Source organism: Melanotaenia boesemani, chromosome 17 (genome assembly GCF_017639745.1).
Source record: "Melanotaenia boesemani isolate fMelBoe1 chromosome 17, fMelBoe1.pri, whole genome shotgun sequence".
NCBI lineage: Eukaryota > Metazoa > Chordata > Actinopteri > Atheriniformes > Melanotaeniidae > Melanotaenia > Melanotaenia boesemani.
Genome location: NC_055698.1, coordinates 699380 through 842014, shown reverse-complemented (window position 1 = coordinate 842014; position 142635 = coordinate 699380). Strand labels below are relative to the sequence as shown.

Sequence of the window (142635 nt, the reverse complement as noted above, 5' to 3'; positions counted from 1 at the left end):
TTTAAGAAGCATAACAGAAGAAAATTATTTTCATTTACACCATGGTCTGGGTGAATACTCGATTCTGATTGGCTGGAACGTGTCCATTAAAAAGTGATAATGGACACCTATGAAAGAAGTTCCGGTCAAATAGACTTATTGTTGTAAATTAATGCGCTGACTAAACTCTAGTTGGTAACCGTGGCAACAGAAACTCAGACACCGGGCTGCGAACGCACCAGATAACGTCTGTGACGCATCGCTAGGTGAAGGCTTATTGGACTCCGTCAGTCCAGGAGAGACGAGATCGGAGCAACATTTTGTCGTCCTGCAACGTCCCAACCACCAACGGTCAGAATCCACAAACGTTAAACCAGCAGCGGTCAGAGTCCACAAACGTTAAACCAGCAACGGTCAGAGTCCACAGACGTTAAACCAGCAACGGTCAGAGTCCACAAACGTTAAACCAGCAACGGTCAGAGTCCACAAACGTTAAACCAGCAACGGTCAGAGTCCACAAACGTTAAACCAGCAGCGGTCAGAGTCCACAAACGTTAAACCAGCAGCGGTCAGAGTCCACAAACTTTAAACCAGCAGCTGTCAGAGTCCACAAACGTTAAACCAGCAGCGGTCAGGGTCCACAGACGTTAAACCAGCAGCGGTCAGAGTCCACAAACATTAAACCAGCAGCTGTCAGAGTCCACAAACTTTAAACCAGCAGCTGTCAGTCCACAAACGTTAAACCAGCAGCGGTCGGAGTCCACAAACATTAAACCAGCAGCGGTCAGAGTCCACAGACGTTAAACCAGCAGCTGTCAGAGTCCACAAATGTTAAACCAGCAGCGGTCAGGGTCCACATACGTTAAGCCAGCAGCGGTCAGAGTCCACAAACGTTAAACCAGCAGCGGTCAGAGTCCACAGACGTTAAACCAGCAGCGGTCAGAGTCCACAAACGTTAAACCAGCAGCGGTCAGGGTCCACAGACGTTAAACCAGCAACGGTAAGAGTCCACAAACGTTAAACCAGCAACGGTCAGAGTCCACAGACGTTAAACCAGCAACGGTCAGAGTCCACAGACGTTAAACCAGCAACGGTAAGAGTCCACAGACGTTAAACCAGCAGCGGTCAGAGTCCACAGACGTTAAACCAGCAGCGGTCAGAGTCCACAAACGTTAAACCAGCAACGGTCAGAGTCCACAAACGTTAAACCAGCAACGATCAGAGTCCACAGACGTTAAACCAGCAGCGGTCAGAGTCCACAGACGTTAAACCAGCAACGGTCAGAGTCCACAAACATTAAACCAGCAGCGGTCAGAGTCCACAGACGTTAAACCAGCAACGGTCAGAGTCCACAAACGTTAAACCAGCAGCGGTCAGAGTCCACAAACGTTAAACCAGCAGCGGTCAGAGTCCACATACGTTAAACCAGCAGCGGTCAGAGTCCACATACGCTAAACCAGCAGCTGTCAGAGTCCACATACGTTAAACCAGCAGCGGTCAGAGTCCACAAACGTTAAACCAGCAGCGGTCAGAGTCCACAAATGTTAAACCAGCAGCGGTCAGAGTCCACAGACGTTAAACCAGCAGCTGTCAGAGTCCACAAACGTTAAACCAGCAGCGGTCAGGGTCCACAAACATTAAACCAGCAACGGTCAGAGTCCACAAACGTTAAACCAGCAGCGGTCAGAGTCCACAGACGTTAAACCAGCAGCGGTCAGAGTCCACAAACGTTAAACCAGCAGCGGTCAGAGTCCACATACGTTAAGCCAGCAGCGGTCAGAGTCCACATACGTTAAACCAGCAGCGGTCAGAGTCCACAAACGTTAAACCAGCAGCGGTCAGAGTCCACAGACGTTAAACCAGCAGCGGTCAGAGTCCACAGATGTTAAACCAGCAACGGTCAAAGTCCACAAACGTTAAACCAGCAGCGGTCAGAGTCCACAGACGTTAAACCAGCAGCGGTCAGAGTCCACAAACGTTAAACTAGCAGCGGTCAGAGTCCACAGATGTTAAACCAGCAACGGTCACAGTCCACAAACGTTAAACCAGCAGCGGTCAGAGTCCACATACGTTAAGCCAGCAGCGGTCAGAGTCCACATACGTTAAACCAGCAGCGGTCAGAGTCCACAAACGTTAAACCAGCAGCGGTCAGAGTCCACAGACGTTAAACCAGCAGCGGTCAGAGTCCACAGATGTTAAACCAGCAACGGTCAAAGTCCACAAACGTTAAACCAGCAGCGGTCAGAGTCCACAGACGTTAAACCAGCAGCGGTCAGAGTCCACAAACGTTAAACTAGCAGCGGTCAGAGTCCACAGATGTTAAACCAGCAACGGTCACAGTCCACAAACGTTAAACCAGCAGCGGTCAGAGTCCACATACGTTAAACCAGCAGCAGCCAGAGTCCACAGACGTTAAACTAGCAGCGGTCAGAGACCACAGATGTTAAACCAGCAGCGGTCAGAGTCCACATACGTTAAACCAGCAGCGGTCAGAGTCCACATACGTTAAACCAGCAGCGGTCAGAGTCCACATACGTTAAACCAGCAGCGGTCAGAGTCCACAAACGTTAAACCAGCAGCGGTCAGAGTCCACAGACGTTAAACCAGCAGCGGTCAGAGTCCACAGATGTTAAACCAGCAACGGTCAAAGTCCACAAACGTTAAACCAGCAGCGGTCAGAGTCCACAGACGTTAAACCAGCAGCGGTCAGAGTCCACAAACGTTAAACTAGCAGCGGTCAGAGTCCACAGATGTTAAACCAGCAACGGTCACAGTCCACAAACGTTAAACCAGCAGCGGTCAGAGTCCACATACGTTAAACCAGCAGCAGTCAGAGTCCACATACGTTAAACCAGCAGCTGTCAGAGTCCACAAACGTTAAACCAGCAGCGGTCAGAGTCCACAGATGTTAAACCAGCAGCGGTCAGAGTCCACAAATGTTAAACCAGCAGCAGTCAGAGTCCACAGACGTTAAACCAGCAGCGGTCAGAGTCCACAGATGTTAAACCAGGAGCGGTCAGAGTCCACAGACGTTAAACCAGCAGCGGTCAGAGTCCACATACGTTAAGCCAGCAGCGGTCAGAGTCCACAAACGTAAAACCAGCAGCGGTCAGAGTCCACATACGTTAAACCAGCAGCGGTCAGAGTCCACAGACGTTAAACCAGCAGCGGTCAGAGTCCACATACGTTAAGCCAGCAGCGGTCAGAGTCCACAGACGTTAAACCAGCAGCGGTCAGAGTCCACATACGTTAAGCCAGCAGCGGTCAGAGTCCACAGACGTTAAACCAGCAGCGGTCAGGGTCCACAAACGTTAAACCAGCAGCGGTCAGAGTCCACAGATGTTAAACCAGCAGCGGTCAGAGTCCACATACGTTAAGCCAGCAGCGGTCAGAGTCCACAGACGTTAAACCAGCAGCGGTCAGAGTCCACATACGTTAAACCAGCAGCGGTCAGAGTCCACATACGTTAAGCCAGCAGCGGTCAGAGTCCACAGACGTTAAATCTCCGTCTTTCAAACGCCACTATGGACATGCCAGTATCTTTATGAAATGTCATGATCAACGGCAATGTTACATTTAATTTTAAAAAGGTTGTCGCCTGTTTTTCTGTCTTGATTACTTACATACTTGATACAGAGTGAATGGTGGAAAACATTATAAAAACGATTTAGGATAGACTTACTTGCTTGATACACCTTTAATGATCAGAGTGAATGGTGGATACTATTTCTATAATAAAAACGATGTAGGAAACAATCTGTGGACTTTGACTGAAACAAAATGTTGCATCATCCTCTGGACACACACCAGCTGTAAGAGCTGCACCCGCCCTCTGAAATGTGTGTGTCAAGTAACATAACGTTAATCAATCATCTCCCTTCCCTCTACTGATCAGGTCTAATACAACAGCTGACCAACAGGTTCTGTGTTGGAGCCGGTTACCGTGGCAACGCTTCACAACGAAATAGTCCACTCAGCCACTTCTTGTGAAAAACTTACGATTTTAACTGTAAAAAACAACATTAACGTAATAATAATTTATTTAATATTTATTTCTTTGGTAAGTGACCATGGTATAAGCGGGATAATGTCTTTCGAGGTGTCCATTATCATAAATTAATGGACTTCGCGGAACCAACCGTCCGTCCATTCATTTATGATAATGGACACCTCGCCAGGCATTATCCCTTACTTAAAAGATGTCAGATGAAAACAGTAGGTTACTGAGTTAAAAATAATTAGATGTAAAGATTATCCACAATAACAGCACTTATAAAACTGATTTCTAGGACCATTTTTTTTTACATAATATTCCAAAAACAAGAACATCCTGTCTTAGAGTGATGCAGGAAAACTAGTCCATAGATTTGTTGCTTCTAGACTGGATGACTGTAATTCCTGATTATTGTTCTGTCCCAGAAATGTTCTGAAAAGTCTCCGTTTGATCCAAAATGCTGCAGCAACGGTTCTAATCAGAATTATCATCAGAGATCATATTCATCCAGTTTTATCTTCTTTTCATCGGCTCCCTGTTAAATCCAGAGTAGAATTCTTCTCCTCACTTAAAAAACTCTCAGAGTTTCAGATTTTCTCTTCAGAGCTTCACTCTCAGACTGCAGGTGTGCTGGTGGTTCCAGAGGTTCTAAAAGTAGAACTGAAGGTTATCAGAACCCTCTCAGTGGAACCAGCTTCCAGTTTGGCTTCAAGAAGCAGACGACTTCTCAACCTTCAGATCATCTTCAAACTTTCCTGTCTGATAAATCTTATAACAGGTCTGGTTTGGTGACCCTGATCCATCCCTTCAGTCCTGCTGCTAGAGGCCGAGGCTGCTGGGGGATGTCCCATGATGCACTGGGCTCCTCTCTGCTCTTTTTACTCTCCATGGAGAAATATCTGACATTGTAGTTGTCATTAATTTGTGTTTCTCCTCTTCTTTCTCAGCAAGTATCCCTGGCTTAGAGTTATGCTGCTAGATGACCCCCTTTTTCTGTCCTCTCCACCAACCGGAACCATCCAACGGGATTAGCCGTCCTACCAGGTTCTGATGGAGGCTTTCCTTATTGGTTTTGGTGGAGGTTCCACTGTCTCCTTATGCCGCTCAGAATTGAGGACTGAGAGAGGGCTTGATCCAATCCGTTGGTTTTCGTCATTATTTTTAGTAATTGGTTTATATGAACACACTTATTATAAATTGGACTGACGTGGACCATAGAATGGAATTGTTTTAACTGGATTATAATAGGGCTACAATGAATGGAACTGTGTATGAAAAATAAACCTGAGCAGTGCTGATCACTGCCACAGGATAATTGAAGCAGATCCATTAAATTTTAAATTGTCAGGTTTTAACAGACTTTACGCTGTATGGATGCTCAATTTAAAATCTATATAAATAATTAAATATGGTTATTCTTACATTACATTACTGTTTATAACTGCTCCTTAGAGCAGCAATGTCATCTTCCATCTTTCAGTTTGATGAAATATAAACATCTGTACAGGTGAACTCTTGAATAAAAGACGTGTAAATGATGCTGGGTGGTCTGGAAGATCATCCTGGACCACCATGTTCAGGTTTCTCACATCCAGCTGCAGCTCCAGCTTGTTGATCTCATCACTGGCCTGGTTCAGATGCTCCAGTTCCTCCTGCAAACACACCACAGACATGCATGACTTTAATACTTATCTTCTCATGTTGTCCACTTTCACATGCAGACTGGTACCGGTACCGGTACCGGTACCAGTCTGCGAGGGAGCGGACTGTGTTTACTGCAGCCTGTCAGTAAATAACGGAACATCTGATCAAAGTGACACGATCCGTTACTTGTTTTCTAACATGCCTGAATTCTCGGGTCTAATTCCTCTTCGTAACCGCCTTCCTCTTCCACCTGTCCGGGTCTCTTCTCCCCCTCAGCCCCTCCATCGTCCCCCCGCGGCTCCGCCATCTCCCCCGCGGTGTCCTCGCCCACGCTGTCCCTCTTCAGCATCCCGCTGCTCCCCTCTCCGCCTCTCGCCTCCTCTCCCGGGGTCTCCTCCCGGCGGCAGGCCGACTGAGAGCATCCCGGACGGGCCTGGATTTCACGCGATGTTCTGGGCTCCATATGCGGCCTGTCCCTCCGTGGACCGCGTCCTAAACTGTCAACGGATAACAGGAAAAACCCACAAACCACCTCCTGAGACCACCAACATGGTGGTTTTGACTGCTGATCGGACCGAACCTGAAACCGACACTGCGCTCAGATCCGGTTCATCCACACACCAGAACCAGCACCACTGTGCTCTGGTTTAGATCTAGTTGGTGTCCGAGTCCCGCTGGGTGGGGGTGTTTTTACCCAGGGTCTCTGAAAATGAACAAATAAAGTCTGACATAAAAACAGAAAGTATCTGCAGTTACATCTCTGTTAAATCCAACAGAAATGTCTTCTAATCTTTATTTAGACAACAATTTACAATAGAATGTAATCCAGTTAAAACAAATCAGTTACATGATCCACAGCTATGGTTCATATAAACCAATTCAGGAAAATAATTGCCTAGCTAATAAAACCAACGGATTGGATCAAATCTCGTAGATTCAATCCTCTACCCTGAGCTGCACGAGGAGATAGTGGAGAGGAAAACCTCCACCAGAACCATAGCTGTCTGGACCAGTTCCTGAAGCAAACTGGGAGCTGGTTCCATGGAGAAGGGTCTGATAGGTGAGAGCCCTGCTTCCCATTCTACTTTAAGAACCTCTAGAAGCCAAGAGTAAACCTGCAGTCTGAGAGTGAAGCTCTGATGGGAAAATCTGGAACTCTGAGACACAAAATCCACTGAAGCTTGGACACACAGGGTTGTGTATGTGAGAAGATTTTTAAATTCTGTTCTGGATCTGGGACCATTTAACAGAGAGCCAATGAAGAGAAGATAAAACTGGAGAAATTATGATCTCAAATGATAATTCCCAATCAGAATCCTCACTGCAGCATTTGGAACAACTCAAATAGTCCTGAAAGTGTAAACACACCTTTAATCTGCTTCAGTAAGAAGATTAGTATAAGAATTTATCTTGCAGCCAATCCCAGCTGTTAGTTACATCCTGGACACACAGTCAGTTATGGATCACCAATTTACTCTTTATAGTAAATATTTAATGCTATATTTAGGTTTTCGTCATCATAAGTCATTGACACCTCAAGTGACATGCAAAGAACACCTTAAGAAAATAAATCACATCTTTTAAAAAAGTAAAGATTACTAAAAAATAAAACAAATTTCTTTCATTTTCTATTATTTATTAGAGCTTTATTCAGTTTATGAATGGATTCCTTCAGAGTTGTCACAACCCAGCTCAGCTATTAACATGGAACACAACATAAAATAATGATGCCCAGATGTAAAATGGAGTAACAGGGAATTTATTGTTCCAGGTGGCAGCTGGACACAACAAAACAAATACACAGGAAGGATGAGCAGGTGGTGCTGCTCAAATCAAAGAGCAACAAAATAGAACTGACTAAATACAGGAAAAAGAGCCAGTCTGAGGTTCAAACAAAAACCTCACTGCCTGCAAAACTCAACACAAGAAGCAGCACCGATAAAAAAAAACTACTTTGAAAGGATACCCTTATATCAAATAATTAACAATTAGGGGCAAACAAACACCCCAAAAAACAAATAGCTTTAAAGCCACAACTCTAGATCTATTAATGCAATATGTATCTCACAAATCACCAACCTAACTAGCAAGTCTCTACAAAGCAAACAAGCTGTCAGACCAAGAAAGCAGTTTCCGCTGAATGAAGGGATAGCAGCTCTTTTATCTGTGGGGTGAGGAAGCAGCAGCAGGTCCTCAGGGCAGCAAACCAGGGAGGAGGGTGTGGCGGAGCACAGCCAATCCCAGCCAGGTGATGAGACATGGTGGGTTGTATAGCAGGTGGAGCAGTAGGGTCGCACGGTGACAAGAGTGAACCTTGATGTGAACCAACTATAAAAAGTGAACGCAGTAGTTTTCTCCTCATTAGTGTTTCTGAAGGTGGTGCAGTTTCACTACTCCATTACCACGTACAGTCAAACTCACGTTCGTTTATTAAAACATAATAACTCTGTTATTGAGTAAAACATAAAAGATACGGACTAACAAGCCTGACTGCCTCATATCTGCTTCAGACCAAAAAGGTGATATTCAGCATGGTGTAAAAAGTAGTTCCAGGGTGATGTTCGGCATGGTGTAAAAAGTAGTTCCAGGGTGATGTTCAGCACTGTGGAAAAAGTAGTTCCAGGGTGACGTTCGGCATGGTGTAAAAAGTAGTTCCAGGGTGATGTTCGGTATATTGGAAAAAGAAGTTCCAGGGTGTCATTCGGTATATTGGAAAAAGTAGTTCCAGGGTGACGTTCGGCACGGTGTAAAAAGTAGTTCCAGGGTGACGTTCGGCACGGTGTAAAAAGTAGTTCCAGGGTGATGTTCAGCATTGTGTAAAAAGTAGTTCCAGGGTGATGTTCGACACGGTGTAAAAAGTAGTTCCAGGGTGATGTTCGGCAAGGTGTAAAAAGTAGTTCCAGGATGATGTTCGGCACGGTGTAAAAAGTAGTTCCAGGTTGATGTTCGGCACGGTGTAAAAAGTAGTTCCAGGGTGATGTTCGGCACGGTGTAAAAAGCAGTTCCAGGGTGATGATCAGCATGGTGGAAAAAGTAGTTCCAGGGTGATGTTCGGCATGGTGTAAAAAGTAGTTCCAGTGTGATGTTCAGCATGGTGTAAAAAGTAGTTCCAGGGTGATGTTCGGTATATTGGAAAAAGAAGTTCCAGGATGACGTTCGGTATATTGGAAAAAGTAGTTCCAGGGTAACGTTCGGCACGGTATAAGAAGTAGTTCCAGGGTGACGTTCGGCACGGTGTAAAAAGTAGTTCCAGGGTGATGTTCAGCAAGGTGTAAAAAGTAGTTCCAGGATGATGTTCGGCACGGTGTAAAAAGTAGTTCCAGGATGATGTTCGGCACGGTGTAAAAAGTAGTTCCAGGGTGACATTCAGCATTGTGTAAAAAGTAGTTCCAGGGTGATGTTCAGGAAGGTGTAAAAAGTAGTTCCAGGATGATGTTAGGCACGGTGTAAAAAGTAGTTCCAGGGTGATGTTCGGCACGGTGTAAAAAGTAGTTCCAGGGTGATGTTCGGCACGGTGTAAAAAGTAGTTCCAGGGTGATGTTCGGCACGGTGTAAAAAGTAGTTCCAGGGTGATGTTCAGCATGGTGGAAAAAGTAGTTCCAGGGTGATGTTCAGCATGGTGGAAAAAGTAGTTCCAGGGTGATGTTCGGTATATTGGAAAAAGAAGTTCCAGGGTGACGTTCGGTATATTGGAAAAAGTAGTTCCAGGGTGACGTTCGGCACGGTGTAAAAAGTAGTTCCAGGGTGACGTTCAGCACGGTGGAAAAAGTAGTTCCAGGGTGATGTTCAGCATTGTGTAAAAAGTAGTTCCAGGGTGATGTTCAGCAAGGTGTAAAAAGTAGTTCCAGGGTGATGTTCGGTATATTGAAAAAAGAAGTTCCAGGGTGACGTTTGGTATATTGGAAAAAGTAGTTCCAGGGTGACGTTCGGCACGGTGTAAAAAGTAGTTCCAGGGTGACGTTCGGCACGGTGTAAAAAGTAGTTCCAGGGTGATGTTCAGCATTGTGTAAAAAGTAGTTCCAGCGTGATGTTCGACACGGTGTAAAAAGTAGTTCCAGGGTGACGTTCGGCACGGTGTAAAAAGTAGTTCCAGGGTGATGTTCGGCACGGTGTAAAAAGTAGTTCCAGGGTGATGTTCAGCATGGTGGAAAAAGTAGTTCCAGGGTGATGTTCAGCATGGTGTAAAAAGTAGTTCAAGGGGGATGTTCGGTATATTGGAAAAAGAAGTTCCAGGGTGACGTTCGGTATATTGGAAAAAGTAGTTCCAGGGTGACGTTCGGCACGGTGTAAAAAGTAGTTCCAGGGTGACGTTCGGCACGGTGTAAAAAGTAGTTCCAGGATGATGTTCGGCACAGTGTAAAAAGTAATTCCAGGGTGAAGTTCGGCACGGTGTAAAAAGTAGTTCCAGGGTGATGTTCAGCACGGTGTAAAAAGTAGTTCCAGGGTGATGTTCAGCATGGTGGAAAAAGTAGTTCCAGGGTGATGTTCAGCATGGTGGAAAAAGTAGTTCCAGGGTGATGTTCAGCATGGTGTAAAAAGTAGTTCCAGGGGGATGTTCGGTAGATTGGAAAAAGAAGTTCCAGGGTGACGTTCGGTATATTGGAAAAAGTAGTTCCAGGGTGACGTTCGGCACGGTGTAAAAAGTAGTTCCAGGGTGATGTTCAGCATGGTGGAAAAAGTAGTTCCAGGGTGATGTTCAGCATGGTGGAAAAAGTAGTTCCAGGGTGATGTTCAGCATGGTGTAAAAAGTAGTTCCAGGGGGATGTTCGGTATATTGGAAAAAGAAGTTCCAGGGTGACGTTCGGTATATTGGAAAAAGTAGTTCCAGGGTGACGTTCGGCACGGTGTAAAAAGTAATTCCGGGGTGAAGTTCGGCACGGTGTAAAAAGTAGTTCCAGGGTGATGTTCGGCACGGTGTAAAAAGTAGTTCCAGGGTGATGTTCGGCACGGTGTAAAAAGTAGTTCCAGGGTGATGTTCAGCACGGTGGAAAAAGTAGTTCCAGGGGGATGTTCGGCATGGTGTAAAAAGTAGTTCCAGGGTGATGTTCGGTAGATTGGAAAAAGAAGTTCCAGGGTGACGTTCGGTATATTGGAAAAAGTAGTTCCAGGGTTACGTTCGGCACGGTGTAAAAAGTAGTTCCAGGGTGACGTTCGGCACGGTGTAAAAAGTAGTTCCAGGGTGATGTTCAGCATTGTGTAAAAAGTAGTTCCAGGGTGATGTTAAGCAAGGTGTAAAAAGTAGTTCCAGGATGATGTTCGGCACGGTGTAAAAAGTAGTTCCAGGGTGATGTTCAACACGGTGTAAAAAGTAGTTCCAGGGTGGTGTTCAGCACGGTGTAAAAAGTAGTTCCAGGGTGGTGTTCAGCATGGTGTAAAAAGTAGTTCCAGGGTGGTGTTCAGCATGGTGTAAAAAGTAGTTCCAGGGTGATGTTCAACACGGTGTAAAAAGTAGTTCCAGGGTGGTGTTCAGCACGGTGTAAAAAGTAGTTCCAGGGTGACGTTCGGCACGGTGTAAAAAGTAGTTCCAGGGTGATGTTCGGTATATTGGAAAAAGAAGTTCCACGGTGATGTTCAGGTGTAAAAAGTAGTTCCAGGGTGATGTTCGGTATATTGGAAAAAGAAGTTCCAGGGTGATGTTCGGTATATTGGAAAAAGTAGTTCCAGGGTGACGTTCGGCACGGTGTAAAAAGTAGTTCCAGGGTGATGTTCGGTATGTTGGAAAAAGTAGTTCCAGCGTGACGTTCGGCACGGTCTAAAAAGTAGTTCCAGGGTGATGTTCGGCACGGTGTAAAAAGTAGTTCCAGGGTGATGTTCGGCACGGTGTAAAAAGTAGTTCCAGGGTGGTGTTCGGCACGGTGTAAAAAGTAGTTCCAGGGTGATGTTCGGCACGGTGTAAAAAGTAGTTCCAGGGTGGTGTTCAGCACGGTGTAAAAAGTAGTTCCACGGTGGTGTTCAGCACGGTGTAAAAAGTAGTTCCAGGGTGACGTTCAGCACGTTGGAAAAAGTAGTTCCAGGGTGATGTTCAGCATTGTGTAAAAAGTAGTTCCAGGGTGATGTTCAGCAAGGTGTAAAAAGTAGTTCCAGGGTGATGTTCGGTATATTGGAAAAAGAAGTTCCAGGGTGACGTTCGGTGTATTGGAAAAAATAGTTCCAGGGTGAAGTTCGGCACGGTCTAAAAAAAAGTTCCAGGGTGATGTTCAGCATGGTGTAAAAAATAGTTCCAGGGTGGTGTTCAGCAGGGTGTAAAAAGTAGTTCCAGGGTGATGTTCGGCACGGTGTAAAAAATAGTTCCAGGGTGATGTTCAGCATGGTGTAAAAAGTAGTTCCAGGGTGATGTACGGCATGGTGTAAAAAGTAGTTCCAGGGTGGTGTTCAGCATGGCGTAAAAAGTAGTTCCAGGGTGATGTTCAGCACGGTGGAAAAAGTAGTTCCAGGGTGACGTTCGGCACGGTGTGAAAAGTAGTTCCAGGGTGATGTTCGGTATATTGGAAAAAGAAGTTCCAGGGTGACGTTCGGTATATTGGAAAAAGTAGTTCCAGGGTGACGTTCGGCACGGTGTAAAAAGTAGTTCCAGGGTGATGTTCGGCACGGTGTAAAAAGTAGTTCCAGGGTGGTGTTCGGCACGGTGTAAAAAGTAGTTCCAGGGTGATGTTCGGCACGGTATAAAAAGTAGTTCCAGGGTGATGTTCGGCATGGTGTAAAAAGAAGTTCCAGGGTGATGTTCAGCATAGTGTAAAAAGTAGTTCCAGGGTGATGTTCAGCACGGTGTAAAAAGTAGTTCCAGGGTGATGTTCAGCACGGTGGAAAAAGTAGTTCCAGGGTGACGTTCGGCACGGTGTAAAAAGTAGTTCCAGGGTGATGTTCGGCACGGTGTAAAAAGTAGTTCCAGGGTGATGTTCGGCACGGTGTAAAAAGTAGTTCCAGGGTGATGTTCGGCACGGTATAAAAAGTAGTTCCAGGGTGATGTTCGGCATGGTGTAAAAAGAAGTTCCAGGGTGATGTTCAGCATAGTGTAAAAAGTAGTTCCAGGGTGATGTTCAGCACGGTGTAAAAAGTAGTTCCAGGGTGGTGTTCGGCACGGTGTAAAAAGTAGTTCCAGGGTGATGTTCGGCACGGTGTAAAAAGTAGTTCCAGGGTGATGTTCGGCACGGTGTAAAAAGTAGTTCCAGGGTGATGTTTGGCACGGTGTAAAAAGTAGTTCCAGGGTGATGTTCGGCATGGTGTAAAAAGTAGTTCCAGGGTGGTGTTCAGCATAGTGCAAAAAGTACTTCCTGGGTGGTGTTCAGCACGGTGTAAAAAGTAGTTCCAGGGTGGTGTTCAGCATGGTGTAAAAAGTAGTTCCAGGGTGGTGTTCAGCATGGTGTAAAAAGTAGTTCTAGGGTGAAGTTCGGCACGGTGTAAAAAGTAGTTCCAGGGTGAAGTTCGGCATGGTGTAAAAAGTAGTTCCAGGGTGGTGTTCAGCATAGTGTAAAAAGTAGTTCCAGGGTGATGTTCCGCACGGTGCAAAAAGCAGTTCCTGGGTGGTGTTCAGCATGGTGTAAAAAGTAGTTCCAGGGTGGTGTTCAGCATGGTGTAAAAAGTAGTTCCAGGGTGGTGTTCAGCATCGTGTAAAAAGTAGTTCCAGGGTGATGTTCGGGACGGTGTAAAAAATAATTCCAGGGTGATGTTCAGCATGGTGTAAAAAGTAGTTCCAGGGTGATGTACAGCATGGTGTAAAAAGTAGTTCCAGGGTGGTGTTCAGCATGGTGTAAAAAGTAGTTCCAGGGTGATGTTCAGCACGGTGTAAAAAGTAGTTCCAGGGTGATGTTCAGCATGGTGGAAAAAGTAGTTCCAGGGTGATGTTCAGCACGGAGTAAAAAGTAGTTCCAGGGTGATGTTCAGCATGGTGGAAAAAGTAGTTCCAGGGTGATGTTCAGCATGGTGGAAAAAGTAGTTCCAGGGTGATGTTCAGCACGGTGTAAAAAGTAGTTCCAGGGTGGTGTTCAGCATGGTGTAAAAAGTAGTTCCAGGGTGATGTTCAGCATGGTGTAAAAAGTAGTTCCAGGGTGATGTTCAGCACGGTGTATCATCTCTTCTTCTAACATGTCTGGAAACGTCTGGGAAGTGAGGAGACCAGTTGCTGGAGTTTTAGGAGAGGAATGTTGTCCCGTTCTGGTCTGATGCAGGATTCTAGCTGCTCTACAGTCCTGGACCTTTGTTGCTGGATTTCTGCTTCCATGAAGCTCCAGATGTTGTGTAGTGGTGAAAGGTCTGGACTGCAGGCAGGCCAGTTCAGCATCCGGACTCTTCTCCTGTGAAGCCATGCTGCTGTGATGGATGCAGGATGTGGTTCAGCATCGTCTTGCTGAAATCTGCAAGGTCTTCCCTGAAAGAGACGTTGTCTGGATGGGAGCAGATGTTGCTCTAAAACCTCCATGTACTTTTCAGCATTGATGGAGCTTCACAGATGTGGAAGCTGCCCACACCATAGACACTAATGCAGCCCCATCCCATCAGAGATGCAGCTTTTCACCTGTCCACTGATAACAAGCTGGATGCTCCCTCTCCTCTTTAGTCTGCAGGACACGCCGTCCATGCTTTCCACAAACTAGTTCATATCTTCATCCAGGTTTCCACTTTGCCTCAGACCATTTTAAATGAGCTTTGGTCCAGAGAAGACGGAAGAAGCTGGTTCTGGATCCTGTTCACATCTGGCTTCTTCTCTGCATGATGGAGCTTTAACCTGCATTTGTGGGTTTCAGGGTAAACTGTGTTCACAGACAGTGGTTTCTGGAAGCTTCCTGAGTCCATGCAGTGGTTTCCACTGAATCATGTCTGCTTTTAATACAGTGCTGTCTGAGTGCTCACAATGTGTTCCTTGGACGGAGTGTATTAGGATTATCATAAGAACTGTGTCCTGGACCACCTCTGAATGTGTCCTCAGTCTGTCCTGTGTTCAGAAGTTGACACCAGGTGTGAAGACTTACATCAGAGCATAATAATAATAATAAAATGAGCATGAAAAAGTGTTGATTTCCTCTGAACTTCCATTTTCTGACAGACTTGATGTGGAGTGCATCACAGCAGCAGAGATCTGATAGGTCTGGCTTGGAGACCTTAAGTGCTGCTACAGGCCAGGACTGCTGGAGGACGTCCCATGATGCACTGGGCTTCTCTCTGCTCTTTTTACTTTCTATATTTCTGACACTGTTGTTATTCGTGTTCCTCTTCTTCTTTCCCAGCAGGAATTCCTGGCTTAGAGTTTTGCTGCTTGTTGACCAACTTTCAAACATGAATCTCAAACATTTGAATGAAAAGCAACAGAAAGAATCAATGCCATTTATTTTGTGTCTTTATTTTCCAGATTGTTCCATAACTGACTCCAGACACACACAACGCTCCAACACATTAATTCTGAATGTTTTTTTTAAATATCTCACTTCCGTTTCTGTCTTTATTTTTTTTATCTATTCCTTCCTATGAGCTTCATACATTACCTGCAGAACACTGTAATCAACCAGATCAAAACATTTGAATAATTAACTGGATGGATCTCTGTAACTAGCTGCTTCTACTCATGATTCTTAGAGCTGAATTAATCAATATTTTACATTTAGTTTCCAATATTTCAACACAATAAGTTAGATATGGAAAGATGAAATAATTATAGTAGTTTTATTGCCTAGTGAAATCTTTTCTTTATGTCCATTTTTGTTTTTTATATCACTAATATGCAGCTTCCATGATGTGATTTTGTCAATAATAAAAGCCTAAGACATTCTTATGGGTTCCAGTGCTGAAAATATTGAGGCACACATGTTCATATTGCTTCATATTGACTTTTTTAAGTTGGCTTCAAATGAACCTCAGCTCCGAACGAGCTGGGACGTACAGATTTTAAGCTACAGAGCTCCAAGCATCACAGAGTACTTTTTGTCCCAACCTGGAATTCATTACCATCATTTAGCAGATGCTTTCATCCAAAGCAGCGTCCAGCGGCGCTAAGGGTCTTACTTCAGGAACCAACTGGAAGGTGTTAATATTCGTCCTCTGGGGGAATCAAACCCAGGTCTCCTGCATAGGCGACAGATCCCTGCCAACCGAGCTATCCAGCCACTGGACTTAAATGCAATGTGTACGTGTGTGTCTACATATGAGTGTGTCTGCAGCACCTCCATCACATTCATTAGGCCTGGCTGTCATTCCACCAACCAGGTACACAGCAGCTACTTCGTTGTGACACGGCTGCCTTATAATGCTTGTATGTATACGTGAGCGAGCAGTAGCTGCAATGGCACCCGTCAAAATTTCTTCAGAAATTTTCTAGTTTCTCTCATTTTGTTAAACACCAATATTTTCCATCCAATGAAGTTTCAATGTTTGCACCCCAGTTACTAAATACTATTAAAAATATTTTATCTTCATTTAGATCAGGAAGATTTTTATTCATTTTTTTGGACCACCTCTTTTACATGCTCTATATTCTCACCAACATAAAAAAGCAAAGTTGTGTACAAGGTCGCAAACAAAGCACATTTCATAGCTTAGATGCTTTAACAATATCATTAATATAAAAAATTAAGAGTTTAGGTCCGAGGATTGACCCTCGAGGTAGCCCAAGTTTCATTGTATATATATGATTTTATATTATTCCATTGAACATACCGGGTTTCTTTTTATTAAATAATTTGTAATCCCATGAAATGCCACCTTATCATACCATATTTACAAGGTTTTAAAGAGGAATGTTATGCTCTAGCAGGGCTGTCCAGTTCCGGTTCTAGAGGGCTGCAGTCTGGGAGGTGTTAGATGTTGCCCTGCTCCAACACACATGGCTGAGCTTAAATGACTCCCCTCAACAGCTTGAGGAATTAATCTGATTCCAGTGTGATGCAGGAGAACACATCCTGTCCTGCAGGACAGCCGCTCGCAAATTAAATGTATAATTGTTGCACTGCTAGCAAAACATGGACAAATTTGTCAAAGTACCAATGGGCAAACGATAAATCAGCAGCTGAGATCTCAACTACCAAAAGAACAAAAAAACACAAGAAAATATAATGAGGCGTATCTTGCTCCAGGTATGACCAGGTAACGGTCAAGTAGCAGCTTGGATAGGCTCCGCCCCCCTGTACAGTAAACAAACGAATAATCTCTACTGGATTTCCAGGACACTCAACAAGAAAGGATGATCAGGATTCATACACTTAATCCAAAACTAATTTAATATTTTCTATAAAAAGCAGAAAATGTTCTGAGAGCACTGGACATGGAAAACTCAGCAGGAAGTTCCGTCTTCGTCTGTCTTCCTCTGGTTACGTGTGCGACCTCTGTCGTTTCCAGAACCTCTTGACCTCGCTGTGTCCTTGTGGCGTCACCACCATCACCCTGTGAGCCACATCCTGCCACACCAGGCAGCCCAAACCCTGCAGCAAAACCACAGCATTAAAAAACAAAACATCTTATCCAGGGAACAACTTCATTAATCCACCAGAAAGACAGAGGAGTTGGGACATTCCTCAACAGTTTTACCAGAACTGGTGATGAATGAGAACAGTGAAGAACCAGAGAAGGAACAAAACACTACAAACTCATCTACATGTCTTCAGTAAAACCAGTTCCAGCGTGTTTAACTTGGATCTTCCCACACAAACACATACTCAGGACTGGATGAGACCACGGTCTGGATTCACCTTTTGATCTGCAGCCAATGTGGTCGATGGATTCCTGAAGTTACCAGCCAATCAGGATTCATATTAGCCACATTTTTAAATATTTTATAAAAATATTCATTTATAATATTATATATTTTATATAAATAGAATCCAAGCTGTCCCTGCAACTGATTTAGCTATAAATGTTTCTTTAAATAGTTTAAATTAAGAAGAAAGTACCTTACTAACCAGTTACAAACCAGTCCTGGTTAGTACCTTACTAACCAGTTACAAACCAGTCCTGGTTAGTACCTTACTAACCAGTTACTAACCAGTTACAAACCAGTCCTGGTTAGTACCTTACTAACCAGTTACTAACCAGTCCTGGTTATTTACATCATCCAACCGCCACATTTTTTTTTTCTGTCTAGACACCCCTTCTTTTATAGTTCGGTCCTCATTCAGCTACACTTCATTCATCCACCAGGAAGCCGATGGATGAGACAGCAGTGAAAATGGGGAAAAGTAGTGACTTGCTTCATCCGTCATGCTGATTGAAATCTGGCTCTTCAAACATTCAGCTGCCTTATGCTGTAGTTATGCTGTAGTTATGCTGTAGTTATGCTGGAGTTATGCTGGAGTTATGCTGGAGTTATGCTGTAGTTATGCTGTAGTTATGCTGTAGTTATGCTGGAGTTATGCTGTAGTTATGCTGTAGTTATGCTGGAGTTATGCTGGAGTTATGCTGGAGTTATGCTGGAGTTATGCTGGAGTTACCTTGAGTTGCTATTTTTATGTATGAAAGGAGCTATATAAATAAAGTTTGATTTATGCTGGAGCAGCGTCTGCGTTAGGTCGGGTCCGCGCAGCTAATGCAGATGAAATGTGCATATATCCTCGAGCGTAGGGTAACGGCATGACATTGCAACTTCTTTTCTGGACCTGCAGGTGGAAGTAAGGCTGGTATTGGCTGGTAAACCCACAGGGCTGAGTTTCTTCAATGGTTCAGTTTTGGCTAGTATTTCATGTTTTAGAACAACCACTGCAGCAACATGGTGCAGTGTTTGAGAGATTGTGGAAGCAAATGACAAAACTGTCCATCTGTCCATTTTACAGCGCAAACTAATGAGAAGGATATGTGTATATAATATATATATATATATATATATATATATATATATATATATATATATATATATATATATATATATATATATATATATGTGTGTATATATATATATATATATATATGTGTGTATATACATATATGTATATATATATTATTTCATTTATTTATTTATTTTTTTACTGCTACTTGATTCTCCATCTACAGGACGAATAAAGAAAAGTACTATCTAATCTCATGAAATAAAACCCATAGCTTCCAGCAGAACTGTTGTTCACCATTTATATGATCAGGAAACAGAATCCCACCTGAGCTCGGTCTCGCAGAACCTCAAAGTCTGCCTGGGACAGGAACTGGTTGTAGAGGACTCCTGAAAGTGACAAGAGCATCAGAACACCCACAGAGACACACCGACTAACACATTATGAGGAACTTATCTGGACATAAACATGGAGGACGTGTTGTGGTTCTATTGACTCACCCTCCGTGAATTGCAGTCTGTCTCGTTCCAGCTCCCACAGTCTGATCTGATCTGTGATGGTTGGAGGTAAAACTGGATTCTGAAGAAGAGAAACAAGAAAGATGGATGAATCGGTGGCTGCTCACCATCACAGTACCATATATGGGTTAGTAGTACCTGTGTGAGCATGACAGGGTGAGCTCTGGTCCTCAGAAAGTGGATGATCTGAAGGACACAAGACAGAGAAACATGATATCTGCAGGGTCACATGACTGAAAACTGATAATCTGACTTACAGTAAACAATACAACATCTGGAGTTCTAGATAATGACGGGTTCCCTCCAACGGGAAGTCAAATAAGCACTGGTTCCTGCCAAGGTATGCAGAATAATGTCGGAACACACAACACGTCCAGCCTTCAAGCAGATGGGCTGCAGCAGCAGAAGACACACAGCTAAGAACAGGAAACTGAGGCTACAATTCACACACACTCACCAACACTGGACAATAGAAGATGGAGAAACGTTGCTGGTCTGATGAGTCTCCATTTCAGCTCCACATTCAGATGCTAGACTCAGAATCTGCTGGAAACATGAAAACATGGATCCATCCTGCCTTGGACCAACGCTTCAGGCTGCTGCTGGTGTAATGGTGGGGGGAGATTTTCTTGGCCCACTTTGGGCCCCTTAGTACCACCCTTAGTAAAGCTCAGATCATCTCCACCTGCTTTCTAGAACATGACGATGAGTTCACTGGACTCCAACGGCCTCCACAGCCACCAGATCTCAGTCCAGTAGAGCAGCTTTGGGATGTGGTGGAACGGGAGATTCTCATCATGGATGCAGCCGACAAACCTGCAGCAACTGTGTGATGCTGTCATGTCAATATGGAGAAAACCTCTGAGGAAGGTTTCCAACGCCTTGTTGAATCTATGACACCAAAAACTGGGGCAACTGTGGAGGAAAAAGAGGCTGCCAAAGCCATTGGGCTCCTTTGTTTGGGCTTTTTTCTGACTTTATTTTCTGCCTTTTGCTTATAACTCTGCTCAAACATAGCACACATTCAATCATTTTAAGGATTTGAACTCTAAATGCCAATTATTCTCATTTTTGTATTATTTATGAACAAAAAACCTAAACTATTTTATTTCTATATAATTAATGGCAGAGCAGTGGCCTCAATTGGCGCCTGCAGTCCGCATCCATTTGACAAATTAGTTGCAGAATGAAAGGTGGACAGTGAAAATGGACAATTCAGTCACTTGTTGCAGTGTATGCAACAAACAAAGGTGACCTACAGGTAGGCCGTTTAATATTTTCTACCACACATTATCTGGATTTTACTTGTTCATTAAACTGAACTTCTAATTTGTTTCTGATGTTTATCGACTCTTTCACTTCTCCAAACTTTTGAACAGACCAAAGGGAAAGAAGGTCGTCAGCAACACGGTGAATTCATGCAGGACCTGACCAAAAATGTCCAAACTCGCTTCGATGACGTCATTTTGGGCAAACGAGTCCTTCTGTGCATCGACCGTTCATTTCTTTTTAAGTTCTCTTCTCATGGCCACTGCTGCTTGGCTGCAGTTACCTGACCTGCAAGAAAGCGCCACTCTGAAAGAGCCTCGGTGTGCTGCCCTCAGCTTCTGGACACAGCAGTGAAATTCCCTCTTCTGACGACGTTTGGCTCGACCTGCTGCTTTCTCAACAAGTACCGCAGCAGACTCACAGATGAACACCGACATCAGCGTCTGGCTGAGCCAAAGTTCAAAGCCTTGGATTTTTCTCATTATGCTGGTTTTTTTGACAGAATGTAAAATTGTACTTTCATTCCTAAGATCCTGATTTCTTCGCTTATCAAAGAGATCTGTGGCACGGTTCATTCTCTTTGTTAAACCGAAAACCTTTTTATTTTATTTTAACGCGCACGTTTTTTAAGACCCGGGATGCTCATGATGAGTAGCCTGATGTTAGAACAGCAATGTTTTTTTCATTGCAGGGATCTTGTTTTGTTGTGTGTGTTGGAGCAGGCAGACATCTAACACCTGCAGAATAGCGGGCCATGAGGACCAGGGTTGGGAACCACTGCTCTGAACTAATGTCTTGGCGGAGGTCTGCGCTCTCTAGTGCTTCTAGTTTGTTTCTGCTACAGTCTGTCAGTCACACTGTCAGACTGCACCACTTGTTCTTGTTTTGTTTCTCTTCATTTTTTGCCATGATTTCCTTTGTTCAGCAGCTTCTTCATATACAACAACATTCATGTCCTGGGTTTGTCCATGGGTTTGGGTGCGTTCGGGGCAGGATATGAGGCAGATTCAGGTGCGCACATTTTCAAGTAGTCTGTGATTTATAAAGAAAAACTGCTTGCTGGCGTGCGCACGGTTTTAGAAGTGTCTTTTTTTTTTTGCATACGCCATTTTCAGCTTTTGGGCGTATTCTATGCAATGTTTCATAAATGAGACCCCAGGTTACAGAGAGTTAGAGGATTTCCTGGAGAACATAACAACCCTTCTGTTTCTGCTGGAGTTTTACAGATCTCTCTCTCATGCATCAGTTGGGAGTGTGTGCAGTGTGTGTGAATACCTGCTGTGCAGTGATGCCGTTGGCAATGGCCTGTTGAACAGACTCTCGTGTCAGCTGAGCCACCACCACGTTGGGGAATCGATACAACATTTCACTGAAGAGCGCCACCAGAGCGATCTGAAGCTCTGAATCTGAAACAGACAACAGCAGCACTGATGGAGAAACTGGAAGAGCTGCAGGTGATGATGGAGGATGACAAGGTGTTGAATGAGGAAGATTAACAGGAAGCTAACTGTAACGTTCTACATCTTAATGGTGGGACAGACAATGATTTGCATACTTGTGTAGGCGTAGATTCGATAATTGGTTTCTACAACAATGAATCCTGCATCTGCAGATCCAGGTGTGGAGGTCAGGTTGGAGGAGGAGGAGCAGGTGGTGACACCAGCAGCCAGGGTGATGGCCAGTCTGGTCGGGTAGTACCGCCGTGACTTCCTCTGATGACACAAAAATGAGGATCTCAGTTTCAAACATAAACTCTTCATCATTTCCATCCCATCAGCTCTCTGCTAAGTAACCAGAAATCATTTTAGTACCAAGTTTTACTACTTCTCCCCAGAACCAGACCACACCGACATCCATGTCACGCCATGGTGATATCCTTCCATACAGCTCATCCACTGACATAAAAATACAGAAATGAGTCATCGTCCTCCAAGATGCACTAAAAAGTGGTTTTGGTAGAAATATTAACATATACAGCGTCCCTGATGTTTATGGGAGGATGAGGGTTGTTCCACATCAAACCTTCTTTACTCTTCTGATACTGACGTATAAAACCTTTTTACTGTATACACACGTAAAAACCAGAAACAATAGAATATTGTGCAAAACTTCATTTTTTCAGTAATTCAACTTAAAGGAGAATCTAAAATATAAAGACTCATTCCATGAGATTCATTTTAATGATGCTGGTAGCGACTGATGAAAACCCAAAAATCTAAATCTCAGAAAATCAGAAGATCACATGAAATCAAAAAAAAAAAAAGATTCTGAATACGGAACTGAATACCATCTCAAGAGTCTAGACCTGCATATGAACCCAGGTCTCGGTCTAGACCTGCACATGAACCCAGGTCTCGGTCTAGTCCTGCACATGAACCCAGGTCTCGGTCTAGACCTGCACATGAACCCAGGTCTCGGTCCAGACCTGCACATGAACCCAGGTCTCGGTCCAGTCCTGAATATGAACCCAGGTCTCGGTCCAGTCCTGCATATGAACCCAGGTCTCGGTCCAGTCCTGCATATGAACCCAGGTCTCGGTCTAGACCTGCACATGAACCCAGGTCTCGGTCTAGACCTGCACATGAACCCAGGTCTCGGTCTAGACCTGCACATGAACCCAGGTCTCGGTCTAGTCCTGCACATGAACCCAGGTCTCGGTCCAGACCTGCACATGAACCCAGGTCTCGGTCCAGACCTGCACATGAACCCAGGTCTCGGTCCAGTCCTGAATATGAACCCAGGTCTCGGTCCAGTCCTGCATATGAACCCAGGTCTCGGTCCAGTCCTGCATATGAACCCAGGTCTCGGTCCAGACCTGCATATGAACCCAGGTCTCGGTCTAGTCCTGCATATGAACCCAGGTCTCGGTCCAGACCTGAATATGAACCCAGGTCTCGGTCTAGACCTGCATATGAACCCAGGTCTCGGTCCAGTCCTGCATATGAACCCAGGTCTCGGTCCAGACCTGCATATGAACCCAGGTCTCGGTCCAGTCCTGCATATGAACCCAGGTCTCGGTCCAGACCTGCATATGAACCCAGGTCTCGGTCCAGACCTGCATATGAACCCAGGTCTCGGTCCAGTCCTGCATATGAACCCAGGTCTCGGTCCAGACCTGCATATGAACCCAGGTCTCGGTCCAGTCCTGCATATGAACCCAGGTCTCGGTCCAGACCTGCATATGAACCCAGGTCTCGGTCCAGTCCTGCATATGAACCCAGGTCTCGGTCCAGACCTGCATATGAACCCAGGTCTCGGTCCAGTCATGCATATGAACCCAGGTCTCGGTCCAGACCTGCATATGAACCCAGGTCTCGGTCCAGTCCTGCATATGAACCCAGGTCTCGGTCCAGACCTGCATATGAACCCAGGTCTCGGTCCAGACCTGCATATGAACCCAGGTCTCGGTCCAGACCTGCATATGAACCCAGGTCTCGGTCCAGACCTGCATATGAACCCAGGTCTCGGTCCAGTCCTGCACATGAACCCAGGTCTCGGTCTAGACCTGCACATGAACCCAGGTCTCGGTCTAGTCCTGCACATGAACCCAGGTCTCGGTCTAGACCTGCACATGAACCCAGGTCTCGGTCTAGACCTGCACATGAACCCAGGTCTCGGTCCAGACCTGCACATGAACCCAGGTCTCGGTCCAGACCTGCACATGAACCCAGGTCTCGGTCCAGTCCTGAATATGAACCCAGGTCTCGGTCTAGTCCTGCATATGAACCCAGGTCTCGGTCTAGTCCTGCATATGAACCCAGGTCTCGGTCCAGACCTGAATATGAACCCAGGTCTCGGTCCAGACCTGCATATGAACCCAGGTCTCGGTCTAGTCCTGCATATGAACCCAGGTCTCGGTCCAGACCTGAATATGAACCCAGGTCTCGGTCTAGACCTGCATATGAACCCAGGTCTCGGTCCAGTCCTGCATATGAACCCAGGTCTCGGTCCAGATCTGCATATGAACCCAGGTCTCGGTCCAGACCTGCATATGAACCCAGGTCTCGGTCCAGTCCTGCATATGAACCCAGGTCTCGGTCCAGACCTGCATATGAACCCAGGTCTCGGTCCAGACCTGCATATGAACCCAGGTCTCGGTCCAGACCTGCATATGAACCCAGGTCTCGGTCCAGACCTGCATATGAACCCAGGTCTCGGCCCAGTCCTGCATATGAACCCAGGTCTCGGTCCAGACCTGCATATGAACCAGGTCTCGGTCTAGTCCTTCTGCATGGACTCCTGCCTCCATGCAGGGTGGATGTTACCAGCCTGTGGTCCTGCTGGGTGGAATGAAGACCAGGATGCTTCAGTCCTTCAGCTCTTCTGCATCGCTCCGTCTCATGTGTCTCATCTTCCTCTTGGCAACGCTTCTTAAGATTTTCTACGGCAGGGGTGTCCAAAGTCGGTCCTTGAGGGACACTGTCCTGCAGGTTTTCAATGTTTCCTGCTTCAACACACCTGACTCAAATGAAATGAATCCAACAGCCTGTTAAGTTTTGCACAATGACTGAGTAATTTGAGTCAGGTGGTTTTGGAGCAGGGACAAATCAAAAACCTGCAGGATTGTGGCCCTCGAGGACTGGAGCAGGACACCCCTGGTCTATGGGGTCCAGGTCTGGAGAGTCTGCTGGCCAGTGCAGCCCAGTAATCCTTGGTCCTTGAACCAGGTTCTGGTTCTTGTGGCAGTGTGGGCAGGGGCCGAGTCCTGCTGGAAGATAAAGTCCACATCTCCACAAAGGAAGCATGAAGAGCTCTAAGACCTCCTGGTAGACGCTGTGGCTGGACTGAGGACTACGACATGAAGTCCAGGTCCAGGACTTCATGATTGTGGCTCTGGAAGCTCTAACTCCAGCCTCAGTCCAGTCCTGGTGAAGCTTTTCCTGACCGTCCTCTCCAGCTGCTTCATCCTGCTGCTTGTTCCAGCTTCTCCTTCCTCTCAGCTTCTTCTTGATGAGCCTTGATGCAGCACTTTGATCATCCAGCTTCTTCTGCAGCCGCCTGCTGAGGCTTTTCCTCCTGGTGGAGGGAGGTGATGGTTTCTGTCCAGCTGTCAGGTCAGCAGCCTTCCCCATGATGCTGGACTCTACTGGAACAGACTGAGACCATCTAGATGCTCAGGAGGCCTCTGCAGGTGTTTGGATGGATCAGCTGGTTAGAGTGTGGCACTTAGAGGTCATTGCATGTAATGAGTATAAATTAGTTTACCTTTTTAAGTTGAATTATCAAAATAAATTAAGTTTTGCTCAATATTCAATTTTTTTAATTCACCTGTACACCACATGACTCACCTCCATTTTCACCTTTACCTGAAGCAGGTCAGGCACAACTTTTTCAGAATGACCAATATACAGCAGGTACATCTGGGATAAGTATTTTTCATTTCATATTTTTATAATATATTTCATTTACGAGGCTGTTGACAAAGTTTTCACCAGATGTTGGTAACAAGCAAAGATCACCCAACCCTAGAAAGAAACCAGAACAACGAGGATCAGACATGAAGTTCTGTTTAATGAGAAGCAACAACAGGGTGGAACACAAAGAAAGACAGCAGCTGAAAACTGTCATTAGAAATCATTCAAATTAATCAGCTGGTCCAACTGAAGGCTGGTAGACGGGAGTCTAATCACCAAGGTGTCACAGCAGAAACATCTCATGGTGAAAGTGAAGAGCTCTAAAGACCTTCACTGAACACGAACCCAGCAGCGACGAACACGGGGGGAAGGACAGAAAAAAAATACAGACACATAGTGGATAAAAGCCAGCTGCCATCTACCAGGACGGTGAAGATGAGGATGATCCCAAACACAGAAAAGTCTGCAGCTGCTGGAGCTGTCCAGCCAGTCAGCTGACTGGAATCCAGCTGAACATCAACGGGAAAGAAAAACCACCAGTTGAGTGAAGAGAACCAGCGGTAGCTGTGGGTGGCCGTCCGAGGCACGACAGCACAAAATCAAAAAATCAAAAGGTTGATTGTTCGAGGCTTCAAAGATGCAGTTGTTTCTTAAATGAAAAAATATCAATTTGCAGTGTTGTGTCTCATTAATTACGTTAAATTTTCCCAAAGATGCAGGTGATGTATTTATTTCAGCACCATGGACAGCAGCATGGTTCGTTCTGATGTGCTGTGAGCCTCCGAGCGACCACTGATTGGATCAGCTGCATACAGTAACAGAACGTTTTTAACTGCACTGCTGTGGACTAACATGAACGTGCACGTGACTTGTGATGGTGCAGGCCCAGAAATCAGGCTCGCTCAAACAACCCTGCAGAATTAAAATCCCTTCCCGTTGTTCCATTTTATTAAACAGAAGTTCATGTCTGAACCTCTTTGTTTGGTTTCTCCAGCATCTGGTGAAAACCTCATGTCAAAAAGGCCCATTAGAAAAATATTTAACGAGAGAAACTGGACTGGACTTAAGGACCCTGACGTGACTCCTGGCATGATCAATATAAAAAGTCTAAATGATTGAAATGGTGCTGTGTTATAGTGACTCAGGTATACTGGTCTGATGATGACTGAGTCCTTCCTTTGGTCAGTTCCTCACCTTTCTCTGAAACACCAGTCCAAACTCCCTCAGGTGCTGCAGGAAGGTCAGCAGTGACTCGCTCATGCCTTCCACTGAGTAATCCTGAAGATCAGACAGAAAAACATCCTTCTGCTTCTTCTCAGCACAGGAAGCAGTCAGAGGATCAGTCAGAGGGGGTTAGTCGTACTCACCCTGCCGAGTGTAGAGAAACTGAGCTGGAACAAGAAGGACAAGATCTCCACCAGGTCCATCCCTCTGGACTGCAGACACAAAGCAGAAGATTCAGCACAGAGTTCAGTTTCTAAACACATCTTTCTTCAGGATGAGACTCCTTCAGTCCCAGGACGGATGAGACATCCCCGTCTTTCCTACACGTCCCGTTTGAAAGTACAGAGATGGAAGTTTGGGACAACATTCCTGGTCCAGCAGCTGGTGTCCTCGGGTCCGGGAGTTTAAAAGAAGACTGAAACATGGACCTGGAACTACTCCCCTTGAGTTAAATGTCTCATTTTGTAAATTAATGATATTGTTAATATTTCCAAACTATTACGAGGTTTACGGTTTGCAGACTGAACTACTCTGCTCTCCTGGGAGAACGCTGTCCACGGGGTAGATGAAAAAAATGAAAAGATGGTTTAATAAAAAAATAAGCTGAGACTGAATTGGAAAAAAAAAACATTTCATGATGTTTAGTAATAAAGACATAAGTACAGACTACTGACCTGGAAGATGTCAGAGTTGTAAGAGTAACAGGAACTAAGTTCACACAGAAATAATTAATATCTTACACAATGTTGAAGATTTCTTCAGTAAAGCACCAAGCATGTCTATCTAATCCATTATTGACTTTAAGATATTAAAGTTTCCCAAGTTAGGATTAAACAAGGATTTTACATATAAAACACATTAACATTAAATATCCAGAAAATGTGACAAACAGAGTACATACAAGCTAAAGGGAACAGACATGCATTTCTGAGGTTAAAGTTCATTTGTTAACACGTGTTTGCTGTGATGGATTAAACTGAAGAGCGACTTGGCAGGTAGCGATGAGGACATATTAGCCTCATTTTATTTCACTTCTTTTCTTTACTTGAACTTAACCTTGTTTCTGGATGTGTGCTTTGGAGAAATTGCCATTTAAAAAACTGTTTCTATAGTTTTCTTCTTTCTGCTCCTTTTCTTTGATGTGTCTGGGTTATCTGGAGGTGTTTTCCTGGTTGCTGTTGTCTGGTTCTCCTCTTCATGATGCTCCAGGATTGTTGGAAGTCACTCAGAATGAACTCCGACGCCATCCTGCTGGAATAACCATGGACCTCCTCAACAAGACCTCACCTTGAATAAAGACAACTGGACTTGTATTTTAAATGAGAGGTGCAACATCTTCAAGAACCCAGGATGACCTCGATGGCAGCACGTGTCTCTCCAGAACTCCAACATCCCCCTCTGCATCAATGGTACCGTCACACCATGTAGTCCTCGCCGGACGCTGATGGAGTCCTCCTCGTTTTAATCCCGTTCCAGGTTGTGTGTCCGGATGCAGTGGTGGACTGTGCTGACTTCATGATTCAGCCAAAGTGATTATCATGAATATTGTAATCAGATTACAGCAGTTTCTAGATTGGTCGATTTGAGAAAGAGATATTTTGTGTTCACATCAGCGCAGATCAAACTTTAACTATGAGGACACTCATAGTTAAACAGAAAGCTTTACCTGAGCGGTTTTCAGGTACTGCAGGGTGAAGTACCAGAGCTGGGAGGCTGTGTCCAGTAGGAGGAACTGGAAACCAGCTGAGGTGATGTACGGAGCCTCTCCTGCCTCACTGACAACCACAGGAAATGACAGAACATTAAGGAACAACATCAGTTAATCAGTAACACGGACTGGATCCATCTGGTTCTGTTCAGGTCTTTCCCGGTCTGGCTTCAACATGTAGGTAGTCAAACTTACAGCTGAAGCTCCGACTGCAGCTAGAATCTCATCTGATGATCCTGAGATGTTTTGATCAGATACCCGACAGTCTGTAGACATTTATCTCTTAGACAGTTACAGACAATCTGCTGCCTGGAGTCCTGACATGTTCACTCTACCACCAGACCATAAAACCATGTTTTCTTAGAGAATAACTCATTCATGACAGATGTTATCATGGCACAGTCAGACAAGATATGCAGCAGCGGCTTGGTCTTTAAAACTCCCTGAACACAGATCCATCCGTAGAACTGATGCGTACCTTTTCATCAGGCCGGCCTGAACCAACAACTGAGCCAGGTCCTGACTGACTGCACTGGGAGAGCCCACCATGAACTGGAGGATGACCTCCCAGCGCTCCATGGCGTAGCGGTCCAGACTCTCTATGTCCCGAGCATGACGGTCAGGACCCAGAGTGCTGCCCTCGTCAGCCCACGCTGTCCCCCTGTGGACAGAGATGGAGGAGGAAAGTTTAAACACTCAGCTCCTGGACCAACAACATCCTGGCTGCTCGTACAGAGAAGAGGACATTTCTACAAACATTTTTATGGATTCGTTTTTCCACAAATACTGAAAGTAAATTTTTAAAAAGCTAAATCTGCACGATGATGAAAAATCTGATGGTTTAATTAGCCGATAAAGAAAATGAGAAATTATTTAAGTTCATAAGATTAGCTAGACTGAGAATAACAGGTTTGATTTCAGAAATTAAATAAATCCTTAATATTTGTCGCCTTCTTTAAATAAAACCAAAGACATGTTAGAACAGTTTTAGACTTCCAGGTGGTCCTAAAGAAGAGACTGAAGCTGTTTCATGTTCAGAAAATCTAAAACATGCTGAGTCATCTGTGGAAGGTTTCAATGTTATCCAGAACATGTTCTAAACATGTCAATAACCTGAACTTCGCCGCTCATTCTACAGAGGATGATGAGTGTGATGAAGAGTGTGTTGACCACCCACCCTCCCAGCAGAGCCGTCCTCAGATTGTCTTTGAACACGGGGTTTAAGCTGTATCCCTGCAGACCCCCCTGCAGCTGCTGGCTGTGCCACAGACGGAGACCCACCAACACCGACACACACTCATCATGATTCCTGCAGGACCACAACACACACACATATACACACACATATACAGCTGAGGTAGAGACAGAAGCTCTAAACCCTGACGGAACATCTTCATAGTTGAGTCGTTTTACTTCCAGATTCTCAGCTGTGGTGGAGACACTGTCCTGTCTACTGATGGAAGACACCCACCTCAGACAGAGTCAGGGCCGACACACTTACACACTGACTGATCCTGACTCAGACTTCCATGAATACTTTCAGGATTCTGTATGTTAAAGGGAGCGTGTGGAGGAATGTGAGAAATCCACCAACATGTGAAGATATAACTTGACCTTAACAGCCTGTTAACATTTCTCCTAAATGGAATTTTATTAGATCCCATATCAGTATGAAAACAGCTGTAGAACATGGAACAAAAGAAACAAAGGGTGTATACACACACTGAGGAAGTTACTGTAACTACAAAGAGTAGGTGAGACCATTAGGTGTGACAGGGGAGCAGAAAATGAAAGCCAATCAGAACACAGACAGACTGAAGAAACATTCATTCATTTTCTATACAGCTTATTCCAATTCAGGGTTGGGGAGAAGCTGGAGCCTAACCCAGCAATTAACTGGCCAGAGGCAGGGTACACTTGGACAGGTCGCCGGTCCATTGCAGGGCCACCACAGCGAGACACACAACTGCTCACGCTCACTCCTTGGGAAAATTTAGTGACCAGTTAACCTAACATGCATGTCTTTGGATGGTGGGAGGAAACCGGAGTACCCAGAGAAAAACCACACATACACGGGGAGAACATGCAAACTCCACACAGAAAGGTAACTGCTCCAACCTCCCCCCCAGCCGAGGCTCGAACCAGTGACCTTCCTGCTGTGAGGCGCGATGCTAACCACCACACCACTGTACTAAAAAATAAATAAGACTAAAAGTAAAAACATAAACTTAATAAGAACTAAACCAAAACCAGGACAACGTCCCAAAGATCAGAATAGATCAAATCCAGTTTTTCCATCCCCTCACTGCTCCACCTGCTCTCAGACTCTCACATCTGGAGTTTGAAGCTTTCAAAGAATTAACATGAAGCAAAAGTCAAAGAGCAGAAATCCAGAACTCACCTCTGGCTGTCTTTTCTGACCCACAGAGCCACAGCTGCCTGAGGAAGAGGCTGATCCAGGAACAGCATGCGCATCACGTAGTTCTTGGCCAGTGAGGGGAGTTCCCTAGTAGAGATCACACACCTGTCTGAGGACTCGCCTGTTAGTATCACATACACAGAGTGTGTTCAGACTCATACCTGTAGACAGCCAGACATGTCGCCGGGTGGTTGTAAAGTCTGTCCAGGATCTCAGGACTCAGCTCCCTCAGGTACTCGTGCAGGTTTTTACACTGAAGCTGGACGCGCAGCTTCATGATCTGACACAGAAAATACCAGAAAAACCTCCTGGAATCTGGAAAAATTCCAAAATTCCTAAATACACATAGAGAAGTGGAACTTCAATCATTCTACACTGATTTCTGGGGATAATTTGCTGTAACTGTAGTAAAAATTCTGATCTGAGGAGAATATTACAAGAAAACAAGATGGAGTGTGACCGGGTGATTTACCGTAGAGGCAGATGTGAATCCAGATAACTTAATCCGTTTCAAAGTTACTCCTAAACGAACACTTACATCTTTTTAGTCCGCAGTAATATGCCGTCGTTTAAGTCGCCATGTTGGAGATCACGTGACATAAAAATAAGCGTTCTTATTGGCCATTTTGTCGTTGTTCTGCTGTTTTCGTGTCTCGTATTTCGTGAGTGCAGCACCGCCACCTGCTGGACGGAGTCTGATACTGCAGGCTGCAGCTGTTTACCATGATCACTGTACCTGGGTATTTGGTCACCTATTCATTTCAGTGATTGTCCACTCTGATATGATTGTAACACACTCTTTTTTTCTACATATAATGGACCTGAGGACCTCAGTAAGACACTGCCTAGCTATAGAAATGCTCTTAGTTTCCATTCATATTCCAGTCATTTAGCAGACGTTTTTAGGAATACAAATAGGAAACTAATATAGGACTAATAAAATTAGGAAACTTAGAGTTGGTCCGGACCAGGATCTGTCATTTGACTCGCATATAAATTAGGTTTCTAGGACAACCTTCTTTCACCTACGTAACATTTGTGTAAAGATTTTCAGCCAAATTCCACATCACATAAATTTATTCAATTTATTCAAATGTAGTTTTTCTTATTACATTTTAGTTTACAGTGATTATGTTAAATACAACACATATTATTATTACCAATACAGTGACTAATGAAATCCATACATCACTGAATATATCTGGAGATACTATCATTCAATCAATAATTAAAAAAAAAAAAAAGAGGCGTCAGATCTCCAGGAGTCAGGTTCCAGCTTGTACATGAAATAAAAAACACTTTGTTAACCCTAGAGGGAAATAGCAATGTCAATAATAATAATAATGTGTGTGTGTGTATATATATATGGTAAATGGTCAGTATTTATATAGAGCTTTTCTGTATCTGGAATGATACCCAAAGTGCTTTACATTGTACATCACATTCACCCATTCACACACACATTCACACACTGAAGGCAGAAGCTGCCATGCAAGGCGCTCAACCACGACCCATCAGGGGCAATTTGGGGTTCGGTGTCTTGTTCAGGGACACCTGGACACGAGCTCAACAGGCCACGGATTGAACTGGCAACCCTCGGACTCCTAGGTGACCACTCTACCCACTGAACGACACACACACATATATATATATATATATATATATATATATATTCAATAGCATAACTGAACACTGAATTATTCTCCAGTTTTTATTAGAAACACCATTGCACAAACATAACATCTTAAATAAAGTTCATTCTGTTTTGAATTTTTCTCTTGCTTTCAGCCATCTCTCATGATGCAGCACAACTTTCCAGGAAGATGGAGAGAACACTGTCCACCGAAGGCTGCTGGGCACAGCTGAAAGCTCCAGAGGAAATCAAGAGTGTGGACCCTGAATGACAGAGATCCTGCCATCTAACCATCAACAGCAGGAGGCGAGGGGCGTGTGCATCAGCTGAGTCAGCAGATGTTTGGAGAGGGTCAGTCTCAGGAGTCCTCCTTCTCCTGATACCTACAACACCAAGACCAGAACGGTGAGCTAAACAACCACAAGGCAGCACAAACATGTCGTGTTCACATCAGCTACCTGCAGTGTATGCAGGTGAAGAAGACAGTCTGTCCCTCATCTGCAGATCTCATCTGCCTGGTGTGGTAGATCATCCCCTCTTTGTTGCAACGTGAGCAGCGCCTGTCAATCTACAGAAAGCACACGACTGTATAAGCAGAGTCAGCTGTTAGCAGGCACCGGTAGAAGCTTCAAGCTGCCGTTAATAATGATCATAATAATCAGTTTTACTTTATTAATCTTGATTGGGAAATTCTGCTCTGGATTTTAAACATCTCTAGATTTGCTAGAGAGCAGTGGGCTGCCATGTTTTGGCTCTTGAGGAGCAGTTGAAAGGTTGGGGACCTTGCTCAGGGGACCAGGGTGGTTTTACCTCTGTTGGCACACTGGGAACTTGAACCTGGGTCCTCCAGAACCAATCCCACCTCTCTTACTACTGGGTCACTCCCCCCCATGTCTAGATTTACTAAAGAGCAGTGGGGTGCCATGAGCAGCTGTTAGCATCGCATGTGCAGGACAGTCTTACCAAAGCCCCCTTCAGCTCAGATCCCTCCTCATCCTTCAGAGCCACTGACGACAGCTCCATGGGATTGAAGACAACTTCTGACTTTATCTCCTGGCCGGAAAACTCTGGACAATAATGAGATGAGTGTAAAGATTACTAAAATCTGTTCTGTTATTATTTAGTAATGGGTGTTATGGCGAAATATTTTAACAGTGAGTATTATTAACAATGACACCACCTCATTTTCATCAGAGTCACAGTTTAGCATGACAGGAAATTGTTTCTGGTGTCTGGGAATAACGTGTGTCAAATCCCAGCAGACTAAACATGGCACACAGACTTTGTTCCAGACTCTTAGCTTTGTTTCTATGACAACCCAGGTCAGCTGACCTGTATGATGTTCTGTTCGTTTTAATCTCTAATGAGAAACCATTCCCACACCGATCCAAGGCTCGTTGGAGTGTGGTTCCTGTGCTGGCGCTCAGGCCACGTGCACTGTACCTGTCACAGGGATGGAGAAGGAGCAGCGGGGGCAGCGGACTGTGTCGGAGTTTCCTGGCAGCGGAAGAACGTTTCCACATTCGGAACAGAAGTTGGGATCCCCACGAAAACAAGACATGTCCGACCTGACCAGAATAATTACAGCGTTTCAGTTTGTTCAGAGCTATAATCAAAGTTATCATGTCAGCAGTGTTCCTTTAAAAACTCAAAATGTCAGTTGTGATAAAAATTATACACACACACATATATATATATATATATATATATATATATATATATATATATATATATATATATATATATATATGACCAAATATATCTTACCTCTGAATGTCAGAACATGAACCTCTCTAAACCAGTTAGCGAATGTTTTATTATAATGCAGTAATATGAGTTATATTAGCATGTCACAGACGTTCCTGTTGATAAATGAATAAATGTAATTACCTTTTCAGTCAGTATAAAGCGTTGTAATCAACTCACAGCAGTGAACACTCTTATTTAAATGTGACTTTAAGTTTGGCAGCCACACAGAAGCACGTTGGAGGGTCTTACGACAACGACATGCTGTCGCACGTTAATGACGTAAGCGTGATTAGTTTTTTTTTTTTTTTACTAAACAATTGAACAAAACATACAGCACATAAACTGTACAGCCAGGGGACCAAGTACTAACAAACATACACGAAAAGCTTAGGTGTGCACACACACACCTAAACATCAGTCAAAGTAATAACGAGGAAAGAGCCATCTCAACGAAACAAGAACCTTTCCAAAATACATCCCGTTAAGCGTGATTAGTTTTGTTAGACCTTTACAACCGACGTTGTAACTCGGTTGTAACCGATATTCTAATTAGGGTTGCCAACTGTCCCGTATTAGCCGGTGTTCTGGCAGTTTAGCATACACATCAGAGTAGCATACATTACGTTAATGCGCATGCGGGTTAGGGTTAGGTGCAGTCGTCAGTTTGCTCTCTATGCGTATGCTGATCTGACAATGTAAGCTAAACTGACAGAACACCGGGACATCCCGTATATTTATCCATCGTACGGGATGTCTCTTGTCCCTTATTTTAAGAGCTGCTTGTCGTGTTTGTCCTCTGGCAGGACGTCACGCTGCTGTTGCACTTCTACCACTAGATGGCAGTCACACTCCACAAATTACAGATTTCATGCGTCACGTGACGGACAGGTCGCCTCAAACCAAAACTTTGAGTGAAGTTGGTTTGTAGGGTGGATTTGCGTAAAGGTTTTTGGAAATGGGAATATAGATAAACCAGTGAAAAAGCGAAGGGCCCAGGGCCTCAAGGGTCCAGAGGCAGGGTTAGGGTTAACCCTCACCCCACATACAAACCTATATCCTACCCCTTCAAACCCCTGCAGCCATGAAAGGAGTCACCCACTAGTTGGATGTTGATGCTTGCCTCCTCAGGTGAGGGGGCAAGCATCCATAATAAAAATCACTTGACAGGACCCCATACCGTCTCTCCTACCTGTTGTTCTTCACAAAGGTGATCCTAAAAAAACGGATTCTGGATCAGGGTCATCCAATCCTCTGCTTGAACATCCGGGGTAAAGGTAAGTCAGATTACGTGATCCACTGTCCTGAAAAATGGGATCCCAAAACCCAGATAGCTTTTATCCAGATTAAATCTTTTGAACAACCAGCCCCAGAAGTTGATATGAACACTGACGCAGGATATAAAAATAGTATTATGGGTTTCTAAATAAAAAAGAAGAAGAAGAAGAGTCAGTGAGTGAGTGAGTGGAACATATTAAGATTTCCACAACCTGTGAATGACTTCACATTTAAACAACTGTTGATTCTACATTTATATAAATAACTGTTGGTGACTTCTAGTGACTTCATCACTGGGACAGAGCTCATCATATTTCTGATGAACCTCTTTTAAGAGGCACTGGAATCCTAGAAATGTCCTTATCATAGTCCCAATTTCAAGTTTGTTATAATTTTGAAGATAAAATTATCTCCTTTTCAGGAACAGGAAACTGAACATACATCATCTTTTAAAAAAAGATGGAGAAACGGTGCTGGTCTGATGAGTCTCCATTTCAGCTCCACATTCAGATGCTCGGCTCAGAATCTGCTGGAAACATCATGAAAACATGGATCCATCCTGTCTTGGATCAACGCTTCAGGCTGCTGCTGGTGTAATGGTGGGGGGAGATTTTCTTGGTCCACTTTGGGCCCCTTAGTACCAACGTGGCCTGGTTTAACCAGCACAGCCTACCTGAGTATTGTTGCTGACCATGTCCATCCCTTTATGACCACAGTGGAGCATCTTCTGATGCTACTTCCAGCAGGATAATGCACCATGTCACAAAGCTCAGATCATCTCCACCTGCTTTCTAGAACATGACGATGAGTTCACAATCATCTTTTCCTTTAAAAAAAAAAATCTTTTGTTTATTTTTGATTACAATGCAAAAAATGACAAAGATCCACAGTATAATCCAAGAAATAGTAAGTAACATTACACCCCCTCCCCACCCAACACACACATTTTATCTCTCTCTAATACCTGTAGAATAGTTTTATAAGCCGTATCGTCTCTTCATACACTCCTAGTTTGTTTGTTTTGTTTTTGTTTTTTTTAATCTAGGCTATGTAATTATTTCCATTGACAAATACAGCAGCTGGGAGCGGTTGGCTCATATGTCTGTTTTTGTTTTGTTTTTATTACTCCAATTTCTCCTGATAAGGGATAATTTACCTCTTTAAACAAACTTTGTTTTCTCAAAATAACATTATTCAAATGCAGGGTTGTGAGGGGGCTAGAACTGTTCCTAGTCCATCACAGAGACAAACATTTGGTCAGACTCGCACTCACTCCTACTGAGAATTTAGAGACTCAAATCGGCCCAACATGCACATTTTTGGATAGTAATAATAATAATAATGGCTTATATAGGCTTTTATTGAGTGTGTTTGTGGTCTACTGGGAGCAGTGCTGGGTTCAGCTGAAGGAGATCTGCAGGGCGCGAGTGTTCAGGAGGGCTGTGGGCGATGGGGAGGAGGACTGTCCTTCAACATAAGCTTTAGCCATCATCATCAATTGATGGGTCCAAATGGCAATGCACAGTCAAGTAAGCGATGGATGCAAGCTGACGTGAGATGAAGGAATGTTCATCACCATTCAATGCATCTGATTTTATTTCTATTAAGTCTGACGAAGGCTGAAATTGTGACACGTCTGATGATTAAGTTTTACCATAAATAGTTCACAGGATCACACATCTACACCAAGACTTCGCTCCCCTGATGTCATAAGGGCTACTTTGATCCATGAAATCAGGTGTAACACAGTAACAGTAACTTATGAGAAAATGATTAAAAAAAAATAATAATAATACTCGAGCCCAGCCACATACGCTGTGCCATTGTCATTCCATCTGGGTAAAGCACCATGCTATAGTTCTTGTTCACTGATGAATTTATTTATTTACACCTTACCAGGCATAAAGAAATCCACCATCCAACTGTCAGCATACAAAGATACAAATAACATATAACTTAGAACACCAAATTGTTCTATAAATGTACACTATCCAGCCATTCAGTAACACTCAGCCACTCCTTATTGGTGCAGATAACACTCACCAGGTCATTGCAAAGGAACCAGTGCGGCAAGGGAGAAGGACCAGTAGCAGTTTGCACAGAGCTTGACTGGGCTCTGCAGAGGCCAGATAAGGCCTTACCACATACAGCAACAACCAACTGCTACTTCACCAGTTGCAAACCATCTCCTGATGACCTTCTCCATCATGTGGCCCAATTATGGCAGCTTGGTGTTCTACCATTCAGAAGTGAAAAGGTAGTGACACGTTGAGAGCCATCCAACTCTTAGAGGAGCGTACTGTATGGATAGGGAGCCACCTGAAATAGAGACCATGCTCCTGCCATGAAGGTATACACCACCAGAACTTCCCACAGAGGTCGCAAAGTATAACCTACATGTGTTTTGTGATGCGTCTGAACAGGCATACGGTGCAGTAGCTTATTTACTGACAGAAAGTACAAACCACATTCACTTAACCTTTGGGATGGCTCTCTCATGAGTTGCACCTAAGCGCCAGCTGTCAATGCCACGGCTTGAGCTTTGCGCAGCATTATCAGGTGCCCAGCTAGCTTCACTTCTGCAGAAAGAGCTCATCTTGCCCCTCAAGACCACCAGTTTGTGGTCAGACTCAACTACAGTTCTGTCTTGGCTGACATCTGACTCTTGTTGGTTTAAAGTCTTGTTGGTACACTGCTAACAACCCAGCGGATGACATCACACGGAGTCTGACCCAAGCTGAAGTCCCCAACCACTGGTTACAAGGACCATCATTCCCTTCCGGCTTAAAACATCAATGTCCACCAAGCTCCCAAGTACCACAAGCTGCAGATGAGCTCAAGAAGAACACCTTCTGTGGTTTAACACAGCAGACTCCATCCAGTCAATTACTGGATGTTACTCAGTTTACGGACTGGTGAAAGCCATGCATCAGGCTTTAAATGGTAAGGCAGCCTCTGATGAAAATGCCCCAATGTACGAGCTAAGAGATGCTGAGATACATTTCCTGCAAACCTGTCAAGCCGACAGTTTACCAGAAGAAGTGAAGGCCCTCAAGGCAGGCAAACCAGTATCACCTCACAGCAGACTTAAGATGTTGGTCCCAGAAATGGACACAAATACAGGTCTCATGAGGGTTGGAGGGCATTTACGTCACATCAGTCATCTGACAGAGGAGCACGTTTATCCCATCATCTTTGACAACAAGCATCATGTGACACACCTTCCCATCAAAGCATTTGAAGCAAGGCTGTTACACATGGTCCAGAGAGGGTGTTTGCTGAGTTGGGAAGGCAGTGCTGGGTCCTGCGTGGGGGTCAAGCAATCAAGCAACACCAGAGGATGTGCTGACTGTCAACGATGGAGAGGTAAACCATCAGTGCCACTTATGGCGGACCTGCCACCGGCGCACCTGCGTCTTTTTGAACCCCCCTTCTCCACAGGAGTAGATTGCTTTGGCCCCTATGTAGCGAAGGTCATTTAGGAGTTCTATGGTTGGTGTCAAAGGAAACGTCAGTTTTCCCACCAGGTGAAGCTCTGCAAATGTTCCTAATACAGTGTACATGTAACCTGGTGTGGTCTTTTGAGGTTGGACTTGACAAAAATAAGTTTCTTGTTGTGTTGTTGTCCAAGTTCCCAGCAATGTGTTGCTCTGCTTCTGTTCCAGCACTCCCCTCTGCTCTGTCTACTGCAGGTAACACACATACCTCACACAACCCCACTTCAAAAAACCCAAACTATGCCTTTAAGCTCACTATTTGATTGGGAAAGAAGAAAGCAACCACTTTAAAAGCAGATTAAAAGACACAACGGGCTACATGGTTAAGACAACAAAACCATCCAGTCTATGAAGGAGCTGTCGCATCGTTCATGTGATTGTTAGCTACACCACATCCACCACCCACATTGAGCTTGTGAGAATGCTGGTGAGAATTTGGATAGCTGTGGTAACCAATGGACAGCTTTAGCACACATTCACATGTGTGGGAAATCTGTGGTTTCTATGAACTCAGTTATTATGGCCTTATCCAAGAGACTGGATCCTGTACAGAACCGCTGGAAAAGCTGAAGGTTATTGACATCAATTTAACCAATGTACATTTTCAGGTAACAAGAAACTGTTGCCTGGGCTGATGTCATCTCCTCTGGAAAGTTTAGAAGCTCCTTCGCTGTTTTTGCAGTTGGTTTTTTTGTGCAGTGAAATGATGCAGACCATCTGGTGGTAGTAAAGCAGCTACAGAACCCACGACAGGACGTCAGCAAAAAGGAATCCTTGAAACTACAGGTTGTTGAGCCATACAATTCCTCCTCCAGAAATGGTATTGCAAGCTACACAGGAAAGTAAGCAGCTTGTTTCCACCCTTCTACAAAAAGTCTGGCTACAGCCTGCCATTCTTCACACTGGGACTCTGTAAACCACGGCAACAGTAGTAGGAACCAAACAGTTGTAATGACATTATCCAGGCCCCCTTGAACTCTGTCACAACTGTCCCACAATAAATAAATGAGAGAAATGGCCTGTACAGTTCTAAAACCACCATTTTCTTTGATTTGACCCACACTGATAGATCTAAGATCCACTTAGATATGCGTCAAATCTGACTGAAGCAGCCTCAGTCTGCAAACATTTCTAGTACCTATACAAAAGTATAGAATTTGAAAATATTTTCATTTTTGTGTCATCAAAATTCAGACAAAAAGAATCGTGTTCAGGGTCATTCACTCCTGTCAAATGTGGAAAAATGCTGTGAACCACTGTAATGTTTTTGTACCCACAATGCATTGCAAAATACAGTTAAACTCAGTAAAATGTCAGAAAAAGTAATTATTGTAAGAATTTAGAAACTACAGCAGTTTCTTACAGTGAAGTCTTCGGATCCATGAAAACCAGAAAAAGGATCAGCGACCCGGCAGAGTCCAACCTGCATCATGTGCTTGTTCCATGACAAAGTTCTTTGTCTTCATCCAAAAAAACAAGCTGTCCAACTTTTATTATAAAGGAACTAAACATTTATACGTTTTAGAAGATCTGTAACGTGGGCTCTTTGTTCTGAGTTTGACTTCATGTTTTTATGTGATGAACTTTGTGAATCTGAAACGGGACGAGGAATAAACACCCTACTGCTGGAACGTTGTGAATTCCCTCTTAGCTGTGAAACAAGGAAAAGTCAGGAATACAGAAACATCTTACTCTGAATGTGGGAATCAAACTTTTCCTGTGGACACTGACAAGTGTGATAGAAAGGGGGCTCAGGTGGCTTAGTTCTGGGCAGGAGACTGGACCCAGTCAGAACTCTGGTGGAGACCCACTGAACAGACTCAACAAGTCAACCTGCCAGTAGTGATGTTACATGATGACACAAAAGCCCCAAAGTGAGTAAAGGGGGCGTGTCCAAACGAAGCTGTATTATTTTCCTGAACATCACGTGACCAAAGACAAATGCGGTCCCGTTTTCCCTGATCCACGCGAGTGTCTCTGCTGAAAACGCCACGGAAAATGCAGGAAATGCTCTGCTTGATTCCAGGTGACACAACACATGCAGCACTGACGGAAGCAGTTAGATAAGATTCAACTTTAATCTGCTGAAATGATGGATGGACGGATGGATGGATGGATGGGTGGGTGGATGGGTGGATGGATGAATGGGTGGGTGGGTGGATGGATGGATGGGTGGGTGGGTGGATGGATGGATGGATGGATGGATGAATGGGTGGGTGGGTGGGTGGATGGATGGATGGATGAATGGGTGGGTGGGTGGATGGATGGATGGGTGGATGGATGAATGGGTGGATGGATGGATGGGTGGGTGGATGGATGGATGGGTGGGTGGATGGATGGATGAATGGATGGGTGGGTGGGTGGATGGATGGATGGATGGATGGATGGGTGGGTGGGTGGATGGATGGGTGGATGGATGGGTGGGTCGGTGGATGGATGGATGGGTGGGTGGATGGATGGATGGATGGGTGGGTGGATGAATGGATGGGTGGGTGGGTGGATGGATGGATGGGTGGATGGGTGGGTCGGTGGATGGATGGATGGGTGGGTGGGTGGATGGATGGATGGATGGGTGGGTGGGTGGATGGATGGGTGGATGGGTGGGTGGGTGGGTGGATGGATGGGTGGGTGGGTGGATGGGTGGGTTGGTGGATGGATGGATGGGTGGGTGGGTGGATGGATGGATGGGTGGATGGATGGATGGATGGATGGGTGGGTGGGTGGATGGATGGGTGGGTGGGTGGATGGATGGATGGATGGGTGGGTGGGTGGATGGATGGATGGGTGGGTGGGTGGATGGATGGATGGATGGGTGGATGGATGGGTGGGTGGATGGATGGATGGAGTTTACATTGGCAGGTGAACTGCTGGAGATGTCAACTCAACACATTCACGGGGCTTCATTATGCCATCACTACCTGCCAGTGAACAGGTAGAGACGGTTACCATGGTAACAGACTCAGTTTGACTTACCTCTCTTTCTGGTCCTGCTGGAGGTTTTCCTTCCTGCTTCTAGTCCTAAAGGTTTTCCTTTCCACTGTCTCCTCGTGTAGCTGAGGGTGGAGGATTGAATCAGACATTTGATCCATCCATTGGTTTCCTCAGCTGGGTAATTATATTTAGGAACTGATTTATACTAACAGTTATAAACTGGACTAATGTGGATCATACATAATGGATTTGTTTGAACTGGATTATAATTGGACAACAATGACGTGGACTGGATTGAGATGACTGTTAAACTGGTGTATGAATAAAATGAGTGACTGAATGGAACCTGCCATGTTTGTTTACTTGTTGTTATTTTTATTGTTTTATTAATCAGCTGATGGTGTGTTACCGGGCAGGAGCATCCTCCAGATGATTCAGTTGGTGAATTTAAAAATGAAGCAAAGTTTTCAGGTTTTCTGGTGTTTCTTGGTGTTCAAAAAGTGTGTTCAGAGTTTTGTCTTAGTGATATTTCCTTTATGTACTAATAGTTTTCGGTAAAGAATCATGTTTTCGCTGCCGTGTGGCTATGAGAAGTCCTTCACCGTGTTCCTGTTTTCACTGAGTTCTGACCAATGAACCTAAAGAAACGTTGACATCTTGGCCCTGAAACCCACGTCTTTTTAAGGTTATCATTCTCTCATAGACTCAGGAAGCTCCTGCAGCTGAAACGAACCCTGCATCAGGCTGGGACTACTTTCAGCAGTGGACTGATAAACTTTTCAGAAGGTATCAGACACCAGCAGCTTCATCCTGAGGAAGTATTATTGTGACAGAAAATGCTGAGCAGGACTCAGACTGGGTTTGGGCCAATGGAAACGCAGTGTGTCTGAACCAACATGGTCAAAAGTCAGAACATGGACGGTTTCCTTTCACATGTTTGAGAAACAGGAAGCAGGGCAGGAAACCACCAGAGACACACAGGAAGCAATCAGCTGATCTCAGCTCGGTCTGCAGGACAAACACGGATCTGAGGACATAACGGAGGTGGACAGATGAGGAGATGCTGGATCTGACCAGCGTTTTCTTCACTGTGAACAGGACGATCAATGAGGAGAGACGTGTTTGCCAAATGGACAAATATCAAAATAGTTGATTTTATTCATAGTGTATTAAAGTTAGAAACAGTTCAGGCAGTGGCTCATCACATCACCATACAGAGGAGGGATCAGCTGTTCAGCTCCCGTCATTATTACAGTACAGTGATAATCATTTCATCCATCTTCTTCATGGGGCCTAAACTGACCAAACCACAGCTCTACAAAAACCAGAACATCAGGGTGTCCATCAGGAACATTTCAGGCTCCATCATCTTAGTCTCAGACACACCAGAAAGTCCTAAAATATCTTTTAAATGCATCATTCTTCATATTAACAGTTTTCTTCAATTTACTTCATTCAGACACAGAGGATCATGGGAATTTCTTCATAACGTTTCTCTGATTAACTGCACGGAAAGAAACTTCAGGTGTGATGCATCTGGCTCCGTGTGAGACCTCTTCTTCTTCCTGTAAGTCGTGTTAGGAGGCATTTAGAGCTCCGCTCTGATCTGAACAACTCTGTGCTGACTACAAGAGAAGCTCTCACTCGTTGACACTGCCGACTGTCAGACGCCACCTGCAGCTGCTGCAAACATCAGATGTTAAAACTTCATTTCAGACAGAAAGGCACGTGTCCAGCAGCTCTTTTAAAATGGGTTTGTGGGTTTTATAAGAGTTTTATAAGAGCAAAGGGATATCCTCGATGTTCAGGGATAAGAAGCTGGAAACAGGCCTTCCATCTCTAGTGACATCCCATCTCTAGGTTTGTTATTCTTTGGTCTAGGAGGGTATTCCTGCATGGAGTCCGGATCAGCTCCAGCTGGTGTCGTACTGCGTCCAGCCCTCTGGTGGGGCCAAGAACACCCTTCGGCCCCTGTGCAGGAAGCTGACAATGCCCCTGTAACCTGTACGAGGAACTCCAGATTTTAAGTCATCCATCACCCCAAGATTTCGAGCGAAGACTTTAAAACTATCCCTGCTGGAGTACTGCACCCTGTATGGTCCAGGTCCTCTTAAACCGCCCCCTTGCTGCAGGTCCTCAATCTTAACCAGCGTGGCACTATAAACCTCTTTAACAAACGTCTCATCATACTTCTCCTTCAGCAAATAAGACAAATCATGTTTAGTAAAAGGCACGAACTCAATGTTTAGCTTAATGTAGCGAAGGTACTGGTCAAAGAACTGACCTAAACTCACACCTTTACGACCAAAGGTGATAGTCCGAGAGATTTCAGGCCGTATGCAGGAGCGGTCCTTTCGCTGCTCAGGTTGGCGCATCCAGTCGTCCCAGAAGGCCGAGGGCCATTTGGGTTCAAGTTCATCCCACATCTCCTTCAGCAGCATCCAGCCCAGACCAGGGAAGAAGTCCGTTCTGTAGAGGAGGTCGGCCTTGGATGGATCCACCAAGGCATCTCTGCCGTTATCATTCCAGGCAGAAACACACCACAACGTGGGGTCAGAGCGCAGGATGGGATACAGGGCTCGGAAGTACTCAAAGAAGTCTGGTGCCACCTAAAGTACAGGGAAAATATGCATCAGTGAGGTGTCACAGCTTCATTTAAAAAGGTCAGTTCCCAGAAACACAACCTGTTCTAGATGCCACCATCTAAAACATCTACGTTCAGTTTCCTGCAAGTAACACGGAAAAACTGAACATTACTGGCAGAAAAATCCAGATTTTTTTAAATACAGGGAAAAATTCACATATATATATATATATATATATATATATATATATATATGAATTTTTTTTTCTTAACAGCTGTGAAAACTGACTTAATGCTACTTCAGGCAGACTAGAAGAAAAACCAGCTGAGCTTCAGTTTGTAAGGTTGTACAGCACGAGTATGAACATGCACACATCATGACGTCAGTACTAAAACGATGTCGTCAGATCTTCCTGACCACACGGACCGGTCTGGTCTTCAGATATCTGACAGCCCTCACCTCCAGGTCGTCCTCTACGATGACCACTGTGGACTGGGAGAAGGTGTTGAACACCTGGTTCAGGGCCCATCGATAATGTCTGGCGATCTTGTAGTAGCCCTGAAACTTCCTGTGCTCTGGCCGGACTCTGATGTCCGACAGGTTCGGTTGTCTTATGTGCGTCACCTGATCTCCGTATGAACCAATCACACGAGCCGTGTCTGCGTGGCCACAGTCCTGACTGACGATGATTGGATAGAGATCTGGAGAGGGGCGGTACTGGATGAGTCTGTCCAGGCTGCGTTTGACGGTGACTCTGTCGCAGGCGATGACCAGGATGGGAATGATGACTTCTGGGCTTCCAGCTGAAGGGGTCAGTTTGGTGCTGATGATGTTGTCCTGAAATTCTGGTAAATCTGATCCTGGAGCTGCTGTCTGAGCAGGTTTCTGAGTGTGTTTCACATCACTTTGGTCCCTGACACCCCCACCGTTCTTCAGAGGACCAGGAGTTTCTGGTGGCGGGTGGATGACCACCTCTTTGTCTTCTTTCACATAATCGGTTTCTCTTTTCCCAACGTCCTTCTGCCGAGCCCACACGGCCCGGTGACTCTCAATCTCCTTCAGTAGTTTTTTCTGGGTTTCAAGCTGAACTTCAACCTCCTCTGCCAGCCGAATCACCTCCCCAGCGAGGTTAACTCGATCCACTTTACTCCTTCCAACCCCCCACTCCTCCTTTCCTCCTGGTTCGGCTCCGCCACCCTCTCCAAGGCGGCCGATGGGAGGTCGACCCCAAAGATAAAGCAGAAGCAAAGCATTCCAGGCAACAAACAGGAAAGCTCCACATAATATCAGAGAACCTTTCTTACGAACCATGGCCCAATGAAACCAGGAAATGGACGGAGCTGGGAGGGAAGCGGTGATGGGTAATCCTACAGACTGAGGGAGCAATCTCAGATGTTCAGTGAGTTCATGTCCAGTCACACTGTCATCGCTTCATCCTGTCTGTTGGTCTGGAAGCTCACCTGGAGGACAGACAGCCAGTTTATAACAAGCTAACATGGCGTTGGTGTGGAGAACATGCATTTCGTGAAGAACTCAGTCTGCAGAGGACGGGGGGGAAAGTGAGGTCGCTTTGGATTGAGGGAATGTGACTCTGTAGACGTTATCCTTCAGTCATCATCCTGAAAACAGCAGGAAGATAAAGAATCAGCACATGACTGACATTCACATTAACTAGTGCAGGTCCAACATTAGAGTTCAAACCCCTGAGATACATCACAAACGTCCCAACTTTTTAAATGTAACTGCTCTGATCTTTTACTTGACGTGAGGACGTCTCCATCACTGCCGTCTGGCAGGAGAAGCTGCACTTTATCACAACATGTTTTACCAGGAAAACAAGAGCAAACAGCAACGAACAGCTCTGTGATGAGGGTGAAGCAGCTGAAACGTTGATGTTTAATCAGACAGGAAAGCTGCAGTTCAAACAATGTTAATCTGGATTCTCTGATTTTTTGGTTTCAAACTGCAAAAAAAAGAACATGGAGCTGCAGCGGATTACCCTAAACAACCATGTGGGAACAGAAGGGAGTCAAAGTAAAGAAAAAAGTCCAAGGAGATGCTAAAACTACTAAAACTGGGTTAAGAATTCACAGTAAAACTATAGAGTAGTTTCATGGCAGAAAATTTCTCCTCTTTATCTGGAAAACAGCTGAAAGTTTTATTCCCATCTGTTCTCCGTTAGTTTGTTTATTCAGCATGTTACGTGCTCTTTATATAAGTTTTTTTTAGCTATAAATAAACCAAAATCAAACATCTGGATTTTCTGTGACTGCTGATGACAACTAAAAACCAAAATACGTTGAAAAATACAAGCTGCGTTCAATGTACCTCATAAATGGGAAGTTCAAACTTTTCTACATTTGCTTTTTGCTTATTTTTTAACAGTAAATTCAGCTCCTGCAGCAGTTTCATTTTCATATCCCGACCAGGACGTCCAGCTTCTAATTAGCAGCCTTTTCTTTTCCTGGTCAAACGCTGGGAAGTCTGATTTCCAATTTGTCATGAATGCACCATCCTCCTGCATTAGAAATCTTTAGTTAAAGTTGAAGACAACAGCTCTGGGCCGGCCTTCCTAAAGAGCCGGAGAGCTATCTGTAGTGTAAAGAGACAGTACGGGGACAAAGTAGAGTCTTATTATAAGGGCTCCAACACCAGGAGCATGTGGGCCGGATTAAAAACTCTTACTGACTACAAAAAGAAGACCATCAGTACTGAGGTGATGTCTGTATTTCTGCCTGAAGATCTGAACACCTTTTCTGCCGCTGTGAGAGCACCTCTACAGATACAGAGGTACACAAGACTCAGGAGGACCACTGCCCACCTGTGATCACCAGGACAGACGTGTGCAGAACTTTAAAAAGGATAAACACACATAAGGCTACTGGACCTGACGGCGTCCCCGGCAGACCAGCTGGCAGACGTCTTTTCAGACATTTTCAATATGTCATTGCTTCAGTCTGTAGTCCCCACATGCTTCAAGAAGACATCATTGTCCCTGTCCCCAAGAAAACCAAAACCCTTTCCTGAATGACTACCGCCCAGAAGCCCTCACTTCCACCATCATGAAGTGCTTTGAGCAGTTAGTCAAGTCATTCATCACTTCCTCCATCCTGGACTCATTAGACCCACTTCAGTTTGCCTACAGGCCCAACAGGTCAATGAAGATGCCATCGCCTTCCCCCTCCACACTGCCCTTTCCCATCTGGACCAGATGGACACACATGTGAGATGCTGTTTATTGTCTACAGCTCAGTGTTTAACACCACTGTGTCCTTCAAACCAAGCTCAGAGACCTCGGGCTCAGCAGCGCCCTCTGTGACTGGATCCTGAACTTCTTGACAGGCAGACCACAGGCGGTGTGGATGGGCGGCACCACCTCCTCCACCCTGACTCTGAACACCGGCGCCCCCCAGGGCTGTGTGCTCAGTCCTCTGCTGTACTCCTTGTTCATGCATGATTGTGTAGCCACCCACATCTCCAATACCATAATAACCATAAAAACAAGCACACACTGGGATTTTGCAGGAATCTAACCACTGGCCCTGTGACTGGTGGGCAACCCATGCCCCCACCTGACCACAGGTTGTTAAAGCTCAGAGTTATCTGTACAGGCAAAGTCTAAAACAACAAACAGGATCCAGTACACACACTGAAATGATAACAGAGCTGTGAGTACACAGGGCATGGCAGAGTCCTCCACCTGAAGGTCACAACAACCTCATCACCCCCACAGGAGTAGAAACACCTAAACCAATTAGTGCTGATAAATACAGGCTCACAATAATCCTCTCCACACCCATGTTGGACATGTTTCCTGATCCAGTCCAACATCCCATTCCCAGCTTCCTTAAATTCCCTAAAAGCAGGACTGATTTCACTGAGTTTACATCGGATCTCCATGAACATGAACAAATGATTCAACTCTTCTTCTAAGCTGGTTAATATTCCCATAGATTTTTTAGACATTTAATTAGAAGTGTGCCCTGTATCCTGATAGAAGTCCTGACAACAAGCTTACTGACTGCGGTTCATTTTCACTTTGACCAACTATTCCAGCTGTTCCTACACTTGGATTAGCTGCTTCTCCTTCTGGAGCTCCTCGGATCTTTTCTCCACCGCAAACATACCTGAACATGACATGATGACGACTTCCAACTAATCCACCATCAGCTGCCAGACCCCGAGCCGTCACAACCATAAAAACCGAATCAAACGGTCCGTGAATGCAGCAGGTAAATGCAAAAACTACATACAGCCATTAATGCTGGAACTGAAGGACCAATGAAGGCAGAAATCCTACAGAAAGCGGATCCAAGAAAAGCTCCAGAACCCCGTCAGATCGAACTGGTCCTCGCACAAAAAGCTAACCTACCTCTGGTCCGTCCGGACGTCTGAAACTGGTGCTAATGAATGTTTTCCACACAGAAACTGGCTGAACTGGGCGGGCTTGTTGCTCCTCTCTGACTGTACCAGCTGAATCTCCACCTCCTCCGTCAGGCAACGTGGAGCTGGCTGGTAGGATCCCACGGAGGAGCCTCAGACACCGTGGATCTCCACAAAGCGCTCACATGACAACACGGTGGCTCGCGATGCCTCCAAGTCAACTCTATACAACGCTTTACTTTACGTTCAGTTGATCACACACACACGCGCGCGCGCTCTCAGGTCACGAGCGTCCTCTTGACTCACTCACACAGCTTCTACCCACCACATGCTAATCTGGAAGCTAATTGAAGCCACCAGGAAGTAGCCGGTGTTTTTATTCCCACAGAGACGTGTAGAGGCTTGAACTGCCAGGTAACCCCGCTGTTAGCTTCATGGCTAACATCGAACAGAAGCAGTAAGGCTTCACTGATAGCTGCAGAGCACATCCCTCACCTCTGCCATGTTAGCTCCTCTGAATGAAACGAGACTTTCCGAGCTGCAGAAGTCAGCGGGTAGCTGCTTAGCTAGTCGACATTGAGTATCCTGGTCAACCCGATGTTTCCCTCAGTCTCCCCGTCGCAGCACATCTTTGTGGTGGATCACTGAGGCTCCTGGACCGCCTCCACCTCAACCTCCTGACACCATTACTGTCCGAGTTCTGTGGTTCCTCCAACGCCAGTAGTTGCCGATGTCAGCGAGCTACATGCTCTGCTCGGTGATGGAGACTCGGATCTCCAGCAGAAACAAGTCTTCTCACTTTCTCCTCCTCCAGCTTCTCCGCCACAGCGGCTGACTCTCACCTGCACCGACGCCGTTTTCATTCGGCTCAACGAAACTACACTTCCGGGTTGGTGACACTAAAGTGCCGAGTTTACCCGAGTAGAGCCGAGTTCTTTCTTTCTTTCTTTCTTTCTTTCTGTAATACACAAGTAATACAGTAATACACAAAACATCCAATTTTATTTATTTAAAGAGTGTGAAACCCAATTTGAGTGTCTTTCAGTCAGACCTGTTCTTTGGGGTTTATAACTAGACCTTTGTATATTTTAAGTGTAGATTTCATGTTATTCATATGGATCACTGTATTTATTTTCCAGACTCTTGCTTTTACATGTGAATTCCACTGCGAGGATAATAATGAAGCTTTATGTTAATATATCCTGATAAGTATTTAAAGCACTTTTTTCACATCTGTAGTTTCACTCCTGCACATCCATGACACAACTTATTGGAAGTGTTTTCTTTTTCTGAGTCAGTACAAATCTTTCCCTGACCTAACTGCAAAACATCTTCCAATGAAGGAAAAGTTCTTAGAAAAGTGGTTTTTCTGACTGTCCAGAGGAATTTGGTGGGTGCTCCTTTTATAACCAATCCTGACACCTTCACCTGTCACCAGGTATCAGCTCACTGGAATGACATAGAAGTTTGATTATGGGATCTTCCAGAACAGTTACTGATATACTCTATAAAATCTTCTGACACTCTTTAACTCTCATACTCTTATATTTTAGTTGTAACTGATACTTTTTGCTGCCTCTTGCCCAGGACTCCCTTGCAAAAGAGGTTTTTAATCTCAACGGGACTTCCTTCCATCTTATTTATTTTTGCTTCCACAAAGCCAAAAACAGGCAGGTGTTTAACTCTGGGCTGAAAATCACTGGTAACAGGTTTGATGAAGAGCCTGGACCTCAACATCCCTGAAGCAGTGTGGGATTACCTGGACAGAGGGTGGAACAAAAGGCAGAAACATCCAAAGAAGAGCAAAATCCTTCAAGGATCCTGGAGAATTATTTCTGAAGAATACTTAAAAAAATGACAGAAAACTTCTCTAAAAAGGTTCAGACTGGGATGACAAATACAAATATTCCCTTTAAGATTCTTCGCATTGGACTGACTCTGGTTCTGACTCAGATATTAAATTTAGATATCATATCATGACTGCATAGCGAATGTATAATGACCCAATCTATGTTAGAATTTATTGGGATATGGAGAACATTTGGCATTCTTCCCAGATTTTTTTAAACAAGGATATTTTGTTAAATTGCATTTTTTTTGTTTTATTTTTATTTGCTTTTATATTCAAATAAATTCTCCAATCAAATCAATCAAGACTAAACTTATCTTTTATTCATCGTACACACACACTATATACACATGTTCACACAAACTGATTTTAGTTAAAAATAAAAGTCCAACAATTGCTTCTGTATGTCATCAGTTTTAATTATATTTGAATTAAACGCATTTCTCCTGTTTTTTTTTGTCAAACAACGTTGTAGCATGTTTATTATTTTACAGTTTCAGTCCACATCTCAACACGGACTCCTGGTCAGACAGGTCTACATCCTCTCTTCAAACATTCAGGGAGGACTGGAGGAGATTTTTCATAATGTGTGATTGTTGTGATAAAAAGTCTTCCGGGGATCAGCAGTAACAGATAATCGGGGCGTCATGTGGACATCTTTCCTCACCAGGAGGTGAGCTCCAGTCACGGTCTCAGCGCAGACGTCTCTGACTAGAGCAACGTGATAAATGATGAAACGCTTGATGAGTTGTGACATCTGTAGTTATCCTGTTGTCTCCGTCTCCTGCAGCAACTTCATCTGGTCTTCAGTTGTCTTCAGTTCCTGCTTTAAAGCTGAAACCTGAACACAGAAGATCTACATTATTAAATATAATGACAACATGAGCAGGCATACGCTACAGACTCAATCAGCTGATCTCCACCCAGCAGGGCTTCAATAGTCTGTTTTTTGACTGTCCAGTCTGTCTCAGATGCTGACAGCAGGTCCAGCGCTCACCTTGCTGTCCATCTGCTGCCTGACATGTGCAGGAGCCTTCATCAGGAAGTCAGGAGAATGGAGTCTTTGAAGGATTTCATCCAGCTTCCGGAGAAGTTTGTCTCGGCGCTGAGACAGCTGCAGGATCTGTCTGTCAACGTCCACTCCACCCTGAAAGAGGCCATCAGCACAAATGTTTGGCATTGCCAGCAATCATCTCATTTTGATCCAAATCATCTGCAGATTCATTCATCCTTCCATTTTCTATACCCACTGAATCCAGTCCAGGGTCAGAGGGGAGCTGCAGCTGTTCAGGTAGGGACTGGTCTCCTCCAGCCAATCGGTACCCAGAGGGGCCCATTCAAGGACAGAAGAGCCACAGGTCTGGGCTGTGGCTCTATCAGCTTGTTCGGGTTTATTCTCTGTTAATCGTTTAGTTTTCCAGATTGTTTACCATGTTTTTATTGTGGACTATTTTCTCCTGAGGTTGAGGGTGGGGAGTTCAGCTGTAGGTTCGTACCTTCTGTGTTTGGGTTCATTTTTCTACCTAGTTTGGGATGTTTGAAAGTTATGTTGGCCTTGGTTCTCCAAGAAGCTTTGGTGTGTTTTTACTCGATCATGTTAACATGTCATGAGTCGTGACCTGCTGAGATCAGAGCCCACTGCTGCATGATCAGGATAAAACATGTGGCAAGTGGAATTTATTTGGAATTACTTCACAAATGAAAGAAAATACAGGAATGTTAAAGTTGGAAAGTGTGTGTGTTTGTTTCAAGCATGAAGCTTTATCAGAAGTAATGTCACAGACCACCACACCAACCTCTGACCCAAATCAGTCCAGCTGGTACACACCTGAACATGAAGATGGAGCTGACATGTGTGGTCCACCACACCAACAAGGCTTCCTTCAGGTGGAGGACTGGAGCAGCTGGACAGGATAGTGGCCCCTCCATCAGGACAATAGACCTGGAGGCTGGAGATCCGGCTTAAAGTCCAGACAGCTGAGCCGAAGTGGAGGAGGACCTGGGCCTGGCTGGGTGAACACACTGCCCACACTGAAAGCAACATCCAGGAAGGAGGGAAATGTCCATGTTTCTGTCGGGTTTCTTTCATGGAAGCAGCTGTGAGGTGGATTCTCAGATTCTGCTTTTGATTACTTACTGACAGGTTTCTCTTTGGTTAGACCACGCTGGGCTCTGAGTGAACGGGCCACCCGGATCACCTCCTGGACCAGAAGGAAATCCTTTTCCTCCTCTGGGAAATGCCAGTGTTCCTGTCAGGATGGAGAGGTCAAACATAAACAGAAAATATTTAGAGGAACATCAGCAGACCAGGGGCCTCATTTATAAAACTGAGTGTAGCAAAGCACACTACAGGTGGTGTATGTGGGGATAAAAAAGAAATATGGTGCACGAAAACTTAAAGAGTGTGTACGCACGTCTAACACCTGTTTCCGTTTAGAAGTCAGAATCAGCTCTAAAGTGGGTCGACACCGCAAACCAAGTCCCAGAATCTAATATTCATCCACATTTCTTGTGATCTTGTTTTCAAAGTGATAAACTCGAGCGTGGAAGATTATTAAAGGTGTCTTTTTTCATACTTTGTTAAATTCTAAAACTGGTGATGTTACACTCATATTAAGTTAAATCATCTCACTAAGACTCTGCTTGTATCTTTCACACCCAGTTCTAGATGGAAACTTGTTTCAGGACCGATTCACACACACCGCAATCTATGGCATAGATGAGTATACCTATGGCAACACAGTTAACATGAGAAGCTTCAGACGATGATCCAGCGAAACAATCTGCCAGTGCAGAAAGATCATTACACTTGGTAAGATTTCCTGAAACAAGAAAACATTTCTAGACTTTACACAAGTGAGAAAGATTGTAAAACAAATGCTGAAGCTCCCATTCATCCATGTCCTTTATTAAATAAAATCCATCCAAACTATCCGGTCCATGCTTCCTTCAGTGTTTGTCTCACTCTGAAGCACTTTATGTGCCTTGAAAAGTGCTACATAAATCTTAATATTATTGATTTCATTTATGGTAAATGCTTTGTCAACAAACAAACAAACAAACAAACAAAACCCAATTAATAGAAGTTCATGAATCCAGAAGATTTGTCTTACTTAGTTTCTCTTGTTTTAAGATCTTTTCTATCAAAGTGGCAGATTATGTTACTGGATTATAGTCTGAATCTTGTCAAATGTTTTTTTCCTGATATCAACACAGTGTACAGGGCAGCAGACATCTGCAAACAAAGGCAAAACCATCTGCAGGGTAAGAACATATATTCTGGACAGCGGAGGTCAAACTACTGAATAGACTGAGTACAAGCAACCAGGCAGCAGAGCATCAGTCCGGATGAGGAGGACAGGAAGTCCACCACCATCCCTTCTCGGGTTCTTGTATGAGGACGTCATAAGAAGGTCACCTGATCCTCAGCAGGCGTTAAAATTCACTAAATCCAGCCTCAGATCAACAGCATGACTTATCACACTGACTAAAAATGAAGTAACACAATCTGCATGACAAACTGGGACCATCAGCTGCTGGTGATGATTCTTCATGTCCTGGTATGTAAACCTGTTAGATCGGGTCTACTCTCACCAGTTTGGAGGACTGGGGATATGGCTGTAGACACAGGCTGGTCTGAGCCATAGGTCCGGCTCTGAAGGGTTCAAGTCGCTGCCAAAGCTCCTCGGTGATGAAGGGCATGAAGGGGGACAGCAGCGCCAGGGACAGAGACACACAGTGGTAGAGGACGGTTGTGACCACCTGCTGCCTGGAGCCGCTGAGCTCCGAGTTAGACTGGACCACCAGCTCTTCATCCTGCTTTGCCATGACAGGCTTCACACACTCCTACAGAAACACACACACACACACACACACACACACACACACACACACACACACACACACACACACACACACACACACACACACATATGGGTATCATTTCATTCTAGTCCAGGTTCCAAATTTAATCTGATGTGCAGGTAAATAACAGCATAATAACCTTTAAATAATGAAAACTTCACATTTTTCCCTTTGTTGAAGTACAAAGAAGTACATTACGTTAGTACTGTCGCTTATAAACTTTTTTATCTGTGTGTATTCATTTCTTTCCTCAGGGAGGGAGTATTTTTTGGACCCTCTGGTGGGCCAGTTTTGGGCTCTGGGCTCCATGTTTGACAACCCTGATCTAATAAAAACTGAAGGTGACTCAGATATGATCAGTTCTGACTGCAAACAGAGACCCGTTTCCATGGCAACATCATACAAACGCATAATTTCTGACAGGTGAAGGTTCTAGGTCTTACCAGGTAGATGTCACAGAGGCTGTGGACCCAGAAGGAGTAAAGGGCAGATGTGACATTGTGTAGATCGTAAGCTTCAAAGGCGTGTTCACACTGAACCACGGTGCTGTAGAGTCGGGAGCAGATCCACCGCTCCATGCTGCTCAGTGGGCTCGTCTGAAACACCAGGAAACACAAATCTACCAGCAGATCTACAGCTCCATCCCCCTCATTGCTTCACTATTCAGGTCTGATACGTTATAAACCTCCAGCTACAATTCTAATGTTCTGATCTGAGCTTTCTATCACAGTGTCACCCAGTAAGTCCTGTTTTACCCATTTATAATCCCAGCTAATGAAAAGGAGCCCAGCAGAGGAAAAAAAGCTAAACTGCCAGTCGGGTCGTTTTCCAGATAGATCTGCAGCTGCATCAAATGGTCATCAACCATGGACACAGAAACAACACTCTGCTCTGCCCCAAATATTTAATTCACAACAGCAGTACAACCACACACCTCTTCCAGGGTTCCCAGTGGGGCTGTGTTTTCACCCAGAACTCCCAGAGTGAACCTCAGCGTCTGCCACATCTTATTACAGAAGTGTCTGCAGCTCAGGACCTGAGAAATGGACAGACTGATGTCTTCTCCTGAGGAAGAGACAGAAACAGAGTTCATCACACAGCAAGAGAGCAGAGTTCAGAGAGGAAATGTGGACCAGGACCACCCGGATCCCTCAGCCCACCGCTGTCACCACCACCCGGATCCCTCAGCCCACCGCTGCAAGTATAAGCTACAGTAAAATAAACAATTTCCAGACTTTCCCTTCCTTTAATGGGGTATAGAACCTGGAAAACAACCTGATCTGATAAGGGAAGAAATCTAAAAAGATAACAAAAAAGTTTCAACATCTTGTTGCATAATTTTGGACAACCTTAAACTTAATCTTCCTGGTCAGAGTCTGTCAGCATGGAAAGTGGTTTTCTTTTGAAAAAAGCTCAACCTTGGTCTCATCGGACCAGAACATGTTTTAACAACATGGTTTTGGGTTAACTCTGGACCTGTCCAGGTGTACTCTACCTGTACCCTGATGAAAGCTGGGATCTGCAGCCCCCTGGACGGACTGACAGACAGACTTTAACGTGTTCCATAGTAGATCCAACGATGTGGAGATGTTTCTGGACCTTGTCCTGACAGATACAAGCTATCTGTGAGTAGTTCTCTCACCCCTAACAGATCAGTTGGTTTTCCAGGTTAAAGGTGACATTAACTGTGGTGAAAGTTTGGAAATGATGTATTTTAACAGGAGTGTGAAGACTTTCATAGCCACTGGATTTGAAACTGCACATTGCCATGTTTCCTGTAGAACTGCTTCACATTCAGTCACTGTGACATGATTCTTTCACCTCAGAAAACATGATCTGGACTGATAAGACAGAGCGAGCCACTCACCCTGCATCCTGTGGGAGCACAGGGCGAATCTCAGGGCATCGGTCCCACACTGAGGGATTCCTTTGGGGAAGTCTTTTCTCTGTGGGGAAGCAGACAGGGCAGACAGATAAGAAATCATGAAAGCTCTCAGCCAGTGGAGCTGAAGTGAAAAGGACAGGACCTGCGCTTCCATGGAAACCAGCTGCTCCCTAGGGTCCAGGTTTCCCCCCTTCACTTTCTCCTGAAGCCTCTGTAGACAGAAACACACATTCAGGATCTCAGACAATTCTTTTACAGATGAAAATGACTTGGTGTGTCCTTGTTTAAATATAATGCCTTCAGGTACCACAGTAACTGACATGTCTGTATCCACAACATCCAGATCAGTCTCACTCATGTCAAACTTCAGTGCTAAGCATAAATCTGAACATTAAACTGATGAGTCACCGAATGCTAACTGCTTCAATTATAATTCAACCCTAACTCCACAAAAGTCGGGACGCTGTGTAAAATGTTAATAAAAACAGAATCCAATGATTCATAAATCTCATCAACATTGTCTGGATGGGAGCAGATGTTGCTCTAAAGCCTCCATGTACTTTTCAGCATTGATGGAGCTTCACAGATGTGGAAGCTGCCCACGCCATAGGCACTAATGCAGCCCCATCCCATCAGAGATGCAGCTTTTCACCTGTCCACTGATAACAAGCTGGATGCTCCCTCTCCTCTTTAGTCTGCAGGACACGCCGTCCATGCTTTCCACAAACTAGTTCATATCTTCATCCAGGTTTCCACTTTGCCTCAGACCATTTTAAATGAGCTTTGGTCCAGAGAAGACGGAAGAAGCTGGTTCTGGATCCTGTTCACATCTGGCTTCTTCTCTGCATGATGGAGCTTTAACCTGCATTTGTGGGTTTCAGGGTGAACTGTGTTCACAGACAGTGGTTTCTGGAAGTCTTCCTGAGTCCATGCAGTGGTTTCCAGTAGAGAATCATGTCTGCTTTTAATGCAGACGATCACCAGCATCCAGCCTTGTCCCATGCATACAGAGATTCCTCCTGATTCTCTGAATCATTTGATCATATTGTGCACTGTAGATGGTGGGATCTTCAAAGTCTTTACAATTTAATATTGAGGAACATTTTTCTGAAATTGTTCCACAATTTTTTGACCCAGTTTGTCTCAGATTGGTGAACCTCTGTCCATCTTTCCATCTAAGAGACTCTGCCTCTCTGAAATGCTCTTTATACCGTCATGTTACTGACCTGCTGCCAATGAACCTAATTAGGTGTCAAATGCTGCAGTTGTTTTTATGTGTACCACTTACTTTTCCATCCTGTCCTTTTTCCCACAGACAGATGTTAGAAGAAGAGGGGATGCTACACCATACCGAACGTCACCCTGGAACTACTTTTTACACCGTGCCGAACGTCACCCTGGAACTACTTTTTACACCGTGCAGAACGTCACCCTGGAACTACTTTTTACACCGTGCCGAACGTCACCCTGGAACTACTTTTTACACCGTGCAGAACATCACCCTGGAACTACTTTTTACACCGTGCCGAACGTCACCCTGGAACTACTTTTTACACCGTGCAGAACATCACCCTGGAACTACTTTTTACACCCTGCCGAACATCACCCTGGAACTACTTTTTCCAATATACCGAACGTCACCCTGGAACTACTTTTTACACCATACCGAACATCACCCTGGAACTACTTTTTACACCGTGCCGAACGTCACCCTGAAACTACTTTTTACACCGTGCCGAACCTCACCCTGGAACTACTTTTTACACCGTGCCGAACACCAACCTGGAACTACTTTTTACACCATGCTGAACACCACCCTGGAACTACTTTTTACACCATGCTGAACATCACCCTGGAACTACTTTTTACACCATGCCGAACATCACCCTGGAACTACTTTTTACACCGTGCCGAACCTCACCCTGGAACTACTTTTTACACCGTGCTGAACATCACCCTGGAACTACCTTTTACACCGTGCCGAACATCACCCTGGAACTACTTTTTACACCATGCTGAACATCACCCTGGAACTACTTTTTACACCGTGCCGAACATCACCCTGGAACTACTTTTTACACCTTGCAGAACGTCACCCGGGAACTACTTTTTACACCGTGCTGAACGTCACCCTGGAACTACTTTTTACACCGTGCTGAACCCCACCCTGGAACTACTTTTTACACCATGCTAAACATCACCCTGGAACTACTTTTTACACCATGCTAAACATCACCCTGGAACTACTTTTTACACCGTGCTGAACATCACCCTGTAACTACTTTTTACACCTTGCAGAACGTCACCCGGGAACTACTTTTTACACCGTGCTGAACATCACCCTGGAACTACTTTTTACACCGTGCTGAACATCACCCTGGAACTACTTTTTACACCGTGCTGAACATCACCCTGGAACTACTTTTTACACCTTGCAGAACGTCACCCGGGAACTACTTTTTACACCGTGCCGAACCTCACCCTGGAACTACTTTTTACACCGTGCTGAACATCACCCTGGAACTACCTTTTACACCGTGCCGAACATCACCCTGGAACTACTTTTTACACCATGCTGAACATCACCCTGGAACTACTTTTTACACCGTGCCGAACATCACCCTGGAACTACTTTTTACACCTTGCAGAACGTCACCCGGGAACTACTTTTTACACCGTGCTGAACGTCACCCTGGAACTACTTTTTACACCGTGCTGAACCCCACCCTGGAACTACTTTTTACACCATGCTAAACATCACCCTGGAACTACTTTTTACACCATGCTAAACATCACCCTGGAACTACTTTTTACACCGTGCTGAACATCACCCTGTAACTACTTTTTACACCTTGCAGAACGTCACCCGGGAACTACTTTTTACACCGTGCTGAACATCACCCTGGAACTACTTTTTACACCGTGCTGAACATCACCCTGGAACTACTTTTTACACCGTGCTGAACATCACCCTGGAACTACTTTTTACACCTTGCAGAACGTCACCCTGGAACTACTTTTTACACCGTGCTGAACATCACCCTGGAACTACTTTTTACACCATGCTAAACATCACCCTGGAACTACTTTTTACACCGTGCTGAACATCACCCTGGAACTACTTTTTACACCTTGCAGAACGTCACCCGGGAACTACTTTTTACACCGTGCTGAACGTCACCCTGGAACTACTTTTTACACCATGCTAAACATCACCCTGGAACTACTTTTTACACCGTGCTGAACATCACCCTGGAACTACTTTTTACACCTTGCAGAACGTCACCCTGGAACTACTTTTTACACCGTGCTGAACGTCACCCTGGAACTACTTTTTACACCGTGCTGAACGTCACCCTGGAACTACTTTTTACACCATGCTGAACATCATCCTGGAACTACTTTTTACACCGTGCCGAACATCATCCTGGAACTACTTTTTCCAGACGTGTTGCTGCATCAGATTCACCATCAGCTCATATTTTCCATTAAATGGTAAAATGTCTCAGTTTCATCATCTGATATGTTGTTTATGTTCTACTGGGAATAAAATGTGGGTTGATGAGACTTAGAAATCATTGACTTGGGTTTTTATTTACATTTTACATAGAGGCTAATCTTTTTTCACTCAATATATTGCAGTTTATAAACAGATGTCCTGAATGAAGGAGAGTTTAGCTTGTCTGATTAATGACGTCATGAGACTGAATTAATTCAACTTTAGTAGCAGCCATGTTTCTGCTGGTCTGTTTTACTCACCTGGGGAGACACTCCGTGGATAACATCTAACGGATCAATGACGTTTCCCAGAGATTTACTCATTTTTCTGCCATATTTATCTCTCACTAAAGAGTGAAACAGAACCTATGAATAAGGACAAAAAGAAGTCATCAGGCTGACACTGAGATTCATCATCACATTGTGGATTAATTTTGGTTTGGATAGTTTGTTATTGTAGAAACAAACAACCTGTTTAAAGGGCAGCTGTCCAGTAAGCTCGGTCCCCAACATCACCATCCTAGCAACCCAGAAGAAGATAAGGTCGCTGCCCGTCTCCAGGATGGAGTTTGGGTAGAAACGCTTCAGGTCAGAGGTCTAGAGGAAGTGTGAGAGAGGTATGTGACAGGCGAGACAAATATTTTTTATAAATTCTGTTTATTTCCTATCCAGGATGAGCACTACCTGTTCTGGCCAGCCGAGCATGGCAAAAGGAAACAGCCCCGACGAGAACCACGTGTCCAACACGTCAGGGTCTGATGCAGGAAAACACAAAGAGCTGAGGGTGAGATCAGACCTCAGCTCCATTAGTTTATGTTTCTACTGCTGTCACAGAGAAAACCAGGAGGAAGACAGTGGTTGGGGTCTGCTGAGGGGTCATGGATCTGCTGGTCTGAGCAGAGGAAACCAGGAGAAGTCACCTGGTCCAGACATACCAGGTGATCTCCAGCAACAGTTTCTAGGCTGTTCTAGGCTAGACTAGCTAAGCCTTGACTACGATAGGATAGAATACAGACCAGAATAGAATATATATTCATCCATTCATCCATTCCTGGAACCGTTAATTCCAAATATATACATATCCTCCTGAGACCCAACAATTCATTTTTGTCCTCTGTGAAGGACATGAGTCTCAGACCTCTAAGTCAAGCATTGTTTATAGTATGTATGTGATTAATACTTTTCCTTTAAGAAAACATCTTGAACTCTCTTCTGATGCCCCTGTTGTGGGGGTGTGGCCAACACAGCACATGCAGTGTCTTTTCAAAATGAAGGGAATTTCAATTTTCATGTTTTTCATGTTTCTTCGTTTACTGTCTTAATCTTGTTAAGTGGTCATTAAATGAAAGGATGTTTTTAAAAATCCATACAAATAATAATACACTATTATAACTGCCCCATAACAATGTGTATTAAGCAAAACATAATAAACATTGTTTTTGAAAAAAAATGTTGCAACATGTTTCTTGTGACCACAATACTGGAATTGTCATAAAAAGATTAAAAAAGAAAAACTTTTTTTCTCCCGGGTCTCAGGAGGAGGAGGTTGCTGTCCTGCAGCTGATGGTACTGGATGACAGTCACGAGTCTGGAGCCAGAATAGAGAACATCAGTGAATCTGAGGCTAAATCAAACCAAGTCCAGCCTGTAGCAGGCATAACTGTGGGACAGCAGTAATAGTGATGACCCAGCTGACAGTAGAAGAATTACCCTGTGTCAACCTGATGTCCTCCAGATTCACGTCATACTTAACAGCAGCTCTCTGACGGGCCTCGTCCTCACTGTGTCCCCACACCCACTGCTCCTGATACACAAACAGAAACTTTAACCCGGGTCTGGAACACACTGATCAGGCATACAATATGGGCATGTATGAACGAGTTAACCCATTAATCCATCAATAAACTGGCTTTAGATGGGTGGAGGGCTGTGAATAAGCCTGGCCAATCAAACCCAGAGTTTACACACACACACACACACACACAGTGTAACAATGACCTCTGGTTTGTCTGCAGAGTGACGCAGCTGTACTTGGTAAGCAGGGATCTGATGACCCCACCAGAGCTGCCTGGATATACACCAATCACTGTGAAGCAGAGAGCAAACAGACGCTCTGTTCAAACAACAGCTCATTTATCATCACATCCCATCAGGGATGACACCTCCCCCACCTCCCAATCGCTCCTCCTGACACCACATCATAAACAGCAGCTGTTTCTTCTACCTGATGTTGGACAGCCAGTTTTTCCATGTCTTGGTGAAGTGGTGAGGGATGATCTCTAGCTGTCCTTCCTCCACAGCCTGATGAGGAACAGCAAGTCAGATGTATGTTAAACAGATGTTTTATGAAAGATGAAGGCTCTTATGCATCGAGGGTTTCTTCTCCGTGACCATGTACGTCACAAAGTTAAAACTCAGCCAGACGTACCTGTATGGCTCTTTTAGCCATCCCATCACAGCGGACAAACCACTGCTTCTTCAGAAGAGGTTCGATTACATCCCCTGAGCGACTGAGAACAAGACAGGGAACAAAGACATTACACATAAGAACATATCACATATACGAGGTCATGTTTGAGAGACAGAGGCTGATGGTGAAGCGGCTTTTAATGCATCCTGACCAGAATCCGCATTAAAGACCACCGGACCAGACCCTCAGAGCTGAGGATCAACAGGACTGCCTGGACCAGTGACTCATGACCAGCAGCCTCATTTATCAACCTGAGCATAGCAAAGAAACTTCAGGCGGCATCTGCTGCGCACCTCTACTTTCAGATTTATCAAAGCGTGCACACGCACGTCCTCCACCTGTTTACGTTTATAAATCAGAATCAACTCTAAAGCAGCACAGGTGAGGGAAGCCTTGCCCCGCCCACATGGTGGCTATAAAAGGTCAGGTGGACGCCTGGAATAAATATTCATCACATCATTTCCATGATGACTCGGGAGGGAAAAAGAGGGAAAAAGAGGAATTTTTCAGGGTGTGAGAGACAGAGATCCTGATGGGCAACGTTGGAAAAGTTAAAAATGTGTAACTGGTGGACACGGCGTGGACGTTACTGGTGTCAGAAAGACAGAATAGTGGCAGCAGGTGGAGACGCTGTCATCACAGCGTCAGAAGAGAAGAAACGCCAGAGGCATCGGAACGTACGGATGGATATCTCAGTCGGTAGAACATCCGTCATGCGGGAAACTCCACTTCAGTTCCCAGAGCGGTGAATCGAGACGCTGTCATCACAGGGAAGAAACACCAGAGGCATTGGAACATCTGTCTGCCATGCAGGAGATCAAAGTTCAAATCCCACAGGGGTGAATCGTTTTGGAGAAAAGCTGCTAGATTACAGTAATGATGGCGGTAATGTAGTCATTTCTTTTAATTTATAAAATAAATATGTACTGATAATCTGAGATTGGTAGCAGTTTATTTAGTGTTAAATAATATTTCTTTCTAGTTGCTGGGTGCTCCAACTGGGTGGGCGGTGCTCCAGCTGGGTGGGCGGTGCATTTCTAAAGATGGCGTAGGAACAAAAACCGGTGTACGCCAAATACAGTCAACTTCTAGGATTTATTAAAACCAAACTTGGCGGGAAAATGTTCCCACCTGCAAACTCTGACCCAGGTGTATGCACAAAATCTGGAAAAACGGGAAACGGTCCAGAATAAAATCAAGGAAATGATGTGAAATGTTAGACATTTGTACACAATCCACTATTACCTTTCACACCACATGTTAGATATTAAAGCTGTTTGTAGACATGAATAAACACACATTCCATATTAATCCTCCTAAGAGCCACGCTCAGGAAAACCAGGTTTTCCAGGAAAAAGGGAGATGATATTAATAAGAAACTCAACCACTAAAACATCTTCTGTCATTGTGAAACAGAACTTCATGTTATAAAATCCATCCAGATAAATAAGGAGCCAGTCTGCTGCCAGCATGTAGCAGCCAGTGTGGAAAGTAGCTTTGGTCCTTCATTCCAGCAGAGCGGGACCAGACTGGAGGCTGGAGGTCTAGAAGTGATAAAAGGGATAATGCCCAAGGAGGTGTACATTATCATAAATTTATGGACGATGCAGAGGCGTCGTGGAGTACGGTTGCTTCCGCGAAGTCCATTAATTTATGATAATGGACACCTCGAAAGACATTATCCCGCTTATACCATGGTCACTTACCAAAGAAATAAATATTAAATTATTATTACGTTAATATTGTTTTTTACAGTTAAAATCATAAGTTTTTCACAAGAAGTGGCTGAGTGGACTATTTCGTTGTGAAGCGTTGCCACGGTAACCGGCTCTGACACAGAAACTGCAGCTCATCGGTCAGATGTTGTATTAGACCTGATCAGTCGAGGGAAGGGAGATGATTGAATAATATCAACAAGAAAGTCTATCCTAAATCGTTGTTATAATGTTATCCACCATTCACTCTGATCTTTAAATGTGATACTGGCATGTCCATAGTGGCGGAGTGGCGGGTGAAGGACGGAGATTTAACGTCTGTGGACCCTGACCGCTGCTGGCTTAACGTATGTGGACCCTGACCGTTGCTGGTTTAACGTTTGTGGACCCTGACCACTGCTGGTTTAACGTTTGTGGACTCTGACCGCTGCTGGTTTAACGTATGTGGTCTCTGACCGCTGCTGGTTTAACATTTGTGGACCCTGACCACTGCTGGTTTAACGTTTGTGGACTCTTACCTTTGCTGGTTTAACGCTTGTGGACCCTGACCACTGCTGGTTTAACGTTTGTGGACTCTGACCGCTGCTGGTTTAACGTATGTGGACTCTGACCGCTGCTGGTTTAATGTTTGTGGACCCTGACCGCTGCTGGTTTAACGTTAGTGGACTCTGACCGCTGCTGGTTTAACGTTTGTGGACTCTGACCGCTGCTGGTTTAACGTTTGTGGACCCTGACCGTTGCTGGTTTAACGTTTGTGGACCCTGACCGTTGCTAGTTTAACGTTTGTGGACTCTGACCGTTGCTGGTTTAATGTTTGTGGACCCTGATCGTTGCTGGTTTAATGTTTGTGGACCCTGACCGCTGCTGGTTTAACGTTTGTGGACTCTGACCGCTGCTGGTTTAACGTTTGTGGACCCTGACCGTTGCTGGTTTAACGTTTGTGGACCCTGACCATTGCTGGTTTAACGTTTGTGGACTCTGACCGTTGCTGGTTTAATGTTTGTGGACCCTGACCGTTGCTGGTTTAATGTTTGTGGACCCTGACCGCTGCTGGTTTAACGTCTGTGGACTCTGACCGCTGCTGGTTTAACGTTTGTGGACTCTGACCGCTGCTGGTTTAACGTTTATGGACTCTGACCGCTGCTGGTTTAACGTTTGTGGACTCTGACCGCTGCTGGTTTAACGTTTGTGGACTCTGACCGCTGCTGGTTTAACGTTTGTGGACCCTGACCGCTGCTGGTTTAACGTTTGTGGACTCTGACAGTTGCTGGTTTAACGTTTGTGGACTCTGACAGCTGCTGGTTTAACGTCTGTGGACTCTGACTGCTGCTGGTTTAACGTTTGTGGACCCTGACCGCTGCTGGTTTAACGTTTGTGGACTCTGACTGCTGCTGGTTTAACGTTTGTGGACCCTGACCGCTGCTGGTTTAATGTTTGTGGACCCTGACCGTTGCTGGTTTAACGTTTGTGGACTCTGACCGCTGCTGGTTTAACGTTTGTGGACTCTGACCGCTGCTGGTTTAACGTCTGTGGACTCTGACCGCTGCTGGTTTAACGTTTGTGGACTCTGACCGTTGCTGGTTTAAAGTTTGTGGACTCTGACCGCTGCTGGTTTAACGTTTGTGGACTCTGACCGTTGCTGGTTTAACGTTTGTAGACTCTGACCGCTGCTGGTTTAACGTTTGTGGACTCTGACCGCTGCTGGTTGGGACGTTGCAGGACGACAAAATGTTGCTCCGATCTCGTCTCTCCTGGACTGACGGAGTCCAATAAGCCTTCACCTGCTTTCACAGCGATGCGTCACAGACATGATCTGGTGCGTTTGCAGCCCGGTGTCTGAGTTTCTGTTGTCACGGTTACCAACTGGCGTTTAGTCAGCGCATCAATTTACAACAATATGTCTATTTCACCGGAACTTCTTTCGTAGGTGTCCATTATCACTTTGTAATGGACAGCCTCCAGCCAATCGGAATCGAGTATTTACCCACACCATGGTGTAATCAACGCTAATGAAACACACAAGAGGAGGATTTCCTTTTATTTATTTATTCTTACACAATGCTTTTAAGTGTTGTCCCAATTTCTGTCTAGATGGTCTTTATTTCCCACAGCCCCTCGTCCGCCTGGTTAATCGGTCTGTCAGCTGACGTCGCATTCTGGATAGCTGCAGTGCATTGTGGGTACCTTTGCAGTGAGACTGTGTTGTGCAGTCCTGCGGTGGAAATGTGAACAGATCCTGCACCCAGACATTCCTGAACTGTTCGTGAGCTTTCAGAGATTTGTAGTTTCTGAACTGTTCATACGTGTAAGTTAGGTCATGTGTCTGACACAGACCGATAGCGGCGATTGTGTCCCTCTGCACTGCCCACCTATCTGGAGCCCCGCCCACCCAACTGGAGCCCCCGCCCACCCAGCAGGAGCACCGCCCACCCAGTTGGAGCACCCAGCAACTAGAAAGAAATACTAGAAATATTATTTAACACTAAATAAACTGCTACCAGTCTCAGATTATCGGTACATATTTATTTTATAAATTAAAACAAATGACTACATTACCGCCATCATTGCTGTAATCTAGCAGCTTTTCTCCAAAACGATTCACCCCTGTGGGATTTGAACTTTGATCTCCTGCATGGCAGACGGATGTTCCGATGCCTCTGGTGTTTCTTCCCTGTGATGACAGCGTCTCCACCTGCTGCCACTATTCTGTCTTTCTGACACCAGTAACGTCCACACCGTGTCCACCAGCTACACATTTTTAACTTTTCCAACGTTGCCCATCAGGATCTCTGTCTCTCACACCCTGAAAAATTCCACTTCTTCCCTCTTTTTCCCTCCCGAGTCATCATGGAAATGATGTGATGAATATTTACTCCAGGCGTCCACCTGACCTTTTATAGCCACCATGTGGGCGGGGCAAGGCGTCCCTCACCTGTGCTGCTTTAGAGTTGATTCTGGTTTATAAACGTAAACAGGTGGAGGACGTGCGTGTGCACGCTTTGATAAATCTGGAAGTAGAAGTGCAGCATTTCCTTTTTGAACCGCAGACGCCGCCTGAAGTCTGCTTTGCTACGCTCAGTTTGATAAATGAGGCTCCTGAACTTTGCCACATGATCGTATCATGCCAGGGTGATCACATACCCCTGAAGGAAAACATCTCTTTCCTCTCACACATGAACAGTATAACAAGCTAGAACATCATGTAAACTATTTTATTAACCCTAATACCTGGTAATTAAATTTCCAGTACGTAGAATTACTAACATCTACTGCTAAAGTTGGGTATAGCATGGTTGTGAATGGACGGTGTCCGTCAGTGGCCAAAATTCTTCCAGACAAACATGTTTATTTTTGAGTGGAACTTGTGGTCTGAGGTGCAGCGATGACTGAACTACATGTAACAACGTCAGTATTGTGTACATGTGGACTGTCATCTCGTACGGTCCTTTTAGGGCATTGCTTATTCCAAACGGTGCCCTAGCTCCTATTAAACAAAGCAAAACTTTTACAACTTCAGTGTTGTTTGTCCATTCAGAGACACCGTAGTAAAAATGGTGGCACAAATATGGCAGCTGCCATGTATGTGGACCCACAGCAAGAAGTTATAAATGGGTCATTCTAAGAGAATTAAAACATGACACTGTTTTTAGTACAGTGATTCGATACCAATAGAAACAATGATGATATATTTTTTTTGTCATTGACCTTTGATTTTGTTACAAACTTCACCATTAAATACACTAAATTGTTACTGCTGATCTTGATCCAAAGGATGCTGTGATCAACAGAGCTTCAGTCTTAGACTAAACTCTTCATCCATCTGTCTTTAATTTCTAATACAACAAGGAAACATGGGTCTTTTTCTAAGAGTCCTGCAATTTACAAAATATGTGATGAGATAAGAGTCAGTCAAAGAGACATTATCCTTCGAGAGGTGGTTCTGGAGACATGATCAGATCACGTGACATGTTCACATCACTGTAAAATGAAACCAGGTGACCAGGGACTGCTGTCTGCTTCAATGAAAAGTTCAGATCATGTTCAGAAAGAAACCTGTCATTGCATCCACACATACAGAAGTTAGATGTGTCATTTCATTACCTGCAGATGGGTAAAGTCATAGCGTGACTGTTCTTTCCTCTGAACAGCTTCTTCTCAACCAGAGCGTCCACAACGAGCCGTCTAGCATCAAAACGCTTCACACCCTGTCAGGAGAAACAAAACGTTTCACTTCCTGTCAGGAAAAACAAAACATTTCACATCCTGTCAGGAGAAACAAAACGTTTCACTTCCTGTCAGGAGAAACAAAACGTTTCACATCCTGTCAGGAGAAAGAAAACGTTTCACTTCCTGTCAGGAGAAACAAAACGTTTCACTTCCTGTCAGGAAAAACAAAACGTTTCACATCCTGTCAGGAGAAACAAAACGTTTCACTTCCTGTCAGGAGACACAAAACGTTTCACTTCCTGTCAGGAAAAACAAAACGTTTCACATCCTGTCAGGAGAAACAAAATGTTTCACTTCCTGTCAGGAAAAACAAAACGTTTCACTTCCTGTCAGGAGAAACAAAACGCTTCACATCTTGTCAGGAGAAACAAAACGTTTCACATCCTGTCAGGAGAAACAAAACGTTTCACTTCCTGTCAGGAAAAACAAAACGTTTCACATCCTGTCAGGAGAAACAAAACGTTTCACTTCCTGTCAGGAAAAACAAAACGTTTCACATCCTGTCAGGAGAAACAAAACGTTTCACTTCCTGTCAGGAGAAACAAAACGTTTCACTTCCTGTCAGGAAAAACAAAACGTTTCACATCCTGTCAGGAGAAAGAAAACGTTTCACTTCCTGTCAGGAGAAACAAAACGTTTCACTTCCTGTCAGGAAAAACAAAACGTTTCACTTCCTGTCAGGAGAAACAAAACGTTTCACTTCCTGTCAGGAAAAACAAAACGTTTCACTTCCTGTCAGGACAAACAAAACGTTTCACTTCCTGTCAGGAAAAACAAAACGTTTCACATCCTGTCAGGAGAAACAAAATGTTTCACTTCCTGTCAGGAAAAACAAAACGTTTCACTTCCTGTCAGGAGAAACAAAACGCTTCACATCCTGTCAGGAGAAACAAAACGTTTCACATCCTGTCAGGAGAAACAAAACGTTTCACATCCTGCCAGGAGAAACAAAACGTTTCACTTCCTGTCAGGAAAAACAAAACGTTTCACTTCCTGTCAGGAGAAACAAAACGTTTCACTTCCTGTCAGGAGAAACAAAACGTTTCACTTCCTGTCAGGAGAAACAAAACGTTTCACATCCTGTCAGGAGAAACAAAACGTTTCACTTCCTGTCAGGAGAAACAAAACGTTTCACTTCCTGTCAGGAAAAACAAAACGTTTCACTTCCTGTCAGGAGAAACAAAACGTTTCACTTCCTGTCAGGAGAAACAAAACGTTTCACATCCTGTCAGGAGAAACAAAACGTTTCACTTCCTGTCAGGAGAAACAAAACGTTTCACATCCTGTCAGGAGAAACAAAACGTTTCACATCCTGTCAGGAGAAACAAAACGTTTCACTTCCTGTCAGGAGAAACAAAACGTTTCACTTCCTGTCAGGAGAAACAAAACGTTTCACATCCTGTCAGGAGAAACAAAACGTTTCACATCCTGTCAGGAAAAACAAAACGTTTCACATCCTGTCAGGAGAAACAAAACGTTTCACTTCCTGTCAGGAGAAACAAAACGCTTCACATCCTGTCAGGAGAAACAAAACGTTTCACTTCCTGTCAGGAGAAACAAAACGTTTCACTTCCTGTCAGGAGAAACAAAACGTTTCACTTCCTGTCAGGACAAACAAAACGTTTCACATCCTGGCAGGAAAAACAAAATGTTTCACTTCCTGTCAGGAGAAACAAAACGTTTCACTTCCTGTCAGGAGAAACAAAACGTTTCACTTCCTGTCAGGAGAAACAAAACGTTTCACTTCCTGTCAGGAAAAACAAAACGTTTCACTTCCTGTCAGGAGAAACAAAACGTTTCACTTCCTGTCAGGAGAAACAAAACGTTTCACTTCCTGTCAGGAGAAACAAAACGTTTCACTTCCTGTCAGGAGAAACAAAACGTTTCACATCCTGTCAGGAGAAACAAAACGTTTCACTTCCTGTCAGGAGAAACAAAACGTTTCACATCCTGTCAGGAGAAACAAAACGTTTCACTTCCTGTCAGGAGAAACAAAACGTTTCACTTCCTGTCAGGAGAAACAAAACGTTTCACTTCCTGTCAGGAGAAACAAAACGTTTCACATCCTGTCAGGAGAAACAAAACGTTTCACATCCTGTCAGGAAAAACAAAACGTTTCACTTCCTGTCAGGAGAAACAAAACGTTTCACATCCTGTCAGGAGAAACAAAACGTTTCACATCCTGTCAGGAAAAACAAAACGTTTCACTTCCTGTCAGGAGAAACAAAACGTTTCACTTCCTGTCAGGAGAAACAAAACGCTTCACATCCTGTCAGGAGAAACAAAACGTTTCACTTCCTGTCAGGAGAAACAAAACGTTTCACTTCCTGTCAGGAGAAACAAAACGTTTCACTTCCTGTCAGGAGAAACAAAACGTTTCACATCCTGGCAGGAAAAACAAAATGTTTCACTTCCTGTCAGGAGAAACAAAACGTTTCACATCCTGTCAGGAGAAACAAAACGTTTCACTTCCTGTCAGGAAAAACAAAACGTTTCACTTCCTGTCAGGAGAAACAAAACGTTTCACTTCCTGTCAGGAAAAACAAAACGTTTCACTTCCTGTCAGGAGAAACAAAACGTTTCACTTCCTGTCAGGAGAAACAAAACGTTTCACATCCTGGCAGGAAAAACAAAATGTTTCACTTCCTGTCAGGAGAAACAAAACGTTTCACATCCTGTCAGGAGAAACAAAACGTTTCACTTCCTGTCAGGAAAAACAAAACGTTTCACTTCCTGTCAGGAGAAACAAAACGTTTCACTTCCTGTCAGGAAAAACAAAACGTTTCACATCCTGTCAGGAGAAACAAAACGTTTCACTTCCTGTCAGGAAAAACAAAACGTTTCACTTCCTGTCAGGAGAAACAAAACGTTTCACTTCCTGTCAGGAGAAACAAAACGTTTCACTTCCTGTCAGGAAAAACAAAACGTTTCACTTCCTGTCAGGAGACACAAAACGTTTCACTTCCTGTCAGGAAAAACAAAACGTTTCACTTCCTGTCAGGAGAAACAAACTGGAACTGAAGTTCAGGCTGGACTTTAATCCTTGATGTACATGTGGTGTATTTGGTGAGGTAACTTTGGCTGTGATTGTTACCTAGCCATGAAATTTGGGAAAGAATTGTTTAGACATTAAAAAAATCTGAAGTTTCATCATGTTTTGCTTTTATTTTGAAGTTAAAATATTTTTCCTCAAATTTAGCTGCTTTATTCCTTTCATCTGGTTTCCCTCTGGACAACAACCAGCTTTATGATACAAACCACAAAAAATGAAGGATTTTCTAAAGTTCTGTCAAATATCAGGATTTCATGCCACTGGAAAAGAAAAGCTAATAAAGATGGAAACTTGTTGTGATAAGTAGTGCTGCCGGCATCGAACTGGCTGTTTGGGGGAGCATCACTGACAACATGATTGGCACCAGCTTCCCTTACAGAGCAGAAATGCCTCTTCAAAGTGTGTGTTTTCACACACGGGTATTATTTTACATGCTCGGTATTTACCGTACGTGTGCTCCATGCTCAGGTCTGTTTTCACCTGCGCACATTCTGGAACTAAATAAAAGCCTAATTTGTCAAACACTAATATAACATTCAGTCTAACATTACACCAGGTTCTGTATCACTAACACTGACAATGAACCAGCTTTTGGCTTTATCAGCTCACAGCAGGGGGATCTAGAAAACCTGATGAGATGGTGGGGGGTGTGCAGGGCCACAGACTGGAAGAAGGTAGTTCGTAAATTAGCTCATAATATAAAGAAGGCCTATATTTAGAAAATATTTAATAATTACAACTAAAGTGGGAAAAAAGCAAAGAGTGAGTGATCCACAATATGATGGTCCTGTGTTTTCTGGCTTTAGTCACTACTGCCACCCCCCACACACACACCGCAAATCCCAGTTTAACCCCGTTCATGAATAAATGTGTGTGTGCATGTTTGATCCGTTTTACTGATTCATGTCTCTGCAGTTGACAGATCATGTTCAATAAAGGATACACCCAGAAGCAGGAAAAAAGGCATTTTGCACACACACAAAAAGCCATGAAACGGTTGCGTTGCAGGGGGACGTAAGGCTACAGGACTCCTGTACTGGCTGCATCCTGTCGGCTCAGCCTTGCTTGACTGGTTGCATGGTTTAACAGCAGGGCCGACTCAGTTTCATGCCCTCGTCTACTTAAATAAATCCTGTCTCCCTTTTTTAAGAGCTCTGTTTACAGTTTGATCCAAGTCCTCATTTTCCCACCTTTCCCAGAACTGAAGTAAGTTAATCCATCAGTCTCATTATTCAGCATCCATTTGGTCCTGAGACGGACAACTGGGACGTTCTGTGATGATCTTTTCACCATTTCTTTTTCCAGGGTCCGCTTTTAAAGTTAAAAGTTTATGTTCTGACATGTATGACTGCTGACATCTGAAGTTACCTCCACATTGTTTTATGCACTCCAGTGCTTTATAATCTTTCATAAATACAAATAAAAAGGGGTTAAATCAAAGTTTTCTGTATTTCATAAAGAATTTCTACTCTTTTTAAGGCCCTTGCACGTCTTTTCAGCACCACAGAGGACTTTACACTTCAAGTCTCAGCCTCTTGTTTTCTTGTTTTCGTCTTCTATATTTTAGTCTACATCCTTTTCTTCGTTTATGTTTCTGATTCTGCAGAAGGCATGCTGTGTTTCTATGGTAACAGTGTCCATGTACCTCCAACCACTGTCCACAGGATGGCGTCATGATCCCATCTCCTCCAATCACAGTGAGGCGTGGCAGAGTGTGTCTCTGGGACAGCAGGAAGTCGGTGTGGTCATGAGCAGGAGTCACCTTCACTGCTCCTAGAGAAGACCGGGAGGACAGCACTGAAGACCAGGAGGCTCAGAGATGAAGAACATCCACACTGATGACGTACCGGTTCCCAGCTGCATGTCCACCAGAGTGTCGGTGATGATGGGGAGGAGTCTGTTGCTGAAAGGATGCCGACAACTCTTCCCATGAAAGGCCTGGAACGAAGAGCACGGTGAAAACATCATTTCTGCTCATCTCAGAAGGTTTTCCTCAGACTGGGTGGATCATAACATGACACACAAACTTTTTTCAAATCCATAAATAGACATTTTACAACACTTTCAATTGTTTCTAAACTTTTTCAGCCCATTAAAACTTTAGCTTTTTATCATGTTTTAGATTTAATTTCTCAATCTGCAGCTAATAAAGCCTAAATAAACTTTTTATTAAAAATCAAACCCTGAAATTCAGCTTCGAGGCTGTAAGATGAACATGTTGACTTATGGATCCAGTCTGCTCCGGTGGTGTTTCCTTCACCATCATTAATCCTGCCGCCATGAAAGTACAGAAACCAAGAAGCAGCCTCGCCTCTGCTCAAGCCTCGAACAAGGTGTAAATAAAGACAAGTAAAAATAAAAATATATCTTTCTCCAAAAATCTCAGGTTGCTCCTAATGCTTCATTCACTTTAAACAGCTTGATAATGTACTTTTACTTTTTGTCCCAAAACAAGGGGAATTTTTCATCATTCAGAGGTCATCATGCTGTTATTTTCCTGGTCCAACCTGCTGGAGGTCAGAATGTGGAAACTTTAATACTCCTGGTTTAACATCTCTGTCTGTGGGAATCTGAAGCTGCATTTGATGGTTTAGAAACAAAAGAAGGACGTTTACATGCATCTGAAGTCACCAGAGGGATTTCAGTCAGCGAAGCTGGATGGAGACGGAAGTCGATGTATAAAGTCTGATCTGGACGTTTCTTCTCACTGATCCTTAAATTACCATTAGTATCTGATTTCCTACATCCATGTTAATTCAGCGTTTTCCAAACTGACCCTCTTCCAAGAGCTCACCTGATATCGAGGATCGTCAGGATGGACAGCTACAGCCACGTCTCCCAGCATGGTCTCAGGACGGGTGGTGGACACCGCCACCTCACCGTCTACGACATACCGAGAAGGAAAATCAGGAAATAACCTTAAACAGAACAATTCCAAAATGAGAAATGTTTCTGAACAGGAATGTACCTTGGCCTTCCACAGGGTATGCAAAGGTGAGCATCGTTCCAAACTCCACCTTCTGCTCATAACCTGGAACAGACAGCATGGTCTGCCCACTCAGCTCCTTCGAATCCACCTAATCACACATCCACAACTTTAAAATCAGGATTTATATTTCTATAGAATGGCTCTGCATTCACTTGGAAAAACAAAAGACAGCTCTCAGTCGTTCTCTCACACACAGGAAGCAAAACAAAAGAATAATCCACAGGTCAGTGATACAGCTCCTCCTCTTCCTCCTCTCCAAGGAGACGCTGAGGACATGCAGAGAACTTTAGCTAGAAAAAATGGGCTTCTTATGTCATTAATTCTGATTTTTTTTTAAATTTACCAAGTGAATGCAGAACATTTCTGTATATTTCTGTCATTTCATAAAAGACAACATTTTTGTCCAGAACTGTAGAAATGATATGATATGTGGCTTCATCTGATGAATCATAACACTTCCTGTCAGACATCAGACTTCACAGTAAGAGGCTGTCTCTGGATTTCATAAGCTTTTTCTAAAAACCCCTCGTCTGAACCACGGTCAAAGACGAACCAGCCTCAGGTGTCACGGTGAGGCAGACGTGAGGACCCAACAGCAGGAGGTAGACAAGTTTATTAGAAATGAACCAAAAAAAAACCTCAGGGCGCACATGACCGGGGAACACAACAAGGGCCGGACCGGGACAGCTGAAACCAAGGGTAGAAATACACTGAGGTGAACTAACAAGCAAACAAGCTAATTAAACCAGGTGTACAAGCGAAGTGGAAGCATAAAGCACAGAGTCCACAAGGGGAAAAGTCAACAAAATAAAACAGGACAACAGAACTAAACATGGCAGGAGTACAAAACCTGACATGAAAAACCCACATATGTGCCATCAGGCTTAACACGCTGGAAGCAGATCGCTGGTCAGGGATCAAATTTAGGCTTTTTTATTTAATTAGGATTTTTTCCCAAGATAAAGGAAACTTCAGGGTCAACAACTCACAGTTGACTCTGTCCAAACATCTCAGATGTCATCGGTTATTCACCTACTGAATAACCGATGACATAACTGAATAACCGAAGTTTTTCCCCATAAGTGTGTTTGAGAAGAAGTGTCGGCTGTATCTCACCTCGATGTCGGAGATGGCCGACTGAAGAGCACAGCTCCAGTTGACCAAACGCTCTGAACGATAAATCAAACCAGAGTCACACAGCCTGACAAAAGCTGCCGTCACGGCTCTGCTGAAACCCTGAAACCAGAAAGCAAGAGGAGAAGGGCTGAGCCGTATTTAGTTGGGTTGTAGTTTCCTCCCATGTGTTTCTTTTATCAGGGCTTCTAGGCGTTTGGCTGAATTTCCCGGTTATGACGTCCATTCTTTGGTCAACTAATTCTACAAGTGGGAGCATCTCCTCTGTTTTCCAGTTCGGTTTTCTTTTTGATTCCATGCTGGTGGACTGTGGTAGAAACAGAGCAGGTAGATTAGCTGCACACCAGTTTCAAGTTAGCCGCCTGATTAATGAATTGGAAAAGAAAAGAAAGGCAAATTTAATTGAGCACATTTAAGCAACTGGGCAGTTCAAAGTGCTTCAAACGAAACCTAAAAGCAGCAAACGCAACACAGAACGACTACATACAGTCAGAAAAGTTACACTGGGAATAAAATTGTACAATTTTAATTGTAAATTTACAAATTGTAAAATTTTTTCAAATTTTTTAAAGTGAGAGGGAGACACTTTGTCACATCTGTGGATTCATGCAGTGCAGGAATTTTTAATCAGAACAGTGTTGTTAGGAGGCCGTATTTATCAAACTACTTAGCAACTCTACGTAGTTTGATTGTCTGATCTCAACACAGTGAAGATCTTTAGGAAGAATTAGCCAGACCTTCTTGTCCGACATCAGTGCCTGACCTCACTTCTCTAAACACATTTCTAACCTTCCCGGAAAAGTTTGAGCTGTTACAGCTGCGAGTTGACTTCATACTCAACCCCAGAAAAAAGTTCATTTAAAGGCAGACGTACCAATAGTTTTGTTAATAAAGCGTGTTTTATTCTATTCCCCAGCACAGATGTTTATTAACGTGTGGTGGAGGAATTAAACCCAGAGATTCGTTTTCTAGTTGCTAAGTCACTTCAAAGGCAATAAAAAGAAAAGTCATTGAAAGTTTCCTGGTCAGTTTACAGATTTCTCCAGTTTCCAAAACCTGAAGATGGTCTGCACACATGGAGCCTTCTGGACCAGGTCATACAGCTGTGGTTATTATGCAATCACATCATTAAATTTGCAGATGACACAACCGTCACAGGGCTCATGTCTGGAGGAGACGAGACAGCATACAGGATTGTGAGACTATCAAAGTGGTGTGTGGTAAACAATCAGACCCTCAACACCACCAAAACACAGGAAATGATGTTGGACTTCAGGAAGAAGTGCGACGAACCACCTCTGCATCAACGGTGAGGTTGTGGAAAGAGTGCAGTCCTACAAACGCCTTGGAGTCCATATATGTGAGGATCTCTCCTGGTCACTAAACATCGCTGCCATCACCAAAAGAGCACAGCAAGGCTCTATTTTCTCCGGCTGCTCAGAAGGAACAGTGTGTAGGTGGTGAGAGCACCCTGACATCTCAGTGTGGTATGCAGGCTGTTCAGCTGCAGACAAAAAGGTGCTTCTGAGAGTCACCAAGGGGCTGCCCCCCCTCCCGGAAAACCTTCACGCTACCTCAGCAGAGCGTTGAACACCATGAAACACCCTCCCACCCCCGAACTGTTGCCCTCTGGCGACGCTGCAGAGCTGCCAGAGCACGGACGTCTCTGTTCAGAGACAGTTTGCATCCACCTGCCATCAGCCTACTGAACAAAAACCACAGATTCATCACCCCTCGCACTTATTACAACATGCTGCCCACTTAAACACTAGTCACTTTTACGCTGTTTTTATCTTCTTTTTAGAGATTTTAATGTAAAATTTATTATATGTCTTGTGTCTTTGCCTCGGTGTGTTTTGATGTATTCGGAGTGCCGAGCGTTACACTACTATGTGTAATCACAATAAAGGCTTTGAATCAAATGTTTCTAAAATGGTAAATGACAATAATCCATAAATAAATTCATATCAAACCTTTTCTCGTTAGTAAAATTTAGACTGTTTAGATGGAAAAATGTGTTAACAACATTAAAGACATCCTCCCGTTATTTCCCCTTCAAACTTTCCCAGAAAGGACGCCCAGAAAGGACGCGTCGTCTTGATTTGACATGAAACAAAAGCAACACGTTGTGGATTTCTGTCACATCTGTGGATCCATCCAGCTTCAGGAGGTCATCAAGGTTTTTTAAGCTACCAGCAGAGACACCACAGAAGAAGACTCCATGGTGGAGGATTTTAGCATGGAGTCTGTGAGGAGCTGAATTCAGTAAATTTCCAGGTGTCTTACCAACATGACAGGTGATGTTTGTGGTAAGATGGAGATGTTCTGGTTTCATGCTGCTGTTAGCTACTTTCTGAAACATCACGTCTCGGGTCAGGCTGCAGTTCATGGACGGATTTTACCGGCTCTACTTTCTCCTTCTGTGTCTGGACTCTGTTTTCAGCATCGATGCTTCAATTCAACTTTCTGATCAGTGATTGACAGGTGATGCTATCTGGTATGAGCCAGAACGTCTCAAACATGGAGGTGATCTGGGTTTGTTAGACTAAGACTAGACATTTAAGTTTATAACATTACATTTACATTAAATTAAGATGACATGATCATTACAACTTTTACATGAACGGCGGCTGTAGCTCAGCAGGAAGAGCAGTCGTCTTTCGACCGGAAGGTAGGCGGATCGATTCCAGGCTTCCACTGACTAGCAACCCCTGGAGTATCTCCAAGCCCCTCAAAGGGAGAATGTACCCCCATTTTAAAAACACTGCTTTAGATGATCTGCAGAGACATTTGAGTAAAAGGACCTTTGGATGGTCCCACTAGTGACTTCACCCATCTCCTTTCCTGTCATCTGGACCTCCAGATGTTAATCATAGTGATTTTATTACATGTTTGTAATAGATGTGTAATCTATAAAACTAGGCTTCAACATAAATGTGAAGTGGGGAAAGCATCATCTCAGTGTTCCCCTCGTTTTCCTGCTAGTTCACCACTATTAATAATACAGATATAATCAATACATTGTATAATTACCCTTCGGGGATTAAACTAAGTACTTTTCTTTTCATAAATGTGTCTGGAGGCTTACTGGATCCATGGTGAAACATGCTCTGCTCCAGTCCAGAGAAGCTCCCAGTCTCTTCAGCTGCTGGTAGATCTCCTCTCCTTTCCTGGAACAGAAGAAGCAGCAGCTCACACAAGCAAACAACGGCAGATCAATCAATAACACATGACTCAATGTGCTACGAAAAACTTACTCATTCTTCCATTTCCAGACTTCCTGTAAAAAATCCTCTCTGGAGAAGTCCTGTCTGAGTTTCCCAGTTTCCCTCAGCAGTCTTCTCTCCACCACAGTCTGAGACACAGGACACGATGGACATGAGACACACTGAGACTTATATCAATAACACAAAAAGGACAATTAATACTAAAAGTCTGCAGACGGCTGAAACTGAAGCTGCAGCTGGAGGAACATTTACAGAAAGAAGTTTTAAATGACATCAGATAAACAAGAAAGCTGATCTTTTAAATTCCAAGAGAAAGAAATGAAGTGGTGAGACAGAGACCATGATAATGACGACATACCTGTGTTGCTATGCCTGCATGGTCACATCCAGGAACCCAGAGAACTCTGCAGCCCTGCATCCTTCTCCTGGAGGATGAAAACGGATGTGAATAAAGCAGTTTTGTACAGCGCTCAGCGTGCCGCAGACGTTGGGGGTTACCATCGAACCAGCGCATCCTCCACAGCGACAGTCAGAGCGTGGCCCAGATGCAGAGTACCCGTCACGTTTGGTGGAGGGATGCACAAAGAGAAGGTCCGGTCCACACGGTGGGACAGCTGCTCCTGAAGAAGATGAGAAATATTACCTGCTTATCCTTACTCTCTTTTTTCTCCTGAAATCCACTCAGACATCCATCAGGCTGCAGAACGTTGCTCTTTTCTTATTTTATGATGACAATAACCTTTTAATTATGAAAATAACAAAATGATTTGATGAATGAAGGAGATAAACACCTCACAGACATCAGACAAGATGAGAAGAGGAGAAAATGAAGGAAGAAGCAGATTTTTTCGGAATGTGAGACTGAGATCCTGATGGACTGTGTTGAAAAACGTAAAAAGGTCGAGACAGTGTGGGCATTACTGGTGTCAGAAAGGCAGAATAGTGGCAGCAGGTGGAGATGCTGTCAATGTCGTGTCAAAAGGGAAGACACGCTAGAGGCATCGAGACATGCAGCTGGGTATCTCAGTCGGTAGAGCATCCGTCTGCCATGCGGGAGATCGAAGTTCGATTCCCACAGGGGTGAACAGTAACACCTTCCAGTTGAGGCCTTAGGCAAGACGCTGCAGCCCACAGTAGATCGTTCTGGAGAAAAGCTGCTAGATTGCAGCAGTGATGCCAGTAATGTAGTCTTTTGTTTTATTTATAAAATAAATATGTACAGATACACCTGAGACTGGTAGCAGTTTATTTAGTGCTGAATAATATTTCTTTATAGTTCCTGGATGTTCCAGCTGGGTGGGCGGTGCTGCAGTTGTGGTTGGAGGCCAGAGACTCCACCCAGCACCACAGCAACCGTGTCCACAGAGGAAGTCCTGCAGGTGCAGAGGGACACCATCACCGCTATTAACCAGGTGGACTTGCAGGAGTTGCAGGAAACTAAGATGTGTGGACAGAAATTAGGACAAGAATAAAAACTTTGTATAAGAATAAATAAAGGAAATCCTCCTCTTGTGTGTTTCATTAGCGTAGCATCACTTCTAGACCTCCAGCCTCCAGTCTGGTCCCGCTCTGCTGGACTGAAGGACCAAAGCTACTTTCCACACTGGCTGCTACATGCTGGCAGCAGACTGGCTCCTTATTTATCTGGATGGATTTTATAACATGAAGTTTTGTTTCACAATGACAGAACATGTTTTACTGGTTGAGCTTCTTATTAATATCATAATATCATCTCCCTTTTTCCTGGAAATCCTGGTTTTCCTGAGCGTGGCTCTTAGGAGGATTAATATGGAATGTGTGTTTATTCATGTCTACAAACAGCTTTAACATCTAACATGTGGTGTGAAAGGTAAGAGTGGATTGTGTACAAATGTCTCACATTTCACATCATTTCCTTGATTTTATTCTGGACCGTTGGTGTCGCCGTTTCCCGTTTTTCCAGATTTTGTGCATACACCTGGGTCAGAGTTTGCAGGTGGGAACATTTTCCTGCCAAGTTTGGTTTTTATAAATCCTAGAAGTTAACTGTATTTGGCGTACACCGGTTTTTGTTCCTACGCCATCTTTAGAAATGAGGCTCCTGGTCTGGACTGGAGCAAAAAGTTATTATGTAATTGTATTTTGTTTTTTATCAAAGGTATTTAATGTGTGAAGGTTTTTAAGGTGTGTGTGAGCAGTCAGTGCCAACACTTTCTCTGGGATTGATAAAGTTTATCTTATTATTATGTTATTGGCTGATACGGAGCCCTCTCTGTGGAACCAGCTCTGAGGGCCCATTTATCCTCTTTTATCATTCGGTGCAATTTGGTCCATGTTCTTTTCTTTTTTTCTTTAATATCTTTACTGAAATTTCAATGAAGACAGAAACACATAAAAGAAACTGAGCAACAGGATCAAACCAGTAGGAAATTCACTGAATTTCAATAGTGAAGAGAAAAATATGCAACAAGGTAAAACATGACAGTAGATTATATGTCTAAAGTACTTATTATTACATTTTTGTCCTTAATGTTAGTTCCATTTAATCTGATCACACAATTAAAATTTTCTAGTTGATTAAAGCCACTATTTCCTTGTATTATGTTCAGGTAAGCACCTGGTATAGCATCAAATACTACACAGTACTCTCACACTGGAATTCTGCATAGATACAAAGGTCACCATTTTCATTAAGTAACTCAGAAATGAAAACCCAGTTAACACCAAAACGAATTGTTGTTGTACTTAATGTATTAATTGTTCCAGATAAGTTCTGTTTGGGGGAGAAATGATGTTTCTACATACGAAGCAGCTTAAAAGTACCTGTGTGCAGGGAAGACGGTTTATTCACGTCAAAGTCACATTTCAGGAGGAATTCTAGCCCCCCAACCCCTTAAAAAATTAGGTTTGGGAACCACATTTTTTTGTTTATTGTTTTTTTTATAAAGTTTTGAATTCAACGTATTTTCAAGACATTGTTTTATATTTAAGCTGTTGCTTTAGAGAATACTTTACGACCTCCCAGGACCTTCTGAATCTCAGTTTGGTCTTTAAAAAATGGCAGTATCATCTGCCAGCGGACAGCATTTTATTTCTGTGTTTTGCACACCTTTAAAACATTCTTAATCTAACTGTGAAGCCATCAGCGGCATGACTAACAGAAATAAGAAGGAGCTGCCGGAGCACCTGATTCATCTTGATTACTTTGCTTTTTAAAGTAGCTGCCAAAACCAAAGTAATCAAGAGCCACAAACATAGCCTTGTGTTTAACAGTGTTAAAAAGCTTTATATATATCTATGAATAAAATGAAGCCGTTATCTGTTGTAAGATCACTGGAATCTACCAGCTCTAGTATCAAGGAGTTACAAGGATGAAGTAGATAAAGTAGCATAGCCTATTAATCCTGTCAGCATCGTACAGCAACAATAAAACATAACACTAACCCGCCCCATGAAATAACCCTGAAGCAAATGTCAACAACAAAAACAATTAAAGTCTCGAGCTACATCCATCGGGTCCGAGCCTCTTGACCCCGGCACCCGTCTCATACACCTTTTCCCTAGCATGTTAGGTTACCTGCTGACATGGTATGTAACATGGTAAAACGTCCAGCTGAGAATCTGAAATGTTGATATACCTCGTTAGCATTTTTTGCTAACATGCTAATATGCTAGCATGCTAGCTAACGTGCTAACATGCTAGGCCATCTGGGAAAATGGCTAGCTGAGAACCTGAAATGTTTATTTACCTAGTTAGCATTTTTCGCTAGCATGCTAATATGCTAGCACGCTAACACGCTAGCATGCTATGTTGCCATGGCAACAGGTGTTCGATTGACTTTTTTGCTTGACTCGGGGTGTTACACGTGTGTGCCGAGTTTCGTCTTCCTTCGTGGAAGTAGACTTCCGGGACCCCATTCATTTGGGGATTTTTGGGGTATCTAGGTGTTGCTGTTGAGACAATTTTCCATTGAAGTGTATGCGGACCTTAGAATATCGAAATTTTCGCCAGACTTGACGTGTGTGCCAAGTTTCACAACTTTTCATGGGTGTTTATGGGGTCATATTTGGCCTCAAAGTTCTTAGAAGGAGAATAAACATTTGAACAACAATAGGGTCCTTCCATACTTCGTATGGCTCGGACCCTAAATAAAATAATCCATGTTCCTGTCACTCATCGTGTTCAGAGAAGAACCTGTCCGGAATAACGTCAAACAGACGCATCCCTCACTACACGTCCAGAAAGCCGAGGTTGGTCCGGCTCCTCCTCAACACGGGGCTCAGGTGCATCATTATTATTGTCACATTGTGCTTTTTTTTAAGCCATTCCCAAAATATCCACAACGTAGTTGTTAATGGACTAGTTTTACATTTGCTGTGGCTCCGGTGAGAAGTCGTACACTTATATATAGAAGTGGATGTTCATGAGGTCCTATGTGTTGTCGCCAAGTGAAAATCACATAGTGACCCCGTCCCTGCTCGCTGTTCTTCACCTGGCCGGAAGCCCGCATTGGTTTACATGCTGGAAAAACGGGATTCTGGATCAGGGTGATCCAGTCCTATGTTGCTTTGAACAACCGGGATAAAAGCAAGCTGGATTACGTGATCCTCCATCTCGAAAAATGGGATTCCCAAATCCAGATTAAATTTTTAACAGCCGGCCCTCAGACATGAAAACAGTTTAAGTTCAGAGTTGTTGAATTCTACATAAATCCCTGTCTGCGGTCTGCGGTGGACAAGTCTTTTATAGGGTCTGAAACGGAGTTCCAATCACCACCTAAAATTAATAAAACCGATATTTCCACTTCAAGTTTCTCAAACAGAAGCTTGTTTTTGCCCTGGTATAATATCCATAAATATTTCCCAGAATAATATATTACTACAATATTCTATCACTAAAACCAACCATCTTCCTGAAGAATGTGCATTGCTTTTAAGCACTTTTCCTTCAAAAGTACCTTTTAATTAATGCAGGTCCTGCAGAATTGTTACTTCCATATGCCAACCAATCATATTTCCACCCCGCTGGTTTTTCCAGAAGCTAAAGTCAGATTTTAGGGCATGTGTCTCTTGTAAAAGTTAAAGTCAGCTCTTTGGTCTTTACAAAATAAAAAAATAGCTTTCCTCTTAATAAGCTCTCGAATACCCCGAATGTTAAGTGAACAAAAAGATAATGACATGAAAATAGAGCAGTAGGTTCAGAGTCCTGAGAAGTGAAGCTTTTCTTTACCTTTGAACAACTTTTCCGTACCAAAAACTGACAGTTACCTGAAGATCCCAAACGTGAAACATATAAAGCCCTTTTTCCACTTTTCAAGCTTTAATCTCTTTTCCTTCAATAATGGCTCCGGCTCCAATGAGGAACGCGTCTTCCTCTGGTAGTAAGATCTTCCTCGCTGAAGGAGTTGTTGGGATTCAGAACCCTTTGCAGCTTTCCACGCCGTATCTTTTGTTGATCTGGAGATGAATCTTGTAATCACCGGCCGGATTTGACCAGTTCTGTGACTCGGGTCGATGTGCGAGAGTAGGTTTCCTCCTGAGCGGCAGGATAGCTTTGCAGACATCTCTGTTTAACGTTCTCTCCTTCCTGTTCTGGCAGACCACACAGTCCTAGATTCCATCTTCTGGGATATTTTTCCATGTCATTCATTTTGTCTTCCAGCATTTCGCCTGTTGGCTGCTTGAGGTTTGTTTCACGGACGTCACTTCCACCTTCATGTCTTGGATTTCTTTAGATAAGAATTCTGACTCTTGCAGGGATTTTATTGTGTCTGCATTTTTTATCATCAGCACCGCCAGGCTCTCTGTCTTCTTTCATTTTGTCTGCTAGGATGCTCCAACAAAGATGGCTCAGGCTTACTTTTCTTTGTAACGGGTGTGTGTGGCCCAGAATGAAGTAAAGAACAGATATTTTCTGAACTGGATGTGGAGTAAGAATGCATTTCTCCAGCTTTTACCATTTCCACCTCCCCTTCAGTGAAACAGTCCTCGTTGAGAGAGGGTACGGAGGACTTGATCTTTTTTCCTTGAATCCTTCTTCTCTTATCAAACATGTGATGTGATGGCCGTACCTACAGCCACACAGTATGAGGGGATAACCCGCTACACCAACACATTTCACTTATGTTAGTTTATGGGTTGACACCATTTTATTTACTTATTTGGTTTAACTTTAGCTGAAATGCTTTAGTTCTCTTTTGTTAGCGCGCATTAGAGCACCATTGTTTTTCAACTCCGTTTAAGTTTAGGTTCCCGTGTCTTCTTCTTTCTTACTGGTGCTGGGGCCTTGTGAACGCTTGGGGGCAGAAATGAGCACAACCAGTAAAGCCAAAGGAGCAGAGGAGCCCTGGACCTGTACCAAGCCAGCTCCTTCCAGGGGCAGATCATTGGGTCATGGCTTTAAACATTTAGATTTGTTGTTTGGAGTTTGAGTTGTTTCATTTTTAGTAATTCTTTTGTTTAAGTAAACAGTAAACTAACTGTTTAGGATTTGTCTCTTGTTAGTATTTGTTAACCCCTCGTCTGATCAGCCAGTATTTAGTCCCCTTTGTTTCATGTTTGTGAGGTCAGTTTGGTTCTTTGCTTGGTTCATTTGGTTTCTTTGTGTTAACAGATTAACGTTACTCTGCGTTACCGTTATACCTTTTGTTTAGCTTTATTTATTTGACCTCTTTTAAGGGCGCTGATGTGTTTTGTGAGTATTAAACCACCTGTGTTCTTGTCCTTCGTCAGCTCAGTCCCTCACACCGCGTTTTTGTTTCAAGCTAGCTTGAGAGTTTGGATTAGCTTAAAGTGTCCAGACTTCTGTTCATTCATGTTCTATGGCGTTACATCGCTGCCAAATACCTTGATGAGCGTACCAAATACCCTGGTGAGCGTAATTATTAATTCAGCAGCGCATCTCTTAATCGAGCGAGCGCATTGCACTGATCGCTGGAGTTCTTAATTACTCGCGGGGCCGTGAACGCAGCACAGCGAGCGTAAAACACGCCCCCCCCCCCACACACACACACTCACCAGTACGCTCTCGTCGGAAAACTCTGCTTGCTCTCTCTGTTCAGTGGGCGTATTTGTCAGTCGGGGGCGGTAACCTTCTGATTAATCTGATTGGCCTGGATTTTCAGTTCCAATTCGGTGACAGCGCGGGACTTGGCTGTTTTCATTTTTTTTTTTTTTTTTTTTTTTTTTTTTTTTTTAATAGCTTGGTGCAACTTTATTGCCCCAAAGGTACGGAAACATTCACAAACACGACAGTTTAACCTGAAAGTAAGCGGAAAATCCTATTGGAGCACCAGGAAGATTCTAAATGACAGTTTAGAAAACAAATATAATACAGAGAGGTAAAAGTGAGCGGATTACTGAGGGTTAAAACTAAATAAACATATTAATACTGCACATATGTTTGTCAAAGAATGCATTATTATGTTCATGTTAATGTAAGTGATGATCAAGTCATGTTTGACAACAGATTAAATAAGTGTAAACACAATAATTTCATACATTTCTGGAGGGAAATATTCATCTCAACCAACAAGCTAACATTTATTAAAGATCAGACATGATGGTCCTCATTAGCCTCCATATTTCTTACTGATAACCACTTTTGTAAGGTTAAATGATTATTTTGTTACGGCTTACTTTCATCTAATTATTAAAGCCGTGTGGTAGTATATATTGTCCCAGCAGTATGGACGGCTCTGCCTCGATATACTAAGAGTGGTGACACTTTCACTCCTGTGTACAAAAAATATTACTGTAGACATTCAATAGTTCCAAACACCAGATCAGACTGCGATCATCACCAATACATTCCTTTAGTTTCCAGAGGTAAATCAATGCAATATCAGTCTTATAAGTCACGAAAATGCCTGTACAGTCTGTCAACGTCCTTGGGCGGCAGTGGCTCAGGCGGTAGAGCAGGTCGTCCAATGATCGGAAGGTCGGCGGTTCGATTCCCGCTCCCGCAGTCATCTGTCGTTGTGTCCTTGGGCAAGACACTTAACCCTCCTTGCCTCCAGTGTTGGCATCGCTGGTGTATGAATGTGTGGATGAATGTTCGGTGATGGTCGGAGAGGCCGTAGGCGCAGACTGGCAGCCACGTTTCCGTCAGCTTGCCCCAGGGCAGCTGTGGCTACACGCGTAGCTTACCATCACCAGGTATGAGTGAGGAGTGGATGAATAATGGATTCACACAATGTAAAGCGCTTTGGGTGCCTTGAAAAGCGCTATATAAATCTAATCCATTATTATTATTATTATTAATAACATATTTGCGTCTGTTAAATGTGATAGAATTTAGTTTAAATGTATTTTGCCTTTGTTTGTTATAGCTACTGTGCTTTTACACCATGTCCTCACAGCCTTTTTGTTTTAGGTAATAAAAAAAAGTGTGGTCACGGTCTTATATTATTTTTTTCAGTGTACTGATCAAGTGCATTGTTATTCTTTTATTCATTGATTCATGGAATTTGATGTGTAATATGACTTTGGTTAGTGGAAACGTATTATCACCTTGTTCTCATATCGCTGGTTATGTTTAGCCCGGAGATGACATTTCGGGGTCCTGTGTTGTATTTTAAGGGGAACAGTTTTTTCATGTACTGGGGATTTTAATGTGTAGTAGCAGAGAAAGCTCTGGACTTTGTAATGCTTTTCATGAATTCTCTAATACATATAACAGAAAATAACAGAGCAGATGACTTGTTAGGTAATTATCCAGAGCTTACTGGCTTTTCTCCGTTAAATTTTATTTAAACTGTTTAAATATTTATGAAAACTGCTTTGTCCCTTTTGCTTTCCATGTTCCACCAATAACTGAGTAATAATCACCTAAATTTGATTCCTAATTAACTTATATTTCACAGATTCCCTGTGCATCTCTATTCACTATCACTCTTTTATCTTCCCTCTTTATTCTTGTATTACTCTTTCACACACACTTGTTGACTTATTTGGTAACACTCATTGATATTAGCTCATGTTACAGCTGTTCTACATTTACGTTCTGTAGCTAGTTTAGCCATTACTCATTACTAGTCATTTAAAAAAAATATCTTTATTCAGGAGCAGCAGGAAGGAACACTGACGTCCCGCGCTGTCACCGAATTGGAACTGAAAATCCAGGCCAATCAGATTAATCAGAAGGTTACCACCCCCGACTGACAAATACGCCCACTGAACAGAGAGAGCGAGCAGAGTTTTCCCACGAGAGCGTACTGGTGAGTGTGTGTGTGTGGGGGGGGCGTGTTCTACGCTCGCTGTGCTGCGTTCATGGCCCCGCGAGTAATTAAAAACTCCAGTGATCAGTGCAATGCGCTCTCTCGATTAAGAAATGCGCTGCTGAATTGATAAATACGCTTACCAGGGTATTTGGTACGCTCATCAAGGTATTTGGCAGCGATGTAACGCCATAATGTTCCCTTAAAAACAGAAGCAGTGTGGGTCCTTGTCTTTTTCACATGCTAAATACGAGACACGAATGAGAAGTTTCACCACCAGGACCATATGTGAGTGTCAAGCGGTGTCTGAACCTGACGTCGGCTCGCGGGAGGGAACAGGACTGCCCCCTAGTGGAGGAACTGACTTAGCAACCATGGCAACACAAAACACACACGGAAGTAGGAGGACGGCCACGTATGACTACGTTTGAAACAGATGTCGCTGTTTACGTACGTACGGGAGCAGAAATGGGCCTTCAGTTTGGCTTCAAGAAACATACACACTCCCTACCTTTCAGATGATCTTCAAACTTTCCTTTCTGGTGAATCTTAGAGTAAGTCTGGTTTGGTGACTCTTATCCATTCCTTTAGTCCTAGGCTGAGGCTGCTGGGGGACGTCCCATGATGCACTAGGCTCTTCTCTGCCCTCTTTACTGTCTATGTAAAAATATTTGACATGTTGCTGTTGTCATTAATTTGTGTTTTTCTTCTTTGTCAGCAGGTATACCTGCCTCAGAGTTATGCTGCTTGTTGACCCCGCTTTCCTGTCCTCTCCACCCCCAACCGGCTGAGGCACATGGTGTCCTTCCTGGTTCTGAAGGAGTTTTTACCTGAATTGAAAAATATTTATCTTTAGATGACTTTTTGTGGATCGGTAGCACCACAGTCTCACAGCAAAAAGGTCGCTGGTTCGAGCCTCAGCTGGGGAGGTTCAAACCTTGGGGGCGCAGCCTTTCTGTGTGGAGTTTCCATGTTCTCCATGTGTATGCGTGGGTTCTCCCCGGCTTCCCCCCACCATCCAAAGACATGCATGTTAGGGTTGATTGTTCACTCTAAATTCTCCTTAGGAGTGAGTGTGAATGGTTGTTTGTCTCTGTTTGTGTTGGCCTGCCTCTCACCTGGTAAATGCTGGGATAGGCTCCAGCTCACCCGCGACCCGAAATGCACTAAGCGGTCAAGATAATGGATGGATGGATAGTCTCATTTATAATATTTCATGTATAACATAATTTAATGTGATGTCAGAAGTTCTCCTCACATGTTGATCAGGACTGAAGAATCCCTCTTTTTCCCACCACTGATACCAGCTGGACTCCACATACTCTGGACTGTAAGAAGAAGGAAAATCTGTTCTTGTATCTGCAGATAATGAAAAAAAAAATCAGTATGAGTGTGTGGAAAGACAGGGCTGGAAAGTAGAAACAGAATTTCAGTCACCTTTCTTTGCTCCAGGAAGCGTTGGAGAGCTGTAAACGATCTTCTCCTTGTCGCTCCATTTCACTACGCTATCTTCAGAACTCTGAAAACACAAATATCAGAGTTTAAATAAAGCTGGATCAGCTGTCCAGAGGCTTTAAGACGAGTCATGGCTGAGGTTTCTTTATTTAATTCCTCTGTTGGGCTGCAGGCGTTCTGTGAGGAACAGGAAGAGATCCAGATTTGGACTCTTCTACAGGAAAATGGGGGTCAGGAGGACGTTGACAGAGTAAAGTCCTTTATGGACGACTGCTGTCATCCTCTGATCCAGAGCAGAAAAAACACTATCACAGGTCCTTCATCCAAATCAGCATTTTCTGTTTTATTATCCTGTTAAAAACATTCAATCTGACACATTATACCCCCCAAAAAACCCAAAGTCAACACCTGGATTTATCTAAGCAAACAGGTAAGACCCTTCCACTGGATAATTCCTGAATGGATGACGGTGTGTCAGCTGGCAACAAGTTATTTAACCCTAAATGATGCAGAGGGCAGCTTCTCAACCAGTACAGCTCAGAGCTATGTTTAATAGTGAAAGTAAGAACATTTCCACACAAACAATGTGGATGGACATTAAGGGATTGAGACTAAACAGCTGTGTAGTCTTAAGAAAACCACTTATCAGAGAGGATAATCTGAAAAAGTTTGGACTGGAGCAACGGAAGAAGGTCATGTGGTGTGATGAGTCCATATTTACCCTGTTCCAGAGTGATGGACGACAACTACTACTGCCAACTATACAAGCCTGTGGGGGCAGTCTATGATCTGGGGTTGATGCGGTTGGACAGGTCTAGGGTCAGCAACATTATGTGTTCAAAGAAGGAGGTTAGCTGGCTACCTGGATATACTGAATGAGCAGGTTATACCATACAACAGTTGTTTGTGAGTTTTAAACATTCAAAGGTTTTGTTTTGATGGATTTTGGGGGGAAATTTTGGCTCCTAAAAGATGAACTCTTACCTCCTAAACATTTTCATCTCACCTCCAATAATTTCCTATTTCTTGCAGACTTTTATCTGTTTAAAGATTGTTTAAACCTGTTTCAAGGTTTCCACTCACAGGTGGTTGACCTGACAGAATGGTCTTCTCCCGCTGACGCCTGCGCTGCAGCTTCTCAGCTTTGGGCCGTGATGGGGACTTCAGCTGAGATGAGACAGAGGGAGGAGATTTAGGTGGGTTGGTGGACCAGAACCGAGAAAGACTTGTTCCTGCCAGCCACCAACTCGGAGGATGGCCTGCCCTCCACATCCTGAGTTACGTTATCACACTGAAACAAACACATAGAAATACAGTCAGGTCACTTCCCATGACTTCTTTTTTTAAACAGAATTAACTAATAAACTAAATAAAAAGTAAGTAAATTAGTGTTTGGTGGATTATATCTTAGTTGTAAGTTTGCTTCTTGGTAATAAACTCGACAAATCAAAAAATTTTTATATCACGCTTTTCATGCACACAGCAACACAAAGTGCTTTACATAATAAAAACACATTCTAGATATTAAAACAAAATTACAAAGCCTTGACACACCAGAGTATTTAGCAGGAAATTAAAAGACACCTCATAGTGGTCTCTTTTACACACATGCACTCACACACATACAAACACAGCGCACGCACACCCCCCCACACCCGCCCATATGAACTCCCAGCCCTACTGTCTCTTGACTGAATGTAAGTACAAAAATATCAATAGAATGAAAACATCTGGCTGACGCTGCTGAGAGGAAACAGGGTCCAGTCACACCGGAAGCCAGCCCACCCATGACAACAGAGGCCGCCACACAGGGACCACCCGGGTCAGGGCAGGCCGGGTCCACGCCACAGGACCCCCAGCCACCCAGACGGGGCAGTCACCATGGCAACAACCCTGCAGACAGAGCAGGTAGAGCTCCGGGTGTGGAGGATCCCCAGGAGGAAAACATTGGAGTTAAAAAGTAAAAACAAGATTAAATAAACTTAGAAACAATAAGAACTGATAAGAGTGACAAGAGTAAAAATACAGATAAGAGAGTTCAGAAAATTTATTAAATAAAGTAAAATAACATTAAGGATTTCATAAAAACTGTGTACTTGTGTAAAACTAAACAATAAGAACGAAAAATCTAAACAAAAGCAAATAAAACTCAGCTATAAGCTAAGCTAAAGATAAAGGTATTAAGTCTGTTTTAAGAGTCTCTGCAGCCCTGACGTTCTCTGACTGGTTGTTCCACAGTCCAGACCCGTAGCTCACCTTTTAAATGTAGCCATATTTATAATGAGCATGTATTAGTGCAATGAGCAGCAGAGTTGCAGATGTGGATTGTGCTCTGGAAAAACCTTCCAAATCTTCTCTGCCAAACAGCTGACTGCTAAAAGTATTTTCCTTACAACTGTGGCTCCATTCAAATAGGAAATTAACAGACTTTCCAACACTATCGTGTTAAATGCGAAGAAGAAATGTTACAACAAATAAATAATCCACCAAACACTCATAACTGACCATTTCTGCGAGGTTTATTTAATTATTTAAGTCTACTCACTGTGCTTTGAACACATGGAGCTCAGACATGTCAGCCACGACCTTTAAATAGATGAGCTCTGTAGCTGTAATTCTCCCAAAACCTTTTACAACTAAGTCTTTGTTTGCATTATAAGACTTTATACTTATGTTAAAAAACAAATACAAACGCGTAATTTCATGTTTTTCTGTGTTTAATATCAGCACAAGACCGTTTGTTGACGGCTGTTAAAACGTCACGGACTAGAGGAAATAAATCTGGTCCGACTGGAAATATCTTCCCCCCATTTCTACCGTTGTAAAGTTACATTGAAGCGGAACAAAAACATCCTTCGCTCTTTAACAATAAAATTAATTATGGAACATATTTTTCACAAACAGACACTACTACCGATCCAAATACACATTTGATTACATATCTGAAACAATATAAACTAGCGGTTCCGCGTGATTATTTACCCTATTTTGTTGAAGCTAGCTGATAATATTACTGTTGTGAAAACAGGACACTTCCGGTTTGAGTCGAGCCGACTTGTTTTCAACTTGACTTGTGTTTTCTACATCTCAACCAGTGCACCACCTCAATATCATCGGGTCAATAATAGTCGGTTTTTATATAGTTTGTGAGTTAAAGAATCGGGACGAGTCACCGTAGCGTTCATACCTGATATTAAATACCACGACGTTCGACTCCTGTTCTTCTAAATCCTAAAGCAAGCTAGCGTTAGCGTTAGCAGAGACGCTCCAGGGATGGCGGAGGTTCCCGGGACATCAAGTGAGACGATAACGGAGACTGTTCAGACAAACACACCGCCACCTCCCCAGCAGGTAAACGTTTAGGAGCTCCTTGGAATACGTTTTAACTGTTGTGTTGAAAAATATCTCACAACGAGAAGAATTTATTTCGTTATGAAGCCGTACTGCTGTGGACGTAAAGCTTCACGAGGCCCAATGTTTCATCTACATTGGGCTCATTTCAGTGCGAGGCCGATAGCTGAGGGGTGTGTCGGTGGTGAAAGTGAAGGACATGTTAACATGTGATGTATAGCTGTTTTCTCACGGTTCCGCTGCGGGGTTCAGGTGTGCGTCAGGACCTGAGCTGGTCTCACACTCAAATCTTTCCGCTGTGCTGGAAAAGCAGATTATCTGATCATGTCAGATAATCCACATAGAAGCAAAAATGAGCACATCGATTATAATTAGAGCCCACCGATTCAGCAGCTTTATGACGCTGGCCTGTCAACACCAACGTTTCAGACTGAATCGTGAAATCTGATTGGCTGCTGCCTTTTTATAATGTCTCGTTCATGTGACTGTCCGGTGTGGTTGCTGCAGGAGCAGCAGACGTATGCAGGAACACTTCCTTCATGTGGATGAAAGCTGGTGATGAAAACACTGGATGAACCAAAGGCCTCCCCAGGAGGAAGCTGCAGCTTTCAAATAAACCACACCTCGTTGGGCCTACTAACAAGGAACATGTGAGGCCTGTACTGTACACATCCAGGGGGTCTGGAAATCGTTGTATTATTATTATTATTATTATTTTTAATTCAAATTCTGTTTTTTGATTTATCAGATTTCATGTTTTAAGAAACAGAAAAAGGGACATGGATGGCATGTAGCAAAGGGCCCTAGGCCGGGATTAGATCCTGACCAGCAGCATCAACGATGCACCCTGTGGATATAAACCAGCTGCTCAACCAGTTGTTAACTTTTTAGGACATATTTAGTGTTTCTGTTGGCCCCTTCTCCCGAATTTCTGGTGTTACCTGTTCAGGTAACATCACAGACTGGGGGTGGGCTACAGAGCACTAAATTAATTTTATTCGTCTCCAGATTTTCTTCATGTGGTTCAGGAACCATGAAAATCTCTTACACAGGTGGAGGTAATGGATCATACCTATATAAAAGCTAATTCCACCATATTCCATGTTTTACAGCTGATTCCAGCATCATGGTCATAGTCTGAAATTTTGTTCATGTTTTCCTCATCACGGGGTCCGACTAATTCCTGGATCGTCTTCTCAGAGTCATGACACCTGTCAGCTGTTCCAGCTGGGGCTGTGATGGAGGAGTCGGTATCTAGGTGTTTCAGTGGTAGCTAACACGGTGTTCACATGCTGAGACTTGTCGTGTCCTCATTCTGCTGATCACCTGTGCATTCTCCAGGTAACATGTAATCACACCTGACGGTTACGGATGACTCTGTCACCGCACCTACAGCGTCATCTGCCAGGTTCTTTAGTCTGATGGTTTTTCCTGTGAACTCAGGATCAACTGATCCCATTAAACTCCAGAAACCTTCAGCCAAACTGAGGAAGCATGTCTTCAGCTGTTGTCACGGAGATGAGATCCACGATTCGCATCTAACATGGTCGGCTAAATGACCCACACAGAGGAGTGTGTGGGCTGGTATTATGGACTGGACTTAGTAAGGCGTTAAAGTAAAGCACAAATATAAATATTTATACTAAAAAATACTAATACTAAAAAATACGGGTGGAGGACTGGTTGTTGTGATGGCTGATTGGTTTAAAATTTAAAAGTAGCAGCTGGGTATTAACCTGGTCCTCCAGGAGGTGAGGGGCCATGGACTGTGTTGGTAGCATTGGATATGATCAGAAATGTGAACAAACATGTTTTACAGGATCTGTAATCTAGGGCCCCTGCATGCTTCATATGGGGATTTATACACTGTAGGGGGCTGAGCTGTGAGCTTTCATGCACATTAATATTATTAATAATACCTCAGATTAATATGCAGCTTCCGTTTGTCGTCTCATCTGAGGTAGCTCTCATCTCTTCATGCTCTTAACCTGCTCATATATCAGTCTTTGCTGACGTGGTATAAAAACTATATTCATTACCGTTATTTGTTGACTCTTTCAGCGACATCAGTGCAGTAAGTCCGTCCCTTCGCGTATCCTCTGTCTCTTCTACTGAATCTCTTTCCATTTGATATGAATACCACTAAAATCAAACTGGTCTTGGTCCAGCTCTGAAATGAGCGTCAGACTGGTGAGGATGGTGTTATTCAGTGAATTTCTTACTAGTTTTTTTTAATCTTCTGTTGTGGTGGATCCATGTTCATGTTAGCAGTTTTGTTTTAATCTGATTGGAATCTGTGTATCTTAATGAGTGACTTGGTGTTACAGACCTTTTCATTCATGTCGCTACCATCGCTTGGTGTTTCTGGAAGGATCCTCCTTCTCTTTCATGAATTTAATTAGATGAGAAAAAACTGCGTCAGCCAATTAATTTAGTACTGAAACGGTTTGGTGACATCGACAAAACTCGGGCTACGCCATCTTAAATTGGTCATGATTACTAATGAACCAACAACCTAGTAGTTACTATTCTATACTTACTTTTAAACCACATGAAATGATAACTGCACATAAATGTGTGTTTAACTAACGCGTGGCCACAAGCAGTGATCTCATGTTGATGCTGACCACGGCATCATTTTTATTTATTTATTTTTTCTGTCTGATCTTTAAAAAACAAATAATTGGATTCAAAATAAAACTAAATGTGTCAAATGTTTATATCAATTTGAATTTCAGTGGGATTTTTTTTTGTATTTTTCTAAAACAAGAAACTTTATTAATACATTTGCAGTATTTTATATATATGCTGTGTATATTTTTTTAAGTTTGGGATTTTTTTTCTTTGAGTTTCAGATTTTATCTTATGAATTTCAGACTTTTATTTCACCTTCGGACTTTTATTTTACGCTTTCAGATTCCTGTTTTTCAGTTTCAAACGCTTGGTCCTGATCTGGCGCGGTGGGTGTGGTTACAGAAGATGGGGGCGTGGACTCCTGAGTGACAGCTGAACACAGGAGGCTGAAGGCATTCCCTCCATCACGTTCCCTTCAGGAAACGTGGAAATTTACAGAATCTTCTAAACACCTAATAACATAGAATTGGCAGAGATTATAATATTTACCACTAACCAATATTTGGCTGCTAGAGCTGTTTCAGTCAGCAGTGTAGACGAATCGCGGGGTTAGAGTGGAGAATTTTAAATATTTTCTTTTTTTATTCATCATGAACGTTAACAGAAGACACGTAAAAAGGTTAACAGACAGATAACAGAACACAAATGAGACCAAAATAAACAAGGAGTGGGAACAAAATTCCACGTTTGTTCAGATGAACTGATGTTATGTCCCTGATTTGGCTCCACAGGATGTCGTTCCGGTGGGAAATCCGCCAACGTTTGCTCTTGTTCTGGTATTTCAGAAATGCATGCAGATGGGTCGGATCAGATTATTACAGTAATCTGATTACTCCCAGTCAACTCATTTTGATTGTCAGAGTCCGTCTGTTGAGTCTGGACATGAACATTTCAGCCTCTATGTCTGATCCTTGGTTTAACTGATGTGTTACAGGAGGGACGAAGCCTGACAATCAAACTGAGGAAGAGGAAGACTGAGAAGAAGGTGGAGTGGTCAAGTGACACTGTGGACAACGAGCACCTGGGAAGAAGGTCCTCAAAGTGTGAGTTCACACACAGTTTGACAGGTGTTCTCCAGGTGTTTCTGTGGAGCTTGGATGGGACAGAAGTTCTCTAACTTCTATCTCCATGTGTGTAACTGTGAGACTGGATTTATACCTGGGCGGTGCCTGCGTCGGGTCAGTTAAAGCGTCACCGCCATAAGCTCCACAGAGGCGCGACGCGCACCGCTTCCACGCCTGACGTGCACCCCTGCTTGCTGCGCGGTTACACGGGTGTCCTCCTCTGTGATTGGTCGGTTTGTGAATACGTGCTTCCGGATTTCTGGAGCTTCTTGCTGAATTTGGATGAAGTTCAGATAGAAGGATATGAGATGTATTTAAATAGGAAAAATAAAGAGGGTGGGGGGGTCACTCTGTTTCTATGTGCAAATTTAAAATGTAATATTGTTGGCAACATGACAACTGTTGTCAACAATAGTATGGAAATTATAATCCTGGAAATAATTAGTAAAAAACTAAAAGCATTATAATCAGTTGTGTTTATACAGCACCAGACTCCAGTGTTCAGTCATGTACTGAGTGTGTATTTTATGTGGGGATTATATATATATTTATACCGTGGTCTGGGTGAATACTCGATTCTGATTGGCTGGAAGGTGTCCAAAAGTGATATTGGACATATATATATATATATATATATATATATATATATAGACATTATAAACATGCTCTAGACAGCATCTATAAAGGGCCTTTGATTATTGCCACCATGCACCAAATCATTATTTTTGTTCTCTTCAGACACACATAGAACTTTCTGCTCACGTGTTGATCTTTGGCTGCTCCTGATTGGACGTTGCCGTCCATTAAAGCTATCTGATTGGTGGAAAGTTTGACAGGATGTGTCTTCATCATAATTTCCAGGACAAAATAAAGGCCTCTTTTCAAAATAGTAATGACAGTGATCTATTTTTTATTATGAAAATGTGATAAATAATGGTGTTGTCATGGATCATGCATTGTGTACTATTTACCAAATAAACACTACATTTTGTGGCTGAATTGCTGGACGGGATAAAAGTGCCTGGAAAACTTCTGTAGATCACATAAAGGGTAAGCTGCCCATCACAATTTACCCCACAGTTACACACCACCTACTTTCTACTAAGAAAGTGGGGGTGATATCAGAGATAGCACCTAGAGTTGTAGAGGAGGTTTAAGGGTTAAAATGCTGAAAACGGCTGCAAACACTGGTTCTGTTTTCTGTTTATTTTTTTTTTACACTTTTGAAGAATTTTTATTATCTGAGACTCATATTGTCCCATTATCTGAATTCCTAATGATCCGGTTTTGTCTGTGTTGTGTTCCAGGCTGCTGTATTTATGAGAAGCCACGACAGTTTGGAGAGTCTTCCTCTGAAAGTGAAGGAGACGAGGATGAGGAAGGCTGTGGAAGTGCTCACTGCATCCTGGGCCACGGCAGGAGAGGCCATGGACAGAGAGGGGAAGGGGCGACCACCGCTCCCCCAACTTCTGGAGGGTCACACGCCCACTAGCAAACACTGCTGGATGATATGGGAGGTGTGAAGGGGGGGTGTCACATTACAAATCTGCACTATTTGTTTTATTTTAGTCCCATCAGAGGTTCAGATGTCAGGAAATTCCAGCTGCTGAAGGACAGATATGGACATCTACATCACTTCCTGTCCACATGAGGAAGTTCAGTGTGTCTTGTGGTGTTTTGAAATGTTCCAGCTAATTCATAACAAATCACACACAGTCTGAATGTTTCCTAAAACACATCAGAGATAGTCCCCGTCTCCAGGCGGAGGCCGGTCTCCGTCTCCAGGTGGAGGCCGGTCCCCAGTCCCTGTCTCCAGGCGGAGGCCGGTCTCCGTCTCCAGGTGGAGGCCGGTCCCCAGTCCCTGTCTCCAGGCGGAGGATGGTCCCTGTCTCCAGGTGGAGGCCGGTCCCCAGTCCCTGTCTCTAGGCAGAGGCCAGTCCCTGTCTCCAGGTGGAGGCCGGTCCCCAGTCCCTGTCTCCAGGCGGAGGATGGTCTCTGTCTCCAGGTGGAGGCCGGTCCCCAGTCCCTGTTTCCAGGCAGAGGCCAGTTCCTGTCTCCAGGCGGAGGCCAGTCCCTGTCTCCAGGTGGAGGCTGGTACCCAGTCCCTGTCTCCAGGCAGAGGCCAGTCCCTGTCTCCAGGCGGAGGATGGTCCCTGTCTCCAGGTGGAGGCTGGTCCCCAGTCCCTGTCTCCAGGCAGAGGCCAGTCCCTGTCTCCAGGCGGAGGATGGTCCCTGTCTCCAGGTGGAGGCTGGTCCCCAGTCCCTGTCTCCAGGCAGAGGCCAGTCCCTGTCTCCAGGCGGAGGATGGTCCCTGTCTCCAGGTGGAGGCCGGTCTCCGTCTCCAGGTGGAGGCCGGTCCCCAGTCCCTGTCTCCAGGCGGAGGATGGTCCCTGTCTCCAGGTGGAGGCCGGTCCCCAGTCCCTGTCTCTAGGCAGAGGCCAGTCCCTGTCTCCAGGTGGAGGCCGGTCCCCAGTCCCTGTCTCCAGGCGGAGGATGGTCTCTGTCTCCAGGTGGAGGCCGGTCCCCAGTCCCTGTTTCCAGGCAGAGGCCAGTTCCTGTCTCCAGGCGGAGGCCAGTCCCTGTCTCCAGGTGGAGGCTGGTACCCAGTCCCTGTCTCCAGGCAGAGGCCAGTCCCTGTCTCCAGGCGGAGGATGGTCCCTGTCTCCAGGTGGAGGCTGGTCCCCAGTCCCTGTCTCCAGGCAGAGGCCAGTCCCTGTCTCCAGGCGGAGGATGGTCCCTGTCTCCAGGTGGAGGCCGGTCTCCGTCTCCAGGTGGAGGCCGGTCCCCAGTCCCTGTCTCCAGGCGGAGGATGGTCCCTGTCTCCAGGTGGAGGCCGGTCTCCGTCTCCAGGTGGAGGCCGGTCCCCAGTCCCTGTCTCCAGGCGGAGGATGGTCCCTGTCTCCAGGTGGAGGCCGGTCCCCAGTCCCTGTCTCTAGGCAGAGGCCAGTCCCTGTCTCCAGGTGGAGGCCGGTCCCCAGTCCCTGTCTCCAGGCGGAGGATGGTCTCTGTCTCCAGGTGGAGGCCGGTCCCCAGTCCCTGTCTCCAGGCAGAGGCCAGTCCCTGTCTCCAGGCGGAGGCCAGTCCCTGTCTCCAGGCGGAGGATGGTCCCTGTCTCCAGGTGGAGGCCGGTCCCCAGTCCCTGTTTCCAGGCAGAGGCCAGTCCCTGTCTCCAGGCGGAGGCCGGTCCCCAGTCCCTGTCTCCAGGCGGAGGATGGTCTCTGTCTCCAGGTGGAGGCCGGTCCCCAGTCCCTGTCTCCAGGCAGAGGCCAGTCCCTGTCTCCAGGCGGAGGCCAGTCCCTGTCTCCAGGCGGAGGATGGTCCCTGTCTCCAGGTGGAGGCCGGTCCCCAGTCCCTGTCTCCAGGCGGAGGATGGTCCCCGTCTCCAGGCGGAGGATGGTCCCCGTCTCCAGGCGGAGGATGGTCCCTGTCTCCCGTCTCTGACATGTCATGGTGGGCACATTTGGCTCAGGAGTCACATGGCTGATGGTAGACGTTCCTGCTGTTAAATGTCCAGAAGACAGCCGTTGTCAGACGGTGATCCTCAGATTGTGTGATGTGTTCGGAATGAGCTGAAACACCCAGTCCAGGTCTAGGATGTGTCCCAGCAGGATTCAGCGATGTCGAGGTGTCCTTAAATGCAGCATGGGGAGGCAGACGGACTGCTTGTACATTCTCAGCACACTGTGGATGAGTTTTTTTTTTTATTTACTGGTCTTAGTTTTTGCTGATGTTGGACCACAGTCTGATTAAGGGTCAGGATGGAAACTGAGGACTGGACTCTGGATCAGATTTTGATCTGCAGCTGGGTTTTCTAGCTGAGAGAAGTTGAGGGACATTTGACTAGACTAGTGCGATGCTTTCTTCCCCACATTTAACTTGTTATCAGGGTGGGACTGAGCCATCATCTCGGTGGAATTGTTGATTAGATGTTTTTTTTTTTATCAGAAAGCTTGACTGGGGCCGTGGTCCCAGCTGCTGGATCAGGACCTCTCCTTTAACCGTGGACTCTGACTGTAGACGTGGAGGACAGCAGTTTCTTCTGCAGGAATCATCAGAATTAACCGTGTTCCTGGTAGAAACGTTGACCCTTGATGTGACTGAAAGCTTCACTCAGCTTTGATCCCATGTTAACCTGGACCCCTTCAGACCACAGCCCGGTCTTTATCAGTCTGCAGCTACATGGACCACCGAGTCCTCTGCAGGGGCTAGGTTAACCGATTCCAATCTGAGCTGCTGCGTGTTTTTAGGGAGAAGATGTGTGGGTGTAAATAAACCAGTAACGTTTACCTGCAGTAACTACATGTACATGCTGATCTTTAAAAATGAAATAAAGTGATGAAATGAGAAGAAATCTGCTCTCAGTTCAGTCTGAGCTGCTGATAAAGTGGCCGGACGCTCAGTTTTTGACTTCAGGATGATAAACCCAGACACAAAGTTTCAGAAATCCTCACATTTCAAGTCTTAAACATCATGTGGTGAAATCCAGAGAGGTTGGCCACCATCATGTGGTTTCAGACTAGGATGAAGATCATGGTGTCTCTGGACTAGACCTGGTTTGATGAAGGCTAATTAATGGGACGATCCTCCACTCATCAGTCCATCCGTGAGGGTCTTCTCTCACCACTATGTTCTCTGGAGGATTTCTGACTGTAGATAAAGGCGGATGGAGATTGGTGGAGGTGTCCAGGACAGCAGCTGTTTGTGAGGTAAAATGAAAGAAAATGCTGTGACTGAAGCTTTGTCATCAGCGGGACTCCATCATCATCATCATTGTGGCTTCCAAGCTGTGGGTCACTGCCCTTATCGTCCCGCCTCCTCACAGTGTTCCACCTGTACGTTTTTTCTCCTGCTGGTGATGATGCACCTTTCTGTACATATTATTGGAAAAATAATAAAAATTAAAGTTTTGAACGGCAGCCATGAAGCGACTGGTGTGCTTCATGTTTGGGGTTCTCCATACAAACAGAATGATGTAAAGTGGCCTTAATGGGTTAATATGACAACGAGACTGTGGGAAAACATCATGAGGGTTCCTCGTGTGGCAGCAGGTTCCTGTATGAGTACATTTCATTCTGGAATTAAAATGAAAGATTTAGGAGATTTTTTTTAAATAGCTATGAAGATGTAAAAGGTTGCGGTCATTCCCTCAGTTCTGACCGGTTTCTAGTCCCACATCATGATGCTGCCACCACCGTGCTTCACTGTGGCTGATGAGAGGCGTTTGCTTTGTTCCTTGTTTCCATTTTCTCATTTATTAGGATTCCCATCAAGCAGCAGAAAGGTGCAGCTATTTTTCATGGGCTGTGTCACTATATATAATAAACATTTATTCAGTACCACACAAGTTCCAAACACAAAATGTTGTCACATCATTTCTGCCAATCACCACAAAATCACTTCTCATGATTATACAAATAACTATAAACTCAGGAGATTTTAGATTTGCATGTATGATTTCATGTAGTCAAACATGCACACTATCAGTATATACCCATGTAACAATGATAATAAAAAACAGTAATTATGATCATGATTACTAACCATAACTAAGAGAACTAGCAGCAGCACGAAGCACTAGCATCAGTACATTAAGAGACAAATATAACAGAATAACTAAACCGTACAGAACCTAATAGCAGATAATCATACAATCTAGTATTGTACTGACATTAAAAATACTGTAAGTGTTGGTAGAAAATTGGATTTATTGCTAGCAGATGAGATATTTATACTCTAAATAAAACCGTTCTGTAGGTAAAGTGATTAGCCACTGAAAACCCAAATATTTAACAATATGAAGTTTCATTTTTCACCTCATTGAGACGTGACGTCTCCGTGTCGGATAGGATGTGATGTCCAGCAGGGAGGAGGAGTTACTCCAGTACTGTGACCTGAGAGGACCTCCATCCTCCGCGGCTGTTCGCAGGTCATCAAGCTGGATGCGCTCAACGTTTTAGCCCATCAGCTGCTGACGAATGAAAAGGTCATCATAGCTCACTCTGTTCGATGAATGAGGACCAGAAGACGTTTATGAATGGTGGGCTTTAATGCTGACGTGGGACACCAACAGATCACAGCAGGAAGCATCTTCACTTACTACAGAGTAGAACTACGGATCAGGTGATCCAGCACATTGGCTTCCATATTATCTTCCAAACAGCCATCAGTGTTGATATCCCTGCATTAAAGCTGGGTACAGCGTGGTGAATGAAAGGCAACGTGGAGCTGCACACGTGCTCTGACTGGTGCCATCACAAACAAAATGAAGTCTAACAGACTAAATCTAAAAGAACATTTTTTCATTTCTGGCAAAAAAATGTCAGAGACAGTAAAGGCAACATGTCACCTTCATGTGAAACTGAACTTTCAGCATATAACTTTATTCATTAAACCACAGATTCAGAAAGTTCCTTATTTTCCTGAACTCCAGCGATGTGAAGCTGCTGGAGAGAAACCAAACACATTTTATCTGATTGTTAAAGAGAAGCAGCAAACTGATGAGTGATGATGAAAAAAGATGCAACTCATTTTCAGCTGATCCCGTTTGTTCTGTAACCCCGGAAGCAGGTAGAAAGCCACAGGTGGACAAACAGGAAACATGGTGGCACAGGAAGTGACATAAGGCAGCAGGCCAGAGGTACAATAAATACATGAGTGTGTTACAGACTCCTCCTGACCTCAGTCAGGTCAGAGTTTAACATCGAAACCATTTCAGAGTTTTAGCGTTATTAGAAAAAAGTGGAAAGAAGCAGCTCAGTCCTGTGGTTCATGTTCCTGTCTGCAGAGGCTGCTGGTCTCCTCCCAGGAACCTTACCCTTCACCAACATCTTAAACCAGCATGTCGTAGCAGTAAATGAAAGATTTGTTTGTTGAAGATAAACATCTGTTCATCAGCTCATGATGGATTTGACTTCCCAGCTAGTGAGAGCTGTCAGAACCTCATGGTGAGGAAATCCTTCCCACTACTAACAACAAGCAAACGGCAGAAAGGCAGACCCACACGTTCCTTTCTGATTAGAATAAATTTAGAAAAACTCTGGTGACATAGTTAAAACTGACTGAAAACACACACACACGTGTGTAAAAAACATATATAAAGCACTGAAAGTCAAGCGTCTGGAGAAAGTGGCGTTTCACTCATACAGTGGTGAAGTCCGGCTGTGAAGTCGTAGTGGGTCTCAAAGACGGACGCCTGGACGTCTTCTCAACATCTGTGAAGGAATAAACACACAGTGAACAGCTGATCTGGACCAACTCGTATGCATGTGTGCAGATGACTACTCTGCACTCTAACTAAACCATGTAGGTCAGGGTTTGGTTGTGTGTGTGTGTGTGGAGTTTCCATGTGGTGGTTCATGACATTCATGCAGGGGCGGAGCTGGAATCTGATTGGATACCTTATCTGCTACCTGAGGGGATTAACAGGTCACTGGACTAGGACAGAAGCTTCTTTCCAGACCTGCATGGATCACCAGTATCACACCAATCTGAATTAAATTTAAAGAAATTTTTAGTTGTCCTTTAAAAATATGAACCTCAGGTTGTACGTTTCTATTCATCTCTGGGCCAGTACAGCTAACAACGTTAAGACTACTACCCTGATGTTAGCATGGCGCTACGTAGGCCATACACCGTTTCATTTGAATCAGGTGTGACGGTGAAAAGCTGCAGGAAAGCGGATCTCGATGCCTCTGCTCACCAGTCTGATTTTGTATAGGAAAATATAAGAATGACGAGAAAGGGAGATATTTCTGACTTATTTGTAAAAAGAAGTCAGATCAGGCGGAGACAGACGCCAGCCTCAGTATCAGAAGCCCGACAGCTTCCAGCATGGAGCTAGCCACACAAGCATCCAGTCTCCCACCATAACCACACAATAAACCAGAACCAATCCCCTTATCAAGCGCCACAGTGCACCCAAAACAACCATCTTCTCTTTTTCTGTGTACCTTTGTAACTTGATGTAGATATTTCCACTTAGAGATCCAGGTTTTTAAAGATGTTTGATTTCTCATGTCTCTAATGTGACAGTCACCACAGCAGTGGATGCTAGTGTGTATGAGAGGAACACAATCATTTCCTTTATGATATGACCACTCCTGATAAAGTCAAGCCCACCCTCTGGCCCCTTCATGTGTAAAAGTTTAGCTCCACCCCTGGTTCATCCCTCCTGAACAGCAGGAAGCTGGAACAGAGAAACATCCAGATGCTGATGTTTGCGTTCATTCATCTCCAATGATGTGTATGTGTTTTTGTCCATTTTGATTATTTAAATAAAACTGAGAAAAGAGCATCACTCAGAGATGTTCAAAGGGTGGATGCTGGTCTCCGAGGGGCTGAGAGGAAAACTCCTGTCTGACTCAGCTCTACTTTCTGCCTGGATATTAAACCAGAAACATTCACTTTGCCCGACACGATTCCGCTGACATTCCCGAACCAGTCAGGCTTCACTGGTGTGAGGCAGATCAGATGGAGCCTTTCTCAGAGCTAAAAACAACAAACATTTTAAAATGTCATTCATTAAATACTTCACATGATTTGGATCATCTGATCACAGCTGGTTTTTAATGCTGGTTCGTTAACCGTTAATAACCTGCAGCATTGACCGAAAGGACACCTGAACGCATCACGGTCAGAGAGTCATGATCTCCGTTTCATGACTCAGGAGTTTTTGTGTACGAACGTAAAGTTCATCTAAATCTGGACCAGTCTGTGATGACAACTTATTTAAAGAATACTAAAGTAGAAAAAACAAATCAGCATTTTCTCTGTAGCTTTAAGAAATCTGTCTGCAACTCGGCCATCTTTACCGGTCTGAGAATAAATCTGAGCACCTGTGGCTGGTGCATCCCACCAGTTTGCTCACGTCACTGCTTCCACGTCTACATATTTTTCATGTTTTTGTAAATAAATGATCTGCTGATGGCATTTCTTCTCACAGCCTTTCTGAGCTCAGTGACTGATAAAGGCGGCGGTCACCAGGTCAGGAGTTTGATGCTGGGAAACGTTACGCTGATGCTGCTGCAGAGGAATCAGTGTGTGGTCTGCATACAGCGTATCTGCTCTGCAGATTCAAACCAGAGACAATGATGTCTCAGAACACATAAAAATGTCTCATTGAAATGTTTGAACTGGGAAAACGTTGATTTGGGCAGAGAAGGTGGATTCACCACTTTTTTTTTCATTTTTAATATTTTGACAATCTCCTCAGATTTTGTGTTGATGCCAAAAGCAGTAAGTTTCTCCAGCTTTGATCAACCAGTTTGATCAGTTTTCCTTTACTAGGTGAACTTGTGTGAAGCTGCAGGTGTTAGCAGGTGTTACTGGCTCTGTCGCTTTAAAAGTTTCCAGTGATGTGATCTTCTGAGCTTTGGAGTTTGTATTTAGTTTGTGTGATCATTAAAAATACAATCTGATGCAACAGGATTCGAAGAAAAGATTAGGACAAGTCTTACCTTCAGCATGTCCTACATTGACACAAGTTTGTCTTTATGCTCTTTACTGTCTCTCATTTCATCAGCCTCCTTCTCCTCCTCCTCATCTTTGTCGTCGTCTACACCAAGGATCACGCTCTGCCGGACGCTGACGGAGATAACCAACGCCTGCACGATGCCATAGATCAAAGCAAACTGAGGGAGATACTCCTGGATAAGCCACAGTAATCCTGCCATTCCCACCGTGGAGACAAAAAACATGGCCATCCCGTGGAACCACAGCCTCAGTGCTCCCTGGACCCCCAACACCTCCAGGATTAACTTGGTGGGGGGGGGACACAGTCCACAGGAAGGCAACCACAAACAGGTCAAACAGGTGACGCAGGAAGTTGAAGCAGATGTCGTAATGCTCTGGAAGGATATCCACCATCCAGCTGCAAGCAAAGAGTCGGAAAGGAGACGTCAGTGGAGAGAGGGGTGGAGGAGAAGGAGGTGGCGTTTCAAAATCCGAGAAATCCCCATCAGCATTGTCTCCTTTCCTCTTCCTTAGGCCACCTGGCTCGGTTCTTCTGGACCAGAAGGATGAAGTTGGGAGATATTTACTCCACCACCTGGAGACCTGGACCATGGTGTCCGTCTCCTGTTTCCCTGCTCCAAAATCCTCTATCTCCACTGGCTGGAGCTTCTCCTGCGCCTCCCAGAACACCTCCACAGCCTCACCGTGGTCACTACATCTTCTCCAGCCTCCCCAGATCCAGGAGGTCCATCCGCTGGTGCTCCAGTACGCCCTTCTCTGCTGCTTCTCAGCCATCACAGCTGAGGTATCAGTTGGAGAACTGCCCCCCCAGGAGCGAACCCACCCCCACGCCCTTCCTGCGACGGAGGCCATCTCTCCCTGAATGTTTTAACTTCTCAGGATGCTCCCTGATCAGCTTCTCTGTCTGGTTTCTGTGAGGTGGTGCTGAAATATCTGGTTGCAGGACTCAGTCCAGTCTTTAGACCCCAAATGCACCCGTGGGTGTAATAAACCAGTCCAACAGACCCAACGGCCCCACGCACATTACTTTCTTTAATAACACAGGAACAGTTAGAGAAACAGCCCACCATCTACAGGTCTGAAGAAACAGCCCACCATCTACAGGTCTGAAGAGCCACCGGACCATCCAGGGGAGCTCAGAGAGAACTTAGACCGGACATGTCGTCTGGTCACGGCTAGCTGACATCAGTGTTGCTGCGGGGACAGTTAGCTTCTCCAGAGTAAAGTGAAACACCTCTCGCGGCTTGTCCCACCTGTAAACAACAGCAGATGGTTGTAACCGTTTTCAGCCCAAGATCCCACGTCACCTCCGTCAGAGATTACTGCTAAAAACAGGTTTTACACCCCAAAACAAGACGGAGAACTGTAGTCTGCCTCCTTATTGATGTGGTTTAAAAAGTTTTAAAATATTTTAAGTTTTGTGGTCTCTAAAGTCAGACATATATTTAAAGAAAAGTAGATTTTTACCTTCGGAGCTGTTAGCTTCAGTTTGTCCGGCAGCTAGCATCGAACCACCGAACAACGCCAACTACTCAGGACGAAGTTCTTACTTCACCGATTCCCGATTCTGGACTGTAAACTGGTTCCAATCCAGTTTAATAATACTAATAAACAGTACCTGACAGCTGACAGCACAACCCAGTTCACCTCGGAGAACAAAGACTGGGCTGGCGGACTTCCGGTCCGCCTCCTAAAAGGACCCGCAGGTCGGACCGGTTCCAGGTGAGCAAATTTAACCCGAGACTGTACGGTAGCGAAACAGGAAACAAAATGCTTTACTTCTATTCAGTCATTTAGCAGACGCTTTTATCCAAAGCGACTTACATTTTTAACTTAAGTTATAAACAGCAGCAGGTAGATTTGTAGCTGAAGTGGTTTTTAATCAGGTAATCTCAGTGGGACCCCTGGTCCTCCAGCGGAACTGAACCCAACGTTTCCACTGATGACCATCAGCGTGCAGCCTTCAACCACAGACCTTCACTGTAAAAGCTAAGGTGTGCGGGTCACCGTGAGGTCAGTAGGACCAGGGTTCAATCAGCTAGAGCTCATTTCCTGTTAGGACAAACACACCAGAATACCAGAGTTTCCTGAGTTTAATACTTTATTTCACATACAAAATCAACATGTCTGACATTCGTAAAAAAATAAAACATGGAATTTAAACACTTCCAGGTTGTAACTTTTCAGAAGTACAAGACCATCCTCCCCGTTACCGCGACGACCAGAAGCTGCAGTCCTGAGTCCTCCTGTAAAACCATGACAAATCTCAGGTTAACATCTTAGTATTTCCTGCCTTCAGGGTGCGTATGCCATCCATCCATCTACACAATTAACTTGCCAATAATGTACTGACTCACATTTTATACAAGGAAATGACAAACTGCAGGAAGGTTTGCTGTCAAGAAATCAGGCATCAGGATAACTTGGCTCAAAGGTTTTACACAGTTACTTGTTTTATTACTTTTAAAATGGCCAAAATTATTACATCACTGTTTGCTGTAGTAACATGTGTTCTTAATGTTACACCAGCATCACACTGAACCTGGGTCCATTATGATGGTTTAATGGCAGCTGACCTGAACCATCAGAACCACCCAGTCCAAGCGTGACCAGCTGGTTCAGCCTTCAAGTGTGCCGAGCAGCTGTTTATCGAGAGCTGCAGAGCTCCACTGTGGAGGCCTGTCCAGTGCAGGGTCCACTCTCAGGTCACCTCCACCACAGGCCAGGAAGGAAAACGTTACCACACCTGTTACCACATAGTAGTTAAAGGCTACTGGCACTCGGCGAGTGATAGACTAACATCACGTCTTTCAGAATGGTTTCTAAAACATGCCACCATGTTCAGAAAGTTAACAGCCACGTTGGAGCTGGAGGTTTCAGCTTGCAGCCACAACCGGACTGGATGCGACCACTTCGTTTTCGCCACCACTTCGCGTCCACTGTCAAAACGGTTGCACACCGGCTGCTACAGCTTTGAGATTGGTTTATAAATGTTGCTACTGCTTGAAGAATGTTGACTTTTTATGTATAAACAGATATTTAAAACCACTGCTATACTACCATCACTTCTGTTCTGTCAGCAATTCCTTTCAAAATAAGAGTCTACCACTTGGCCAGATCCAGACAGCAATAAGGGGTTAAACACACCAGCCGATTTGTCAGTGCAGTTTATTTTGAAAAATCTATGCAGTTCGGAAATGCTCTTTATTTTGAAAATATTTTGTCTCTTCCTGCCCCACAGTGGAGGTGACCTGACGGTGGTCTTTGTTTATGCTCCAGGTTACCATGTGGCTCCATCAGTCTGACACAGTCTCAGTGCGCTGCGAGTAAACTTCAGTTAACATCAGTAGAACCGAATAACTGCATCATCATCGACCAGTCAGACCAGCGGAGCACGGTTTCCAGCCTGCAGCTGACTTTTCCAAAGTTTCAGGGTTTAGTTTAGGATTCAGGTTTTCATTCCAAGGCATTCCCAAACCGTCTATATGGCAGAAAGATTCAGGACAGAAGAGTTAATCATGATTTCTGGTTTAGGAGACCTTCTACACAAACTGATGATCCTGGATTCACAGCTTCTGTACTCCAGCATTCCAGCTTCAGGTCTGCTGCTTTTGGCCAATAATTGTAGGAAAAATGAAACCTGATGAGTTATCCATTCACCCGAGTCATGACAGTCACAATTTCTTCTATTAATTTAAGTATTAAACATCACAATTAAGTAAAGAGCTTCATTATGATCTCTTCTCATAAAGAATCATGTCTGAATCAGATCATGAAAGCCGGAAGAAGAACTGAGTTAAACACGTGTTCATACTTGTACTGCTTTCTCTTTTCCTGCTGGGGAAGTACAGCAGAGGAAGAGATTCCCTCCAAAACCTCTGTTGGCATCAAAATACAGAAATAAAATTTCAGGATCTATCAGGAGTGTTCCCGTGAGTTTACTTAGTGTTAGTTACTGTAGAATCCTCCGGATAATAACCGTACCAGGAACATCTAGAATCCTGACATCGCTACTGACATGTCCCTTTAAAAAATGATCCAGTCACTGGTTAATCTGCCATCCACATTTCTGACTATGACAGGAACCACCACTGGTGTGTGTGATGTTTCCAGGTGTGTGTGTGATGTTTCTACATTAGCTGGTACTTACACATATGAACATGACTGGCCAGCCGCCATCCGTGTGTGTGACCTAACAGCAGAAACGTACCGTTAGACATAAAAACAACTTAAAATACTAACTCTTCTGGGATCAGACAGTCTAAATGTTTAAACCATTGACTGCTGTCAAACCGTTAAAACGATTACACACACCAAGCCAGAAATCTGTGCTGAGCAGTGAATGGATCAAACATACCAGACCTCTGGTTCTGTGGTCAGTGCACTGTGAAAACAACTTCATGCTTTTTTCAGAGACTCTAGTCTGTGAATCATCACCCCACGTTAGACAAGCACCACCTGTCAGACGGCAGACTGACCTGGAGGGTCCCCTTCCATCTGCTGACCCCTGATGGACATCTGCTGATGAAACACAGGGTTAGATCCACACAACCTGCTCCAGGTGGCGTTAAATCAGCCACCATGCATGTTCAGTGCACTGTGAAAGAGCTTCATTGTATAATCAGAGACTCTAGTCTTGTGAATCATCATAACAGCGTTCTGGTCATCACTGCACACCATTCACCCAAACTCACCCTCATCTTCCTCTTCAGGGTCATCTGATCATCTCCCACACAAACTCAGACATGTGTTCGCTGAAACAAAAAAAAGGAAAATTTCTACCATTTAAAATTTAAAATGTAGAAAAGTTTGAGGGACAAAAGAACCACAACACAAACACTGAATAGATCATTACTGATTAACATGTAATTAAACGAATAATTCAGTACCCATGATGCAGTGCACCATGAGTTCATGTTAAAGCCGCGTGCCAGCTGAAATTAGTTCATGATGCAGCTCTGGAAAAAAAATTAGATCTCTAGATTTTAATTTATTTTTTTTACACCTACCAGCATCGTCCTGTATGCAGTTTAAAATGTGACCATCTGGTCCACCAGTCTGATGACTTCAGTCTGGATCTTCTCTCAGATCTTGAGCCTGAATGAAGACATCATCCAGCCCGGTCGCCATGCCACGTGCTAGGCACCGAGCTTCTGGTCCTGCCGCCTTCCGGTCCGTCCCGGTCCCACAGAAACAACCACAGAACCTCGCTCCTGATTCGGTTCTGGACGTTTAAAAAACACTTGGTTCTCATTTGAATTCTTCACAAACGCCACTGACTTCAGCGCGAGCAGGACGTCTCTTCACCTCCATCTTATCCGACGACCAGGCGCACAGCAGAGACCGAAGACAGGGTAGTTCGCCGCTTATATAGGGGTCCTCCTTGAACAGAGGTCTTAGGTGTCCTAAATATTGCCTGAGTTTAATGTTTGCCAGTAAGCGGACAACGTGGACGTTTTAATACAGTGGTAAAAAATAAGGGAAGACATGATCATTACCATCATGTCAACGTGTCCAGTTAGGAATTAAAACTAAATGTGGATCAGTTTCAGCTGCTGTTGTACAAATGGAACAACAGACAACAGGTGGAAATGAGAGGCAACTAGCAAGGCAACCCTGTAAATGAACGGTATATATACACATATATATATATATACAGTAAATACAACAAAAATGGTATAATAATAGGAGGTCTAATGAAAAGATTGAAGCCCAGACAAGACAAGATACACAAACTTACTTCTAGAAAGAGAGAAAAAAACAAGAAAACAAAACAACTAAAAGAAATCAAATAACGTAAAAAAATAAATAAATAAGAATAAAATAAAATATTATAGGGTTTTTCATAGAAATTTAGGTCCAGAGCTAAGTTTTTAAGGTTAAGGGCATATTTCTTGTTCATAAAATTGAGAGAGGAGAGAAGAAGACAGAGTGGATCGAGGGTTGGGTTTTTTTCCATTTGCATTTATGAATGAAGAATTTCCTGAGGATTATGGTGGTGTTAGTAGTAGTTTTTGTAGTTTTTGTCCATTAATGAAATACCAAAGATTTTGTCCTTCGTTGAAAAATCGGGCACGTCCATGGTTTTGGGGCAAAGCCAGTAGTGAATGTCCTCCCAAAAGGTTTTACTGTGCAAACAATCAAAGAACAGATGTTCTGTAGATTCTATGTCATTATTACAAAATACACAACCGTCAAAACCAAAGCGCTGTCTTAGAAACTCTCCTGAAGGATAAATAGCTGACAAAGTTTTAAAGTGCACCTCTTTAGCCTTCTGGTAAATGGGATATTTTAAATAATTAGTCCTCATTTTACCGATTTCATCATCTGAAAAAAGTAGTGAAATCAAGCACTGTGAAGAGTAGCGGCCATGAATTGCATTAACAAGAAATTTCCTTAATATTGAATTAGGAAGTTTGGGACCTGCAAAATCATATTAATTTAACAGAAGACTGGGGAGGATGGGATTATAGCAGGATGAATCTTGAGATAAACTGGATCCTTGTATAATGATGTTAGTAGGGATTGCCTTGGAAAGATTGTGGAATTCTTTTGGAATAATTGGCGAATTAAATTTTTCACAAAACTCATCATAAGATATGAGTTCCCCTCTGCTGTTTAGAAGATGCATCACAGACCAAATCCCTTTGTCAAAACAGTTTTTATAAAATAGCGACTTGCCTTCACAGTGACATTTCTACAGTTCCAGATGGGAACTTTATGAGGACTAAAATTATGGGAATAGAGCAGTTTCCAGTACAGTAGAACTTGTTGATGAAAAGAGGAAAAGTTTTAAGTTTGTAATTTTTTTAAGTCAAAATCGCATCTAAGAAAAAACTTGATTCCACTGAAATTCTGAAAGATGTAGTTTGGTATGAGATACCAAAGACTGTTTGAATTATTAAGAAATTATTTTAGCCAGTTTATGTTCAGTCGATGACTTGCACACCACCTCCTTCACCATTTTCCCCTTTCTAATGTAATGTACGTTAGTATTCCATATATAGTTTAAATTAATTTGACAGATATACTCAGAGACATCCGCTGACTTCGCTGTAAGAGCGGTCACGTGGGTCATGGAGCCTCCAAACAAAGCTCGCGCTGCTGGACTCTACTACGGAACAGACAGCAGCGATCAGATTACTGAGGGTGGAAACTAAATAAACATTTTATTGCTGCACATATACTTTGGTCAGTGAATGTATTATTATGTTAATGTTGACTTAAGTGATAATCAAGTCGTGTTTGACAATAGATTAAATAAATGTAACCAGCACAATAATTTCATACATTTTTGGAGGAAAATAATTCATCTCAACCAACAAGCATTTATTAAAGATCAGACATGATGGTCCTCATTAGCCTCTATATTTCTTACTGATAACCGTCCTTATAATTCACGGTTGAATGATGATGTTGTTAGGGCTTACTTTCATCTAGTTATTAAAGCCAGCCGTGTGGTAGCATGTAATGTCAGTACTTAAAGTGGTTTGTATGTAAATCCAAATCTGCACCGTCTCTCTTAAACTGGATTTAAAAAAAAAACAACTTGATCATTATTAGTTTATGTTCTTCCCTTTTTGTCTTTTTATTTTAAATTATGCTTCATATATTCGTATGTTTTTTTTTGTAAAGCCCTTTAAATCACCATGTTGTTGAATTGTGCAGCATAAATAAAGTTGCTTTGCTTTGAACGTAAAAGGAAAAGTCTCACTGAGTAACAACCTGGTTTAACTAAAAACCCACCTGACCTGCTGGTGGGACTGGCACCGACAGGACAAGAAAACAAGTTAAACCTTTAAAAAACAAACTTTTAATCACATAAGACAATAAAGTAAAGAAACCAGTTTCAGTTTGCATAATGAAAAGATAAAAATAAACCTCGGGGAAGGAAAAATGACAAACTGATGGATGTCAGTGTTCCTGCCTGCTGCTCCTGAATAAAGATATAAAACATGGCAGTAAAGACTAAATTAGCTACAGAACATGAATGTAGAACAGCTGTAAGGTAGAACATGCGCGAATATGAAGTCAACAAGTATGTGTGAAAAAGTAATGAAGAGTAAAGAGGGAAGATAAAAGAGTGATAGTGAATAGAGATGAATCGGTGAAATATAAGTTAATTAGGAATAAATTTAGGTGATTACTATGGAACATGGAAAGCAAAAGGGGACAAGGCAGTTTTAATAAATATTTAAGCTGTCTGAATAAAATTTAGTGGAGGAAAGTCAGCAGGCTCTGGATAATTACCTAACAGTCATCTGCTCTGTGATTTTCTATTATATGTAACAGAGAATTCATGAAAAGCATTAAAAACTCCAGCGCTTTCCCTGATACTACGCATTAAAATCCCCAGTACATGAAAAAACTGTTCACCTTAAAATACAACACAGGACCCTGAAATGTCATCTCTGATCACCGGGCTAAACATAAGCAGCAATATGAGAACAAGGTGATAAAACCACTAACCAAAGTCATTGAACATCAAATTCTATCAATCTATGAACAACACGTGATCAGTACACTGAAATAAATCATATAAGACCGCACTTTTTTTTAACTAAAACAAAGAAGTTGGGAGGCCATTGTGTAAAAGCACAATATCTAAAACACACAAAGACAAAATACTTTTAAACAAAAGTTTATCACATTGAACAGACATAATTATTTAATACAGGACGTCTGACAGAACGTAAATGCATTTTCGTGACTTATAAGACAGATGCTGCATCGACTTTCCTCTGAAAACGAATGAAAGCATTGGTGATGAACGCAGTCCGATCCGGTGTTTGAACCATTGAACGTCTCCAGTAACCCGGAAGTGCGCCGCCATGTTTTCTTCATGACAGCCAATGAGAGTGTCGTGATTTTGCCTCGTGAGGTAAATGAGGTGGTTTCTGGAACCCACAGAGGTTGCTCAGGTAGTGCAGCTGATGTGTCTCCCACCACAATGTTCAAGATTGAAAATTCAAGATTTAAGTTCTTTATTGTCATTATGCAATCATAACGACATTTTGAGGAGCTTTAGCTTAAGTTCACATAAACAAGAAAATAGAAATATAACAGGCACACATATCTATCTCAGTTCCAGGAATTTCCAGAGGTTTGGGTAGGCCTGTGATCTGATCTTTCCACTTTTATTTTGAGTTTGATTCTGAATCCAGACCTCCATGGCAGTGGCGGTTCTAGGGGGGTCCAGGGTGGGCCAATGCCACGCTGATACCAGGCATTTATTTATAATTTTACCTGACACAATATGTGGACCAAAGTGTGGCTCAATTTTCCAGTCGGACCGAATAAAGCGGTGTATCACCAATAACTGGTGGGTTTAACCATAGATATCTATCTACATTTTTATGGTGGAGCTTTGAACGTCCTCCCCCGGCGGCCATCTTGCCACAGGTTTGCTCTCTCGCGGTATTTGTGGTATCTCAGGGAAGGTGAGGGATCTGCACAAACATAACTACTCTTATTTCACTGAAATCTTGACAGATTTACAAACGGCTTGATTTCTTACAAAAGTCATGAATGTGGTTATATTTCTGGATACTTGGTGAAATTGTTGCTTTTGTCTTTGAAAAATTACTAAAATGTGCAGCATAGTTGTGTTCTCCATCAGAGGGCGCAGTAAATGCGGATTTATGGTCGCGCTGCGTCTGCGTCACCACCGTCGGCTCGGCGTAGCGCCGCAGAGGCTCGACGCGCACCTCCTCCAGACCTCACGTGCACCCCTGGTTCGCAGACAGTTACTCCCTTGTGATTGGTCAGTTTGGGATCATGTGTTGCCAGATATCTGTGTTAAGATGTGAGATTTATCTGTGTACTCAAGTTTTTTTTTTTTTTTTTTTTTTTTTTTTTTTTAATATATCTTTATTAGAAAACCACAGGTAGTATACAAAAAAGGTCAGGAAGTAATCCAACAATGTTACATTAGACAGTTCAGACTGAAGTGAGTAGTTCTAGGCACAACAAGAAAAAAAAAAAAAAAAATAAGAGAGGAACAACAGTAACAACAACCAAAAAAAGCAAAGCAAAAGACAAATATGACATAAGCTGGGCATCATTTTTAAAACAGCAAGGATTTAGCAATGTTTTGGTAAATCATGGCATTTTTCTCATTTAAATTAGAGACATATTTTAGTGATTTGAAATAATCAACAAAGTAATTCAGAAATACAGGGAATATTGGTGTGGTGTTTTTCCATTTGCATGTATGGATAAAGTATTTACTCAAAATGATCACAACATTTATGACATCAGAGATATCAGTGTCCAGATTATCCATGAAGTACAAAATATCTTTGGATGTGAAGAAAGGTATATTAGAGATTTTTAGTGAGATCCAACTGTGAATATCAGACCAGAAAACAATAACATGCTGACAACTGTAGAAGAGATGGACTGTTGTTTCAATTTCAGAGGAACAAAAGACACATGGATCAGACTCAAATTTAAATCTCCTGTGTAGAAAATCTCCCACCGGGTATATACCAGATATAATCTTGTAATGAGCTTCTTTCACTTTAGGTTGAACTGGATATTTCACATAAAAGGTGAAAGACTTCTTTTTCAGTGTGTTATCAAGGTCTAGAACATTATTATTAGCATTGAAGTTACAAAATATCTTTTGCTTATAGGCAAGAGTGATCAATTTATTATTACATCTTCTGTCTTGTAGTGATATGTCATCAATAGTCAGTGGGGTCAAGCGAGTGTTAATAGAAAAATATTGCATAGTATTCTGGATGAGATTAAGAAGAGGTTTGGGAATTGCTTTACAGATCTTGTTGTAGTCATTACAGGAAACCTTAATCTTATACTTCTTTAGAAAGTCATCATATAATAACAGCATTCCATTTGTATCTAACAAGTCATGAATAAAATATATGCCCTTGTCATACCAGTCAAATTTAAATAAAGACTTCCTGTTGATAGTTACAGCCCTGTTATTCCATAACACAGAATTGTGTGGAGAAAAATTATGAGTGAAAAGCAGTTTCCCAAAATCCAGAGCTTGTTTGTAGAAACTGGACAACTTTAAAGGTATTTTGGAAATTTCAAAGTCACATTTAAGTAGGAATTCTAACCCTCCAACCTTGTTAAAAATTTTATTTGGAATATGATACCAGATGGATTGAGACTGGGCAATACACTCTTTGAGCCATTTTACTCTGAAAGCAGCAATAATGGATTCAAAATCTAATGCCTTTAAACCTCCATTTTCGTATTCTTTTACCAATTGTGATTTGCGGATGTAATGAGTTTTATTTTTCCAGATGAAATTAAATATTATGGAGTTGGACTGCTTAATCACTTTTGAGGAAGCAAACATTGAGTGGCACGGATAAATAAGTCTTGAAAGACCCTCTGCTTTGGACAGCATTATACGACATAGTATCGATAGATCACGAGTTAACCAGTGGTTGAAGACTTTTTGTACTGCATTTAATCTGGGAAAAATATTGGCGTTCTCTCTATCGTTGTTGTTTTTTGAAATTACCAGACCAAGGTATTTTACTTCATTTTTTACTGGGATGTTGTCAATGATATTTTGATTACAGGTATGAACAGCTAGGAGCTCGCATTTTTTTAAATTTAATGTTAGACCAGATGCTCGAGAGAAAGCGGCAATTTTGTTAACTGCTATTGCAACCATTTTTTTGTTTTTAAGAAATAAAGCTGTGTCATCAGCAAATTGGCTAATTTTAAATTCCCTATCTAAGATACTAATGCCTTCAAAATCTGTAGAAAATTTAAGGGAGATGGCTAATAATTCAGCTGCAATAATAAACAGTAATGGACTGATTGGACATCCCTGGCGAATGCCACGATTTACAGTGAAACTATTTGACAGACCTCTGTTGAGCATAATACTACTTGTTATGTCTCTGTAAAGCATCCTTACTATGTTACAGAACTTAGTTCCAAAACCAAAGCTTTCTAGGGCCTTAAATAAAAAAGGATGCTCTAAGGAGTCAAATGCCTTAAAAAAGTCAAGAAATAGAATAAGACTGTCATAGGGAACGAAAGAATTATAATCCAAAATATCTAAAATTAAACGAGTATGATGATGGATATGCCGCCCTTTAATAAAAGCTGACTGAGTCTCGTCTATTATTTGACCTATACCTACTTTTAGTCTATTCGCATAGATATGCGCCAGTATTTTATAATCACAGCAGAGGAGTGTGATTGGCCTCCAGTTATCGAGAAATAAGTTATCCTTGCCTGGTTTAGGTAATAGAGCAATTATTCCTCGTTTCATTGTTGGGGATAACATCTGATTATTTATTAGCTCATTAAATACTTCCAACAACATTTCTCTTATTTCAATCCAAAAAAATCTATAGAACTCGACTGTTATCCCATCAGGACCTGGTGACTTGGCACTGGCCATTTGGGAGACCACTGTATCAAGCTCCGCCAAGGTGATGTCTGATTCAGTGAGGTCTTTTAAATGTATATCTATTTTTGGGATTTTATCTTGTATAGAGCTGAGAAAGGAGATGGCATCTTGGTTGGAGTACTGGGCACTATAAAGTGTTTTGTAGAAATCAATGATGTAATTACTTAAAACCTTTTGATCTTCAACTAAGGTATTATCAATATGCAATTTGTTTATAATTTTTTTTGTTTGTCTATTTTTTTCCAAATTGAAAAAATATGTGGAATTTTTTTCCCCATCCTCAATCCACCTGGCTCTTGAGCGGATATAGGCACCTTTTGCTTTTTCTGTGTAAAGTTCATCTAGTTTGGATTGTAACTGGTTAAGTTCAAGAGAGCTTTCCTCATTTAACTGAGTCAAGTTGCATAGTGAGTTTATTCTGGATATGATTCCAGCTTGATGTTGTCTTCTCTTTCTAGCCATTAATTTTCCTTCTTCAATAGCAATTTTCCTAATGTTGAATTTTAGCCATTCCCATCTGTTAGTGGGGGATAAGTCAATCATAGTTTTGATATCGGTAATAAGTGCTTTTATCATGTTGCAAAAGTTTGTGTTTTTTAACAGGTTATTATTAAATTTCCAATGTGATGATCTTGGCTCAGGTAAACTCTTGTCAGGGGAGACTGAAAGAGTTATAGCACAATGGTCAGTAAGAGGGGAGTGAAAGATATTGCAGCTGGATGTTAGGGAGAGCAAATTACTGGTTATAAGCCAATAGTCTAATCGTGACAATTGAGAACGCTCTTTGTTGCTCCAGGTATAGCAATGTTTTTCAGGATTAAGTTTACGCCAGATATCAATAAGGTCAAGAGAGCTAGAAAAATCTTCAATGTATTGATTAAAATGATAAGAATTATGTTGAGATGGAAATCTGTCCTGTTTTTCATCTTGCACTACATCAAAATCACCTGCAACTATTACTTTGTCTGTTGAGTAAACTTTCTTCCAATCTTCAATCCTGTGTTTAAGGTTGGAAAAAAAAATATGATTTTTTGTCCTGTTATTGAATCCGTATACGTTTACTAAAATATATTTAGTGTCATCCACCTCAATATTAATCATTAACCAGTGACCTTTGTCGTCACTTTTGTGATCAAAAACTTTACCATCAAAACGGTTAAGAAAAATACCCACTCCTGCTGAATGAGAAGTACCATGGGATAGAAAGATGTTACCACTACCCCACTGTGTTTTCCAAAAATTAAAATCACCATCGTTACTGTGTGTCTCTTGAAAGAAGAAACAATTAACATTTGGTTGTTCCTTGCAAAAAAGAAAAACTGCCTTGCGCTTTATGCCATTTCTTAACCCTCGAACATTTAAAGATAATAAAGAGAGAACCATGAAATGTAGCTTGAATTTGCTGGTTAACTTAAGCAGGGCTATACAACATTTATCCTTCCGTCATAACCGTTTTCAGTTACAGTTAACCTCACATAAAATTTAACATGCAACTTAACCATAGCAACTTAACATGTCATCTTTAAATCAGATGTGTGTTGCTTCTTTGATTTACTTTACATGTTTAGCAGATCAAGGAGAAGATTGTTTTTTCAGATTTATTCTATCCTGTAACTTGACGACCATCAATCACAGCATACCCATCCTTGAGGAAAGCCTTGAGTCCCCTGCTCCTCGCCTCCTCCACTCTCGGCCAAAGACGCTGACGGGCCTCGCGGTCCTCCTTGCAGAAGTCCTCTCTGAAGCGAATTTTCATCTCCTTGCAGATCTTTGCATCCTTGGATAATTTCCAGACTTGGTCCCGGATGGTTCTCATGGCAAACTGTATGATAATTTGCCTGGGTTTGTCCGTTTTCTTCCTCTGACCTAGTCGATGAACTGTATCCACAGTACTGCGCAGTTGCTCCTCACTGGCTGAGATCACTTTAGCCAGGATTTTGATAATTTCTTCCCTCGCGCTCTCTCCTTCCCTCTCCGGAACGCCATTGAGTCGCAAGGACCACCTCCGTTTATATCTTGCCTGCTCCAGAACCATCTCGCGAAGAGCCGCATTTTCATTTTTGAGTGTCACCATCTGGGCTTTGATCCGGTTGACATCCTCAACGATACTTTTTACAGTTGCCGTATTAGCATCTACAGACTCCTTGACTTGCCTCACAGCATCAGTATTCTCTTGCAGTTGGAATTCATACGCCTTAAGGTGCTCACTCTGTGTGTCAAATTTACATGTCAGGTTTTGAATTGCTTTGAAGAGCATCGCGTTTGACACTTCATTTTGCGTCTGTGCCGAATTCGTTTTGACTTTTTTAGGGTTGGGGCTTTTTACCGGTGTGTGGTGCCTGTCAGCATTCATCCGGTCTTGTGTAGTGTCCCCTTGCTGCTGCTCCATCCATTCGATGTCTTCATCGTCGCACGCTTGCTGCAGGGCCGCTAGGTGGTAGCTGTGATCCTTGCTAAGGTTAGCCATTTGCCGTCTTTAAGAGAAATGTTCCAGAAAAGAAAGGAGAGAGCGCAGAGGGCCGGGTTCTTTGACAATTAAATGTAATCCAGTTGCACCAACTGATAAACTTAGTCAACTTGACCGAGGTATAGGCGCTTTAGAAGGTTTTATTCAGGTTAAACACCGGAGCCCACAAAAGTTAGACCGCTCACTCCGCCATCTTTCTTTTTCCCCCCTGTGTACTCAAGTTGTGAATGTAACATGTAATTTTGTTAAGAGAAAGTGAAATGTAATATAATTCTTCACCAGGGTGTGGCGCAAGTTTATCAGGTCAGACGCTTCCTATGTCATCACGTTCATGTCCTAGAGTGCGCGCCCAAGGGACGCTCTCGTTTTCCCTCCTTTTTTGTATTGTTAATGATTCTTTCCTGATGAGATGTTACCAGGAGAGGGACGTTGCTCGTTTGTCTTCTTCATGACAAATAAATATGCCGGATAGGCTAAAGAGGATCATTGCCTCCGTCACACTTCTTCCTCGAGTGGACCGCTAATGAAGCTGCAAAGCTCAACAGGTTATGGGCCCAGGACTCATTCGAATTGAAGAAGTTTTTTTTTTTTTTTCGATGCTTAACCCCCGCTAGAAAGTCGCGACGGATAGCGTGCTAACGGCTGGCTAGCATCATGGACCAACGAGGGACAAGCAGGTCTCCTCGCCTCATGTTTGACGGAGATGAGAGCAAGTATGAGCTTTGGGAAACTAAAGTGCTCGGACATTTGCATTTATTAGGACTAAAGAACACCGTTTTGAAGGAACCCAGCGGTGAGGCCGAAGTAGCGGCAGACGGCAAGAAAAATGCCGATGCATACGCCGAGCTGATTCAACTTTTGGATGATAGAAGCCTCTCATTAATCATGAGAGATGCCCCCGATGATGGAAGAAAGTCCCTGAAGATATTAAGGGAATACTACGACGGGAAGGGTAAGCCCCGCATCATCAACCTGTACACCACGCTAACGTCGCTGCAGAAGCTAAGTACTGAGGCGGTCACAGACTACATAATCAGAGCAGAGAACGCCATCTCAGCCCTACGCAACGCGGGTGAGACTTTAAGCGACGGCTTACTAATCGCAATGGTTTTAAAAGGGCTTCCGGAAAGTTTTAAGCCATTTGCAATACACGTGACGCACAGTAAAGCCAATATCACGTTTCCCGAGTTTAAAACAGAGCTGCGTAGTTTTGAGGCCACTGAAAAGTTAACCGCAGCCGAATCCAGTGATAACATAATGAAGACCGCGGGTAGAGCCATGAAAACGGACATTAGACCGAGGACACAGAGCAAAGACAGGAGTGATGCCAACATGGTATGTTTCAAGTGTGGAACAAAAGGTCATCGAGCAAAAGCTTGCAGACGAAAGACGTGGTGCAGTTATTGCAGGAGTAGCTCGCACACCCATACCACCTGTAGACGCAAAGACAAACAAGATGGGGCGCGGAAGATCGCAGATGAGAGCGGCAACGGATCTGGAGCTGCGGCAGAGGATTTTGCCTTCAGGATCATGGATGCAGACATGAAAGTCCAGCAACCAGCACGCAGCATTAAAGAGAGGGGCCTGATGGTAGATACTGGAGCTACCTCACACATCATCAACGATGTAGCTAAATTCAAGAGCTTCGACGAGACTTTCAAGCCAGAGACGCACTGTGTGGAGTTAGCGGATGGAACCCTTTGCAGAGGCGTCGCACAACGACGGGGGGATGCTGAGGTGGTCCTGATCGACAGTACAGGACAGCGACACAGAGCGACACTAAAAGGTGCACTGTTTATTCCTTCATATCCCCAGGACATTTTCTCAGTAAAGTCAGCCACTGCATTAGGAGCTACAGTTATTTTTAAACATGGACAAGACATGTTAACCCACAAAGATAGTACTAACTTTAACATTAATGTGCATGGCAAGCTGTATTATTTGGAAACTGAAGCTGACAACAATGATAAGTGCAACACTTGTCATGATGTACAAGCGTGGCACGTGATATTAGGCCACTGCAACTATGATGACATATTAAGATTGCAAAGTGTGGTTAATGGTATGCAGATAAAGGGTAAAGCAGAAAGACCCAGCCAAGAATGTGAGGTGTGTGTTCAGGGAAAGTTTTCACAAACCAGAAACCGAAATCCTGATGTAAGAGCAAAGGCTCCATTACAAATGGTTCATACTGATTTGGCTGGTCCAATAGCTACTGAGTCTATTGATGGGTACAAATATGTGCAGTCGTTCACTGACGACTATTCAAATGCAGTATTTGTATACTTTCTTAAAGCAAAAAGCGACACACTGCAGGCGACTGAGAGATTCTTAGCGGATGTTGCCCCTTATGGGAAGGTGAAGTGTATCAGATCCGACAATGGGACAGAGTTCATGTGCAGGAGTTTCCAGGACCTGTTAAGACAAAAGGGGATTAGGCACGAAACGTCCGCCCCATACTCACCTCACCAGAATGGCACAGCTGAAAGGGGCTGGCGCACGCTTTTCGAGATGGGAAGGTGCATGCTAATCGAAAGCCAGCTACCTAAACACCTCTGGAACTACGCTGTTCAAACGGCAGCTATAGTGAGAAACAGATGTTTCAATAAGAGAACAGGAAAAACTCCTTACGAACTGCTAACGGGTAAAAGGCCAGATTTATCAAAAATGCATAAATTTGGGTCTGCATGCTACACGTACAAGCAAGATAAGGGGAAACTTGATTCAAAATGTGACCAAGGATATTTTGTTGGTTATGATAAGAACAGCCCCTCCTACTTTGTCTATCACCCTGATACTGAGAACGTCCGAAAACATCGACTTACTAAATTCATGAACAAGGCAAGTGCGGAGAGACAAACACAGACATATGATGTAGAACTAAGTGACAGTTATGACAGAGTAAAACAGCCATCGATTGACAGAGTTACACAAGAAGCAGATGAGAACAATGAGGAGGCTCAAGAACCAATAGTGAGAGAGAAAAAGCCAGTAAATGATGCATCCGATGAGCTCAACCAGAAAGAGCCAGATGTAGCCAGTGATGGTCCTGGTGGGAGATATCCTACTAGGGAGAGAAGAAAACCTAGCCATCTAAGGGATTTTGTAGCTAGTAACAGTGATGGTGATGAGATCCACACTACCATAGATTACTGCTACAGAACACTGTGTGGTATCCCACATACATTCAAAGAAGCTGTAGAGTCAGTTAACTCAAAGAAATGGGTTAAAGCCATGGATGAAGAGGTACAGTCACTAAAAGAAAACAACACGTTTATCCTAACTACTTTGCCAAAGGGCAAGAAAACAGTGGGGGGTAAATGGGTTTATTCTGTTAAGACTGACGCTGATGGAAATGATAAGTACAAGACGAGATTTGTAGCTCAAGGTTACAGTCAGAAGTTGGGGGTGGATTATGGTGAAACATTCTCCCCAACAGCCAACTTAACAAGCATAAGAGTACTGTTGCAAAAGGCAGCACAGGAAAACCTGTTACTCCATCAAATGGACGTGAAGACAGCTTATTTACATGCTCCCATTGATTATGAGATTTACACAGACCAACCAGAAGGTTATGAAGAAGGGAAAGATTTGGTGTGTAAACTAGAAAAATCCCTGTACGGGCTGAAACAGTCTGGCCGAAACTGGAATATGATCTTACATGATTACCTGACTGAAAACGACTTCGTGCAAAACCCAGCAGACAACTGTGTATACACTAAGGAGACAGAGTATGAGAAAACCATCATGGTTGTCTGGGTCGATGACTTGATCATTGCAGCAAGCAGCATACAAGTAATGATTGATGTGAAGAAAATGCTTTCAGCCAGATTTAAGATGAAGGACCTGGGTACACTTAAACATTTTCTTGGGATCGATTTCATTCATTCAGACGGATGTGTAAGAATGTCACAACAAAAGTACGTTAACAAGGTACTAACAAGGTTCAACATGCAAAACAGTAAACCCAGAGAAACTCCCTGTGATCAGAAACTATGTTACACAGAAGATGCTGCGAAAATGAGTGATGTGAAGATGTACAGAGAGGCTGTAGGCAGCCTTATATATCTTTCTACATGTACGTGTCCAGACTTAAGTTTTGTGGTAAGCAAGTTATCACAATACTTTTGTGAACCAACAGAGGAACAGTGGGTTACAGTGAAGCACGTGATGAGGTACCTAAAAGGTACTTCAAATAAGGAGCTGTGTTTCAGGAGAAACAACAGTGAGAAGCTAGGTCTAGTGGCCCATAGTGATGCTGACTGGGCAGGTGACACTACCGACAGACGCAGCACTACAGGTTACTGCGTAAGCTTAAGTAAGGACAGTTCCTTAGTTTCCTGGAAAACCAAGAAACAGCCCACAGTAGCGCTGTCTACCTGTGAGGCAGAATATATGGCCCTAGCATCTACGATGCAAGAGTGTATATATTTAGAACAACTATTGAAAGGCATCGATGGCTATAACTATGCACAGACAGTAGTTTATGAGGATAACCAGGGAACGATCGCTTTAGCCAAAAATCCAGTGTGCAGACAGCGGTGTAAACATGTGGATATTAAATATCATTTTGTAAGATCCATCGTAAATGAAGGGAAAATGTGTTTGCTGTATTGCACTACTGAGGAGATGGTTGCTGATATCATGACCAAACCTACTTCTAAGCTAAAACTGAGAAAGTTTGCAAACATAATGTTTGGTATCTGAAAGAGTGGAAGAGATCCACGTCTGCAGCAGTATACACTGCAAAATTTTTTTTTTTTTTTGTTTTGTTGTTCAGATTTACCCAACCTGAGTACAAGTGGGGGTGTTAAGATGTGAGATTTATCTGTGTACTCAAGTTGTGAATGTAACATGTAATTTTGTTAAGAGAAAGTGAAATGTAATATAATTCTTCACCAGGGTGTGGCGCAAGTTTATCAGGTCAGACGCTTCCTATGTCATCACGTTCATGTCCTAGAGTGCGCGCCCAAGGGACGCTCTCGTTTTCCCTCCTTTTTTTGTATTGTTAATGATTCTTTCCTGATGAGATGTTACCAGGAGAGGGACGTTGCTCGTTTGTCTTCTTCATGACAAATAAATATGCCGGATAGGCTAAAGAGGATCATTGCCTCCGTCACACTTCTTCCTCGAGTGGACCGCTAATGAAGCTGCAAAGCTCAACAATCTGGATCTTTTTTTTTTTCTTTTTTTTTTCCAATTTTATTGAGATGTGAAACATATCAATGTATGCAATAAAAAGAGAGCAAAGTAAAATAAAGAGAACAACAGAGTATAGTCGGGGGGCAACATAAGGATCAAGAAAATGGGAAAAAGAAGGAGATACAAGAAAAGGGAGCGTAACAGTCTTTGGTTTTACCAAGCATTCAAGTTTTAAAATTTTAAAAGTGTCAATAGTCCATAAAGCCTGAGGCTGTGTCTGAATGTCCCCCCTGCTCCCTAACCCCTCCTTCACTACATAGTGACTCATTCTCTTGGCGATTCGGATACGAAGCTGCCTATTTTTTCCTCGCCGCAAACCTCGCTGTCACCACGGCAACCACAATGAAGCTGATGGTGTTCCAGTTCAGACTCAGAAAGGTGGGACTGATCAGCAAAAGATGAGAGATCAGTTAGTACTTTGGCTTCCTCTGCTCTTCTAATCTATGCTAACTCACCACCATGCATTCTAACAGTTTACTCGCCTCTAACTCCCGATTCAGGCCAAACTGTTTTTCACTTCTGCCTTTTTTCCAGAATTTTTGATGCCTGCAGAAACCTCTGTAGATTTAAGATGAGAATTATTCATTTTCCACATCAAAGCTTTACGAGAAGATGAAGAAGAGAAGGTGATAAAGATAGAGATTGCTTTGTGATCAGTCAAAGGACAAGTAATGAAGTTAACAGATATTAAGACTAAGTAGAGATCTAGAGAGAAGCCAATAATGGATTCTGGAGAACAGTCTCTACTAGACCAGGTGGAAAGTCCAGCAGAAGCGTTCTGATCTCGCCAAATATCCACCAGGTCAAATTTAGCCATGAAAGTATTAAGAGATGGATGTGATAAAGAGTCCTGGGTGGCCATCTACCAGTCCTATTATCAACAGCAATGTCAAGATCACCTCCTGTGATAAAGTCAGCTTTAGTGTATTTTTGTGTCCGGTAGAGAATTTTTGCCTCTAAGGCATTAAAAAAGTACCTACCTCAGAACGAGCATTATAGCCATATACACTCATCAATAACAGCGTAGAGAAAGAAACTTTAACAACAGCTAAGCAGAAAAGCCCCAAACGGTCCGGCTCAACCACCACGAACCCCCTTTAAATCTATTTTTAAGGATCCTGACACCAGCAGAGCGATCAGAGCCATGTGCAACCAAACATTGTTTCCTCATTGTGTTTTCCAAAAATTCACATCATCTATAAGAGTGACACTCCTAAAAAAAACAGTCTCATGCTCCCTGGCAAACAAGAACAAGGTTTTCCTTTTAATAATATTTCTGAGCCCCCTTACATTAACCGAGAGTAAAGATAATGACATCTATAATAATATCATGAGCCAGCTGCTGTGACGTATCACCTGAGTACTTTGAATCACTTTGTGGCGTTCCACAAACTGGGTACAGACCAAAAATGGCATTTCTATGATGGCCTACAAGAATGCCGGCACCCCGGGAGTGGAGACACAATAATCACTGAGAAAAATATCCCCAAAAAGTTGCGTCCATCGTCCCATGTTGGGCACATAGTTATGGTCAGGGTAAGCACCAACACCAACACAACATATCCTGTGCGAAGATGGCGGCGCGGACAGCTGCAGCGGCTTCACGCTCTCCCGACAAAGAGGTGTTTTTGTGTTTTTTGTCATGTAAGTCGCAGTGTTTTTGTAAGTCTCCGTCATGTCTACCTGTCCTGAGGCGCACCTACTGTCGTGAGTTTTTGCTCGACATCAGCAAAACCATAAATTTGGACTTTTACCCAATATGTTGCTGCTACTTGTACCCTTTTCATTATTTATATTTTCTTGCTTTTATTCCTTTTATATAGCATAATATAGTTTCTTATATATTGTATAGCAAAGCAGAGACCTTTTCTTTTACTTAAAAGATGTATGTTAAATGTTTATTGTCTGCACCTTGGGTCTGTGTGAAAAGCAATTTCGATCCTCTGTATGTCTTCTACATACTGCAGAACTGACAAATAAAGTGACTTTGACTTTGACTTTGACTTAATCTCCGGTCTAAAACTCTGAAATTTAGGTTGTTGCAGATGGAGAATATATCAGCAAGTGTGTTTGCATAATAATAATATCAATATTCTGATATATTGCTCTATACAAATAATTTTACTGATCTTTTGATGTAGGACAAGGCAGCAGAGGCTGCTGCTGAACGTTCAGAAAAAAATGAAGCGCTTGTCAAGTTCATTGTGGAACAAAAGGGTGCAGAAGATACACTGCAGGTACGCCTTTTTCTTTTTGTTCATCACATAACGCTTAATCATTATGTGATCACTATGACCATGCCACCTCCAGCAAGCAAACAGTACGGTTAAGTTTGAGTACATTTATTTTTCAGGCCGTCGTGTCTGGTGAGAATCAGCCCCACTTTGAATTTACACAAAAGTGGGTTCCAGTATTGTTTTGATGATGTAATGGAAAATTTATACATAACCCTTGTATTCTGTAGACTATACTTTGTATTATTAAAACCATGATTTACGTTTCACTTGTTTCACTGAGCTGAACGACCTGTACCCAGAAAATATTTAGTAATGAGCTCTTCTTTCTTATCACATCGCTGTTAACATTCTTTAGAAACTTTGTACCAGGTTGAGCAGGGTCTGAAGACAGTGTACTGAGGATCTGCCTCGATGACCTTGATGATATCACATCATGCGAGTCTATATTAACCAAGCCCATGTGTCTCTCTGCGGACTCGCGCAGTCAAACCCCTTTGACTGTGGGACTCTCATTGCTGATCAGCTCTTACTAAAATACTTTGTTTGATTCTCACTTAGTGTGTGATCTTTGATAATAAAAATTCTACTACAATCTGGCGTTGTCGGCAGGATATCTTGAGTGACTGACCGGAGGACCAGAACCCGTGATTGCTCATCCTGGAGGATTCTCCAGCCCCTGGGTCAGCCTTAACCGTCAGGGGACGGCGGAGGGACTCCGTTCAGGCACCACTGATATCCAGAACGAAGTCTGCGTGTGGAGCAGCACCCAATCACACACGGTGAGAAGTTTTCATATCGGAGTCTCATTTACCACTCCTTCTCTCTATCTTATGAAAATAAGGTAGGTATCCCACTATCTTGTAAAGACAAGGTAGGTCACTATTCTACTGCGGTAGGGTAGGTTAGTCCGGCACTGAAGTAAAAACTTTGGTGGTAATAAGAGGCGTTTTAGAAATTTTTGTGCCTGAGTGTGGGCTACTCGAAGAAGAAAAATCCAACAGGAGACGTCCTAGTTGCATAAAATAGGAAACACAGCTGGTAAGGAGAAGGAGGGTGAATGGGACTCCCCAAGCCGAGCAGAATACTATTTAAGGGCATAAATATAAGTAATATAATAAATACATAAATAAGTCAAATAGGTGCACCGTATAAAATAAAAAAAAAGAAGAAATAAATATATAATAAATAAAATAAGCGTATTGCTGAAACATAAAAAGAAAGAATAATGAAACCAAATAAGAAGATAGCAAAAAGAGTGTGTGTGTGTGTGTGTGTGGTTGGAGATTCTCTCACATTCCAAAGCAGCGGAGAGAGAGGACACGTTGCTGGTAATAATGAAGCTCTGTCTAACAGTTTAAGTAGGATTGAGAAATCTCATGAAGAAATAAAATGGGTACTTTTAACAGTAAAAACTAAATTAGAAGGAGATGCTAAATTTACGCCTGGAAAAGATCCAGATAATGTAAAATGATCTGATCAGGCTGAGGAAATGTTTTGCTCTGCTCCAGAATACTTAATACACACAAGGACACCTTCGGGTTGTAAAAGCTGGCTGGAAAGAAAATAGAACATTTTATCCATAGGTCTATCTGAAAAACTGTAGTTTTTGAGTCTCAGCTGACTTGTATTTGCATTATAAAATATTTTTATAAGAATTTCATTCTTTTCTTATGGACACCTTCATCACAATGCTTTAATTTTATTGGATTCTTTCTACTTTTGCTTCAGTCATTTAAAAATGACTGAATATCAGTCATTTCTTTTTTCTGCAAATTTAACTGACCTGGTTGGTGGACAATTAGACACACACATACATACCAACACACACACACACACAAGCTCACAGTATATATATATATATATATATATATATATATATATATATATATATTCTTTTAAACTTGTCAAACATGAACAATTTTTACCTTAAAGAAAATGAGATCTGTTAAATCTGAACAACACTTTGCTTGCAATGAGGAATGCTTTTGCTTATACACACACACACACACACACACACACACACACAAGATTTATTTTTAGCATTTTCAAATCTCTGAGAGAAAACACTTGCATCTTTCCTCAGACACATGCATAATCTCTGTAGGATAAATATTAACCCTATTGTCCTTTTTCTTCTTTTCCCCCTACCTCCGTCTCTGTCGGAGACACCCTCTCCTGAAGCTCACAGGCTGCACACCTGACCCGACTCAGTTCTTCCACCGGGATAAAAGTCAGCAGAGACCCACTGATATATATATGTATATATATATATATATATAAACTTTCTATCACCACCATGTCCTACGAACTGATACTGATGCCCACCCCTACCAGCTCCACCTGATGCTCTATAGGATTCAAGAAACAAAGACAGAAGATACTCCAACATTTCCTCTGCTTCTACTTTCAAAGAGACTGAAACCAGATGTTTGATGGACGTGTAAACATCTGCCTTTGGATGGTAGAACACCATCCTCCACAACGCTCCTGATCATGTCTTTTATTCAGAGGACAAAAAAAGAACAAGAGCTCTTCGACCAGCTCCGAGGTGGCGTGGCTGCTGGGCTCTGAGGGGCGAACAGAGAGGTGGGTGGTGGGGCCCGAGGTTGGAAAACCATCCGGTTCTACTGACCCGAGAAAGAACATCCATGTGGTGAAAAGGGTCATTGGCCATAAACATCAAAAGGCGGTTTGCCACCTGACTGATCCACGGCAGAGCTGACTCAGGGATGGAAGCAGTCATGTGACCAGTTAACATAATGATGGTGAGATTGTTCTGATTTCATACCACAAATAATTAATTAAGTAATTAAGTACCTGCTTGCTACTGACGACATGACAACATGACATGATGAGCTACTAACCCTGTCTTGTTTTGTTTAATTTAGAAAGAACAGAACATGTTTAGTGAGCTGGTGGTGACGACCTTTCCTCAGTTATCCAACACTGATCAACTCATTGTTTTTAAAAGAGAAATGAGTAAAACCAGATAAAAATAGTGTTTTGTTTATTTGATCCCTTCAGACCATCCTAATTGTTACTCACTGACACATGAATTTATATTTCCTCCAGATTACCGTCTAACCGTTGATCCAGGATCTGATAAGATGGTTTCTCTCTCATTACTACAGCTGAAGCAGTGAGAGTGAGTGAAACCTTCCTGCAAAGAGGTGGAAATGCCAACATACTGATCCTTGTGTACATTTCTGTAAATACTGAACGGCAGTTTTCCTGCTTGGTTCTCTGTGGTGATGCAAACTGCAAGTCCCCTGATTTCCTGAGAGCTTTAAGTGTGTGCGCGATTCACACAAACTGTTCATGTGTCTCTGGATCCTGATTATTTTAATTTTTATCTTTCACAAATGGTTTAAGTTAAGGTTTCAATACTCTTGGTACTGTATCTATAATTTATATTTAACAAGAATTGAATCTGAAACAGTTTTAAAGATACAAACTGAAGCATAATAGATTTATTTTTCAGTCGAGCAAACTAAGAATCTGAAATCTGTCTGAAAACAGATGAATCAATAAATAAATTGCTTAGAGGGAATTTCCAAAGACCTAAAGAAAATGTTGATGTATAAATGAAATTTAAATTAAATTAAAGGAGCTCCTGTTTTAACTGTCATCACACCTAACTGTGTGCAAATTACTTTCAGTAAAACAAGAAAATGCACTATAAAATGACCATTGAGATACCAGAAGAAAATAAAACCTATTTCATATTGGTCTGATATCCATGGATATTTTAAACTGATTCTCTTATAAAAATAATAATAATGAAAAAAGGGGTTTTGTAAAAGACTAAAAGAGAAAAGCGCTGCTCGAGCAAATTTGGCTGATGCTGGACACATTAAAAGACATTTAAATTGGGTTTACGTCCATACCATCTTGGAGTTGGAAGCATTAATAAACATCTCCAAAACAATGTTTTCCAAACCATTTTAAAATGAACTTTAAGGATCCTCACGAATGCAGGAAAATTGACCTGCTCTGATTCGGCCTTTCTGCGCAGAATGAGTGACGTGACTTTGACAAAGTTTCTGACTCTGACCTGAAGACAGACGATTGATGGACTGATGTTAAATGAACTTTTCTTCCAGCAGGATTTTATCCAGGATTGCTTCCACAAAAGGCTGATTGCTGTGTTTTATAACGCTGTTAATTCTGCTGCCATTAATAATAATAATAATAATAATGGATTAGATTTATATAGCACTTTTCAAGGCACCCAAAGCGCTTTACATTGTGAATCCATTATTCATCCACTCCTCTCTCATACCTGGTGATGGTAAGCTACGTGTGTAGCCACAGCTGCCCTGGAGCAGGCTGACGGAAACGTGGCTGCCAGTCCGCACCTACGGCCTCTCCGACCATCACCGAACATTCATACACACATTCATACACCAGCGATGCCAACACTGGAGGCAAGGAGGGTTAAGTGTCTTGCCCAAGGACACAATGACAGATGACTGCGGGAGCGGGAATCAAACCGCCGACCTTCCGATCATTGAACGACCTGCTCTACCGCCTGAGCCACTGCCGCCATTGACAGTTACACACATTTATTTTCATGAAAAGCAGGACTGATAATCTGTTAACAGGAAGAGGAGACGTCTACACTGAATCTCTTTTGTAAAATATGTGTATGTGCATTTTAAAATCAAACATGACTTTGACCTTTATGACATTTTGGGATAAACTTCTACAGGTGGAGAAAATTATCACCATGTACACGTGTACTTGTGCTGATGAGGATTGTTTTCACAGGGGGAAGCCAGAAACAGGCAACTTCAGGATTCAAGCATACAAGAATTTTAATGTTTTATGAATAATTTTACTCTTTCCTGGGATAATATAAGATATTCATACATAGGGTCCTTTTGTTGATAAATTACATATTCCATTATGTACCTGTTGATTATAGACATTAAAGTAAAGGCAACAGACAGAGAATAAGGGAGAAATGGAATTCATGATGAAGGAACAGGAGGATGACCATGATCTGAACGCAGTGCTCTATCCTCCCCCAGCAGGTTCCCACGGCAGCCCTAGTTTACAGCCTCCTCCATCTGAACCTCCTCCTTTTCACAAAGTTAGCTGCCAATTTCATCCTATAGCACTACTTAACTTTCTTTTTACGATGGTCACAAATGTCAGCAATATTGAGCCATGGGCCTCGCCATGTCTCAACAAGGGGGATGATGGATAAAATATCAAATAAATTCACTGCATATGGTTTCACAAACTATTCAAACAATTTTTGTGCAGCATGATACATGTAAGTAAAAATGAACAAAGTGCTGTTTTACCCCAGGAAATGATGCACTTAACTTTAGAGTGACAAACCTACTTCAAAGTATAACAATTAAATGGACTCGTACAATAGACTGGACTAATATAATTAAGACCACAAAAGGAGGGCAGAGAGGACGGGGTGGATGGCAAAATAGCAAGAGAAAGACTGAAGAGGGAGAAAGGTGTTACACTTGTGGAAATTTAGGACACGGATTATGATATTGTCATGGTTTAGAGCAAACATGACTACAGGAAGTGATGAAGGACTGAGGAAAGTAGAAGATTTTAAACTTAGAAGAGATCCTTTTTACAGCAAATAAGGACCCACAAATAACATTGTTGGTTTATCTTTGTTCACTATGCTAATGGAGACCTGCAAAAGGAGAAACTAATGCAGTCACTCCAAATAACTGACCCCTTCAGAAGCTCTCACAGGTACACTGTGGTTAAGGAAGGCCTGCCTTCGCTGAGCGGCAGCATGCCTCCCAGCTTTTAATTCCACTTAGTCACTGAGCACAAATAACATTTGCAACATACAAACACGTTTTGGGGGGTGGAACATGCGAGGTCAGGTGGGTGGGACTGCTCAGGTGGCCCCGCCCCCTCCTCAATGCAGTTACTGCCCCCCAATTTTAACCCTCTTTTTTTAATTGCAAACAGCACATAATATATTCCATCACTAGTGGGGGAGGGAGGGGGGATGGGGTCTTCAAGCGCCCCTGTCTCCATGGATGGCCCGGGGGCGGGGCGGGCCGGGTGGCATGTCGCGTTGGCCCGGGGGGTTTTGGCTGCTGGCCCTGGGGGGAAGGTGCTGTTTTGGGGGTGGGGAGTGGGGGGCGGGGTGGGGGGGGTGGGGGCCTGGCTCGTGTCTCCTCGCCTCCTGGCTGGGGCTGTCCCCCCGCGGCGTGGGGTGGCGGGAGGATGGTGGTGGGGGGATGGTGTTTGTGTGTGTGTGTGTTGGGGGGGGTGGTGTGTGGGTGGGAGGGTGGTGTGGGTGTGGGGGGATGGGTGGTGGAGGGATGGTGTGTGGGAGGGTGGGGTGTGAGGAGGTGGATGCGTGGTGTGTGGGAGGGGGGGTGGTGTGGGTGTGGGAGGATGAATGGTGGAGGGATGATGTATGTGTGGGAGGATGGGGTATGTGTGGGAGAATGTATGGTGCAGGGATGGGGGAGTGTGTGGGAGGATGGATGGTGGAAGGATGGTGTGTGTGCGGGAGGATGGATGGTGTATGGGAGGGAGGATGGTGTGTGTGTGGGGGAGTGGTGTATGTTTGGGAGAGTGGGTGATGGAGGGGTGGTGTGTGTGTGTGGGAGGATGGGGTACGTGAAGGTGGATGTTCGGTGTAGGAGAGGGAGGACGGTGTATGTGTAGGAGAATGATGTATGTGTGGGAGGATGGGTAGTGGAAGGATGGTGTGTGTGTGTGTGTGTGGGAGGTGTGAAGGTGGATGAATGGTGTATGAGAGGGAGGATGGTGTATGTGTGGGAGGATGAGTGGTGGAGGGATGATGTGTGTGGGGGAGGATGGGGTAGGTGTGGGAGAGTGTATGGTGGAAGGATGGTGAGTGTGTGGGAGGAAGGATGGTGTGTGTGTGGAAGGATGGTGTGTGTGTGTGGGAGTACAGAGTATGTGAGGGTTGAATGGTGTATGCGTGGGAGGATGAATGGAGGAGTGGAAGGAGAGTGTGTGTGTTTGTGTGTGTGTGTGTTGGTCTGGGGGGGGGGGGCAGGACTGGTTCTCGGGGTGTGCGGCTGGGCGCTGGGGTGTGGGGCTGGCCTCTGGTGGTGGCCGTCTGGGCGGGCCGGGTCCCCCCGGGTGGCGTGCTGGCCCTCGGCCTGTGGGGGGGGGGGGGGGGGGGGGGGGGGGGGGGGGGGGGGGGGGGGGGGGGTGTCCCTGCGCTCCTGGGCCCGGGCCCTCTGCCCCGTCTGTCCCGGGCGGCCGGTGCCCGGGGGGGTCGGGGACTGCTGGCCTCGGCCCGCCGGGGCCGGTGCCCTGGGTACGCGGGGCGGCTCCTGCTGGGGTCTCCTGCTGCTGCCTTCCTGGGCGGGCGAGTGGTCGTCTCTGTGGACCGGTCGGGATCTGTTGCCTGCGGGGGGGCTGGTGGCCTGGGTCTCGGGACCGCTGGCCTGACTCTGGCCTCTGTTCAAGTGAGGTGGCATCTGCATGATCACTCTGCATGGTCACTCCTTCCTGAACGTCTCCACACAGTCTTTGCGTCGCCGTGTGGCCGAGTTCTCCAACACATCCACACAGGTTTCTCTGCGCGTGTTCTTGAATACAGCAGTTTCACTTATATCTATTATCATATTTTTTTTTCTTTTTTTTTATTATTTCTGTTCTTATTATTATTATTATTACTCCTACTCTTATTATTATTACTACTACTATTATTATTATTACTATTATTGTGATTATTATTATTGTTACTATTATCAACTAGTTGTGTAATGACCTACTGGCCAGGATGATCGTAGCTATATATGTTGTAAGTAGTATGGATTACATGGTTTTCTGTATAATGTTTTAAGTCCCCACCCGCACTCCCCACACCCTTTCTGTCCCTCTCTCTCCCCTCCCTCTTCTTTCTACTTTCTTTTCTCTCTCTCTCTCTCTCTGTCCCCTCCGGTCGAGTCCAGCATTAAGAGTCTGATTTAATAAAGTTTTTCATGTCATCAAGAGGGACTTTATACATGTAGTATAAATCCCTGCTTGATAGAGTAAAATTGCCCAGCACCAGACAGCAGCCAGACAATCATTCTGTTTGCAACGATGCTGGACAAGACAGGTTTAAAAAAAAAAAAAAAAAAAAGGAAGGCCTGCCATGCCCAGCATCGGGTCCTTCCGTTCCCTGGTTCCTGGGGACTGGGTCCTGGTCAGAGAGACGAGGAGGAAGCACATGCGGTCTAAAAGGTGGCTGGGTCCCTTCCAGGTCCTGTTGGTCACTGTTGTGTATCTCTGCGCACTCGCTCAGCCAAAGTTGTGTGACTGTGTGACTCCCATTGCCTGATCAGCTCTTAATAAAAATACTTTGTTTGATTCTCACTTAGTGCGTGATCTTTGATAATAAAAATTCCACAACAATGACCAACAGTTGGACAGGAAGTACCTGACAGGCTTCCTTCATAACTGTGAAAACATCTCAGATGAAGTCTCCACCATGCTGTCCTATGACAAGCTTAAATACATCCTTGTTGTGATGTTGCCAGAGGTAAGTCAATAGGTGTCTTTTTAAATGTAGAGGTATGAGCATAATAACATTGACAATAATATGGATGCATAATCGGGATATGATACCTGTAACAAAGGTGACAGTAAAGGCCTTGGAAGAAATAAGGAACATGACAACAAAAGACGCAGTGGCAGAGGTTGATCATGGACCAATGGATGAGAGGTTAGTGAAACATTTAAATGTCCTTTAAAAAATAGCCCAAAATCTCTGTCAAAAAATATGATTTCTTTTTCTAGTGAAATGGAGGCCATGGAGATGGCAATAAGGAATTACATGGAGAGGCGTGGGCTTGTGTAAAAACGATCCAATAAAGGTTTCTTAAATCAGATTCACCTGTGTTTGTCAGATTCAGTAGGCTCTGTAGAATAATCTAGGACAGGTTTGACCTGACTCAGTGAGATATTATAACATCTGGACCAGGTGTAGTGTGTAAAAACGGCAGAAAAATGAGTGAAATCTGCCTTTACTGCATTTTCACAAATCAGAGAGAGGTTTCACAAATCACAAACTATGTTTTTCAGATTCAGTAGACTCTGTAGAATAATCTAAGAAAGGTTTGACGGCACTGAGTACCAATAAAACGAAGGGTTAAGGGTCCCTTAAAATTTCCCTTAACTAGCGAATCGGAGGCTAAGTTCAGCCTCGTAGTTTATTAAGTGTAGGTTGTTTTCTAATTAGGAGAAACTTGTTTTCCTCCACACTCTTCATTAATAGACATTAATATCTGACGGTAAGCCAGCCGAGATCCTCCTGCAGCAGCTTTGAACGTTTCATTTCCAGCCTGGTCATGAAGCAGGTGATCATCTCCTGCTCTGGATGCAGCTGCTGCTGCTGCCAGAAGCCTCTTCTGGTTGCTTTTGTACAGGAGGGGCCTGCACAGCAGCACCCCCTCCTCACTGAGAAGAATAAACTACTTTCATATACGTCCGTCTACAAAAGTCTCCAATACTGAAAAAGTCACTGGATTTGTCGCTCGTCGCTTTAAAAAAACCAAACAAACAACAAAAAAAAAAAGGTCACTAAGTTGGAAACAAACACACACACCGTGTTGGTGTGTGAGTGCGCCCCCTTGAGGTGAGGCAGAGTACTGTTTGCCTCACCTGCTGACTTTTCTCTGCACTTTATTGTACGATAAACAGGAATATTTCTCTCACAAATACATTAAATAATTACACAGACTGTAGAGAGTCGTGGTGTATAACACATATTTCTGTAAAGTTGATGTTGGCGACATGCTGAGGACCAGAAAACGTGTCATGCAACCCAGATTGTGTTGGATGGTCCAGTCAGAGCTGAGGTATAGCTCGTTCCTCCACCTGGTTTCTGCACCGGATTTGATCTGGAAATATTCAAATTTGGCAATTTTTACCTAATAAACTGTCAAAAACGTGTTAGAGTCATACGGAAAATGCATTTTAACACAGATCAGTGGACAATATTAATATTTATTGTATGTTTTTTTCTGGGCACTGCCTCACCTGCCTCACCTGACCGCACGTCACTGGTTTGAGGTAATTCTGCTTTGTCTCTCCAGTTCCTTCAGTTCTGTTCTTCTACTCGCACTTTGAATTGTCTTGTATGAAATGTGCTATACAAATAAATTTGCCTTGCCTTCTAATCTTATCTTTTCACAGAATACTACCCGCGGGGATGCTTGATCAACCAAACATTATTATTATCATTCTTATTATTAGAAGCTTGTCTACTGCCACATTGCTGTGTGAAGTGTGCTACACAAGCGGCGGCTGAGCAGGTTTAAACTACAAGTCCATTCAACCATCAAGCTTCTGGGTTCCAGGTTGTCTCGCATTTGACCGGAAATCAGCTTTTTCGTCACACACAGTTCTACGGGCTCCTATTTTCCTCAACTGGCAACACACAGACGTCCCTCTGTCACTGCTGACGTCACTGTCAGCTAAACGGAAGAAAAATGGCGACTGTCTACGAGAGGTACAATCTGTAAGTAGCCTTCATTTGATCTCGGTAGCCGTCTCCTTTCGTTTTCCTGCTTTTCCAACTTTGTTGAGAGATGAAGTCGGAGATGCACACAAGCCAGCGGTGACCGATGAGCTCGCGCTCAGCGGTTATGTCGCTGACACAGCGGCTGAAGTTTGCTGACAGGCGCAGAGGAGCAGGAAGCAGCCGATCTTCACCTCATTCATTATGAAGGGAAACCTGGTCTCTTCTGGAAACTAAGGAGACCAGCACGCTGTTTAACTCTCAGTGCAAACGGGAGGAGGGAACGTCAGTTAGTGGACATGCTGTCTTTTTCTGTAGTTTGGGAATTATGTCAACACACTTCTGACAAAACTAGCTTTTGAATAATGTCTTCCGGCTGGGACCAAACTTGTCAGGTTCTGAAACTAACGCTCAGTCAACGCTGGCTTCAGACACACCCAGAACACTGCACCTCATTCCTAACGTGAGCCACCAGGTCTGACTAGTCTTACTCCACCTAGGTGGAGGTGGAGCATGAAAAACGTTGGAGCCCATGATCCAGACCTTGAAACAAGCTGAAACACTGGGCGTGCTGTGCAGGTTGAGACTGATTTAGATTATTGAGGCCAACAATAGAGCGGCTGTGCCAGAACAGTAGGACACTGTTTCAGACCACGTCACAGCTGTTTAACACGAGCCGCGCGGATTTAAAGCTGCAGTACTTAAACTCCTGCTTACTATTTTTAGGTTTTAGAAGAAGGTGGAACAGTTAAAGTCTCAGTTAAAGACAAAGTAGAATAATGATTAAAAAGAAGTGCTGGTGTGTGGGGGTTAGCACCACATCCTCACAGCAGAAGGTCGCTGGTTCGAGCCCCACCTGGGGAGGAGATTCAAACCTGGGGGGCGTGGCCTTTCTGTGTGGAGGTTCCATGTTCTCCCCGTGTATGCGTGGGTTCTCCCCGGGTTCTCCTGCTTTCTCCCACCATCTAGACATGCATGTCAGGTTAATTGGTACCTCTACATTTCCACTAGGAGCGAGTGTGTGTGTGAGTGTGTGTGAGTGTGAATGGTTGTTTGTCTCTCTGTGCTGGCCCTGTGATGGACTGGTGACCTGTCCAGGTGTACCTGCCTCTCACCTGATAAAATGCTGGGATAGGCTCCAGCTTACCCACAACCCACGTAAAGGACTAAGCGGTACACAGAATGGATGGATGGAAGGATAAATGGATGGATGAAAAACGGTCAGGTTGCTGTATAAAATGTAAATTTAAAATGTAAAGAATACAGTCATTTCCAAACCTCATCAACACACAATAAAAAAATGAAATTTTAAATCTGATGGCAGCAAGACATCTATAAAAAGTAGTTCCAGGGTGATGTTCGGCATGGTGTAAAAAGTAGTTCCAGGGTGATGTTCGGCATGGTGTAAAAAGTAGTTCCAGGGTGATGTTCAGCATGGTGTAAAAAGTAGTTCCAGGGTGATGTTCAGCACGGTGTAAAAAGTAGTTCCAGGGTGATGTTCAGCATGGTGTAAAAAGTAGTTCCAGGGTGATGTTCAGCACGGTGTAAAAAGTAGTTCTAGGGTGATGTTCAGCATGCTGTAAAAAGTAGTTCCAGGGTGGTGTTCGGCATGGTGTAAAAAGTAGTTCCAGGGTGATGTTCAGCATGGTGTAAAAAGTAGTTCCAGGGTGATGTTCAGCACGGTGTAAAAAGTAGTTCCAGGGTGATGTTCAGCATGGTGTAAAAAGTAGTTCCAGGGTGATGTTCAGCATGGTGTAAAAAGTAGTTCCAGGGTGATGTTCAGCATGGTGTAAAAAGTAGTTCCAGGGTGGTGTTCAGCACGGTGTAAAAAGTAGTTCCAGGGTGATGTTCGGCATGGCGGAAAAAGTAGTTCCAGGGTGATGTTCGGCATAGTGTAAAAAGTAGTTCCAGGGGGATGTTCAGCATGGTGTAAAAAGTAGTTCCAGGGTGATGTTCAGCATGGTGGAAAAAGTAGTTCCAGGGTGATGTTCAGCACGGTGGAAAAAGTAGTTCCAGGGTGATGTTCAGCACGGTGGAAAAAGTAGTTCCAGGGTGATGTTCAACATGGTGTAAAAAGTAGTTCCAGGGTGGTGTTCAGCATGATGTAAAAAGTAGTTCCAGGGTGGTGTTCAGCATGGTGTAAAAAGTAGTTCTAGGGTGATGTTCAACATGGTGGAAAAAGTAGTTCCAGGGTGGTGTTCAGCACGGTGTAAAAAGTAGTTCCAGGGTGATGTTCGGCATGGTGGAAAAAGTAGTTCCAGGGTGGTGTTCAGCACGGTGGAAAAAGTAGTTCCAGGGTGATGTTCAGCATGGTGTAAAAAGTAGTTCCAGGGTGATGTTCAGCATGGTGGAAAAAGTAGTTCCAGGGTGATGTTCAGCATGGTGGAAAAAGTAGTTCCAGGGTGATGTTCAGCACGGTGGAAAAAGTAGTTCCAGGGTGATGTTCAACATGGTGTAAAAAGTAGTTCCAGGGTGGTGTTCAGCATGATGTAAAAAGTAGTTCCAGGGTGGTGTTCAGCATGGTGTAAAAAGTAGTTCCAGGGTGGTGTTCAACATGGTGTAAAAAGTAGTTCCAGGGTGATGTTCAACATGGTGTAAAAAGTAGTTCCAGGGTGGTGTTCAGCATGATGTAAAAAGTAGTTCCAGGGTGATGTTCAACATGGTGGAAAAAGTAGTTCTAGGGTGATGTTCAGCACGGTGGAAAAAGTAGTTCCAGGGTGATGTTCAACATGGTGGAAAAAGTAGTTCCAGGGTGGTGTTCAACATGGTGGAAAAAGTAGTTCCAGGGTGGTGTTCAGCATGATGTAAAAAGTAGTTCCAGGGTGGTGTTCAGCACGGTGTAAAAAGTAGTTCCAGGGTGAGGTTCAACATGGTGTAAAAAGTAGTTCCAGGGTGATGTTCAGCATGATGTAAAAAGTAGTTCCAGGGTGGTGTTCAGCATGGTGTAAAAAGTAGTTCCAGGGTGATGTTCAACATGGTGTAAAAAGTAGTTCCAGGGTGATGTTCAGCACGGTGGAAAAAGTAGTTCCAAGGTGATGTTCAGCATGGTGGAAAAAGTAGTTCCAGGGTGATGTTCAGCATGGTGGAAAAAGTAGTTCCAGGGTGATGTTCAGCATGGTGTAAAAAGTAGCTCCAGGGTGGTGTTCAGCACATTTCAGTTTATAGTTTAACTTTTAAATGAGCTTTCACCGTCTCTCCTACTGGATTCCTTCAGGCACACAACTCCTGAGAAGTTCTTCATCGAGGCCTGCGATGAGGGGGCTGATGCTGTGCTGGCCATCGACAGGGTTTCCAATGAGATGACCCTCACAGGTAAGAAGCCAAATAAAAACAGCATATGATCACTGCACTGACAAGAAGCTGAACTCTGAACCTTTTCATTATTATTTTCTCTTTGTTTATGTTGACTTTTTTGATTTTTTCTATCATCTGAATGGCTCCCAGCTCCCCTGTGACCCTGAGTTGTATTAAGCAGTACAGAAAATGAAATGAATGAAAGGAAATAAATACTTGAATAAATTATTAAATGTACAATTGATTTAATTAAAAAAACAATTCAAAGATAAAAGCATGTATATTATCTTCAGCATCTAATGAATTGTCCCACGGTTTCCATGTTGCAGTGCGTTATGACTCTGTCAAAGCTCTACTCCACCTTCTCTACTCCAGCTTCTCCTCTATTCCACCTTCTCCTCTACTCCACCTTCTCCTCTACTCCACCTTCTCGTCTACTCCATTTTCTCCTCTACTCCAGCTTCTCCTCTACTCCAGCTTCTCCTCTACTCCAGCTTTTCCTCTATTCCACCTTTTCCTCTATTCCAGCTTCTCCTCTACACCAGCTTCTCCTCTATTC

At 43.6% G+C, this 142635-nt stretch overlaps 7 protein-coding genes, 2 long non-coding RNA genes and 1 other non-coding gene across 53 annotated transcripts in view; 2 read left to right on the top strand and 8 right to left on the bottom strand.

The window, feature by feature from the left end:
• Window positions 1–6268, bottom strand: part of sh3bp5lb (SH3-binding domain protein 5-like, b) — a 19291-nt gene extending 13023 nt beyond the window's left edge. The window contains exons 1-2 of the mRNA XM_042012271.1: window positions 5820–6268; window positions 5563–5625 (exon numbers count right to left, since the gene is read on the bottom strand). Of these exons, the coding sequence (XP_041868205.1) occupies window positions 5563–5625; window positions 5820–6080 (324 nt within the window). The 5' untranslated portion in view covers window positions 6081–6268. The remainder of the gene's footprint in view (window positions 1–5562; window positions 5626–5819) is intronic.
• A 10534-nt stretch (window positions 6269–16802) lies between these two features.
• On the bottom strand, window positions 16803–31449 carry gtf2h4 (general transcription factor IIH, polypeptide 4). Of its 5 annotated transcripts, none has more exons than XM_042012275.1 (14): window positions 31322–31449; window positions 31011–31129; window positions 30832–30936; window positions 29608–29739; window positions 28909–29091; window positions 28389–28497; window positions 26866–26934; window positions 26693–26776; window positions 21700–21856; window positions 21420–21550; window positions 19014–19061; window positions 18858–18936; window positions 18685–18746; window positions 16803–17022 (listed from the first exon to the last, which is right to left on the bottom strand). In XM_042012275.1, the coding sequence occupies exons 2-14, from the start codon at window positions 31124–31126 to the stop codon at window positions 16912–16914; spliced, it is 1386 nt and encodes a 461-aa protein (XP_041868209.1). In that variant the 5' UTR covers window positions 31127–31129; window positions 31322–31449; the 3' UTR covers window positions 16803–16911. The 5 variants fall into 5 exon arrangements, with proteins under 5 accessions (XP_041868209.1, XP_041868208.1, XP_041868207.1 ...); XM_042012274.1 differs by having other exon boundaries at window positions 31011–31164; window positions 31322–31446; XM_042012273.1 differs by having other exon boundaries at window positions 31011–31184; window positions 31322–31445.
• A 479-nt stretch (window positions 31450–31928) lies between these two features.
• Window positions 31929–35034, bottom strand: polr1h (RNA polymerase I subunit H). 2 transcript variants are annotated; one of them, XM_042012347.1, is made up of 5 exons: window positions 34373–35034; window positions 33926–34063; window positions 33446–33549; window positions 32941–33050; window positions 31929–32865 (listed from the first exon to the last, which is right to left on the bottom strand). In XM_042012347.1, the coding sequence occupies exons 2-5, from the start codon at window positions 34041–34043 to the stop codon at window positions 32841–32843; spliced, it is 357 nt and encodes a 118-aa protein (XP_041868281.1). In that variant the 5' UTR covers window positions 34044–34063; window positions 34373–35034; the 3' UTR covers window positions 31929–32840. The 2 variants fall into 2 exon arrangements, with proteins under 2 accessions (XP_041868281.1, XP_041868280.1); XM_042012346.1 differs by having other exon boundaries at window positions 33926–34050; window positions 34373–35033.
• Window positions 35035–43074: 8040 nt separating this feature from the next.
• On the bottom strand, window positions 43075–49730 carry mgat1b (alpha-1,3-mannosyl-glycoprotein 2-beta-N-acetylglucosaminyltransferase b). 3 transcript variants are annotated; one of them, XM_042012269.1, is made up of 4 exons: window positions 48647–48885; window positions 45980–46138; window positions 44979–45893; window positions 43075–44543 (listed from the first exon to the last, which is right to left on the bottom strand). In XM_042012269.1, exons 3-4 carry the CDS (start codon window positions 45828–45830, stop codon window positions 43842–43844), a joined length of 1554 nt encoding a protein of 517 aa, XP_041868203.1. In that variant the 5' UTR covers window positions 45831–45893; window positions 45980–46138; window positions 48647–48885; the 3' UTR covers window positions 43075–43841. The 3 variants fall into 3 exon arrangements, with proteins under 3 accessions (XP_041868203.1, XP_041868202.1, XP_041868201.1); XM_042012268.1 differs by lacking the exon at window positions 48647–48885 and adding an exon at window positions 49398–49730 and having other exon boundaries at window positions 44979–46138; XM_042012267.1 differs by lacking the exon at window positions 48647–48885 and adding an exon at window positions 48892–49052 and having other exon boundaries at window positions 44979–46138.
• A 1322-nt stretch (window positions 49731–51052) lies between these two features.
• On the bottom strand, window positions 51053–92233 carry vars2 (valyl-tRNA synthetase 2, mitochondrial). 2 transcript variants are annotated; one of them, XM_042012242.1, is made up of 30 exons: window positions 92010–92233; window positions 90548–90755; window positions 89447–89528; window positions 89268–89368; window positions 79311–79432; window positions 79171–79237; window positions 78843–78940; window positions 78674–78755; window positions 75568–75687; window positions 74431–74539; window positions 74257–74345; window positions 73310–73400; window positions 73108–73235; window positions 68285–68388; window positions 62427–62508; window positions 62223–62299; window positions 61997–62084; window positions 61709–61802; window positions 60683–60753; window positions 60470–60595; window positions 60260–60364; window positions 56643–56711; window positions 56483–56561; window positions 55550–55680; window positions 55059–55211; window positions 54346–54597; window positions 52889–53000; window positions 52580–52782; window positions 51749–51898; window positions 51053–51592 (listed from the first exon to the last, which is right to left on the bottom strand). In XM_042012242.1, exons 2-30 carry the CDS (start codon window positions 90734–90736, stop codon window positions 51515–51517), a joined length of 3252 nt encoding a protein of 1083 aa, XP_041868176.1. In that variant the 5' UTR covers window positions 90737–90755; window positions 92010–92233; the 3' UTR covers window positions 51053–51514. The 2 variants fall into 2 exon arrangements, with proteins under 2 accessions (XP_041868176.1, XP_041868178.1); XM_042012244.1 differs by having other exon boundaries at window positions 61709–61796.
• Window positions 92234–92506: 273 nt separating this feature from the next.
• ppp1r11 (protein phosphatase 1, regulatory (inhibitor) subunit 11) lies at window positions 92507–101429 on the top strand. Of its 36 annotated transcripts, none has more exons than XM_042012308.1 (9): window positions 98366–98408; window positions 98629–98755; window positions 98787–98834; window positions 98890–98913; window positions 99158–99260; window positions 99316–99339; window positions 99395–99418; window positions 99584–99631; window positions 99663–101429. In XM_042012308.1, exons 1-9 carry the CDS (start codon window positions 98392–98394, stop codon window positions 99995–99997), a joined length of 750 nt encoding a protein of 249 aa, XP_041868242.1. In that variant the 5' UTR covers window positions 98366–98391; the 3' UTR covers window positions 99998–101429. The 36 variants fall into 36 exon arrangements, with proteins under 36 accessions (XP_041868255.1, XP_041868256.1, XP_041868242.1 ...); XM_042012304.1 differs by having other exon boundaries at window positions 98787–98858; window positions 99134–99260; XM_042012291.1 differs by having other exon boundaries at window positions 98787–98858; window positions 98890–99181; window positions 99213–99260.
• Window positions 101430–102539: 1110 nt separating this feature from the next.
• LOC121657000 lies at window positions 102540–107686 on the bottom strand. Its single transcript, XR_006013501.1, has 3 exons — window positions 107452–107686; window positions 105969–107237; window positions 102540–103724 (listed from the first exon to the last, which is right to left on the bottom strand). It is a non-coding gene; the product is annotated as an uncharacterized LOC121657000 (long non-coding RNA).
• Window positions 107687–108070: 384 nt separating this feature from the next.
• Window positions 108071–111330, bottom strand: LOC121656999. The gene is made up of 5 exons (XR_006013500.1): window positions 110994–111330; window positions 110679–110738; window positions 110463–110502; window positions 110135–110176; window positions 108071–108230 (listed from the first exon to the last, which is right to left on the bottom strand). It is a non-coding gene; the product is annotated as an uncharacterized LOC121656999 (long non-coding RNA).
• LOC121628394 lies at window positions 110358–110425 on the bottom strand. The gene has a single exon (XR_006008166.1). It is a non-coding gene; the product is annotated as a small nucleolar RNA SNORD52 (small nucleolar RNA).
• Window positions 111331–138678: 27348 nt separating the features above from the next.
• sacm1la (SAC1 like phosphatidylinositide phosphatase a) overlaps window positions 138679–142635 on the top strand; it is a 34676-nt gene continuing 30719 nt past the window's right edge. Inside the window, exons 1-2 of the mRNA XM_042012266.1 lie at window positions 138679–138782; window positions 141997–142094. Coding sequence (XP_041868200.1) covers window positions 138754–138782; window positions 141997–142094 — 127 coding nt within the window. The 5' untranslated portion in view covers window positions 138679–138753. The remainder of the gene's footprint in view (window positions 138783–141996; window positions 142095–142635) is intronic.

Coding starts and splice junctions, on each gene's coding strand:
- gtf2h4 (XM_042012275.1), bottom strand. CDS start 31,126: ATGAAGCTGCGCGTCCAGCTTCAGTGTAAAAACCTGCACGAGTACCTG. Junction 29,740..30,831: donor GTCAGAAAAGACAGCCAGAG/GTGAGTTCTGGA, acceptor GTGGTCCTGCAG/GAATCATGATGAGTGTGTGT. Junction 18,747..18,857: donor CAGACTGCAATTCACGGAGG/GTGAGTCAATAG, acceptor TGTCACTTTCAG/GAGTCCTCTACAACCAGTTC.
- polr1h (XM_042012347.1), bottom strand. CDS start 34,043: ATGTCTTGTTTTCGTGGGGATCCCAACTTCTGTTCCGAATGTGGAAAC. Junction 33,550..33,925: donor CTTCTCCATCCCTGTGACAG/GTACAGTGCACG, acceptor ATTATTGTCCAG/AGTTTTCCGGCCAGGAGATA. Junction 32,866..32,940: donor TTCACCTGCATACACTGCAG/GTAGCTGATGTG, acceptor TTGGTGTTGTAG/GTATCAGGAGAAGGAGGACT.
- mgat1b (XM_042012268.1), bottom strand. CDS start 45,830: ATGGTTCGTAAGAAAGGTTCTCTGATATTATGTGGAGCTTTCCTGTTT. Junction 44,544..44,978: donor TCGTAGAGGACGACCTGGAG/GTGAGGGCTGTC, acceptor CCTGTACTTTAG/GTGGCACCAGACTTCTTTGA.
- vars2 (XM_042012242.1), bottom strand. CDS start 90,736: ATGTGGAGGGCAGGCCATCCTCCGAGTTGGTGGCTGGCAGGAACAAGT. Junction 62,509..68,284: donor ATGACTTTACCCATCTGCAG/GTAATGAAATGA, acceptor TCTTGTTCTCAG/TCGCTCAGGGGATGTAATCG. Junction 55,681..56,482: donor GTGCTCCCACAGGATGCAGG/GTGAGTGGCTCG, acceptor TCTCTTCCTCAG/GAGAAGACATCAGTCTGTCC.
- ppp1r11 (XM_042012285.1), top strand. Junction 99,261..99,315: donor AGGATGGTCCCTGTCTCCAG/GTGGAGGCCGGT, acceptor CCCTGTCTCCAG/GCGGAGGATGGTCCCTGTCT. Junction 99,419..99,583: donor AGGATGGTCCCTGTCTCCAG/GTGGAGGCCGGT, acceptor CCCTGTCTCCAG/GCGGAGGCCAGTCCCTGTCT.